The sequence below is a fragment of the Manis pentadactyla genome, chromosome 12 (genome assembly GCF_030020395.1).
Source record: "Manis pentadactyla isolate mManPen7 chromosome 12, mManPen7.hap1, whole genome shotgun sequence".
Classification (NCBI taxonomy): domain Eukaryota; kingdom Metazoa; phylum Chordata; class Mammalia; order Pholidota; family Manidae; genus Manis; species Manis pentadactyla.
In genome coordinates this window covers 62,575,321-62,719,499 of record NC_080030.1, presented here as the reverse complement: position 1 = coordinate 62,719,499, position 144,179 = coordinate 62,575,321, and the positions used below count along the sequence as shown (strand labels likewise).

Here is a 144,179-nt window from a genome sequence, read left to right as displayed (position 1 = left end):
AGGCTAGCCCTGCGGCACACGGAGCTGCTCTCGGTTCCTTCTAGCACTTCCACCCCTGGCACACGCTCCCACTCTCCTGCTACTGGGCCCGTGTGTCGGGGTCTGCGCCAGTTGGAGGAACAACTGGCAGGCTGCCTAGTCTTGTGAGGGCCTTCAGAGCTGCACTGCCTCCGTTTAGGGCGCCTAAGTTTCCCCGGTGTTCCCAGCTGCCGGGACAACTTCGTCCAGCTGTGGGGTCCCTGTCTCTTTTAGACTTGCAGAAAGCACTTGCTTTTCTTTTGTCTCAGGGGTGCCAGTTCCGGGGACCTGCCCACAGGTTTTGCTTTTCTGTTTCTCTAATAGCCAGCACCCCGTGCAACTTGTGTCTGCATTCCAGGTGTGGATTTCTAGAGCTGGATGTTTCGCAGTCCTGGGCTTTCACTCCCTCCTCATTCTGACTCCTTTCTTCCCACTGGGTTTTGGGGTGGGGGAGCATTCGGGTCCCGCCTGGCCATGACTTGTATCTTAACTCCCTTCGTGTGATGCTGAGTTCTAGCAGATGTAGATGTAGCCTGGCTGTTGTACTGCATCCACTGGTGTCTCTTTTAGGAATAGTTGTATTTATTGTATTTTCATAAGTATATATGTTTTAAGGAGGAGATTTCCTATGAACTACTCATGCCGCCATCTTCCCCTGACCCTCCCACAAATGTCTTTCTTGTTGCTAAAATCAGTAGACACATTTCAGTCCTTCCCTTACAGGACCTCTCTACTACTCATGATTTTATTTATCATCTTTCTTCTTGAAAATCTTTCCTCGTATGATTATTGTGACATCAACTACCCTTGACGTTCCTCCTTTATCTCCCAGAGAGAAAAATCTCATTCATATACAGAATTTTAACTGGCCCTGAACATTAACACTCCAATGTCTAAATCTCCAGTCCAGGCCGACTCCAGCTAAAGCATAATTCAAGAAAAACAAACGAAACTTCCTGACTTAGATGCCTTTAGTGTTTCAAAAGTGTGTACCAAATTGAACTCACCATCTTCCTCCTGCCTTTAAATTTGCTCATCTTTTTTTCTGAACTTGGCAAACACCACTTCCCAACCATTTTTTCAAGTCAGAAATTGCATTCAACCTTCGCCTTTACCCATTCACTTTTTTTCCATAATAGTCCTTATTTTATTTCCATTTAACTTCCATAACGTTCCTTATGTTATTCCATGATCACTCTTGTACATTTGGCCTTCTGTGTAGTTTTCTACAAGATACTCCTCATTGTGTCTGTCAAAAGTCACTGGAGCCGCACACATAATCCACACTGCTGCCAGGTACCCCCCACCATGGGACTTCCTCTCAGTGTTATCCATTGCTTTAACACAATTAGTAGCAACTACCATTTATTAGAAATGTACCAAGTAACCTCTTATGGACTCCTTTGCCCAGAAACCTCCAGACAGTCTCATACTATGAGAGGCTTCCCTCCTCATGTGACCCTGTCCAAGCACTGCCCAGGAAAGTCTGCTGTGTGGTACTGCCTCTCATCAGCATATTTTTCCCTTGATGACCCACAAATCCCATGAACCCTGGCAATGGCTCTACTATACTCATTTCAGGATAAAAGCCAAACTTAGCAGAGATCAGAGAATCCATCACCTGGTCTGTTTCTCCAGTCCACTTCTTACAGATACTTCTCTTTGTACCTGTCAAATTCCCGCAATAACCCTTTCATTGCATTTCTTCAAATGGCCATATTCTGTCTCATCTTAGTCCTTTGATAACTTCTCTATTGGGATAATAAAATAATACCCAAATATCAGTAGAAAAAGTCAGATCAACCAAGGTTAATAAAAGGTTTGATAACTTTCTGCTATATTCCTCAGAGGAGGCTCAAGTCAATAATCATTTATTTTATTCCTTCAACAAGTATTTTGTACATACTCACTCAGAGTCTGACATTATTCTAAGTACTAGGGGTACATCAGTAAATAAAATACACACACACAAAATCCCTGTGTTTGTGAAATTTCATTCTAGAGGGGGTAAGATGGCAGCTGGCAACTTTAAATGGAGTGGCTAGAGATTTCAGGGAAGTGATACTGAATGAGTTTGGGATTTTACTCTAGGATCAATGAAGAGTGTTGGAAGTTTGATCAGAGAAGTGCCATGACCTGCCTGATATTTCAACGGAACCACTCTAGCTTCTAGACTGAGAATAGATAGCATGGGACAAGGAACAAAGGAAGTAGTTAAGAAAAGCTGGTCTCTTAGAATAGGGTGGTAGCAGCAGAGCTGGTGGTAAGTCAGATCCTGGAATCATTATGAAAACAGAGCTACCAGATTTGCTCATAGATTATAAGTAGTGTATGGAAGAAATGAAGGAGTTAGGAATGACTGCAGTATTTTTTGGTCTGAGCAACTAGAGGGATAGAGTGGCTATTAACTGTGATGGGGAAGACTACGGATAGGTCTTCGCATTTATTATTTCTCTACAAGCTTAAACTTACTCCTCAAAAAACAAAGAAAGTAATTGTTATTATGTATCAAAACCATCAAAAGCTTTGAACCCTGGAGCAAAAAATAATCTGAAGCAAGCAATCCCATGTCAAGTTGTACAATGAAATAATGACAAGTTGGACGGATCAGTGTGTTCTAGATACTCTGATAGTCCGTATGGTCTAAAGCATAGTGCAATCCAACTGCATCCACAATAAATGAGTCACAAACAAGAGCTACTGAAGATGTGCAAAAATACAATACAGATACCAAAGTGGATTTTAAGATTTATTGTGAAAAATCTATTTTCCTTTAGTTTTGTTTTATAACTTTCCCTCTCCTCCTTTCTTCTATTACCTTCTGCTTTATTATTATTTTCTCCTTTCTAAAATCACATCTTTTTCTTGGTCTCTCTGTAGCCCATTGAATCATCAAGGCATTAACTTTTTACTGAGGTTAAAATGTGTGAATTAAAGCTCATCCACATCTATCATGTTTTATCTTAATCAGCCTCTTCCTACTAGCAATGCAAAAAACCAGAAATCTGCCACAAAGCCTAATAGGTAACAGAGGGATACTGATGACTCTTTTGTTGAGAGTAGGTGGAATAGGCACTTGCCCCATGGTTTGCCTGAGCAGAATATACACAACTGCTTTAAAAATAGAAAGTCTTAGAATGAAGAGAATCAAATATTTATGTCAGCCTGAAAAAAAATGCATGAATTTTAAAGCCAGAAGACTTGAGAACTATGCCTTATGCCTTAGAAGCTGACTCTTGGCAAGTCCTTTAACCTCTCTGAGTCACAGTTTCCTCAGTTGCAACATATCTTTCTATAATTTTTTATTTTCTTTTCTCCCTGTTTATCTTATTTACTTTTACTTTCATCTTTATTTTCTTTCACGCCTTCTGTCCACTTCTTCCCTCTCTTTTTTCTTTTTTCCTTCCTTATTTTCTTCTTTCCTGTGATAACTCATGTCATACAGGATTTGAGAGAGATTTCAATAAAAGTTATGTCCCATAAAATAAAGGAAAAATTTAAGTATGCGTAGAAAGCCAAAAGTACAAATAAGTAGCCTTAAAAAAGCACCAACAGAGCTAGAATAATTTATCACTAAGCAATTAAAAGTTGAAAGGCTTTAGCTTTTTTATTATACTTTGATTAGAACTAAGATATTCAATCTACACTGCCAGCTAGATAAAAGTAATCACACCCCATTATGGAGGTATTTGCAGTCTCCTTTCTTAGTCTGCTCCACAATTTGCACACGTGATATAGGTATTTCCACTCCTACTATGGCATTTCTAAACCCTCCCTATTCTTCTATGCACTTCCTAAGTGGGTAAACATTGGCAAGTTGTTTAATTCCTCTGAAATCAGTTTCATTATCTACAAACACTGAGATAAAACATAAATGTGTGTATTGCTATAAGAATAAAATAATATATGAGCAAATATAATAGTTGTCTATTGCCATATAGCAACATTGCCACAAACTCAGAGACTTATTAAGACAATGCAAATTTATCTCAAATGCTCCAGAATTCAGGAATCAGCATGGCTTAGCTGAATCCTCTGCTCAGGGTTTCACCGTTTTGCAGTCAAGGTGTTGACAATGATGCCATTCTCATTTGAAACGTTTTCTTCCAAGCTTATTCAGATTGTTTGAAGAATTCAGCTCCTTGCAGTTGTAGGACTGAGGTAGCTGTTTGCTTTCTGGCTATTGACTGGTAACCAGAGGCCACCTGCAGTTAGTTGCCTTATGGTTCCTAGAGTCAATACACAGCGTGAATGTTGAAGTAGGAGTGAAGGCCAGTAAGAGAGGATATGCTTGTGCTTCTCATCTCTTTTAAGAGCCGACTCTCAGTTAAACCCACTGAGGATAATTTCATTTTGAGACTGATTAGTCAAGTGGTTAGTAACCTAATCATAAGAGTGATATCCCATCATATTTACAGTTACAGCCCATTCATGGGGGTGGGGAGGACATGCTATACAAGACCATGGGTCCCTGGGAGTTTTCTTAGAATTCTGCCTGTTGAATGTGGCATACATGACACCCACTCCCCTCAAAAAGGACACTTAAAACAGATATTGTAAGAAGTGCTGCTTGGTTTAATCTTTTTGACATACCAGAATTTTGACCATATTGAATAATCAGTTCAGCCTAGGTATCATTAATCATTATTGTTACCTCAAAGAGTCTTAAATTCATAAATTTTTGCTCCTAGACTGCATTGACTATTCAATATCATCAAGATTCTGTTTTATCAAAAAGATTAAACCAAGCAACCCTTTTTATAAAAGCTCATTTCAAGTGTCTTATTTGAGGCAAAGGGTGTCGTGGTATGCTAATACATAATATATAGTATTACCATTATATATGGCAATATTCTCAAGACATTCTCTCCACATTCTCATCTCTATATCAGGGGGTTGGAAGGTCAGCTTTATTTTCTTGGATTTCTTATTATGATGAATACATGGAATGCTTCCCAACTACTCAATCATGTCCCACAGTTCCTGAGCAGAGAGGAGATAGAAAAAAATTCAGTTCCTGGAAAGAGATTCTGGTTTTCCCAGCTTGGGAATATTCCCATTCATGGACCAAGCACTGTCAGCCTCCAAGTGAACCAGGTGGATGAGAACAGGAATGCATGAGAGCTGTACATGAAGAAGGAGGCAGCCTACTGAGCAGAAAAGCTCGAGGTCTGCTAGGCTTGGAGTTGACCTACTAAAGCATGGGAAGTCCTGAACATCAGTTTCAACAGCAGAATTAGAGGCAAAAAGGGAATAGCTGTGTCCATATACATTTTAGAATTTTAGTATTTCTTCAGGAAGAATTTGAGAGTGTGATCCATTTAAGGGACTTTTTTTTCATTTCTCTGTGGGAACAAAGGATGTTCTTGATTAAGAGAAGAGGTTCATTTTGTTTAGTTTTATGGAAAGAAAACAATTTTCAGATACTTTATATTTTTGGCCCCATAAACTGAGCTGGGCTTTTATCTGATTTATGTTGCACAACCCTGGCTAGTTCTTCCACCCAGCTGCATAAGGAAAGCCAAGGAAGATCCCTTGAGCCTTCCTCCCAGCCAACCTAAGAAAATACAGAGGAAGAGGATCCAACCAGCTCTGCCCTATGCCTTGGACCAAATGCTTTCTTGGTTTTCTGTGCTTTCTTCCGCTGTTGTTTGTCGCTCCATGTGTGCTTCCCTTGACACAAAGAGTGCTGACATTAAAAATTCAGATGTAAATTTCGCAGAAGAAGGAAACAAAGCAAGGAGGTCTTTCATTGGAATTTGGTTCTAGGCCATTTAGGCCCAATTAACAAAGTCAAAAAAAAATCAGTGCAGGCTAGTAGAGGCTAGTTCAGCCACTGGAGTTCTCGGTGGGTGTTTCCAGCCAACCTCAGGTAGCAATAGTCTTCCTTTGTTTGGTTTGTTTCCATAAAAATCTCTTAAAGTTCACACTACATATATATGCACACTCACAAACTCATACACTTTATTACAACTAAATATATATATATATGGCATTCTGATATATTAATTTGGTGGAGTTTTAAAATAGACTTTTAGTTTCTTTTTCCTAAGGGGATCGTGTGTACACTTAGCCAATATAAATAAGGATATATAGCATCTATATGGCTTCAATCTGGAATAACCTTACATTCTCTTCTATGACTGTGATAGTTTTTATCAGGCCACCTACATTGGGATTTGTATCTTATTTAAAAGTCCTCATTACTATTTTCAGAGTAGTCTTTGGTTTTTTATATCTACCTGCTCAAATTTCACTATCAGTTGATTTCTATAGAGAGTTGACTCTTCTCATTTGTTCTATAAAATACTTTCAGCCTGTTTTACTTCTTAACCTTGAAATGCTCTCTCCTCCTTTCTTTCTGTCTCTGGTAGTTTCTTTCTTCTATGGATGGACAGATGGATGCATGGATAGATGGAGGGTTGGATGGACAGCAGATAGGAGGAAAGGAAGGTGGGGAGGGAGGGAAAGGACAGAGAGAAGAAAAAGAAACAGCAGTTGAGGATGTATCTATTTAACAGTGTCACACACAACACCATACAGATTACACACAGTTAAACTTCAGTATTAGTTTTCTTCTCCTGTGGTAGAGGATAGCCACAAAGACAGGGGAGTCACAGGACTCCCAGAGGGCGTAAAAAGAGGCTCGCAAAAGAGAAACTGAGGCTGCCAAGTACAAACTTCACTACCACACTGCTTGGCCTTTTCTAATGATCAGGGAAAGGATTTGCAGAGCCTACAAATAGGTTTAAGGGTCCATCTGGCACCTCTGAAATCAGGGAAGTCATTGATTCCCATTGTTTCATGGTGGCCCTGGGATATGTCAGATAATCCACAGTCAGAAAAAGTTAAATATTGCCACCTCATTTAGAAGTGTTGGTGACCTGAAAATGTTAGTGAACCTGTGATACAATTAACTTTGGAGTGACTTTCTTCTCTTTCCTACATTGTTATTACTTATGCCAGCTTGTAAGTACAATTATAAGGAAAATGAGTTTGAATTAAGGTGCTGATAGACTATAGTTACTACTTCTACAAAGTAAAATAGAACAAGTGTCTAACCTAGTTACATACGAACTGTGTTGTCATGACACAAGAGGTAAACCAACCATATACAGAGGATGCCACTGCTGTGTATTACAACACCAACATACATGAGACTACACTTTAAAAGCAACTTTGAACTGATTCAAATTTTATTCCTAAAATATTGTCACTCTCCTTTCTTGCCTTTTGATATGTGTAAGGCCAACGACACTCTTAGGGTTCTGATTTCCTCTCCTTGGATCCCCTTTACCATCCCTGAGGGCCCCCTCCACCAGTTTCTGCCCATTACAGGAAACCCTTGACAGCTGCCTGAGACCAACTGAAGTGGTTTTGTCCACAGATTCAAGGCAAAGGAACTGAAGGTGCCTGAGAGCTTCTGTACTTCCCATGCCTCCTTGGCCAATTACTCACTGACACAGAAATATGAAGTTCTTTTCCTCTGCAATCAGGACAAACCCTGAGTGAATTTTACATTCCAAAGAATTTGACATTGTCTGCAAATTAGGCTGAGGCTCCTGCCTGGTTTCTTTTGCTTCCCTGTACTGCTAACCCTACTCCCTTCCTGGAGTCTCCTGCAAGCACTTCCTTCACAAATCACAAGGCTGGAGATAGGTATGCTAATGCTTCTGAAAAACCTGGCTTAAGAAAATACTGTCTTGAAAAGAAGAGGTAATTATAAACTTGGAGACGATCTGTCAGAAATTTCACAGTCCACCCACAGAACTGTCCCTCGTAGGACTGTCATCTCAGATGTGTCACTCCAAAAAAAAAAAAAAAGTTGAAATCCTTCCCTAAACTAAACCTGGAGGAGTAATATTTTTATATATTCAGTCTTTGTACCACAGGAGAGAGGAAAAAATAAGTCAATGTCCATGCAAGTTTAAAGATTCTCGTATCAATTATGGAATTTTTTAAGAGAGAGAAATGTATCACAATCTACTCATCCTTTAAAATTATTTATGAGAATGTTGCATTCTATTGATTTACTCTGAAGATGATAAAATTTCCACTTTAGGTGCTTTCCAGAGGAAGGTGCAAAGCAGAGGAAGAAAAGGACAGAGGACAGGGAATGGAGGCATGAGAATCAAAACTTACCATCATGACTATTGCTTAGTAAGCGCTTATTGTGGCCCACACATATATACACATGTATTTATTTATCCACCCAACAATTCTGCAGGTTGGGGACTAGTATCATCTTCATATTTCAGATGAAAAAACTGCAACACTGAGATGTTAAGAGATTTGTACAAGGTCATCGTGCAGTAGGTGGCAGACTCGTGGTCTGGTCCCAGGCAGTCTGGTTCCATTATCTGCACACTAATCTACTTTGCTGTACTACCTGTCCCTGGAGAGACTGAAAGAAATAAGTAAAAAGAGGCAGAAACAGAAAAGATAAAAGTGGAAAGTTAGCTAAGCACATAAAAACTGATCCCTACGTGAAGATAAAGGATTGGGCAGAAAGGTATCAACAGACAAAAGGTAATGGAAAACTGATACAAAAAGACTCATATTGTAACACAATTGCAGAGATTTACACACAAAAAAGGCGTGGCTACTTTATAAAGACACTCCAATATACAAACCAACTCAGTAAAGGATGAACTTACAAATAAGCAGGACTAAGAAAGAATGGGGCAGGATCAGCATAACAATACTGGGAGCTGGAATTCAGACAGACAGGCTGCTATTGCAGGAATGGCTTCATTGGTATGATTTGAAGGGAACTATCCATCTTTAGGGATAGAGAACGGAGGGGAACCCCCATGAACTATCCTATAAGGGAAAACTAAGTCCATGATTTGGAATATCCATTTGTTTCCATTATCTTTTGCTGTGTAAAAACAACTCCAAAATTTAATGACTTGACACAATAACCTTCCTTTTTCTGATTTTGGTAATTTGTGTCTTCTTCTCTTTTTTACAATTTTTTTTATTATGGTACTATTGATATACACTCTTATAAAGGTTTCACATGAAAAACAATGTAGCTACTATATTCACCCATATTATTGAGTCCCCCCCATACCCCATTGTAGTCACTGTCCATCAGTGTAGTAAGATGGCACAGAGTCACTACTTGTCTTCTCTGTGCTACACTGTCTTTCCCATGATCTCCCCCACAACACGTGTGCCAATCATAATACCCCTCAATCACCTTCTCCCTCCCTCCCCATCTGCCATCCCACACCCCTCCCCTTTGGTAACAGCTAGTCCATTCTTGGAGTTTGTGAGTCTGCTGCTGTTTTGTTCCTTCAGTTATGCTTCATTGTTATACTCCACAAATGAGGGAAATCATTTGGTACTTGTCTTTCTCTGCCTGGCTTATTTCACTTAGCATAATACTATTCAGCCATAAGAAAGAAACAAATCCTACCATTTGCAACAAAATGGATGGAGCTGGAGGACTCAATAACCATTTTATTACATATCATCATTTTGTAGGTCACTGATTTGAACATATGCAACTAGGCAATTGTTCTGTTCCTCTGGGTGCTGACTAACTGATTTTAACCTGGTGGCTGTCTGAGCTGGAAAATCTAAGGTAGCTTCACTTTCATGAATGACACCTAGCCACTGTTAACTGGAAGGCTGGGCTCTGCTAGATCTCTCTCTTTCCATGTATTCTCAAGCCTTTCCACATGGTTTCTCAGCAGCATAGTCTGATTTCTCATTGTGTGTCTTGGGGTTTCAGAAAACCAAACCAGAAGCTAGTCTCATAAAATCAAGGTCTAGATCTAGAAATGGCCCAGCCTCTTTCATGTGTTCCATTAGTCAAAACAACCTTGTGCTGTGGTAGAAGCCAAGGAAGCCCAAGGACACAAAGTTGCTGTTGAGGCTTCAAGAATGTAGAGGAATTACAAGGTGCTTGGATGCTTGAGGTTGAAACAATGTAACAATATATTCCTCCCACCCCCACCACTGGGACTCAGTCGTATGGAACAGCTTGTTGATCATAGCCATGGTAGCCCATTAGTTTATAAAATGGTTCCAGGGTAACCTTTACAGAGGTAGATTAAAATATAACTAGAATCCTGAATACACCTATAGTGATCCAATAGCTCCCACTGCAATGGTTCCTGGGTGCTGGCTTCTGCCCTGCCAACTTTTTAGAAAATGTGTGAAAGGCATGGCCCTGCTGAACTTGGGGCCCAGCCTTTGGATAGGAATCCACTGAGCCAGTGCTGATGCTAATAAATTCAGTTCTCACCAAACGGCTCGGTGTCCCCACTCCTTGTTCATAGTTCTGGCAACAGTGCCAGCCCAAGTTCAAGAAGAGGACAAATAGAACTCACTTCCTGACAGAAGGAGTGTCAAAGAGCTTGTGGCTATTATTCATCTGCCACACTATTCAAGCAGAGGCAGCCTAGGAATGCACGGATGTTTGAGAAACCATCAAGGGTTCAAGCATGGACACTTTCCAGAAGGAAGTGTCAGGGGGAGCTACAGTTTAAGAGCAAAAAATGTCTCTGAGGCAACTAGTAAACCCGAGGGTTGGATAATTACAGAAAAGGAAAGAAAATGAGACTGTGTGGCTACAGTCACACGTTTTATTTGGAACTAACCATACAGGCTGCATTACTTGGCCCAAAATGTTGTCTTCATGCCCTGGATTACGTGTTTACATTGTGAATGTTGTGTTGCCTGCTTACATGGCTTTCTTGTTCAGACTCCATAGTCTTGTTTTTAAGATCGTAAATTTCAGAACTTTTCATTGTCCTTTATGATTTTAAAGGAACTTCAATCTGTAAATCTATCTGATACATATGATCTGTTAACAGTACCTAGCTCCAATCAGCATAACATCTGCTCTATTTGCTAATCAAGAGGCATCCACAAAAGTAGGAGTGGACACCTACCTACCTGGTAACAGCACTGACCATTGGTAATTACATCAGCAGGATTTCTTCTTCCCAGTCCAAATAGAATAGTTCAAAGCTAAACAGATGATGTGGGCAAAGCATTTACTCTGGAGTCAAGTAAAAACTACCATTCGCAAGATAGGTGACATGTTTAAGGCATACTCAATATGAACTTAGTACCAGTTATTTTCTAGGATTGTTGGGATCATTTAAGAAAATATGTATTATGTGAATAGCACATACTAGTCATTCAATAAATTATAGCAAGCATTATGAATATCATATGAACCCTAATATCATAGTGCAAATAGGAAATTAGAATAAAAGAATACAGAATAAAACTCATAGGTGTAGCACATGGATCCGACTAAACCTGTGTACCTCTAGAATTTAAATTTCTTAATATTTTATTTTATATGTGTAACTCATATAATTGTGTATTGTAAGTAAATCAGAAAATGTATGTTATGTTATGGCTTTTACCAAAATCCATTTTTAGAAATATTGTTCATTTTATGGTAAACTTGACCAGTGTCTGATTTGGCTATCTATTTGTTCATCTATTCTTCATGAACATGAAAATTTAGAAGATATTATTGTTAATGGGAAGTAATGGATTTAAAAGTAACATTTTTGAGGGACTGTAATGACTACTTTCATGTCCAAACATATTTTTTAAAGAACAATCATTTCTTAATTATTCTTAGTATACTGAAAAGTAATACACCTGAAAATTGTACACAACACATTAAAAGAAAGTTCCTAATAGGTTAGTGGTCTTCTAATATAGAAAAGTCCACACATCTATTTTATAGTTTCCCTTAGTATGGCATTTCCTCTTTATTATCAGGACCTGGGCACCAGTCAGCACATAATATTTGTTTCCTCTTTTCTGCACCCTCCAATTAGAATTATTATGTCCCTCTCACGTTTTTAAGAGGAGTATGTTGTGTTTTTTAAAGAAATGCTTAGTATTGTTATTTAATGCTTTATTTAAGTGTTTGTGTTTATGCTTGTCTCCCCCACTTCATTATGAGCTCACGAAAGGCCAAAGACCATGAGCCTATGTTCAAAATACCAACCAAAATACAAATCAAAAGACATTGTGTATAAAAGATATTTTTAATGTAAAATATAATATCAAAAACACAAAGGGACTAAATTTATTAATGTACACATAAAACAACCATGTACTAAATCAACCAAAAATAGATGATAATATAATCAATAAATACTAGTTTTTTATAGCAACAAATATATTTTTATGATGGGCTATTTAAAACATATAGCCTTACTGGAGTGTTTCTGACTAGTTTTAATCAAAAAATATACAGAACTGCAATTCTAGTGTCTTGAAACAGATTTGCAATCAGTAGTAGCATCTTGACCTTGGAATGTGTCAGAAATGAAAATTATCTGGCTTCACCCTAGATATACTAAGTCAAAAATCTCTGGATGCTGGAATCAGGAATCTATGTTTTAACAAACTCTCCAGGTGATTTTGATGCACGCTAAAGTTTGAGAGATACTATTCTAAATACTTGTATAAACAGCAAGCTAGAAAAGAATCAAGGAGTCTTTTAGTCTAGTCCTTTACTTATTGGATGAGACAGTGAGGCCAAGAAGGGTTAAAGTACTTGCCTAAATGGCAGAACCAAGATCACAGCCAGAACTTTTGATTGTAGACCAATGTTCTTTTCACTTTAATCCTTCCTTTAAAAAAATCAGTTTCTCTTAAAACAAAACAAAACAAAATGGCTTTGAACTGATACCACGTGGAATTTGAATCAACACTAGGCGAAATTTGGGATCCAAAATATAGTCACCACTTGTTATAAATTGTCAAGTTAACCAAAAGTTATTAAGTAAAAGGAAGCATGGAAAGAAAGGTTGTATTCTTTTGGCTGCTGGGAAGGAATCATGCAGTGTCATGTTCTATTCATCCTGTCACTGAGTAAGAAACACTTAGGCACGTGCATGTACACACACAGTTCAACACAGGGGAAATTTTGTTCCAAATACGCAGCTCCATCATGATGAAGCCCTTCCTCCCAATGATGGATTTAAGAAGAGTAGATATCTGTGTCCTGTTCTACCTTAGAGGGAAGACATTTGTTCTTTCACCACTAAGAATTATGTTAACTAAGGTTTTGTAGATTTCCTTCTTCAGGTTGAGGAAATATTCTTTTGTTCTTTCTTTGCTGAGCCTTTTTATCCTGATTGTTTTGTTAGAATTAGAATTGTGTTAAGTACTTTTCTGTTTTTGTTGAGATGAGTTTTTATATGATTTTTTTCTTTTTTACTTTGTAAGAGAGTAAATACATTGGTCTGTTTTCTGTTAAACCACCCTTGTATTCCTGGGATGAAGCCCACATATTATAACATATTGTTATAATATATAGGGCTCAATTTGCTAAAATTTCATTTGGAATTTTTCTACAGATGATTATGAGGAATACTGATCTATACTTTCTCTTATTTCTTTGTTTTGTTCTTGGAGTGCCTTTGCCTGGTTTTGGTGTCAGTTTACTTTTAGCCTCATAAAACAAGATAGAAAGTATTCCTTACTCATTAATTTTTGGAATACTTTTTGTGGAATTAATATTGTTTTACCCTTAAATATTTGTTAGAACTCATCAAGTAAATAATCTGAACCTGCAGTTATCTTTATGGGAAGTTTTATTACTACAATTTCAATCTCTGTAACAGATAATAGCAGTGTTCAGATTATCTATTCCTGCTTGGGTTGGCTTTGATAACTAATATCTTTAAAGGAATTTGACAATTTCCTCCCTCCATGGCTTAGAAACTCTCAAAACATTATAATAAGGAAATCACAGGACTCACCTCATTGGTTCCCCGTTTGTCAGAAATCAATGTCTTTGTAGCCTTATGTACAGTGTTTTGAAATTTATTGTTTCATGTTATTTATACATTTTTAAAATTTGTTTCATATGTGTGGGTAAACCCCATCCATAGTTCTTCACCTTGACCAGAAGTGAAAGTCTTCCAGCATTCTTTTGCTTAGTGTTTACATGGTATATATTTTCCCATGTCTGGCATATCTTTTCCCATGCTTTCACTTTTAACTTATCTGCTCTTTTCTATTTATATTACATTTCTTGGAGACAGCCTTTAGCTGCACCTTTTAAAAAAGAATCCAGTCTATCTCTGAATTCTCTTCATTTTAATTGGTGTGTCAGGTTATTCACATTAAATATAATTATCAATATTTTTTAGTTTAAATCTATTGTCTTGCCATTTGTTTTCTAATTGTCCCATCTGCAATTTGACCCATTTTTTTCTTCCTTCTTTTGGATTGTGGATCATTCTTGATTCTGTCTTGTTCCTACTGCTGATTTATTACCATTTCCTTTTTTATAATTGTTTAGTGACTGCTTTAGGGCTACAATATACCTCAATATTACAGTTCACCTTCAAATAATTTTTTTAACTCATGTGTAGTCTAAGAACCATTTCTTCCATTTACCCCTCTCATCCTTTGCTATGTTTGTCATATATTTTATTCTACAAATGATTTAAATTGCACGATGCATTGTTATTATGTTTGCTTTAAACAGTCTTCATAGTTTAAGGAGATTAAAAGATTAGTTAGGAATAAGATATCCATCTTCCATCTATTTATTATTTAAGATGCTTTTCATTCCTTAGTTTAAATCCAAATTTCCTTCTGATATCATTTTCCATGTGCCTGAATAATTTTTTTTCCACATTTCTTGTTGTATATGTTGGGTAACAATGAATTCTTTCAACTTTTATTAATCTAGAGAAAACGTTTTATTTTTCTTCTGTATTCAAAACATATTTTCACTGGCTAAAGAATTCTAGATTTTCCATGTTTTCTTTCAGTGTTTTGAAGATGGTACTATAGCCACTGTTTTCTAGCTTCTGAATGTTTCTGCTGTTATTCTTAGATATGTTCCACTAGCATTATGACTTTTTCTCTGGCTATGTCTCAAGGTTTTCTCATTTCCTCTGATTTTCTGTAATTTGATTATAATGTGATTTGGCATCGTTTTCTGAGTTACTTTTTATTGATCTTCCTGGATCAGTGATTTCATCAAATTTGGAAAATGTTCTCCTATTATTACTGCAGATTATTTTCTGACACCCCTCCAGCCCCATCCTTTTTCTCTGAGATTTCTATTTTATATATTATACTGCTAGATAGTGTCCTATTGGATACTGATTCTTCACTTTGTTTATTAAATGTATTTTTTCCTCTTTGTGCTTCATTGTAGTTAGTTTCTATTGCTATGACTTCAAGTTCACTGATCTCTTTTTCAACTGTGTCTAGTCTGTTTTAATTCCATACAGTGCATTTGCATTTTTCATTTCTGATACTGTATTTTTCATCTCCAAGAAGTTGCATGTGGGATTTTTTATATCTTTTACATAAAAGAAAATTTTCTCCTCATTATTTCATCTTTTGTTCTTCCTTCATGTACATGGGTAATATTTATAAGAGCTGTTTATACATCATTGCTAATTTTATCATCCCTATCACTTCTGGATCAAATTCTATTGCTTGATCTTTCTAGTAGTTATGGGTTATATTTTTCTACTCATTTGCAGACTTTTTAAATTTTAATTTTAACTCTGGTTTGTGATGGACATTATGGATTTTATACTATCATTTGTTCTATTTTGTAATATTTCTTTAAAATGTGCTGATTTTCGTTCTGGCATGTTTCTTGCAACATGTAAGTTACAGATAAATTACATAATAGATAAGTTACTTATAATCAGATCATTTTGAGTCTTCTTTTATAGTATTTTGTACTTTTTCATAGTCTGTAATATAAAACCTAAAATTTCAAGTCTGCCTTGATATCTTTGAGCTTCACAGGGCTCCAAAGGCCTTGCTGTGAGTTTCCCTGCACTCATCAGATATGCCCCCTGCCAACTGGGAAAGGCTGCCCGTCTAGTTCCCCTGATCAGCTAGACCAGGTGCACCACTTTTGGTCCTCAACTTAACATGTTTCATCTTATTGTTTCAACCCATGAAATTATTCAATCATGGCAATAACAACATCCCACAAGAATCAAGGGATAGATCTTGTGAAAATAAAGCCTGCCTTCCACAGGTCCTTTGGGATTACTTTGCTCTCAAGTACAACCCCCATGTGGCCCTGAATGGCAGATGGTGTCCACTCCCCAGATGGCCGTCTATGTGGTCAGTAAACTTAGACCAATCTCCTCTGTCCATTATTGGGTGCCATGCATTTGACCATCTTATACTATTTGATGTTGGGGAGCCCTCCTTCACCAACAGAGTGAACAGAATGTTATCAGTTTCCAAAGCAGCCTCCCATCTAGGGCTAATGTAGTTCCGCTAAGGTGATGCTCTCTTGAGAATTCTATCTGATGAACTTTGTATTATGTGGTCTTTACATGTTTGCCATAGGAAAACAAACAATTCCCAACCCTATGTGATTTCTAGGAATTATTCTGCCCACTCTTTCATGGTACTTCTTTCTGTGATCCTTGAGTAGTTTTCCTCTAATGCAGATCACTTTCAGCCAAAGACTCAAGAAAGCCCTCTAAAAATCTCCGGAACTCTTTCTTTGCAGTTTTTTTTTCTCTCCCAGTAATCTCACCAGCAAATTCTAGCCAACTCAGCCTCCCAAAACCTGACCCTTTCTCTTCAACTTAGCAAGATTCTTGAGCTCTGTTTGGGTCCCTATAACTACTACAGCATGTCTCTAAGCAATAAACTGGTAGAATCATAGGATTTTCACTGTTTATTTCCCTTCTCTCAGGAGTCACAGCCTTGTGCTGTTTGTTGTCCAATGTCTGAAAACTTATTTCTCATGTGTCTCTTTCTGTAGTTGTTTAAGGCAACGAATGTGGGTAAAATCGGGTCCCTATTAGTTAATCTTGACTAGTAGAGAAAGTTCTAATTTAAAATTTTAAAGTGCATTTTTAAGAAATAATTATGTGCTCATAAAATTTAAAAAAGTATTTAGTTTCCAAAAATAAATAAAAGCAAAGTTATCCTTTAAAAATTCTGAGAATTCATAGATGCATAAAGGACTTAGGTTTTAAAGACTTACTTTGAAACCCTGGAAACTGTCAATTTTTACCAAGATGTATGTATATTCCTTGGCAATATTTCCTATTTTTTCTCAATTCTCTCTTACAAATCTCTTGTCATCACATAGCTCTAGATAAAAATAAACTTTTTATCTTATCTTTCTAGTTCTACTTTCAACCGCATTTCAGATCTCTTGCCCATCATGCCAGATTGTCCTTTACCACTGTCTTCACCATGATATTACTCTCCTCAAAACTGAAGGATAACTTTCTACTGCTTACATAATTAAATCAAAACTTCCAATATTTGAACTGATAATCATCCCACAAAACATATGTTATATATTAATAGAATTATACTATGCCTAAATTTAAAAACTGTAACTTATTTTCACTAATAGCATGAGTCACAGACTCAGTGATATTAAACTGGGATATGTTTATCTTCCTGGTTTTTTTAAATTTATTTGTTAGTATTTGAAAGATGCTTTAGGAATAATTCTCATTTTTTTATCTATCATTTATTGAATGTTCAGTATTTGCTGAATGCTACATTACATATAATGATAGATGATAGATAATATAGGGTTATATGTAATACAGTGCTTAAGCACTTTACATATAACACAGTGTTTAATTTTAATACAGTCCAATAAAGTAGAGTCTACACCAATTTTCATATTACTATTGAGGAAATAGATAGTTAAAGAGATACACAATGAGTATATCACAGACCTGAGATGTATATATGGTATATTTCCAGAACTGATTGTCTCAATCACTATAAATAAGTGGACAATGTAGAAAATAAAAAGGATGCAATTCGTTCTTTATTTGTGAAATCTTCAAATAACAAATTATAATACATGCAAAGCAAGTATAATAGGTAAAGAGTGATGTATAGTGACAAAGAGGAAAAGCCACATGACTATCTAATAATCATGTAAGTTTATATATCATTGCATCTCTTATATATCACACTACTTTTTCAACTAATTCATTTAACTGTCATTTGAATAAATTACCATTTATTTTAAAACCACTAAAAATATAACACAAAAGGTTTAAGGAATTAAACATTTTCAGGAGCACAAAAGGAGTAAATAAATGTACCATATTATTCTCAGCTCATGAATGGTCAGATCAAAAATTATAAGTGTAGGGTATTCATGAATAAGCTTAATAATAAGATTTATATACTAGTTGTGTATTGACTAAATTCTACAGAGATTATGTGACCTTTTCATGCATCCTTGTAATAGGAAAACTTTCTTCATTGCACAATTTTACACAAGCAAAACCTTACTAAATTAAGAAAACAGATACAGAATATCAAAGAACAATGTTACAAATGGAAGCTAAGAAAATGATATGTAAAACATGTAACTTTACTGAAACATTCTTCATAAAGAAAAGTTTTAAGTGCTTTTATAAAATTAAGCACAAAATAGTGACAAGAAAATAATGGTTCCAATCCAAGAGATTAGACAAAATAAGAGTAAATGAAAAATAAGAAAGATACAGATAAAAGGAATTCATAAAGCTAAAGGTTGGATTTTTTTCTTACTAAAAAGAAAGAAATGGCAGAATTGGAAAGCAAAAGAGCATAAGCAATCACAGGTTGCTGAGCTCATAGAGATGGCTTCTTTCTGACTACAAAGAAAACTTTAGATGAAATATATTTTAGAGGTATTAATACAACTCTTAACTTGAAAGATAAGAAAACTCCAGAAGCTATCATAGAAATAAAACAGTAATAGAGAGGTTGATGCTCATATCTTGGCCCATGGAGTGAGTGAGTGGTCAACCAGATATAATCCATAGGGACTGGGATTCTAAGGCAAAGAGAAAGATTGAAGTGTAACATAGTATCTATATGGTGAAAAATTAACAAATTTCTCTCAGAAACTGATATTTATAGCATAGTCATTGACAGTTAATGTTGAAAAACATTTTTTTAAAACATGTGAGCAACAAATAGAGAACAGTTAGGGGATGCACATTATTTTCAAGCTCAAATAAGGTATTTTCAAAAGTTGTAATCAGGTTCTGGACCACAAAGTATTCTCGACAGCTAAAATATTAATAAGACATATAACATTCCATAACTACTCTGCTACAAAATGAAAATCCCATAATATGTAGCCTAAAAAATAAACAAATAAATCGAAATCATAACAAATATCTAGACATGTAAAAAGAGCACAGTTACAAACGTCATGAGTCAAAGAAAAAATAATGGGCAGTGTTTATTATTAAATGTTAAGTCACAAATTACAACAACTCTCATACAGCAAAACTGTGAAATGCAACTAAAACAGTTTTTAGAGGAAGATGCATAATCTTATAATGCACATGTTACAAGAAATGAGAAACTACCAATTAATGAGCTAATCATCCACCCAAGAATGTAGAAAAATAATGATGGTAAATCCTAGAAATAGAACAAGGAGAATAAAGGAATTAAGATCAATGATCAGTTAATACAAGAAATGAAGATACAAACCAAAAAACTACTTTTTGATAAAAAACAATAAAATAGAAAAATATATAATAAGATTGATGGAAAAGAGAGAGAGGTAGGGAAAAAAGGACAGATGGAGAGGGAAAGAAGATGGGAGAGAGGAGATACTGAGAAAGTTGTGCTGGTAAACTAGTGCTCTCTGGGGTGGGGATTGGCCCCATCTGTGAGATGTCTTATTCCCCTACTGCAAGTATTCCCACTACTGCTGATGTTAATCTACCAACATGATGTCACTATGCAAATTGAGAAAAGATGCACAGGCTTGGCTCTAAGTAGACAGTATAAGCCAGCTCCAGCACACCACTGTGGAGAGGTCACAAACAGATAATATTAGAACTGAAAATGTGACACAATGCAGTAAAGATTTAAAGCATTGTAAGAAAATTACCTGAATAATTCTGTCAACATTAGTGAAAACTTGGGAAAGTTGACATTCTCTTAGAGAACTATACCAAACAAACCTAAAAAGAAATTAGACTAGAACTAGGTCATTAACAGAGTGAATTAAAAGTTTAAAAAATCCACTTATTCCTGAGGAAAACAAAACAAACAACTTGGCCAATCAGATTTTATAAATGAGTTTTTGCAAATATTTAAAACAGTGGTTCTTGAAGTGCAGCTCTGAGAACAAAAGCATCCGCAGTACCTGAGGATTTGCTAGGAATGCAAAATCTCAAGTTTCACTTCACACCTGTTAAGTTAGAAATTTTTAGTATGAAGCCAATGAACCTGTATAGTGATGCATGCTGAAGTTTGAGAATTATTGTTTCAAGATAAAGATCAACCTAAAATTATATGAACTATTTTAGAGTCTAGAAAAAGAAGGACTTATCCTCCAGTGGAATTGTTTTATGAGGCCAGTATAACCTTCATTCCAGAGCCAGACATAAATAATATAACAAAGGAAAATTATAAGCTGATGTCACATGAGATATAAACCCTCTAAACAAAATATTAACAAATGGAATCCACCAAAGCTTCTGTGTGTTTGTTTCTGTCTGTGAGTGCCAAGTCTAAATTGGGACTGTCCCAGGAATCAAGAGATGATTTTATATCAGGAAATCTGTTATTTGCCACATTAACAAATCAAGGAGAAAGCTATATGATGATGTCTATAGGTATAGAAAGTATTTTTGAAAAAGTTTAAATACCCACTCATGATAATTATCATTATTATTATTATTATTAACTCTCAGCAAACTAGAAACAGAAAAAATTTAACTTGACCAAAACTATCTATTCAAAACTGTCAATAAATATAATATCTTTGATAAAATTACACATACATTCCTTTTAAATTAGGAACAAGACCAAGGTACCTAATACCACTTGTATTTAGCATTTTATTGGAGCCCTGAGTCACTGTAATAAGGTAATAAATGAAATAAAATGATATGGATTAAAAAGAAAGAAAGAAAGCTCATTGTTTTTAAAATGGTATTATTGTGGACACAAAAATCCAAGACATTTTACAGATAAATTAATTAATGAAGTTCAACAAGGTTCCTTGATATAAGATCACTATAAAAGTTCAATGATTCCTCTGCTATAATAATATAACAGATCTCATTATAAAACATAGATCTCAATAATAATAAGAGGTTTCATTCACAATAACTTAAAGTTTTTTAAGCCATTTAAGAATAAATCCAACAAAATAAGCAACATATACAACCCTAATTATTTAAAGATAAAAATGTTAAGTAGATGGAAAGTATAGAGTGCTTGACTCAATTATTTTAATTTTAAATTTTAATTTTAATTGAAAAGGGTGACTCAATTATTTTAAAGAGTTAATTTCTTACCCAATTAGGGTTTGCAAGATTTAGCAAATCAAAATAAAGAACACTCAGTTAAACTTTATTTTCAAATAATGAATAACTCTTTTGTGTAAGTATGTTCCAAATATTTTATGAGACATACTAAAAAAGTATTGCATGAAATATATATATATATATATATATATATATATATATATATATATATATACTTTGTTGTTTATCTGAACTTCAAATTCAAATGAGTATCTTGTATTTTGTTGGGCAACCCTATGCTAACTTAATTTGTTGACCCAGTATAATCTAACACAATCCCAACAGGATTTTTCATGGAATTTAGAAATAATCCTAAAAATCATATGGAAGAGTAAAGCATGTAATATATAAATGGCTTTCCAAGAATAATGGATTGTATAAAGAAACCCTAGACTACTTTTCTCTTACTCTCACACCACTACCACACTCACAACACTTGTATATGGTACCCGGTATGTGGGGTTTTCCCCTCACCGAGCAATTCTGCAACACCAGTTATGTGTCCTTCAATTCAACTCAGTCATGACACTATCTACCAGGAAGCAGCATCAGATCCCACAGGCTAAGGGCTCAGTCCCCCATCTCAGATGCCAATTGCAAGCCCAGGTTGTTACCTGTACCTCTGACTGATCAACTATAAATCAGTCAGAATCCCATGATCTCATCCTCAGGTTTGATTAATTTGCCAGACCGGTTCACAGAACTACCAAAAACAACTTACTTACTGTTTACCAGTTTATTGTAAAAGTGTATGATAAAAGATACAGATGAACATCCAGATGGAAGGGATGCATAGGGAAAGTTTTATGGGAAAGAACATGGAGCTTCCATGCTCTCTCCAGGCACGCCACTTTCCCAGCACCTCCATGTGTTCAGCAACCCAGAAACTCCCTGAACCTGGTACCTTTGGAAACTTTTATGGGGCCTTCATCATATGGGCATGATTATCACTAACTCAATTTCTAACCCTTCTCCGCTTCCTGAAGGATAGGAGTGGGCTGGTTCCAAGCTTCTAATCATGATTTGGTCTTTCTGGTGACCAGCTCACACTAGAAGCCCACTGGGAATCACTGCTGTTGCCCAGGAAATTCCAAGGGATTTAGGAACAAGGGTCAAACACCACCTATTAGAGCAAAAGATGCTCCTAGTACTCTTATCACTTAGGGAATCAGAAGGATTTTAGCTCTGTAGCAGAAACCTATATATATATATTTCTATTATCTCACAGGTAAGTTTTTGCCTTAGACCTATATGATTATAGAGGCATTTTTAAGAAGTCTAGCACAAAACAAGGGAGTGTCTTCCCCAAATATAAATTCAAATTTTACCCCAGAACTCAGAAACCTCAGTGCTGATTATACTGCATCAGCCTATTCATTCCTGCCAGGTGGTAAAAAGATGGGAAAGGAGAACCTTCATAACCCTGGTCATTTTCTTCTCTTCCATCAAAGACTCAAAGAGTGCTTTTGATTTGAAGCAATAAAAAGCAAAAAATGAAGTAAATATAATTTGAAAATGAGTCATAACAGTCATTTGACCTCATAAATATATCCCAGGCATGATCTGATCTTGGCCCCATCCTGTGGATAGATGCATCATCTCAAGAGAAAAGTAGACCAAATGGACAGACAGTGTTGGTAGGATCAATTTAGAATACAATCCTTTTAGACAGATGCAACCAGGTAACAGAGAATTTGAACAAAAAGCATACTTACACAAAAATGCAAACATGATTAGAATTTGTATCACCAAGGATTCTTTATGTGCAAGAAATAAAAATCAACCGAGCCTAAAAAGCACAGAGGAATATATTGGAAGATTGAATATAGGACATCTTTAAATAACCTCAGAGTCAGTCTTGGAAAAGTCAGAGGTTTAGGAAAAATGTCTATGGGGAAAATGGAAATGAATGGACAGTCACAACCAGATGGGATTGATCAGCTCCAACTGCTTTTTCCACCTCTTTCCACATACCACATGAGCTTCAAATTCCAAAGAGAGGAAAGCATCAGATTAGTATAGTTTGGGTCATATGTCCATCCCTTGGCCAAGGGGGAAAGGGAACATCTTGATTGATAGTTCCATGGTTGTATCCAATAGTGAAGGAGTAGCTTTCCCAATGTAAGTTCAGGGCACCATTTCAAAAGAAGGGGAAATGGGTTTTGGCACGCATAAACAACAGATGTCCGCTACATGACTGAATAACACAGGTTTTGGGAAATGTACCAATGTAGAACAATGTTGTGATTGCCAGTTGAACCTTGGTGCAAGACCATGATTGTTTTTTATGAGAAAGAATATTTCCAAAGATTAATAATTCTAGGAAGTGTTAATATAAGAGTAGGAAATGAGATGGGCATCTGGCTGGGAGAGGAAAAGGAAGGGTCTTTCCTCAGTCCCTGGGGCTGGAGGCATTACACTGACAACAAGATGTTATGCTAGAACTACTCCTCTGGCGGCTGCAGGAAATCTGTTTACTGTGTAAGGTGCACCAGCAACAGCAATGAAGAAAGATAAGTTACTTTCTGGAGCTTCCAATATCCATGACAGTGGCTGTGTAGTCCTCCATGTCAGGGAAAGCACCTCAGAGTGAATAATGGGTAACTGGAACACGGCCAAAAAATAAATAAGTAAATAAATAAAAAGAAGAAGAAGAAGAAGAAGATGGCAACAAAACACACACACACACAACCTGCCCTCTCCAACAATACAACAGAACAAGAAAACCATTTAGAACGCGGGAGAGTTTTCTTTCCCTAAGGTCGAGGTGGGGTTTTCTCAGTAGTGACCAGTAGAGGGCCCAAGGTCAGCAGAGTAACTAACACTCAAGAGAATGGCTAGCAGCAGCATAGACGCGTGAGAATGCGGGTGTGAAAGAAACTGATTATTCCAGAGCAAGCACATATGCATCCTACCCACTTAGTGAAAATCCATGTAACCATTCTTGCATAACATGGTAACATATAAAAAGACAAAAAGGAAAACAGAAGTACAGACATATACACATTGTATATAAATGTGTATACATTTCTGTATATGTGTACATGCAATACACATAATCTATACTTCACTTGGGAAATAATTGCTACTAATATTTCCAACAGCTTTTCATTCCCCTTTTAGTTTGTTTAAGGTATTTTTGACAGAGAGGCCTGCCACTTTTATGGCATAAAACATTGTCCTTTTCCTCTGGAATATCTTCCACTTTTTTTATGCTTGGGAAGTTCTTCCCTATAAAAGACCTATAATTCACTTTAAATAACTTTGGCGTAGATGATGTGCTATTATGTATATGTTACTTGACTTAGGCTACACATTATGTGTGGTCATTTGCCCTAATTAGGTTTTCCCATCCAAAGGGCGATCAGCTAACATTCAATCAGAAAGGCCACACTTCAAAGGCTCCAAGTGCTTCAGCTAGTTTATCTCTGATTACCACCAGAACTTTTACTAATCAATATATGAATGGCAGAAGAGGGTTTTTGTTGGTGAGAGGGTTTTTATTGGTGAAATTACTGACATTTGAAATATGTATTCTGGACAAAAATTTCAGAGACATTTCCTTCCCTTGCCTGAAAATACTCAAGGATCTAGGGAACCTACATCCCGTTTGCTTAGGGATGGCACCAAGACTTGTTGCCGTGATGAGATGTTTGCTGCACTCTGATAAAAAGTTGATAAATGGTTGCATGTATGGAAAAGTTTGATCTGAGAATTGCTTTCTTTATAACCTGATAGAGAGGTTGTAGGAAAGTAGTTAATCCTCACTCACCTCTGACCCTTGGAAGTTCCTATTAATTAACAAAAATCACGTAAGGGTTGTAAAAGACCAAAGTGGCTTAAGCCAATTCACCAGAACCTGTTAAATGTCCATCTGTGTTTTCTTCTAATTTATTTCATGGTTTTATTTTTTATACCTAACTCTTGACCCATCTGGCATTTAATCTCAAACAGCTACAGGAGTGGAACGATTCATTTAAATGCATGAGGCAAGCTGGTGTAAAACAGGAGGAAGGAAGAACTGTGCCAAACTGCAGAGCAGCAGGGGGCCTCCCTTCCTCTGTTCCTGCCAATTGCTGCCATCTGGGAGTATGGGTCCAAGGTTGCATGTCTTCTGATTTACTTTTTCTTTCCAAGGTTTTTCTTTTAAACATTTATATTTTGATGAACAGATTTCTGATTTTTAAAATACCATGCAACAAACAGTATACATTTGTGGCCCAGTTATGGCACAAGGGTGGCTATTTTGCAATCTTTGCTTCATAGTGTAAAAGGTGAATGCAATACATATTTTCCTCCAAGTAGGCAATTACACAAAACTCTTTGTTGAAAATACAACCTTTATTGTTTAGATCTTATTCTTCCTTCATCAAACTGTGTACTTGCCTACTAGCAGTTATTATTTCCTGCATATTAGGTTAAATTTAAGAATAACTTGTCCAGCTCCAACAACATCCTTTCAGATTTTGATTTGAAATTTTAAATTAAGTCCTTATTAAGCCAAAAAATTTAATAACATCAGTAACATATATAAGAAATATGTAACTAATATGTACTTTAATATTTTAAAAAATATTAAAATTTTCTATATTTTATATCTAAACATTTGACTTAAGTAGAAAATTCTAAGACTTTTATAACTTATTTTTTTGTATATAATTGAATAACTGGTCATCATTTTCTGGGCTATAAAACATTTCATATAACATGGAGAGTTTTTATTCGCAGAAAGTTTGAAAGAGCTCAACAGTAAAATTGTCACTCTTTGGAAATATTTTTTGAAGTAGTTTAGTTCAATGATTACTGGTTCTGGTTATATGCTTTGTGATTCTAGTCATTATTTTCCTAAAAAATTATCTTATTTTTTCGTGTAAGACTTACTGATTCCAGCCATGTGACTCTGACTTACAAGGCTTCTATTCTCAAGGGACTTATATTCTCAGAAGCAAAAACAAATAATACATCAAAAATGAATTTTTAAAATATCAAGTAATGAAAAATGCTCTGGTGAAACTAAGAGTGCAAAATGCTAGGGAATGACAGGCTGAGGGTAGTTGGGAAATTATGGATAGTCAGAAAAAAACCTCTCTGAGGAAGTGACATTTAAGATGAGATACTGAGAAAAAGGAACTACCAAAGATCCAGGAAAGGAGATGTGTCTCAGTCCATTTGAGCTACAATAACAAAATACCAAAGACTGGATAGCTTATAAACAACAAAAATATTTTGCTTACAGTTCTGGGGGCTGTAAGGTGAGATCAGGATGCCAGCTTGGTTGGTGAGAGCCAGGTTGCAGACCTCTTGTACCCTCACAAGGTGGAGGACCTACAGAGTTCTATGGAATCTCTCTTATAAGGACACTAATTTCATTCATGAGGGCCCCACCCTCATGACCTAATTAATCTCTTCCCATCATCCCCACCTAGTAATACCATCAACTTTGGGAATTTAAGATTTCAGCATGAATTTTGAGGGCACATAAACATTCAGACCATAGCAAGATTCCATGTAAAGTCATAGTCCAAAGTGTAGGGAAAATTTATTTGTGCACATTACTGGAATTTTCAAATTTATTAGTACAGTGTTATCTAGCAATGTTAACTTCCTCCATGTTTATGGCTGTTTTTCTCTCTCATTCTTACTAATGTTTATTTGCATTTTACCTCTTAATAAAATTTGCCCAAGGTTTACCTGTTAGATGGTGCACTTATTTTTAAAGCAAACAAACGTTTGGACTATTGAGTCTATTTTTTTGTATTTAGTATTTTACTCCACTATTCTTGTGCTCTTTAAAACATTTGTCTTTGTTTTTTTATTTTTAGTAATAAAAATATTATAAGATTGAAATACCCGGAGGTAAGTTTTGTTCATGTTCAAAAAAATGCTAATACATTGTGTTCTTCCCATTCATGTTTTAAGAATGTCTTAAATTATAATATTGATTTTACCATTGACCCAAAATTGAAAGACTTTACTTTGAACTCTGACATGATAAGGTATTTTTTCCAGTTTAATTACATTGTTAACAGAAAATGCGACCTGATCAACTTTTGATTTGAGAAATTTACTGAAATAGTCTTTGCAGTCTAAGTACTTGTGTTTCTATTTTTTTTTCCTCTTTCTCTGTTTGGTAATTATTACATGGGCACTGAATATAAGGCATATCCTTCCCTTGAAGATATAAAGTTTATTATATTCCTACTGATTCAACTTTAAAGTATCATGCAATTTTTCCTTGTCATTGTCTTTCATTAAAAAACCTGTGTATTCTATCAAAAGTTGAGAGATGTATCAGTTGTACAAAACAGGTTTTTTTCACATTCTGCATTATATTTCTAACAGTTTACTGAGATTCAGAAATATGAAAGTTTATAGCAAGAATATAGGATTGTTTGGTGCCAGATCTAGGAACTGTATCACATATCATGGCATTTTTTTTGTTGCAAATACTACATGAAAACTAACACAAACTGACTTAAACTATTATGAACTCACATAATCGAGATGTTCAGAGAGTCTTTAGTGTGCTTCAGTGAGCCTCTGTCATCTCTCAGTCCTGCTGTTGGCCACCTAAGCAGCTCCATTTTCCTTCTGTTTTTCCTCAGGTCAGCAATATGGATGAGGCAGCTCAAGGTGTGGCACCTACGTGTAATGCCATCTGGGAGGTTCTGTATCCCCACACCCTATGCAAACGTCCCAGAATTTCACATGATAGCCCTGCCTTAGGCCAAGTGCCCACATCCTACAGTCATTAGCCTGGATTGGTATGTACTCATTGACATAGTCCAGTTCACACACCATTTGAAGGAATTTTTGGAAATCAAGGATAATGAGGAAGAACAGAAAGGGAAACTCAATTCTAGCAAGCAAATTCCTTGTCTGTTGAAGCCCTGCTTCCTACTGTCACTTCTATATTCTGCTTTACATCTAAGGGAACTGGAAAAGGTCATTTTTCAGAATCCACAGATCATTGGGCTCCTGTAAGGCACTCTATATGCAAACAGAAAGTGGGAGGGAGAAGTTATAGTGTTCTAGTTCCTGGCTCTGGCTGTGGCAGGGGTAGGTGACCACTGGTGGCCATGAATTCCGGGATTCCTGCAGCCTCAGGGGGCATATGGGCTCCTGGCTTTCTACTGCAGCCGGTCTAACAGAAGTGCTCCCGCAGCCTTGGGGAGCATGTCACTCGGCTTCTTGGAACACCAGTAAACCCTTTGCTCCTCCAACCTTAGGAAAACAAATGACTTTCTGTAGTTACACATTTCAGGGTATCCTTATCTTCCTTTTTTTGGTTCCTCCAGTTTCACGATAATTTTGCAACCAACTCACTGAATTAAATTCCCTTTGAAATATTTGAGGTACTTTCTGTTTTTCAAACAGGACCCTATTTAATATACTGCTGTGAAAAATATTTCAAGTTTCTTGGTAATAAATGTATTAAGCCAAAAACTGATATGTATTAAATCAATAATTGATAAAACCAATATTGATTTTCCAAATCCTAACTATTTTGAGGAAAATGTGGCATTGAAAAGCATATTTGAGGACTGAACAACTGTAAGATATTTCTTTTATGTAAAGGGTGCACTATTTAATGTCATTTTTATACAAATAATTATATAGGTATGCAATAACAAATGATTCTGACAAATATACAGCATTTTTTTTTATCTTTCAATGTTATGCTCATTGAGAGGTGATGTCCTCTAATGAAACAAACATGGACTTTGCAGATATAAAATAACAGCTAATGTTGTCAAAAGACATCTAAAAATCAATACATACATCATGTAAACTTACAACTGGGTGAAGAAAGGAATGCTGGGCTTTACAGTGAAACTGTAAAATGTGACTCAGTGATTTTTTTTTGCTATCATTATTCTACAATTACATGAAGAACATTATGTTTACTAGGCTCCCCCCTTCACCAAGTCCCCCCCACAAACCCCATTATAGTCACTGTCCATCAGCCTAGTAAGATGCTGAAGAATCACTACTTGTCTTCTCTGTGTTGCACAGCCCTCCCCATGCCCCACCCCACATTATACATGCTAATAGTAATGCCCCCTTTGTTTTTCCCCTCCCATATCCCTTCCTTCCCACCCATCCACCCGAGTCCCTTTCCCTTTGGTAACTGTTAGTCCATTCTTGGGTTCTGTGTTTCTGCTGCTGTTTTGTTCCTTCAGTTTTTCTTTGTTCTTATACTTCACATATGAGTGAAATCATTTGATACTTGTCTTTCTCTGCCTGGCTTATTTCACTGAGCATAATACCCTCTAGCTCCATCCATGTTGTTGCAAATGTTAGGACTTCTTTTCTTCTTATGGCTGAATAATATTCCATTGTGTATATGTACCACATCTTCTTTATCCATTCATCTACTGACAGACACTTAAGTTGCTTCCATTTCCTGGCTATTGTAAATAGTGCTGCAATAAACATAGCGGTGCATATGTCTTTATCAAACTGGGTGCCTGCATTCTTAGGGTAAATTCCTAGGACTGGAATTCCTGGGTCAAATGGTATTTCTATTTTCAGTTTTTGAGGAACCTCCAGACTGCTTTCCACATGGTTGAACTACTTTACATTCCCACCAGCAGTGTAGGAGGGTTCCCCTTTCTCCACATCCTCACCAACATTTGTTGTTGTCTCTTGGATGGTGGCCATTCTTACTGGTGTGAGGTGATATCTCATTGTGGTTTTAATTTGCATTTCTCTGATGACTAGCGATGTAGAGCATCTTTTCATGTGTCTGTTGGTCATCTGAACTTCTTCTTTGCAGAGGTGTCTGTTCAGATCCTTTGCCCTTTTATTAATTGGATTATTTGATTTTTTTGTTGAGGTGTGTGAGCTCTTTATATATTTTGGATGTCAATCCTTTATCAGATCTGTCATTTATGAATATGTTCTCCCATACTGTAGGATGCCATTTTGTTCTATTGATGGTGTCCTTTGCTGTACAGAAGCTTTTCAGATTAATACAGTCCCACTTGTTCATTTTTGCTTTTGTTTCCCTGGCCTGGGGAGATATGTTCATGAAAAAGTCACTCATGTTTATGTCCAAGAGATTTTTGCCTATGTTTTTTTCTAAGAGTTTTATGGTTTTATGACTTACATTCAGGTCTTTGATCCATTTCGAATTTACTTTTGTGGATGGGGTTAGACAATGGTTCAGTTTCATTCTCTTACATGTAGCTGTCCAGTTTTGCCAGCACCACCTGTTGAAGAGGCTGTCATTTCTCCATTGTATGTCCATGGCTCCTTTATCGTATATTAATTGACCATATATGTTACGGTTAATATCTGGACACTCTATTCTGTTCCACTGGTCTGTGGCTCTGTTCCTGTGCCAGTACCAAATTGTCTTGATTACTGTGGCTTTGTAGTAGAACTTGAAGTTGAGGAGGGAGATCCCCCCCATTTTATTCTTCCTTCTCAGGATTGTTTTGGCTATTCAGGGTCTTTGGTGTTTCCATATGAATTTTTGAACTATTTGTTCCAGTTTGTTGAAGAATGCTGTTGGTAATTTGACAGGGATTTCATTGAATCTGTGTATTGCTTTGGGCAGGATGGCCATTTTGACAATAGTAATTCTTCCTAGCCAGGAGCATGGGATGAGTTTCCATTTGTTAGTGACCTCTTTAATTTCTCTTAAGAGTGCCCTGTAGTTTTCAGGGTATAGGTCTTTCACTTCCTTGGTTAGGTTTACTCCTAGGTATTTTATTCTTTTTGATGCAATTGTGAATGGAATTCTTTTCTTGATTTCTCTTTCTATTAGTTCATTGTTAGTGTACAGGAAAGCCACAGATTTCTCTGTGTTAATTTTGTATCCTGCAACTTTGCTGAATTCAGATATTAGTTCTAGTAGTTTTGGAGTGGAATCTTTAGGGGTTTTTATGTACAATATTATGTCACCTGCAAATAGTGACAGTTTAACTTCTTCTTTACCAATCTGGATTCCTTGTATTTCTCTGTTTTGTCTAATTGTCATGGCTAGGACCTCCAGTACTATGTTAAATAACAGTGGGGAGAGTGGGCATCCCTGTCTTATTCCTGATCTCAGAGTAAAAGCTTTCAGCTTCTCGCTGTTCAGCATGATGTTGGCTGTGAGTTTATCATATATGGCTTTTATTATGTTGAGGTACTTGCCCTCTATACCCATTTTGTTGAGAGTTTTTGTCATGAATGGATATTGAATTTTCTCAAATGCTTTTTCAGCATCTATGGAGATGATCATGTGGTTTTTGTCTTTCTTTTTGTTTATGTGGTGGATGATGTTGATGGACTTTCGAATGTTGTACCATCCTTGCATCCCTGGGATGAATCCCACTTGGTCATGGTGTATGATCCTTTTGATGTATTTTTGAATTCGGTTTGCTAATATTTTGTTGAGTATTTTTGCATCTACGTTCATCAGGGATATTGGTCTGTAGTTTTCTTTTTTGGTGGGGTCTTTGCCTGGTTTTGGTATTAGGGTGATGTTGGCTTCATGGAATGACTTTGGGTATATGCCCTCCTCTTCTATTTATTGGAAAACTTTAAGGAGAATGGGTATTATGTCCTCTCTGTATGTCTGATAAAATTCCAAGGTAAATCCATCTGGTCTGGGGGTTTTGTTCTTGGGTAGTTTTTTGATTACCACTTCAGTTTCGTTGCTGGTAATTGTTTGTTTAGATTTGCTGCTTTTTCCTTGGTCAGTCTAAGAAGGTTTTATTTTTCTAGGAAGTTGTCCGTTTCTTCTAGGTTTTCCAGCTTGTTAGCATATAGGTTTTCATAGTATTTTCTAATAATTCTTTGTATTTCTGTGGGGTCCATCGTGATTTTTCCTTTCTTTTTTCTGATTCTGTTGATGTGTGTTGATTCTCTTTTTTTCTTAATAAGTCCGGCTAGAGGCTTATCTATTTTGTTTATTTTCTCAAAGAACAAGCTCTTGGTTTCATTGATTTTTGCTATTGTTTTATTCTTCTCAATTTTATTTATTTCTTCTCTGATCTTTACTATGTCCCTCCTTCTGCTAACTTTAGGCCTCATTTGTTCTTCTTTTTTCAATTTTGATAATTGTGACATTAAACTATTCATTTGGGATTGTTCTTCCTTCTTTAAATATGCCTGGATTTCTATACACTTTCCTCTTAAGTCTGCTTTTGCTGCATCTCACAGAAGTTGGGGCTTTGTGTTGTTGTTGTCATTTGTTTCCATATATTCCTTGATCTCTATTTTAATTGGTTCGTTGATCCATTGATTATTTAGGAGCATGTTGTTAAGCCTCCATGTGTTTGTGAACGTTTTTGTTTTCTTTGTACAATTTATTTCTAGTTTTATACCTTTGTGGTCTGAAAAGTTGGTTGGTAGAATTTCAATCTTTTTGAATTTACTGAGTCTCTTTTTGTGACCTAGTATGTGGTCTATTCTGGAGAATGTTCCATGCACACTTGAGAAGAATGTGTATCCTGTTGCTTTTGGACATAGAGTTCTGTAGATGTCTATTAAGTCCATCTGTTCTAGTGTGTTGTTCAGAGCCTCTGTGTCCTTACTTTTTTTCTGTCTGGTGGATCTATCCTTTGAAGTGAGTAGTGTATTCAAATCTCCTAGAATAAATGCATTGCATTGTATTTCCTCCTTTAATTCTGTATTTGTTTCACATATGTTGGTGCTCCTGTACTGGGTGCATATATATTTATAATGGTTATATCCTCTTGTTGGACTGACCCCTTTATCTTTATGTAATGTCCGTCTTTATCTCTTGTTACTTTCTTTGTTTTGAAGTCTATTTTGTCTGTTACTAGTACTGCAACATGTGCTCTTTTCTCCCTGTTGTTTGCATGACATATCTTTTTCCATCCCTTGACTTTCAGTCTGTATGTCTTTGGGTTTGAGGTGAGTCTCTTGTAAGCAGCATAGAGATGGGTCTTGCTTTTTTATCCATTCTATTATTCTGTGTCTTTTGATTGGTGCATTAAGTCCATTAACAGTTAGGGTGGTTATTGAAAGATATGTACTTATTGCCATTGCAGGCTTTAGATTCATGGTTACCAAAGGTTCTAGGTTAGCTTCTTTACTATCTTACTGTCTAACTTAACTCACTTATTGAGCTATTATAAACAATGTCTGATGTTTCTTTATTTCTCTCCCTTCTTATTCCTCCTCCTCCATTCTTTGTATGTTGGATGTTTTATTCTGTGCTCTTTTGTGTTTCCTTTGACTGCTTTTGTAGGTAGTTGATTTTAGTTTTTGCCTTTAGTTAGTATTTGTTTGATCTGCTTCCTTTGCTGTGATTTTATTTTCTCTGGTGACATCTATTTAGCCTTAGGAGTGCTCCCATTTAGAGCAGTCCCTCTAAAATACCCTGTAGTGGTGGTTTGTGGGAGGCAAATTCCCTCAATGTTTGCTTGTCTGGGAATTGTTTAATCCCTCTCTCATATTTAAATGATAATCGTGCTGGATACAGTATCCTTAGTTCAAGGCCCTTCTGTTTCATTGCATTGAATATATCATGTCATTCTCTTCTGGCCTGTAAGGTTTCTGTTGAGGAGTCTGATGATAACCTGATTGGTTTTCCTTTGTAGGTGTCCTTTTTTCTCTCTCTGGCTGCCTTTAATAGTCTCTTCTTGTCTTTGATCTTTGCCATTTTAATTATTATGTGTCTTGGTGTTGTCCTCCTTGGGTTCCTTCTGTTGGAAGTTCTGTGTGCTTCCGTGATCTGAGTGACTATTTCCTACCCCAGTTTGGGGAAGTTTTCAGCAATTATTTCTTCAAAGACAGTTTCTATCCCTTTTTCTCTCTCTTCTTCTTCTGGTACCCCTATAATGTGGATGTTGTTCCTTTTGGATTGGTCACACGGTTCTCTTAATATTGTTTCATTTCTGGAGATCCTTTTATCTCTCTCTCTGCATCAGCCTCTATGCGTTCCTGTTCTCTGGTTTCTATTCCATTAATGGCTGCTTGCATTTCATCCATTCTGCTTTTAAGTCCTTCCAGAGATTGTTTTATTTCTGTAGTCTCCCTCCCTTCCTTGTCTGTTAGCTCTTGCGTTTTTCTCTGCAGCTGTATCAGCATGGTTATGACCTTAATTTTGAATTTTTTTTCAGGAAGATTGCTTAGGTCTACCTCCCCAGATTCCTTCTCAGGGGAGGATGTCTGGGTTAGTCTGGTCTGTATCAATTCTTCTGCCTTTTCATGGTGATGGAGGTAGTTGTGGGGAGTTGGCATGTGTATCGGCTGGGAGAACATCACTTCTTGCTAGTTTCAAGACTTTCAAAAAGCACTCGCTTTTCTTTGTCCCAGGGGCGCTGGCTGTGGGGACCCACTTGCAGGTTTTACTGTCCCATTTCCCTAGTATCCAGCACCCAATGCACTGTGTGTCTGTGCTCCCAGTGCAGATGGCTAGGGCTGGGTATTTAGGAGTCCTAGGCTCCCTCTCCCTACCCACTCCGAATCCTCTCTTCCCATGGGATAGCTGGGGTAGGGGTGGCGCTCAGGTCCCACCAGGCCGCAGCTTGTATCTTACCCCCTTTATGAGGCGCTGGGTTCTTGCAGGTCATAGATGTAGTCTGGCTGTTGTCCTGTATCTTCTGGTCTCTCTTTTAGGAATAGTTGTATTTGTTGTATTTTCAAAAATATATATGGTTTTGGGAGAAAATTTCCACTGCTCTACTCACGCTGCCATCTTGGCTCCTCCCCCTGACTCAGTGATTTTTGTGGGCTATTTCCCAGGCATACAATTGTAATTCAGTTCTAATTTCTGGGGCTATAGTAGGAACACTGAAATTAGTCAAAGAGAGCATTGGTTATCACATTATGTAAAAGAAAAACAAGGAAAACTGTCTACTCTACCAGTATTTACAAAGGAATTCTCCCAGGAAAGCATGTGTTGTTAGATTACTGTAATTAGAGTAACATCAGATGGTAGGACAGAAACCAAGCTAAGTATCAGCTCTTGGAGAAAAGTCTTCAATTGAAATAGAAGAGTTTGCTTTCCAAAATGTTTCCTTGACTTTACTTACATTCATCTGCTAACTATAAAACTAGTGGATTCCTTAATGTGGTTTGTTCTGTTTCCAGACATATGAACATCTTGTGTTCACAGTTATCAGATGATTGCTGGCATGTGGGAAGAAACTTAGCTTATAGTTGGTACACAAAATTGCCCCAGACCAGTGTTCTTAAACTTTTTGATCTCCAGACCCATTTACATTTCTAAAAATTGTAAAAGACTCAAAAGAACGGCTGTTTGTGTTTGTTAATCTATAAATGTTTACCCAACTGGAAACTAAAACTGAGAACTTTTTAAAAATACTTACAAACTCATTTAAAAATAATAAGCCCATTAATGTTAACATAAGTACATATATATTTTCTGAAAAATAACTATTTTCCAACACAAAATGAACTTAGTGAGAAAAGCAACATTAGTTTATGTTGTGTAAATCTCTTTAATGCCTGATTTGCTATAGCCAAATTCTAGTATCTGCTTCTACATTCAATCCATTGCTACATCGCACACCACAAAGCCCCTGGAAAACTACAGTGTACAAGGGAGGGAAGGTGGGAACATGGCAGCTAGAATGTTAAGAGCTGTTGAAATAATTTTTACCTCTGGGACTCTTTGAAAGGATCTCAAGGACCCCCAGGTAACACTAGAAAGCATTTTGAAAACCACTGCCCTAGACTAAGCTACACCAATGGTTTTCAACACATTTTTCACTGTAACCCATGTAATTTTCTCACGCACATTTTCAGGGATGTCCTTAGATATTAACTAAACAAAAAGAATGTTTTGATCATTATGCAAAATAAATAATATCGAACATTTTTGGGTGTTGGAAGAATAGTATGGGGAAGAGTGGTCATCTGAAGATGTGTGGTATTCACAAAAGCACTTTATATGCTTGTGGGAAATAGGCACTGGGTTATGAAAAATGAGCAATTCCTAGCATCCTGTTGCAACTCCTTTATTGTTGATTAAATGAAGCAAAATTGAACGTCAGTGACAGTAACATTGTTACAAAGATACCTTGAATCCGTTAGGTTCTGGTTTATTTCTTTAAGTGATTTGAAAGTTTGGGCATTTTAACAATTATTGGAAACCGATTACTTTTTTTTTTTTTTTACTTTTTTTTTTTTTTTTTTTTTTAGATAATTATTTTTTATTGAAGGGTAGTTGACACACAGTATTACATTACATTAGTTTCAGGTGTACAACACAGTGATTCAACATTTATATACATGATAATTCTAGGTACCAGCTATCACCATACCAAGTTGTTACAATATTTTGACTATATTCCTTATGCTATACATTACATCCCGGTTACTTATTTATTTTACAATTGGAAGTGTGTACTTTTTTTTTGGTTGTTGTTGTTAGGGCATCTCTCATATTTATTGATCAAATGGTTGTTAACAACAATAAAATTCTGTATAGGGGAGTCAATGCTCAATGCACAATCATTAATCCACCCCAAGCCTAATTTTCGTCAGTCTCCAATCTTCTGAAGCATAACGAACAAGTTCTTACATGGAGAACAAATTCTTACATAGTGAATAAGTTACATGGTGAACAGTACAAGGGCAGTCATCACAGAAACTTTTGGTTTTGCTCATGCATTATGAACTATAAACAGTCAGTTCAAATATGAATACACATTTGATTTTTATACTTGATTTATATGTGGATACCACATTTCTCTCTTTATTATTTTTAATAAAATGCTGAAGTGGTAGGTAGATACAACATAAAGGTAGAAAACATAGTTTAGTGTTGTAAGAGAGCAAATGTAGATGATCAGGTGTGTGCCTGTAGACTATGTGTTAATCCAAGCTAGACAAGGGCAATAAAACATCCACATATGCAGAAGATTTCTCTCAGAACAGGGAGGGTGAGGTTCTAAGCCTCACCTCTGTTGATCCCCAGTTTCTCACCTGATGACCCCCCTGCGACTGTGCCTGTCTTAGGTTGTTCCTCCCTTGAGGAATCTTACCTGTCTCTGGCTAACCAGTCATCTTCCGGGGCCATACAGGGAAATGTTAAGTTGGTAAGTGAGAGAGTAGCCTTATTGTTTGAAATGGTTAGCTTTTTATTTCTTTGCATATTTATGCCCTGTGGCTTCTATGCCCAGCATTTGTCTTGAGGTATCTTTACCACTTGGAGGAGTTATGATACTCGGTAAATTTGATATGAGGCACGAATTCTATTTAAGAATTCGTTGTAATTAGGAAGGAAGAAGAAAAGCTATAGAAGTAGCAGGCGGCAGAAAACATGGGAAGATTGATTATTTCTTTGACATATCTTCTTGTAGAGTAACTTCAGCATGTATAGATTTTAAGCTACTACTTAAATTGCGCACACACATTAACATAATAGGAGTATAGTTACATAACCAAAGCATACCTGTAATTACCAGCCATCTCCAGTGAAACCAAGAAAACCAGTTAGGCACCCTAGGCATTTGTGAAAACTTATCAATGATATGATGGTTATTATCTAACTGAATTTGAATAGTTTGAGAAAAATCAGACAAATTAAAACAACCCATTCCTGGGCACTGTTCACATCCCATATGTTCTTTTAACAGTAAATAGTCTGTAGTTGTAAGATTTTGGAGCGCTACAATTTGCACTTCTCCTAATTCTTGGTTGAGTTCCAACAGTATAGATCCAGTCAAATTTGTTGTTTTACTGTATGCACAGGCCAGCTTAGATATCTCCTTCATTCCCATGGCAAGTCCAGGAGCTGTTGGGATGAGTGCATCTACAGCTGTAGCAGTGCGTGGATCTTTGTTGGGGTTTTTTGATGATCATCTTCTGGCATGAGTCTTCCCGAGAGTGCTGATGTTGGAAGTTCTCTTTCATATCGTATCTTAGTTCATTTTCGGAGTAGCCAAATTAGGCTTTGATCCTCTGTATAAACACAAACAGACCCTTTGCCTACACTTTTATATGCCCTTTATACCCTTGTGTAGAACTCGTTGGAGGTTACCACACAGGAACTGCCCTTTTTTTTTTTTTTTCTATCACTAATCTACACTTACATGACGAATATTATGTTTACTAGGCTCTCCCCTATAAACCCCTTTACAGTCACTGTCCATCAGCATAGCAAAATGTTGTAGAATCACTACTTGCCTTCTCTGTGTTGTACAGCCCTCCCTTTTCTCCTACCCCCCCATACATGTTAATCTTAATACCCCCCTACTTCTCCCCCCCTTATCCCTCCCTACCCACCCATCCTCCCCAGTCCCTTTCCCTTTGGTACCTGTTAGTCCATTCTTGAGTTCTGTGATTCTGCTGCTGTTTTGTTCCTTCAGTTTTTCCTTTGTTCTTATATTCCACAGATGAGTGAAATCATTTGGTATTTCTCTTTCTCTGCTTGGCTTGTTTCACTGAGCAAAATACCCTCCAGCTCCATCCATGTTGCTGCAAATGGTTGGATTTGCCCTTTTCTTATGGCTGAGTAGTATTCCATTGTGTATATGTACCACATCTTCTTTATCCATTCATCTATCGATGGACATTTAGGTTGCTTCCAATTCTTGGCTATTGTAAATAGTGCTGCGATAAACATAGGGGTGCACTGATCTTTCTCATACTTGATTGCTGCATTCTTAGGGTAAATTCCTAGGAGTGCAATTCCTGGGTCAAATGGTAAGTCTGTTTTGAGCATTTTGATGTACCTCCATACTGCTTTCCACAATGGTTGAACAAGTTTACATTCCCACCAGCAGTGTAGGAGGGTTCCCCTTTCTCCACAGCCTCGCCAACATTTGTTGTTGTTTGTCTTTTGGATGGCAGCCATCCTTACTGGTGTGAGGTGATACCTCATTGTAGTTTTAATTTGCATTTCTCTGATAATTAGCGATGTGGAGCATCTTTTCATGTGTCTGTTGGCCATCTGTAATTCTTTTTTGGAGAACCGTCTGTTCAGTTCCTTTGCCCATTTTTTTAATTGGGTTATTTGTTTTTTGTTTGTTGAGGCGTGTGAGCTCTTTATATATTCTGGACGTCAAGCCTTTATCAGATGTGTCATTTTCAAAGATATTCTCCCATACTGTAGGGTTCCTTTTTGTTCTATTGATGGTGTCTTTTGCTGTACAGAAGCTTTTCAGCTTAATATAGTCCCACTTGTTCATTTTTGCTGTTGTTTTCCTTGCCCGGGGAGATATGTTCAAGAAGAGGTCACTCATGTTTATGTCTAAGAGGTTTTTGCCTATGTTTTCTTCCAAGAGTTTAATGGTTTCATGACTTACATTCAGGTCTTTGATCCATTTTGAGTTTACTTTTGTATATGGGGTTAGACGATGGTCCAGTTTCATTCTCCTACATGTAGCTGTCCAGTTACCATCTGTTGAAGAGACTGTCATTTCGCCATTGTATGTCCATGGCTCCTTTATCAAATATTAATTGACCATATATGTCTGAGTTAATGTCTGGATTGTCTAGTCTGTTCCATTGGTCTGTGGCTCTGTTCTTGTGCCAGTACCAAATTGTCTTGATTACTATGGCTTTATAGTAGAGCTTGAAGTTGGGGAGTGAGATCCCCCCTACTTTATTCTTCTTTCTCAGGATTGCTTTGGCTATTCGGGGTCTTTGGTGGTTCCATATGAATTTTTGAATTATTTGTTCCAGTTCATTGAAGAATGTTGCTGGTAGTTTCATAGGGATTGCATCAAATCTGTATATTGCTTTGGGCAGGATGGCCATTTTGACGATATTAATTCTTCCTAGCCATGAGCATGGGATGCGGAAAACCGATTACTTTTAAAAACACTTCTGACAATATTGAGATGTGCTGTCCTGTATTACTCACAGAAATTTACCACCATCTTTCAGTTGACTGGTGGAGATGGAGTGCATATTGTTCCACACATTCAATTCTCCTCTATAGACAACTACTGACAAAAAACACGTTTTTACCATTTATATATTATTTAGTACATAAATATGTGTGCACATATTCATTCATTCCTTCAGTAGGTATTTACAGAGAGTCTCTCTAAATGTGTTAGACACTATTCTTGGCAGTTGGGATACAAAATAGAATGCAAATTCCTGCCCTCAAGAGATTTATGCTCTAGTGTGGACAGACACTCAGTGAAGATGAATAAGCAAACTATACCTTTTATTGTGGCAAGTATTAGAACAAGTAAACGAGTGGAATAAGAAATATTGGAAAAGGGATGTCATTATTTAAAAGAGGGTGGCAAGTAGAGGGCTGACTGAAAGGATGGTGTTTGAGCACAAAGGGAGGAAGCCATTATTGGGAGTGTTCTAAGCAGAGGAAACAGCAACTGCAAAGCCTGAGGTTGAGAGTTTGTGTAGTTTTCTTGGAACATAAAGTTAAGTGAGCAGTTTTTGAGGTCAGAGGGAACAAGGGAAGCATCTTACAGCCATTGTTAGGGACTCTGGGTTTTACTTCATTTTGGAATTCCATGGTAGACTGAACAGAGGGGTGGTTTGATCTTTCTTTTTTGTTTACTTTGACCTCTGTGTTGAGAATAGACTCCAAGGAGAGCAAGGACAGGAGCAAGAAAATCAGTCCCTGGGCTTTTACAATAATTAAACAAGAGATGATACAGGTTGTATTAGAGATGTTTTAAAGGAATAGCCAATAAATTCTTGGCAAAATGGATCTGGGACATAAGAGAAAGAGAGGACTAAAATTAGTGGATGTGGCTGAGAGAGGGTTTGAAACTTGGAAGGGCATTTCAGTGGGATTCTTGTTAATTCCTTTCTTGTGTGCAGATGAATAGATGAGTAGATAAACAGGTGGGATAAAAATTATATTATTTATTTAGAGAACCTGTTCTAAATACATGCCTAGAACCGAATAACTGAATAACTTTTCCTAAACTGAAAGTATTTACGGATCAGGAAATACACCTGTGTTCTGATCCTGGCTTTATCTTAAAACTAGAGAGTCTTTAAGCAAGTCATTTACCCTTGTTATATCTATTTCTTAGTTGATAAAATGAAGAATTTGGATTAGGTGAACTTCTGTAGTCCCTACCTGGATTCAAATCCCAGATGTGCCTGTTTCTGTAAAATGGGAATAACAATAGTACCTACCTCATAGTTGTAAGGTAATACATTAAAGCACTTAAAACAATGCCTTACACATTGTTAATATTAGTATTATATCTTCAAATTGTAATCTTCAAGTATTTATCAAACTTTTGCTATTATTTGTTCATGGGGTGTGTAGGACAGAGAGGTAAAACTAGCTAAGGAGAACATAAAGATAGGGGATTAAGCTTAAACCTGGAGAACATACACTTCAATATTTCTACATTTATAGAGGTTATTAAAGAAAGAAATTGCTTTAGCTAACATGAGAAAACATCACTGAGCTAGATGGCACTCTTCAAGAATTGGTTCTATACTGATATACATGAATTAAGGATCTTGAAATAAATTGATTCCAGAGAAATAAAAAGAATACATACTTCTATATATATAAGGACACTGAAAATTTCCAAATCTGATTAAGTAGTGAATGAGATCTCAAAATGCAACAAAACTGCAAGTACGAAGATACTGGCATGGACTGTTAAAATATACATTATTTTTTAACACAAAAAGCATGCTCTTCCACCTTCTCCATTTTACACAAATTAAGAAAATACAGTCAGTTCCGAGGAAAACACTGTATATGCTAAAATGAAATGGAGGATACTGTCATGGTTTTGAAGTTTTAAAACCACATTCATAAAACAAAATAAGACATTTTTTAAATTTTATATTCTTATTGTTTAATCTCTTCCTTCAGTTTCCCATGTCCTAGCTTAAGAAAAATGGGTCTAAAAGGAAAGTAAAATAGATTTTTTTCCCAATTAAACTTATTAACCACTTAAAGCGTGAATAAATTGTAACGTCGTAGAGGACCCCTTCTGTCCCCACCTTTGGAAAGAGAACAAGTACTACTTTGCCAAGAACTCTTCATCCCCAAATCCTGGCTAGGCGGCCAAGGGCTTCTTCTGGGTCTCGAAAAACTGGTTTCTCAGCAGCACCACCTGCTGGTCCTACACGGGTCTCACATCCTCGGCCCATAATCTTTCGGTGGTGGACCTGCATTCTTTCACAGGGTCATTCGCGCCTGTTACAAGTAAAGCAGAAAATAGCAGTTAGAAGGATGCAGGCAAGAAAAGGAGGGTACCCAGCACCGCGTTTCAGGAACCTGGCTTGGGGAGACAGGGCGGGGAGGAGCCGGCGCCCGGATGCGGTGCGCTGCTTCCGCCCCGCGCTGCCCCGCCCCCCGCGGCGCCACAGTCGGTCACGTGACGGCCGCGCGCGTTCCCGGCCCCTGCGGGCTCAGAGGCCGAAGAGAAAAGCTTCCGCGGCGGCCGCCGCTGTAGCTGGAAAGGTGGGAGTTGGGGCTAGGTCCTCGCTGGGGAAGGGTGAAAGTCAGCCACTCCAGGATCCTAAAGCGGGCAGAGTGACGGCTCACGGTGTCACCGCCGCTGCGACGCGCTCCGCATCGGCGCCGGGCCTGAGGAGTGGCGGCGGCGGCAGCAGCGGGGTCAGTGGCCGGTACGTGGGTGGACGCCCTTGGACCCGCGCGGTGGCAGCTGTGTCGGCCGGGCGGGATGGTACAGCTGTGCCCTTTCCGCCGCCCCCACCCCGGCCGCGGTCGCAGGCGAGAAGACTGGGACAAGCTCTGCGGTGCCCGCGGCCGCCGCAGCCCCTGCCCTGGGCAACGGCCGGGAGCTGGTCACGGTTGGGGTGCGAGAGGCGGAACAGCGGCCATTACCGCGCATCCTCTTCCGCCGGGGCCCTCAATTTTGCTTTTCGTGGCAGCCAGGTCCCTCTCCTCGCCCCTCGGCAGTGGTGCCAGGCCTCTTCCCGGGGGTCTTCTAGCCACAAGCTTTAGAGGCGGCGATAGTTTGGGGACTGTCCTGCGCTCTGTTTCCCATATGTAGGCCTCTGCCCGGGCCTTTGCTCGGTCCCTGCGTTTTGTCATTTTCCAGAGTGTCTTTGGCTGCTATTTCTGTTGCTTCTCTCCCTTCTGTTCCTGCCCAGTGTCTCGGTCTTGCCTAATACGAAGAGCAGTTCCTCCACCTAGTTCTGGTTAAAGCCAGCGCTGCTTGGTCTTTGTTGTTTGATGAGACATTAACAGTTAATACCCGTTGAACCTCTAAAACCTCAGTACGTCCTAAAAGCGGAGGCCTTTGCTTTGTTGTTCTGGGTGCTGGTGCGGAGTTCTCACCCCATTGCTATCCCGTCTGAAGAGTACAGGTCTTTATGGTTGCTGTTTTATTTTCCGTAGGAGTCTGTAGAGGTTGCAAAACTGTGTTTTGAGTTTACAACTAGATCTTTTTTTACCCTTGTTAATTTCGTATGTTTTTATTTTCCCTAAGTGCCATTTTAAAGGGCACTTTTTTCCTCAAGTTTCGGAAGTACGTATATTTTGTTAAATAGCGTTTCTGTAATATTGAAACTGTGGAATTGAGGGGAGAATAAGGCCAAGAAATGACAGAAAACGTTTGTCGTAATATGATTGACATTTCAAGTGCCGGGGGCGCACTCACTCCGCTCCAGTGTGAAGTATAGCATTGACATTGAAAGCAGTATGTAATTACAGCAGTTGGAATACTTAAAACTTTTTGTCTTTTTAATAAATGAATCTATATTTAGAGTTTTAAAAGATGTGTCATGTAGGACAAATGAAGAAAATGACCCACTCAAATAACAGGATTTATATGTTAGCTTTACTGTTTTTGTGAACAGCAGATACTGTGTTGAGTGGGCGCCCTAAAAAACACACGCAAGTAGGTCAAGTAAATCTCATTTTAAAGAGAAAACCAAAAGAGTGAAAGCCACTCTAGAAATAGATTTTGGGTGTATTTGTTTTAGTTCTATATGCCTTAAATTGAGCGTTTTTTTAAGCCTGATCTTTGATTTAGAATTTGTGTTGCAAGTGGGCCAAGAGTAAGTTGTGGGCGAAATGAAAATAATGGCAAACATTTGAAGGTTTTTGTTTTTCCTTGTTGTTAAAAAGTTGGTAGAAATACAATAATCGTGAAAACTATTTTTCCAAGTAGCTGATCATTAGGTAAGTGGAAGAAAAAAAGAAATGGCCTTTTTCCTTTTAGGAGATGTGTCAATTGGTGAACACTTTGTTTTCAATTTCCACCAACTTGAATTGTCAGAAGAATGGGGCAGATATTTTTAAAAGGATTCAAAGGTTTCTTAGCAGAAGAAAAAGATCGTATTAAATCTTTTCACAATATTGATCTGTTTAGAAAATACTATTTTATGTATTAGTCATTCATGAAATGCCTGACACACTGTTAATTGGGTATTTGAATGCCCCCCCACCCCCCAGTGTTACTAACAGAAAGTGTCTTTTCCATTCTCTTGCCTGGTTTTTGAATGTGGCTAAGGAACCTGTGTTTGTCAAATAGGCTGGATCAAGAGCAATCTTTGGTAGGTCTGGAAACCACCTTACTAACATTCTGCTACAACCACCTGTGCTTATTCATGGACTATTTAGTGTTCATGGGTTAATTACCTTTTATTAGAACAAGACTTGTTAAAAGTCTGTTAATTTAGATTTTCAGAAATACCAAGTAGGATGAAATAAGACATGGGAGTTTTTACTTAACCAAGGTCACAAGATAATTAACAGCAGAGCCTTTCTCATTTGCAAAATGACTATGAAATTTGTGTTTGGTTTGATTAATAGACAATATTTGTTCACATTTATTTTTCTTGTTTTGTTAAAATACAAAATCCACATTTTGGGGGAGAAATATAAAGGTTAGTGCATGAGTATGATGACTGTGAAGCCATAGATGGGCATACAGTAATGTTTCTTAAGAGAAATGCTATACAGTGAGGGAAATAATTATTTTCAGTAGAATACTGTAAAGTATCAGACCTTATTTAGTTCAAAGAAGTTTTGACTGAAGACTTTTTTTTTTCCCCGCAGTATGACCTGTGCTTCCTGTAACCCAAGTTTTAATGGGATTAGAGGAAGAGCTAAAAATGAGACATTAGGGCATTTAGTTACATCTCAATTTGGAACTCTTTTTTAAGAAATAATAAGATGTATTTGCTAATTTTTATGGAATCTCCCTATTCTTTTTTCTTTTTCTTTCTTTTTTTTGAGTTTGTATACCAAAAATTGGAAGGTTTGGAAGTTTGAAATTTTTTTTCTGTCCTTCATAGAACATTTCCTGTTTTTATGTTTGGGAGTAAATAAAGAGTAAAAACTACTTTATTAAATATTAGCTTTTAGTAATTGGAAAATACAAGAAGTCTTCAAATCTTTAAATTTTGATATTTTAACTGTTAATATGCTTATCTTTTTCTTTGGTTCTTTTTTAAAAAGGTAACATTGAATCTTACCTGAAAAAGAACTTGATTTTTTTTTTACCTTGTGACTGACTTGAAAAGTGGAATTTTAATTAATCCTAGACATTTTCAGAGAAAATAACAATATGGGCAAATAATAGGGATGTGAATTTGTTGAGGTCACAAATCATAAATAGTACAATATTACTTCAGATTCATTTGTACTTATTTAATTGAGTGGGTAAATGATTTAAATTCACTGATAATTTCTAAACTCTTTTATGCATTTTTAAATTTAGTCTTTGTCTTTCATTTCTCCAAAATTGTTGAGGCAGAAATATTTGAGTTTCAAATCTTTTCCATTTTTGTGTTACTTTCTTAATAGTTCATTTCTGTATAGATTCACACCTAAAGAAGGAGCCTTAGCCCATTAACCAACTGGTATTTGCATGTCAGAATATGCTAATTTTTACTGTAGTAATTCATAAATTGTATTGAGTTTGGTGTATAATTTATAAATCATTCATTGCAGCAGGAATTATGTATGTTTGAATTATGTTTGCCAAATTAATTCTGGCTTGTAGTTAGAATTACACTACTCTCTCGTGTTTTTGGTTGAAAGTAAAAGCCCCCCATCCCTACTCCATTTTAGAAAAATCTTTCATTTCAAATATAGAAGTTTTCTGAGGGCTTCTTCACATGACCATTCTGAACATTACATGCCGTGCCCTATGTTGTGCCCAATTGGAATCATAATTCTCAGAGGTCATAGTTAATCAGTTTGGCAGAATTAGGACCAGTATTTATGCCATTTTATTTTTTATCTGTGCCAGCAAATGTGTGGATAAAGCAACATGGAGTTCATTTTCTTTATTCAACGATTCTTAGACTAAATTGCCAGTTTTATGTTTAAAAAAATGTCAATACGCAAGACATTTTAAACCTGCATCTCACAGTATGGTAGCCACTACCCACAGCTATTGAGCCACCTGATATGTGGCTAGTTTGAATTGAATTGTGCTGTAAGTGTAAAATACACACCAGGTTCAAGGAGTATATATATACACACACATATACACAAGAATGTAAAATAACATGATAATAATTTCTTCATATTCAGTGTGTGTGGAAATGGTAGTGTTTTATATGTGTTGGGTTAAATAAAATAAATTACTTAAATTAATTTTACCTGTTTCTTTTTATTGTTCTTCATGTAGTTTATAGAAAATTTGAAATTACATAATGCAGCTTGCATCATATTTTTATTCGATAATAGAATCTTCTAGACCTTTTCTCTGAGATATAGTACATGAAAAAAAATTTTTTTGAAGATACACTGTTTGAGTCTCATTGCCCAGTATGGATAGCTTTGGTTGTATCCTTGTGGACTTGGGTTTCTTCATTTATAGAATAGGTAAAGTGTATCTTAAAGAGCTGTTGAGAGGATTCAATGATACAGTGTGTCGACTAGTGCTTCCTGAGCTTTCATACAAGTATGAATCACCTGGAGATCTGATTCTGTGGTGAGTTGGGGCTTCACATTTTTCATTTTTAAGAAACTCCCAAGTAATGCTGATTTTACTGGTTGGGACCACAGTTTGCATAGCAAGGATCTAGATTACTACATAAGTTTAGTTTGTTTTCCTTTCCTAACCAGTATTATCCATTTAGAGTCTACTTTGCAAATTATACAGGGCAGATAGGAATCGGAAAAGTCACCATAGCTTGCAAGATTTACTAAAATTGTTTTTATTCCTCAATTTTTATCTGCCTTCTGGAGAATTCATTGCTAGTGAACAATAGCTGTGTAAATGATGTGCTTGTCAAAGAGTAAAGATGGCTTGGATCTTATATTTGTAGTAACCCCCTCTGTTAGATTTTAATATCTTAAAAAAGAGTGAAACTTAGATATCTTTATATCTTTTGTGGCTGGGTGCTCTGTTCACAATTAGAACTCATGTGTTGTATTATGTGAATAAATTTAGTTTTTCAATATTTTATTTCAACATCTATTTTTGGAAGATTTTCAAGAAAGTTCAAGTCAAAAACTGATTGGCAGTTTACTAGCCACTTAGAGATACAAAAACAGTATCTTCAGAAGACTCATGGTTTGTTTAATAGCAGAGTCACAAACCAGTACTTTCAGTGCCTACAAGTTTACTAATAGAAGAATGTACAAAATTTAGGGGAAAGAACAATTTTTTGAATGTTGAGAAAGTAGTAGTAGCTATAAAGGAGACTATAAGCAGGAGGAAATACTGAACTGCAAGAAAACTTTGGAGAACTATGAGTAACGGGCCATAAGTAGAGTATTAGTCTGTGTGAGTGGTTGTGGGAGATAAATAAGACTAGAGAATTATTTAGGTTTCAGGTCATTAAGGCCTTTGTTGTCCTGAGGCGCTTTGTTGTATGGAGAGTCAATATAGGGCTTCACTTACAGAGGTCCATTTTGCCTTTTAGTTACATTACTCAGAGGCTTACTGAATCAATTTGAGAGGCAATGCTGAAGCAATATAATCCTGCTGAACAGTAGTCCAGATTAGCAATGATACAAATCTAAACTAGGGCACTAGCAATGGCAAGAGAGTAGAGGATAGATTCCAAAGGTATTAGGGATGAAACTTGGCAGAATTTGGTTTGGTTATGGTGGGAGGTGAGAGAAGTAATTTGTTTTTCTCTGTCAGCACTCCTTGGTTAAGGCATGGAAGCTGCAATGTCAAGTTGTAGGATTCATGCAGACATGAAGGTTTGTGGAGTATGTGTAGTTGTTGAGAGAAATGACAGAAAGAGCCAGGGGTTCTCTTAAGAAAGAAGTTAAAATGGTTAGACTCCAGATTGGGCAAGAAAGGAAAGGAGATCAGGAACTGGATAAAGGAAATGACATGTTCAAAAGACTCGAAGTCCCCATGAAGTAAAAGAGCAGGTGTGGGAATGAGTGAGTAAGTGAGCTGGAAGGACCACAGCTTGTGACCTGATAATGAGATTAAGATTTTAGAGAGGCTGCAGTTTTAGGTGTTACCTAGTTCCAACGTGGTCATAATTTGCTGGAGGGGGGGTGGTGTAGTTCACTGACTTTAGGATTTTAGGAATTGAACAGGACTGTGTTTTCTCCAGTTTATTTGACTGACTACCTGCATCAGTATTACTTGAGGTGAGATTCCTGGGCTTAAACGCATGACTAATGGTTTAGAAGCTCCAGGGTTAGGGCTTCAGAATGCATATTTCTAAAAGGCAGCCTCAGTGGGACAAGTTTAAGAACCTCTGAGTTAGGTGTTGGGTGGTTCATTCTCCGAGGTATTTAAATAGGTTCATAGTGATGTGTCAGGCCTTAGGATAAAAAGGATGACCAATAGTGAGATTAAGTCAATGCCTTAACAATTGAGAGAATCTCCTATAGGAGATTGTAAATGAAAGACACTTCAAAGAAAAAGTGTTTTTGTTAAAGAGTAATGATGTTAGAATGGTGAAATGTTTCCTCCTGTGGGTAAAGAGGGGCAGTTTCTGTTTTGACTAGGCCTCAGGAGGGGAGGGAAGTAAATGGTGACTTCTGTGGTGCCATTGAAGTTATTGGCACCTAGAAGGTAAGGTGAAAGAGTTTGAGGCAAAGATGGACAGTGGAGGCTACACCATGTAAAGACAAGTTCTAAAGTCAGAGTGAAACAAAAAGATTATTTAGAAAGCCTTTTTAAGTAGGTTATTTTTGAAAGTTCTCCAGTTTTGAAACATTACTTGAAACAGTAACAGAAACTGTTGAATTAAACATTTGATGGCATAATCTGGCTTATATGTAAAGACCATGCATTATATTTAAAATGTTTATCTCCAAACACTAAAATCCCAGATTTTTGAGGGTGATAGATTCCCACCATAGAAGAGGCACAGGGAACTGAAAGAAGATTGAAGTCTCTCATCTTGTGGTTATTGTGAGCTCCGCCATCTCTAGTCCACATGTATGTTTGACTCTTGAGTCAAGAGGATTAATGGTTGAGGTGATGTTTTGGTTGATGCCTCTGGATTCTTTGGACAAGAGGTATCTTGAAAGAAGGTTGGCTTACTGGTTGAAACCTTGTATATACATATAGATAGCAGGAGGTCCAGTTAATATGATGGCCTGGTCTTAGCACATAGTACTTCCTTGAAGGAGAGTGATAACAATGGAACACGTTCCATAAGGACTACTCTGTCCATATAAAATTCGTTTCACTTATATTTATTGTGGTAAAATATAAATAACATAAAATTTACCATTTTAACCACACTTAAAATAAGTGTACAATTCAGTGTCGTTAATTACCTTTACAGTGTGCAACCATCACCACTGTATTTCTACAATTTTCATCACTTCAAACAGAAACTCTGTTCATTCAGCAATAACTCTCTACTTAACCCATCTCCCCAGCCCTGTAATGTACTTTCTAATAACCTCTAATAGCCTTTTTGTCTGTGGATGTATCTGTTTTCACTATTTCATGTAAGTGGAATCATAACATTTGTTTTTTTGTGACTGGCTTATTTCATTTAGCATGTTTCCAAGTCTCATATATATAGCATGTATCAGAACTTCATTTTTTTAAGGGCTGAATTCATTGTATTTATATACTGTTTTGTTAATCCATTTTTCTGTTGATGGGCACTTGGGTTGTGTCCACCTTTTGACTTTTGTGAATAATTCTGCAGTGAACATTGGTGTCAAATATCTGTTTAAGTCCCTGTTTTCAGTTTTTTTGGGTATATACCTGGGAGTGGGACTACTATAACATATGGTAATTCTATGTTTAATTTTTTTGAGGAACCACCAAACTGCTTTCTATAGTGACTGAACTATTTTCATTCCCACCACAGTATATACAAGGGTTCCACTTCCTCTATAACCTCATCAATGCTTGTTATTTTCCTTTTTTCTTTTTATTATAGCCATCCCAATAGATATGAAGCAGCATATAATTGTAGCCTTGGTTTACATTTCCCTAATGACTAATAGTGTTGACCATCTTACCAGGTACTTATTGACTGTTTCTATATATATTTTTGAAGCTATGTTTATTTAAGTAATTTACCTATTTTTTAATAGTTTTTATGGGAGGGAGGAGTCTTTTTGTTGTTGAGTTGTAGGAATTCTTTCTATATCATGTATATTAAACCCATATCAGATGTCTGATTTGTAAAGATACTCTTCAATTCTGTGGATTGTTTTTTTTCTACTTGCTTGACAGTGTCCTTTGGTGCATAAAAGTTACTGATTTTGATGAAGTCCAATTATCTTTTTTCTTCTGCTCATCTTTTGGTGTCACATCTAGAAATCATTGCCAATCCAAGGCCATCGAGATTTACTTTTGTGTTTTCTTCTGAGAGTTCTATGATTTTACCTCTTAAATTTAGGTCATTGGTCCATTTCGAGTTCATTTTTGTGTATTGTTTGAAATAGGTGTTCACCTTCATTCTTTTGCATGTAGAAATTTAATTGTCCTAGCATTTGTTGAGAGTACACTATTCTTTTGCCATTGAATGGATTTGACACCCTTTTTAGAAGTCAGAAGTATTAGTTTACTTCTGAACTTTCTTTTCTGTTGATGTATTTGTCTATACTTATGCCAATACCACGTGGTATTTGTAGTTAAGTTTTGATATCGGGATGTGTGAGTTCTCTAACTTTGTTGTTCTTTTTTAAGATTGTTTTGACTGTTGGGAGCCCCTTGCAGTTCATATGAATCCGAGGATTCGCTTTTCCATTTCTGCAAAAAAAGGCTGCTTGGATTTTTATAAGAATTAGTTGGATCTGTAGATCACTTGGAGTAGTACTGTCATCTTCATGGTCTTCCAATCCATGAACACCAGTTGTCTTTCCATTTATTTAGTTGTTCAGTATCTTTCAGCAATGTTGTATAGTTTGCAGCATACAAGTCTTTCAACTCCTTGGTTAAGTTGATTCCCGTACTTTATTCTTATAGATGGTATTATAGATGGAATTGCTTTCTTGATTTCCTTTTTGGATTGTTGACTGCAAGATACAGAAACAGAACTGACTTTTTTTGTGTATTGAACTTGTAATGTGTAATTTTGCTGAATTTGTTTATTACTCTAGTAACTTCCTTGTAAATTCTTTCGGATTTTCTATATAGAGATCTGTGTAGATAGTTTTACTTCTTTACCAGTTTCATATCTTTTTCTAGTCTAATTGCTCTATCTAGACCTTCCAGTAGCAGTGGTGAAAGCAGTCGTTCTTGTCTTGAAATTTTTCCACTTCTAAGATAAAATTTGCCATTGAATTTTGTTAAGTGAAAGATCATACATAATTGACTGATTCTGCTAATCTTAATCTGTAGAGGAGTTGATGTTGAAATTTTTTCTTTTGCAGCACAGGATGAACCAGCAGTGGAAGAAAAAATCCTGCAAACTGGCTGACTGCCGGTGAAGATGTTTTATTTTTATGACAAGCATCTGTGGGATCTGTAATAGAAATGTGAGTATGGCATCATGGTTTTTCCAAAACTGCATTAAATTGAGTGAACTGGTATAACGTGCAATAAATCAAGCATCTGCCATATTTAGTTCTAATTATACAAATGAGCATTTGTATTGACTTTGGCTGTTGTATTGAGTTAGCAGTTTTATTCACATTAAATTATTGTTCATGTAGATTTCCGAAAGTTTCTATAAAAAGTGAAACTAAAGATGGACAAATTTGTTTATAGAAGGCTAAAAACCTGGAAAGACCTCCAGCTCTTCTGGTTCTACTTTTTACATAAATATCGTAAATTATGTAAACATCCAAGCAAGGCAGCCAGTATCAGTGTTTACAAATAAGAGAAACTGATGGGTCACAGAACACTAGTTGTTAAAAACTTCATTAACTGAATTGATTTTTTTTAAATAATTGTTTTAAATGTTCTAGTACATTATTGCATTTTAATTCATACTGAATTTACTGTAGTCCTCAGTTTTACTAGTTTTCCTATCATTTAGATTTTGTGAAATACAGTTTAAAATATTTCAAAACCTCCATCTTTCCCATATTGAATTTGATTCTTCTGTATTTGACAAAACATTTTTACATGATGAACATCGTATTTCTGTGTTCAAAGTTAATTTGAACACTGTCCAATATGATGTCACTCATGAAAATTGCAGTGAGCATTTTACTGACTTTTATAGTCATGGTGATGACAATGTTTAAAAATACTGGACCAAAGTGTGAGCCTTGTAGATACTGTTTCACATGTTCTCCCAGTTTGACATGTGACTATTGCTGTCTACTTTCTAAAATGGTACTTTGATTACATACTCCCATTAAAAGTATGACCATATCATTCTTAGTGTTGAGAATTTAATACAAGAAAAATGAAACCAATAAGCATTTTTCTTTAAAATTGGGGCAGAAATATCCTTTATTTAATCCTGTTCCTGTGTTACCTGTCTGTATATTTTAATCCTGTAGGTCAGAATAGTCTAGGTGCTGGCCATCAAGGAACTAGACTGTGGTCTAGTAACTGAGACACATACAAGATTAATAATTAAACAGTGGAAGAAATGCCATATTGAGGTAACAGTAGCATGCTTTTGGAACTGAGAGGATTTATTCCATCAGAAATGTTCACAGTGAACAGAGAATTTTTGGCTAGATCTTAAAGAATGAATAGGAATTTAACAATCTGAGAAAACCAGGGAATATTTTTCAAACCAGGAGAATGAGGAGATGCTGGCTACCTAAAGATCTAGGCATCTTTAGACAGTCAGGGAGGAGTCCTATGTAGGCAAGTGAGGTAAGAGAGAGAGATTTCAAAGTTAGTAAAGGGAATGAGTGTTTATTTAGTACCTACTGTATTGCCAGGTGCTTATGGGGGTACTTTGCTTGGATTATTGAGTTTAATCACTGTGAAAGATCATTTACTGATGTAGAAGTAGAATTAGAGAGGTTAAGTCATTTGTCCTAGGTCAGTGTTTACCAAATTTGTCTGAGAATAATCCCCTAGGGAGCTTGTTGAAAACATATTTTTAGACTCTAACCCAGATACATGCAAATTTCCAGGGGAGAACAGTTTGAAATTCTTAACCTTTAGAGATATTTGGGAAATGCTGTTCTAGGGCAATACTCTGAGAATAAATGATGAAGCCAGGATTTTAACTAAGTCTGTTTTACTCTGAAGGCTCTATCAATGTACTTGAATGCCAATGCTTAGAAATTTGGATGACATTATGTAGGCAGTAGAAAACTATTGAGTGAGTGGGGACAAAAATAATTAGGTATGACTAAACTGAGAAAAGATGTGAGGAAAAAAGGATTGAAATTAGGGAGGCCACTTGGGAAGTCAGTGTTCTGTCCAAGAGGCCAGAAATAGGGTTACAGGATTTGAGAATGAAGAGTACGCATTCTAAAGAAGTTTCTGTCACAGAAAAAAAAAGTGGTTGGGGAATAGGGGAGCACTGAGGTTGGCTTCCAAATTTTATCCAAGACAGAGAACAAAGGAAGAGGAGCAGATTATTTTGTTTTTAACTATGTTTGAGTTTAGGTGCTTGGAGAATATGAAGGTAAACTTTTTGAATACAGAATTTTTTCGGTGGAACAGTTCTGGATATTAGACATTGAAAGTCATGTATATGTATGTATGTATGTATTTGAAATATTCAGTAGATTGTTGCAACATCTCTGACACCAAATGCCATGGTGTATTTTTTCCCTGCATATATATATATATATATAACAGTAACAGTATTATACACAGCAGTAGTATTACTTCATTTGGGTACTTGGACCCAATTCCAGTATGTGTAAGTATGTGGGAGGGGGGTCCTCCGATACATATTTACATCAAGCAATGCTCGAACACCAGCAGGCTGTTGGGGAACTCAACTCAATTCTGATGCTATCTGCCTGAAAGAAGCACCAGGTTCCCAGGTTAAGGGTTCTGTCCTGCAAGACTGCCTTCCACCCCACACACTAGACACCAGTTGCAAGCCCCGGGCAGTTACTTGTGCTTCTACAGATTGGAGGTTCCCACGACCTCCCCCTTAGGTTCAATTAAGCTGCTAGAGTGGCTCACAGAACTCAGGAAAACACTTAACTTTTATTTACCAGTTTAATAAAGGATACAAGTTAACATCCAGATGAAGAGAGACATAGGTCAAGGTCCTGAATAGAGGAGTTTCTGTCCTCATGGAGGTTGGGGCCTAGCTTGGTGGCATGTGGAGGTATTCTGGTTCCCCAAGCACAGAAGCTGTCTCTGACCAAGCAGCAGGATCCGACTGAGCAGAGACAGCACTGAGAGCTCTTCTCACAGGTTTTGTGAGGGCTTCATTGCATAGTCATGACTGACTGAACTATTGACCACTGGCTGATCAACCTCCTGCTGCCGCCCTTGGGTGGGAGTTTCAAAAGTCTCTCATTAAAATGACAAAACACACGTTTCAACTTTAAGACTCTGCAGTGTTTTCAGGAACTGTGGATGAAGACCAATAATACCTGGGAAATAAGTATTTCTTATAACTCATCATATCACAATTGTCTAAGCATAGAATGTAGTGTGAAAAATAGGACCACCCACAGAGCCTTTGGGAGGAATACTGGTTTTTAAGGGAAGTTAGAGAAGATAAATAAAAATGAAACAGGAGGCCAGCATCACTATAATACCACAATCAGAGAAAGACACCACATAATGAAAATTATAGACCAATAACCCTGATTGAACATAGGTGCAAAAATCCTCAACAAAATTTTAGCCAGCCAAATTCAAAAATACATCAAAAAGAATACATCATGATCAAGGGGGATTTATTACAGGGATGCAATGATGGTAACAATATTTGAAAATCCATCAACTTCATACACCACATCAGCAAAAAGGACAAAACTCATATGATCATCTCAATGGATACTGAAAGTATTTGACAAAATTCAACATCCATTCATGATAAAACTCTTTTAACAAAATGGGTGTAGAGGCTAAGTACCTGAACATAATAAAGGCCATATATGACAAACCCACAGCCAACATCATACTTAACAGGGAAAAGCTAAAAGCTTTTCCTCTAAGATCGTGAATAAGACAAGGATGCCCACTCTCACCACTGTTATTCAACATAGTACTGGAGGTCCAAGACAAGGCAATCAGACCACACAAAGAAATAAAAGGCATCGAGATTGGTAAGGAAGAAGTTAAACTGTCACTATTTGTAGATGACATGATATTGTACATAGAAAACCCTAAACAATCCACCAAAACCTACTAGAATTAATGACTGAATTCAGCAAAGTTGCAAGATACAAAATTAATACACAGAAATCTGTTGCATTCCTATGTACTAATGATGAACTAGCAGAAAGAGAAATCAAGAAAACAATTCCATTCACAATTGCCTCAGTAAGAATAAAATACCTAGGAATAAACCTAACCAAGGAGGTGAAAGACCTATACCCTGAAAATTACAAGATACTCATGAGAGTAATTAAAGAAGATACCAATAAACGGAAATACATCCCGTGCTCATGAGTAGGAAGAATTAATATTGTCAAAATGGCCATCCTGCCTAAAGCAATCTACAGATTGAATGCAATCCCTATCAAAATACCAACAGCATTCTTTAACAAACTAGAACAAAAAGTTATAAAATTCATATGGAACCACAAAGATCTTGAATAGCCAAAGCAATCCTGAGAAGGAAGAACAAAGCTGAGGGGATTACACTCCCTAATTTCAAGCTCTACTACAAAGCCATAGTAATCAAAACAATTTGATACTGGCACAAGAACAGACCCATAGATCAATGATGGAATAGACTAGAGCCCAGATATAAAACCACACATACATGGCTAATTAACATATGATAAAGGAGCCATGGATATACAATGGGGAAATGACAGGCTCTTCAACTACTGGTGTTGGCAAAACTGGACAGCTACATGCAAGAGAATGAAACTGGATTAGTGTCTTAACTCCATACACAAAAGTAAAATTGAAATGGATCAGAGACCTGAATGTAAGTCATAAAACCATAAAACTCAGAAGAAAACATAGGCAAAAATCTCTTGAATATAAACATGAGCAGCTTTTTCCTGAACACATCTCCTCAGGAAAGGGAAACAAAAGCAAAAATGAAATAGAACTACATCAAACTAAAAAGCTTTACATCAAAGGACAACATCAGCAGAACAGAAAGTATCCTATAATATGGGAGAATATATTTGTAAATGACTTACCTGATAAGGGGTTAACATCCAAAATACGTAAAGAACTCACACCTCAACACCCAAAAAACAAATAACCCAATTTAAAAAAATGGGCAGAGGATCTGAACAGACACTTCTCCAAAGAAGAAATTCGAGTGGCCAACAGGCACATGAAAAGATGCTCCACATTGCCAATCCTCTGGGAAATGAAAATGAAAATCATAATGAGATAATCACCTCACACCATTTAGGATGGCCAACATAGAACAGACAAGAAGAAACAACAAATAATACTGGTGAGGATGCAGAGAAAGGGGAACTCTCCTACACGTGGTGGGAATGTAAATTAGTTCAACCATTGTGGAAAGCAGTATGGAGGTTCCTTAGAAAACTAAAAATAAAAACATCATTTGACCCAGGAATTCCACTCCTAGGAATTTACCTGAGGAAAACAAGATTCCTGATTAAAAAAGACATATGGACAGACCCCTCTGTTTATCACAGCACTATTTACAATAGCCAAGATATGGAAGCAACTGAAGTATCTATCAATAGATGACTGGATAAAGAAGATGTACATATACACAATGGAATATTATTCAGCCATGAGAAGAACACACATCCTACCATTTGCAACAATATGGATGGAGCTAGAGGGTATTATTCTCAGTGAACTAAGCCAGGTGGAGAAAGACAAGTACCAAATGATTTCCTTCATTTGTGGAGTATAACAACAAAGCAAAATTGAAGGAACAAAACAGCAGCCGACTCACAGACTCCAAGAAGGGACTAGCAGTTACCAAAGAGAATGGTGTGGGGAGGGTGGTTGGGAAGGGATTTAGAAGGGGATTAAAGGGCATTATGATTCACACACACAATGTACGAGGGTCACAGGGAAGGCAGTAAAGCACAGAGAAGACAAGTAGTGACTCTATAGCATCATACTATTGCTGATGGACAGTGACTGCAAAGGTGTTGGGTGAGGTTGAACTTGATAATACAGGTGAATGTAGTAACCACACTGTTGCTCATGTGAAACCTTCATAAGATTATATATCAATGATACCTTAATAAAGAGAATAGAGTATGTCTTATAGGCAGGCTAGTGGTTTGGGCTGCTTTGTCTTTATTTTATTATGTATCTTAGCTATATCTTCTCTGGTAGTGCCTCATCCAGAATTATGTAAGAAGTATTTACGAAGTTTTTTCCACATTTCTTAGTTGGTGATAGAATAACAGTATACTTGGTGGGCTAAACAGAATCAGAATTTAAAATTTGCTTTGGGAAATTGATAGTTGAAAGTGCTTCGGATGAAATAATGAAAGTTTAGCTGTCTATATCCAGTTGTATTTCGAGGAAGTTTATTCAGCTTTACTTAACTCAATGAGAGAACTAAAATAAATGCCCAAATTGTTTTGCTTTTCAAAATGTGCTGCTTTTACATTTCGTGCCTTCCCCTGGGATGGGTGTACTTGCTTTTTCCAGTTTCGAAAATAATTATGTGTTTAGGTGTTTTGATACATGCAAAAATAAGAGTAATGTAAAATATTGATCATACTAAGCAGAGTGAAGAGGTAATGTGTTTAGTTTGAGAACTTTTTTTTAGGTAAGCTAACTGCCTGTGATGGAAAATTGACATTTTGGGTCAATTTTACTTAAAGACATACAATAGGTTTGGGATTCTATAATTTTTTAAAGTGTGGCATTCATCCAAGTTACATGTTGGGTATTTTGTTTACAGTTTATTAGGCTTTTATTTTTCTTTTTAAAATTTATCAGCCCATCCTTTGTCCAGAGGGTACCTAGTTTAGGATGTAGATTTTTATACATAAGATGTTTCTGCTATTTTTCCAAAGCAGTGGTGAGCCATTTCTCCATTTTGTCTTATGAATAGAATTAAACATCTTTCTTATTTAAATTATTACTTGTGGATGGATGACTTATTTTCTGTTCTTAGTTGGCACTTTAAATAAATACGGAAATATTAAAAAAGATTTTCAGGAATTTCTTTGACCTAAATTGAAAAGGATGAAAGAATAAATGTACTCATTGTTCTCCTGTTCTACAGCTAATTTTAGTTTTTTTGTTACCAAAATGTTTAAAGTTATCGTGTTTTAAATGCAGCATAGGACCTGATGAATTAAAACTAGGTAGTCAGTTCCTTACAACTAACTATTGTTTTTTTCTGAGATTGATCTGTGTGTAATTTTTGCCAATAAACAGAAAAAGTGAGAAGCTAAATTCAGTTAGCTGGTTACTACATACTGTATTTGATAACTAGATGAGGCTTTCAAATATACAGTTTTTAAGGCTTTCATTTTATATCACTATAATAATTTTAATCTAAAACATGAATTATTCCCATTTTACTGATGAGTAAACTGAAGTCTCAGGAGCATGGTTTGTGATTTTTTTTAAGTCTCTTAAGGGTACACTGGGCACTACTTGCAGTTTGAAAGTAATTACATAGACTGTTACTGTAGTATTCCTACAAAAGTATTCTGTATACTTTGACAAATGAAATGTGTGGTATTCTATCTATTGCCATTCTAAGGAAGCACTAAGATTTTATATTTAAGAAATACATGTAAGCTTTTGAGAGCCTAACAAAATGTTTTGCTCACAGCCACTTCTTTTTAGGAGAAATATGTACCAGTTGAGAATGATTTGCTTTTCATTTATAACTTAGATTGCTAAGTTATAAGATCTTTGAAGGCAAGGGTTATCTCAAAATACTTTGAAGCCCTTGCAGTGTCTAACACATATTAAGAGGTCATATTTGGTTGACTTTGAACTACTATAAGTCAGAAAAAATTTTACCTTACTAGTTTCTAGAAACCTAGAGTTTCTGTCAAAGGATTAGAAATGTAAAGATTGAAAAGAGAGTTTGGAAATTAAGAATTTCATAGTGATCATTTCTTTCCATTGAGACTTTTCCTTTTCTAGATCAAGTGCAATATTTTCAAAAACTTACTATCATTTTGAATCATGCCTGATGGAGGAACCAAGGACACAGAAAAAGCATTAAGAGGATGGATTGCTATTTGGATGTGCTGTAATGAAAGACAGAGTATTGTTTTTAAAGTTTTGATGAGTAAACATTTTTACTGACCACCCATTGGTCAGTAACCACTACACACATATTTGAGTACTTCAGTTTAGAAAAAAGTGAACATCCTTATGGTGATGAAATTTGAATGTTCCATGTTTAAAATAGCAGATTCAGCTGGTGCAGAGAGATTGCCAGTCATTTTAAGCAGTAGTTAATTAGTGGTTTCCAGTCTCTGAGATCTTCACCTCCATTTCTCATTTTTATTCATCACTGGTCTACTCCCTCTACCATTTTTCTTCCCTTTTACCTGTTTTTCTGTTACTATGGGATAAAATCAGATCAGATGTTTATTCAGCAAGACACAATAAGGCTTTCATGATTTGGCTTCTGGTTACCTTTAAGCTTCCTGCTATTTCATTGCTGATTTGACTCAGTGCCTTGCACATGTCTCTGCCTTGAATCTCCTCCACTCCCTAGCCTTCTAACCTATTTCCGTCCTCTCATCACTCTCTTCTTTCTCAATTACTTTTAATAAGTATCCTAACACATTTCAGTTATGAAAGAATCAGGCCATATTGCAATCATTTGCTTGCTTGCATGTATGTTTTCTTACTTAAGAAAGTAGGTGTGTGTCTTAGTCATCTTTAGATCCACCAGTACTCAGCATTGTATATGAACTATAGTTGTTGTGCAGTAAATGTTTATCTAGAAGTTCCAAATTCTATGTGTGTTTAAGCCCCATATATCCAGTGTGGTAATTGTTTCTTTCTCCCTTTATCCTTCCTCTTCAGGGCACCTTCAGTATTCATGCCATTTTCTGCCTTAGTGTTATATGATTGTAACATTTGTGGAGTTTTAGTGATCAAACAGCACTTTTTTGGCTTTTCTCACCTGTTTTATAAACTCTGATGCTTAGGTAAGGAAATTTAGATTTACAGGTCTAACTGAGTGTGTAAGAGTACATAAGTAATAAGGGAAACTAAGACTCAGGTTCTTAGACTTCTTGTGTAGCATTGGTTTCATTATATAAGAGCTACCATCATTCAAGTTCTCTTTTCTCCCTTGGCCATCTATATTTTTTCATTATATAAAGTCTTCAGTATGCTGCTTTAGGGCTGATCTTTAAGTACATGGACAGAATTTTTATACATTTTCAAGGTATATACAAGTAAATGCTTTTAAAAAAAGGTGTTTATCATTCAGGTAGTTCAACTTAATATTATTTAAAATAAAGTGAAGCCCCAAAAATCCATTTTATAATATGTTGTATTTATATTCTTCTTTGAAAAAAACATATTCATTTTCTTAGCAAATATTTGAGTGTTCTCTGTCTGCCAGGTCCTGTATGGGAATAAAGAGATGAATAAAAAGTAACCTGTTCCTTGCCCATTTAAAGCCCACCTGCTTATGGGGAAGACTCACATTAACAAATAAGTATAACACTGCAATTCTAGGAAGAGCGAGCAGTAAGCGCATAGTAGTCATGGAGGCTTTTTCAAGAGAAGTATAAGATGGGTAGTAGTTTGCCTGTATGGGGGCACGTAAGGCAGGAAGTGAGGAAATTGTCCATATAGAGAAAACCTATTACTGGAGGGAGTAGCCAGTGTGGCTAGAAGCCTTATCAGGGAGAATTTTGTGAGATGAGGCTAGTGTGAGAGGTGGGGCCAGACCATGCAGGGCATGAAGAACCTTGTCATTGTCCTAAAACCAACTTTTTAAGCAAGAGGTATGACCACTTAAAAAAAAAAACGCAGTAATTTTAAGAAACAGTATTTAGTTGGTGGCTAGGGAAGGGTAGAGATGGATAGTAGGTGGATTCAGAAGATATTGAGGAGATAAAAATGATAATACTTGGATGTTTTGGATAGGGAAGGAGTAGTAGAAGGGGCAATTTCAATGGTGGATTTCTGGCTTGAAAAAGCATATGGATAGTGGTGTCATCAGGGAGGCTTTTAGGGAGTAAATAAGGAAGAAACAGATCATGAGTTTAGTTTTTGTGCCATCTAAGAAAAAAATCTAAAACAAGCAATTAGAAATTCAGGTCTAGGGCTGAAAAGAGAGGCCTGGGCTGATTATAATCAATTTGTGAGTCATTTGTACATAGTAAATTGAAGCCATAAATACAGATGAGATCATCTTTAAAGTGCAAGAAGGGCATATGGTTTAGAAAAAGGCAAAAACAAAAGGCCATTAAGGAGAGAATGTTTCAGAGGCTGAAATGGCTTAACTAGGGTTTTTGGATACACAGGACGGATACAGAACTTCCAGGATTTCAACAATATGTCTTAATTTCCTGTGGTCTAACTTGTCAGATACTCAAAGAATATTAATATTGCCAAAAATATTTTAAAGGGCTTCAGAATTATCACTTCCTGTAATTGTAACCTATATTACTTTAATCCTTTTCTATCTCTCTACTTTCCAGACTCATTACAAGTCGGTCTGGAATAGATTATATATTTTAAAATCTTTGTTTGGTTCTATCTTACAAGTTCTGTAACTGAATAGAAATAGTATATTTATTGTAAATTTATACCTTGATTGTATTATTTTGTTTTTGGCATAACATCTGTGTGCCTCATTGCCTCCAAATTAAATTAATGGCATACAAGTCAGATTTTTCTACACAAGTTAAAATTTTAAGTTTTTTCTCTTTCATTTTTGTATCCCTGTTGCCTGGTATGAGACTTACATATAATAAGTGCTGAGTAAGTGTTTTCTGAATTATGAATTAAGATACTGGAAAAGTTAAAACATGATTTTAATGTTATGTATTTTTTCTCATTTTCTTAGGATGGCTGGCTGTGGTGAAATTGATCACTCATTAAACATGCTTCCTACAAACAGGAAAGCGAATGAGTCCTGTTCAAATACCACACCTTCTCTAACTGTCCCTGAATGTGCCATTTGTCTGCAAACATGTGTTCACCCTGTCAGTCTGCCTTGTAAGCATGTTTTCTGCTATCTGTGTGTAAAGGGAGCTTCATGGCTCGGGAAGCGATGTGCCCTCTGTCGGCAAGAAATACCTGAGGATTTCCTTGACAAGCCAACCTTGTTGTCGCCAGAAGAACTCAAGGCAGCAAGTAGAGGACATGGTGAGCATGCGTGGTATTATGAAGGACGAAACGGGTGGTGGCAGTATGACGAGCGCACTAGCAGAGAGCTGGAAGATGCTTTTTCCAAAGGTAAAAAAAGCACTGAAATGTTAATTGCTGGGTTTCTGTATGTTGCTGATCTTGAAAATATGGTTCAATATAGGAGAAATGAACATGGACGTCGCAGGAAGATTAAGCGGGATATAATAGATATACCAAAGAAGGGAGTGGCTGGACTTAGGCTGGACTGTGATGCTAATACCGTAAACCTAGCAAGAGAGAGCTCTGCCGATGGAGCGGACAGCGTATCAGCACAAAGTGGAGCTTCTGTTCAGCCTCTAGTGTCTTCTGTAAGGCCAATAACGTCGGTAGATGGTCAGTTAACAAGCCCTGTGACACCATCCCCTGATGCAAGCACTTCCCTGGAAGACTCTTTTGCTCATTTACAACTCAGTGGAGACAGCACAGCAGAAAGGAGTCATAGGGGGGAAGGAGAAGAAGATCATGAATCCCCTTCTTCAGGCAGGGTACCAGCACCAGATACGTCCATTGAAGAAACCGAATCAGATGCCAGCAGTGATAGTGAGGGTGGATCTGCGCTTGCTGCACAACACTCCTTGACCCAACAGAGACTTTTGGTTCCAGATGTAAACCAGACAGTATCAGATCGATCAGGAACTGATCGATCAGTAGCAGGGGGTGGAACAGTGAGTGTCACTGTCAGATCCAGAAGGCCTGATGGACAATGCACAGTAACTGAAGTTTAAATAAAAGTCTTTCGCTCCATGCTCAGAATGGTTATCTGTAAATTTCTGCCCACATAACATTATACTCATCCCTAGTAGTGCATTTTGGGAGTTGGGGTGGGAAGGGGTATGGGAAGGATAGACCTGTATGTAATTAAAATGTCTAACATGTCTCTCGAGAAATTTATTTAATATAAGGAACATGGGTGTTAATAGTTGAGAGCTGTTTTAGTAATAACCCAGTTTTCTTGAAGTCTGTTTACTTTACAGTTTTTAAATTTCTTCAGTTCTTTTTGGCCAGTGTGTGTGTATTAACTGCACTAATGGTCCTAATCTGACTTTTACATTGTGTCTTATTTTTCTGCATGAATTAACATAAAACCATTACTAAAATTTGGCTCCTATGAGATGTCTGGTATCAGTATGAACAGGAAGCTTAATGTGAGAATAGATGTGAATTTGGGATTTTAAAATAGATGAATAACAACTATTTAATAGTAAATTACTGAATGGAAATGTAAAGAAAACTGTTTAATTTATGTTTCAGAATCTTCTCTATAACACACCTCATGGCGTCCCCATAGGCTTTGCTGTCTAGTCCTTGTAGTTCGAGATTTGATCTGCATTTTTTTTTGATGACAGAATTTATAATTTAATAAATATGAGTTTATCAAAAATAATTTGTCTCTTGTTTGAGTATGAAAAGAGGATGAGAACATTTTGGTATTAGTGGCCAAAGGTCACTAAAATGGTGGTGGTTTGAATTTGTTACTGGTTGAGTTTGTTCTCCTAGTTCTTGTCCCGCCGCAACACAGAACTGACACAGTAGCAAAGCAGAGTGAAAGTTTTATTTGAATGCACTCCAAGGGAGGACCAGGCCAGAGGAGAGGCAGACAAAGGCACGTTGACTTGAACCTTACCTTCCCCTTTCCCAGCTGCTCATATCTATCTTTGTACCTAACATTCCTAACAAATTGGTGGTATTCAACTTAGTCACCTGCTCACAAGTTTGATTTCTTAAACAACATAGTGCAGGCCATACATATTTTAGATTTTCCTTGCCAATATTCATTAGTGGTCCTACAGTAATCTGAATTAAATGGTAATTATTTATAAACAGCATTCGTAGACACAAATTCACTTCAACACAAAATATTGTAGAATCTGTGGCATGATAGAAGTGTTGGTTTAACTTGGTAATCAAGAACTTGGTTCTGAAAAAAGGTTGTGAGTTTGTCTTCCTATATTTTCCTAACTCAAAACAGTAGGATCATCTTGATGAAGTATATGCGAATTATTTTTAATTTGACTTTCCACTGTGAATTGAATGTTACAGTAGCAAATAAAAACTATCACTACTTTGAAATCACCTTTTATCTTTTGTTATGATAGGTTAGAATTGGGACTTCATTCTTTGACTTAAGTGCTTTTTAAAATCTGTATACTGACATCATAAAAGTCACTTGTGCATTTTTATTCAATTTACTTTTAAAAGAAGAAAGGTTAGCTACTTTTCTGAAAAAAAAATAGAAATTTGATGTAAAAAGCAAATGTATGTTGCAGGTTGCTTCATGAGTATGAGTCCCTTTTAAGACTTAGGCAGTTTTGATGTAAATTTGTTTTATTACTACATAAACAGTAATACTAACAAACAGTTTGGAAATTCCAGGGTACTCGAATAAATGGCCAATTTTGAAGTCAACAGACTTTCTACATAATGGCTATCATTATTTAGTAAATACTTTAAAATAGAGAATTACAGTATCAAATAAGGCTCCAAATTTGTAGGGGGTGTAGTGGGTAGCATCTTAATTTAAAAGAAGGGCCACTCTCCAAGACTGTTATACTCCAGCTGCCTGGAGCAGAAGAAAATGATTGGTCATACCTTTACTTATCCCGTCATCCCCAGACTCATCACATTTCTTTAACTGCAAGTTTCATTAAGTTATTTTGTAAGTTATTCCCGGGTTAAGACAGTACGAAGACTTCTTGGGAAATAGCCTCAGCAACAGTTTTGTGTGGAAGTTTTTCCTTTTAAATGCTAGTCTTTGGTTATATAAGAGTTACTTCGGGAATTTGGAAATTGATGATAATTTTTAAGCCAAAAATATTGCATAGTTTAGCCAAATGTTGCACATTACTTGGTAAGTACCCACATATATTAAAACTAGACCAACGAGTTCAAAAAAACAAACCCAAATGCTAGTAGTAGCCTTCAAAGTGATTCTGACATCCATAATTATAAATACCATTTAGCTTTTACACATACTAATCACTGAAGTTTTACCTGCAGTACATATTTTTAAAAACTATTCATTAAATTTTGCTTTCCTAGCAATAGCATCTAAATTTGCAGGTCCACCCCAAACTGTTCCTAAAAGATCTCTTCCATTCTGTAATGCCTCCTCTAAACAAAGCTCTTTGCCTGAAGAAACACATTTTTTCAAAGCTCTAATTACTTCTGGAGGCCCTTTGATGAGCTGCTTTAGCCATTCTTGTGCCTCTTGTAGACATTCAGCTTCATCTGAACACTGCAAGATCTCATCGGCCATTCCTATTTGTAAAGCTTTCTTCGAATCCAGTTTGAGGGCTCCACTTAACACTTTGAGAGCTTGTCTACTGCCAATTATTTCAACCAGCCGGGAAGTACCGCCCCAGCTTGGTATTATACCCATCTCCTTGTGCACAAATCTGATCTCACTCTCTGTAGTCATTAATCTGTGAAAAGAGAAAAAAAAAAACAATTGTAACTAATTTTATATGCTTTAGTCAGAGTACCACCCATTCATGATCGGATCTAAAATCTCGACACTTCACAGGTAGATCCTACCATACTAAAACCTGAATGTTCAAAAAGTCTAAGTATAGCATTCAATTTACTACACAGTACTTTATACTTCCATTTGAAAACAATTCGAGTTTTTGTTGTGCTTACTTATCCTTTACTTGGCAAGTAAGAATCTAGCTTTTATTTTATGTCTACTTCTCAAAGCCCAAAGTGTTCTTTTCTAAAATGAGTGGTGGTGAAATGAGAAAACCTGGATTAAGTGAAAATTTGGGGATAGGAAATGTTAGATGTCTGCCATGAAAAAAAGATGCTTAGTAAGTTAAGACAGTAGTCCGTGGGAGGTGGATGGGGGAAACTATTTCTTAACCCAGCATTTATTCCGTCTTCTGGCAAATATTTAAAAAGCACCACCAATGCCATGTTGTCTAGGTGTGGGACTATAGGAATGACCAAAATAAAATCTCTGCACTCCGTTTACATTTCTATTTAAAAAAGACACAGAACGATATGTCAATGGTGGTTAAGTGCTGTAAATAAAAAATGGGGCAAGGGACTAGAGAATAAGTATATATGTATTGGAGAAGGCCTCTGAATATTTGAGCAGTTACCTGAATGCATGTGTGCGTGAGTGAGTGGGTGAGTGACGAGAAAATCAGGGGTGGGGGGGTGTTCAGGAAGAGGAACTGGAGGTGCAAAGGCCTTGAAGTAGATCTGATTAGTGTCTTTGGGAAACAGGTTAATGGAGCTGGAGTAGAGTAAACATTAATGGGAGATGAAGTCAGAGAGGTAGGTTTATGGGCCTTGGATCGGAGTTCAGATTTTTTTAAGTATGGAGCTATTCAGGGTAGGTTGACCAAGGGGGTAATAACTGACTTATTTTATATGAGTTGCCTAGTTGCAGTATTAAGACTTTACTTAGCATTACACATGGGCTGTTTAAGGAATTTTATGTTAACTAACCTTCAGAACAACTGTACAAAGTACAGCAATATCATTTTACAGAGGGAAACTGAGGCAACAAATTAACTGCTCCCTCAAGACTATGGACCTATACCAGAGCCAGAATTTAAACCTGGGTAGGTTGGTTTCATTGTGTGTGCTCTTAACCCCACGGTATGCACAGAAGTTAGCTCGACTAGAGTGGAGACAGTAACGCTGTTAAGGAAGTTGACAGCGGGTTGGGTTGGACTGAAAGCAGTGATTTTCCATAGCAAGGATTCATTTCCTGCGAAGTGGGATTTCTTTATGAATAGGGTGATTAATATGGAAAGTGAAGTAAAGGAGAGTTAACAGAAAGAAATGGTATAGTAAAAGGCTTCACAACTGCATGTTAAATATTTGTATACTATTAATAGACTACATAAAGCTATACTGATTAAGGGATGCTGCCTATGAGTTTTGTTTTGACTCTATGCTTCAAAGAGAAGCTTTCACTCCATTGAAACCTCTAATTTGGACCAAAGGTCATGTCTGAATTTTAATCTTTTAAGAAAAATTACTGATTTCAAACTACCTATTAAAAGAAAAAAAGATACCCCTGAATTAGTTTGGCTTTCCAAAGTGTTCAGTGTTCGGCTACAGGTGGTTCCGTTCTGTCAGCACCAAGAACAATAGACTCTTTAGTCTCTGACCCTTTAATCAGAAGAAATATTCCAGTAGAGAATTCTCACAAAAGCCTATCTATTAACGTACTGGGAAAGAGAACTTTCTCTTACCATCTGTGAAATCCCACAAAGGAAAATCTGTCCCAATTATGAACAGTTGCCTTTAAAAGAAAATAGCCATGAGAATAGTTTTCAATAAATAATTTTTAAATGGGAAGAACAAATCTAAGACTGAGTCTTGCCTAAAACTGAGGAGTACTGGCTTGTTATAATAAATAGAAAACAACGTCAGAAATTAAGAAAGTGGACTCGAAATTACAGAAAAGATGTCTGCAAGTATGGAGATAGGAACATTATTGATACTGAACACAGTCCTATAAAGCTTTTCAGAGTAAATTAAATATGCCACAGTTCTGAATTATATCCTGGAATTGAGACAGATTGAAAGGGTGTCTCGCCGCAACCCTCCTTACTCCAGAACGACTCAGGCCCACGCAAGAGATTTTGTTATCTGAAAGAAAATGGCTGCCCCCAGAGAGAGAGCAGCCTCGTGGTGCACAGCGTTGTGCCTTTTATAGTGGCGGAGTGGAAAAGTACCGCTTGGCCTGTTGCCTTAGGGGCGGGTCAGAATATTTAGAGATAAGGTGAGGCAAGTCCAGACATGATTTTCACCGGCCTATGTGCTTGGGACCATGGGGTAAATGGAGGATAAAGTACTATATTCTTATACAGATGTTGGCTCAGAGCTATGCCTACAGTATAGGAAACGATTATGTTAGGAATAAATTCATTTAGAATCAGGAGAACATGAAACTTGGTTAAAGCCCTAGATGTTGAGATAATGTAGGTAAGCTTATGACAACAGAAGTTATCATCTATGTTAGCACATTTATACCTAAATTCTCTGCCTCTAAAGAATTTTCATCACCATCTTTATACAATGTGGGTTTTTTTTCCCTTGCTGTATTTTACATGAGGTATGCCTTTCTAACTCATTTTACAACTCTTAACAGATCCTGAGGTAATCTTTGTAAGAACACCTGTTGTGATCAAAATCTGATGTCCATTCTTTTGATAGCATATACCTAGGGTGTCCTTGTGCACTATTATATGTTAGTAAATATGGAAAAGACATTTATTAGTGACAAAAGAAAGGTAGTTTACTCTAACAATGAAATATGGAACATTTCGGATGGTAACTGAAAGGAAAGGAGCGACATACAGCAGCAATTCACCAGAGAATTCCACTTTATTAGGGAAAGGTGCTGGGTTATATAGGAAGGGGCATGGGGTGATTGTGGTGTCACTTCTACGGGGCTGGTGGCTATTGGCTAGGTGCTGGGATTAGGGGGGTGAGGGGTGATTGGGGTTCAGGTGGCACCGGCGGGAACCGAGGACTCAGAAGAGAAGCAGGAATTTCGCCATCTTATGGGTGGGGGCCCTTCATTCCCCCCTTTCTCCTCTATGGGGTTGTGGACGTTGCTTTCTCTCTGACTGCTTCCTGCTGAACGGGGGCGGAGAAGGGAGTGAGGGCTTGAGGACTGGGGGGAAAGGGTTGATAGGACTCCCCACAGTAAGGACGAGTAGATGTGGACTTCTTCAGGTTGGAAATCAATGAAGGTTCCCTGTAACCACAGGTCGAGGACTTGTTGACTCTAATGGTGCCAAGAGGATACGGGTGCCAGAAGCCAGGCGTCTGCGGCCATTGTTTCCAGGAACAGTTTCCAGCGGAGAGAGGGGTCCATCTCAGCGTGTGGTGAGGAGGTTACGTGAGGGTGAGGGATCTTCTGTGGCTAAAAGCTGGTAGTTCCTGAGTAAAAGCTGGTTGAAAGTTTGATTAGAGATTTTACCGACTTGGGATTGATAAACTTTACTATACAAGGTAAGAAGAGACAGGCGAGAAGAATGATTATTATGGGGCCTGCAATGGGCCACAGCAGGTGAGGAAGGGGTTTGTTAGAATTGAAGAGAATGGGTTGGAATTGGAAGCAGAGTGGAGGCTGGAGGCAAGGTCGGTGAGTTTGGTAATGCCAGTTTCTACAATGCCAGATTCGTTAATGTAATAGCAGCACTCTTCTCGAAGGAAGACGCAGGTGCCGCCCTTTTCGGCTGTAAGCAGATCTAAGGCCCGCCGGTTTTGAAGGGTGACCTTAGCTAGCGAAGTGACCTGTCTTTGGAGAGAGGCCAGGGAATCGGCGGTGGATGTCAGGGCTCCCTCAAGTTTGGCGTTGAGATCTCTAATTGCCCATAGAGAGGGACCCAAGGCTCCTCCCGAAAACCCTGTCCCAATGGCTGAGGTGGTCAAAGAGATATCGACCATGATGGGAAGGAAAGCGGCCCTTTTTGTGCACAAGGGCAAGGGAGGTTGGAGCTCAAGGAATTCTGCCATGCTGTAAAGTGTAAGCTGTGGGATTAGGGTGACAAGAATGCAGGGTATATTGGAGTTGGGAGGCAGTGAGTTGAAAAGACTGCCATTACACCAAAAGAAGTGACCTGGTTGCCTAAAAGTCTTAGAGCCGGAGGTAGGGGTGTAGATAGAGAGACAGTGAAGTGCGCTGGAGGGGGGAGGGGTTGGGCCTACACAGTGGTAGATGGTGAGATTATCTGCGTATTCTGGTTCCCATAGGGGTATGTCTGCCAGGGGGTGGAGGGGTTGTCCTTCTGCATGGAAGGAGTAGTTGGAAATATTAAGGGGCATGGCGGCCAGCAGTGGGCGCTGTAGTGATGCACACAAGAAACAATTGGTGGTGTTGAGGGTGTGGTTGAGAAAGATGGTGGTGTCTTGAATGAGTTGTAACCAAGAGTAGGAGCAGGGGTAAGAAGATGAAGAGGCGCCGTCAAGAGTTTGGACAATAACTTTTTTGGAATGTCCGATGTCTGATGCAACTTGAGAGATCTGGGAATGAGAGGGAACGTACTCTCGAGAGAGATGAAGGGTACCACGGGGGGTCGAGGACCCCCCCCCATAGTAAACTGAGGCTGTGACTCCGGTGGCCCATCGAGAGTTCCAGGGATCTGGGATTAATAAGGAGAATGAGCTGTTGGGATATTTTATGAAACAGTTGGAGGAGTAATACTGTGGGTACCGGGAGTTACCCATGTAGTGAATGGCGCAAGACCTGTAGGAACATCTCCGTAGGTGTCTGGCCATCACCTGCAACAGGCTTGTTTTTGGTCATAGAGGAAGCAGAGGTAGGGAGAATAAAGGTAGCTGCTAGTGAACACTTCGGTGGAGGGAGGAAAGTGGAGGTATAAAGGCTCGGAGCAGCCTTTCAGAGGGCAGTCTGATGTGGCAATGAGGGCAGTAATTTTTGTTTGATGCTGTGTGTAAGTCTGTCTGACTTTGAATTGCCATACAAAGGAGGCTGGGGTGGCAGGGAAGACAATAGGAATGAGGAAAAAAAGCGAGAGAGAGCGAGGGAGCAGTAAAGGAGGAAAAAGTCATGATTCAGGTATGGATGGCAAAGGAAGTGAACGGGATTTTGGAGGAAAGAGGATAGTAAGGTCAGGAGTCTGGAGGGAGGGAGAGTCTGTAAACTTTTGTAGGTTAAGAGATCCTTTAGGTGATGTGGGGACAGAATGGTAAGGGGCGCCCCAAATGTCAGTTTATGAGCTTCCTTCTGCAAGAGCTGTCCAGCTGCTAATGCCCGTAGGCAGGGGGCCCATCCCCGAACTGTGGGGTCTAATTGCTTGCAAAGATAAGCTACTGGGGCAAAGGATGGGCCATAATATTGGCCTAGGACTCCTAGAGCTTGACTGGACCTCTCATGAATGTATAATGAGAAGGGCTTCGACAAATCAGGAAGATGGAGAGCTGGGGCTTCCACAAGGGCTCCATGGAGCTTAATGAAGGAGTGTCAGGGTGAGGAGGATAATGGTTCTTCAGGGGGGCCCTTGCTGAGGTCGTATAGGGGTCTTGCCAACAGGGAGAAGTTAGGGATCCACGCTCTAAAATACCCAGCCAGGCCTAGAAAGGAAAGGATTTCTGTCTTGGTTTTGGGAACGAGCAGATCAGAGAGGAGCCGTTTTCTGTCTAAGGTAATGGACTTTCTTTGTTGAGATAGAAGAAATCCGAGGTAAGTGACAGAAGAGGAAGAGATTTGAGCTTTGACAGGGGATACCCGGTAACCTCTGGAAGCTAGAAGGTTAAGTGGGGAGGCAGTGTCAAGTTGAGACTGTTCCCATGAGGGACTGCAGAGTAGAAGATCATCCACGTACGTATTGTAATAAGGCAGACTCGGAAGCTTTGTGGCAAAACTGTCCAACTGAGTTGTTCAGAATGTCTTGTGTATGGGTCCGTCCAGGTGAAGGAGAAAAAATCTTGGGAGGAGGGGTCCAGAGGGATAGAAAAAAAATTGCGTCCTTGAGATCTAGGACTGAGAAGTGGGAGGCCGAGGCAGGGATCTGCGATAAAAGGGTGTATGGATTTGGGACTAAGGGATGGATAGGGACGATGGCCATGTTGATGAGGCGAAGGTCTTGGACGAGGCGGAAAGATCTGTTGGTTTTTTTAACAGCTAATATGGGGGAATTAAACGGGGAGTGAGTGGGTCTGAGGTAATTTTTGTTTAAAAGATCTTGAATGATGGGTTCGAGGCCTATGACGGCTGAAGTGGTTAGGGGGTATTGGGCCTGACAGGTATACTGAGAGGGGTCACGTAATTTGATAAAGGCAGGAGGACATAGAGCCATGGAGGGTCTTGTAATGTCCCAAACTTTGGGATTTACAGGGTGTATGAGGGCGGAACTGGAACTTTCACTGGGTAGAGGGGGGTCGTCGGCTATGAGGGCCATCAGAAAGGGAGTACTGGGGGCTGTGGGAGTGGATATAGTTATGGAAACATGGAGGAGAGAAAGGATGTCCTGTCCTAGTAAGGGGATGGGACACTGGGGCATAACCAGAAGGAGTGGGAGAAAGGTATGGGATTGTCTTGGATTGTGTATAAAAGGGGGGGGGTTTAATGGGAAAATCTGCTTACCTCCTACCCCGACTATAGGAGTAATGGCAGGCGTGGTAGGGACCCGGTATTCCCACAAGACTGAGAAGGTGGCTCCTGTATCTAGGAGGAAGGAGATGGGGCGACCGTCTACTATTAGAGTAACCCCGGGCTCCTGTTTGGTGATGGAAATGGTCGGGCGAGAAGCCCCCGGGCCCCGTCAATCTTCTTCTGCGAGCCCCACTACGGCGGGCTTAGGATGGGGGTTGTTTGTCCAGCCTCCCCTTCGGGTGGCTGGGCAGTCAGACCCCCAGTGGCCCTTTTTGTGGCATCTGGGGCATGGGGTGGTAGGAGATCTGGGAGAGGGGCACGCCCTTGACCAACGTCCTTCTTGTCCGCACTTGAAACAAGCTCCTGCAGGGGGCTTGTTTATAGAGGGGCGCCCAGGTTGTGGTTTTATCAGCTGGGCCAACATTTGGAAATTGGCCTGATCAGCCTTTTGTTTACGGCGTTCTTTCTCCTCCTCCTGGTTATGGAAGACTTTAAAGGCCACTGTTAGGATCTCAGTCTGTGGGGTAGCGGGGCCCTGTTCTAACTTTTTGAGTTTAGCTTTAATGTTGGGGTAGCTTTGAGCCAGGAAGTATGTCATAAGGACATGTCTCCCGTCAGGCGTTTCTGGGTCCAGGCTGGTAACTGTAATAGGGCTTCGGTGAGTCTGTCTATGAACTCGGAGGGAGCTTTTGAAAATTGACTCTTTACGAGCTGCATTTTTCAGACCTGCTATTAAGCAGCAGGCGAAGATATCTCGAGAGCAGAGACCCACGGCGGTGGGGGACTGAAGGGTTCTGGCTCAGCCTGTGGGGGAGAAACAGGTGATGGGGGCAAAGATGGAGGAGGCTCCTGGGACTTAGAGGGGGGCTGAAAGGCTCAGGCTTGATCTGCAGGGCGTGAGGTGGGGGAGGAGATGGTGGGGGAGGAAGGGGGAGGGGCTGTTGTAGGAGAGGAGGGGGAAGGGAGTGAACGGGAGGCTTCTGCGGGGGAGACGGCTTGCAGGCTAGGAGAACTTGGGGGGAGGCGGGGGGGGAGGCGGAAAGCTTCGGTACAGGGAATCTCCTTCCAGTTTTTCAGGCGCTGGCAGAAGTTAAAGAGATCGCGAGTGATGTTAGGATCAAGAGCTCCCCCTGCGGGCCATTGGTTGTTATTGTCTAGGGGGCATGTCGGCCAATCTTGGGAGCAGTATTTACGGAGAAGTTTTGGTTTATATCAGGCGTCAGGGAGAGGGTGGCTAGATGCTTGAGCAGGCATTCAAGAGGTGAGCTTTCAGGGAGGGATGAGGAGGCTCCCATGGCTAAAGGACAGAGAAGGAGACAAACAGGGGAAGACGAACGGAGACCCTCGGACTGGGAGCAGACTGCAAGGAGACAAAGGGCGTCCCCGATGATCCTTGGTGGTCTGCGGAAACTCGTATACGAGTCGGAATTTCTTAGGAAGTGTGGGTCGTCACCCAGACTGCTCTAAGGAGGCAGAGTGCCGGAGTCCGAGGTACCCAGTACTAGGAGTTTTCGGTGGAAGAAATTTTTGCAGGAAGGAACGGAAGGAGGAGGGGGGGAAGGGAGCGTTCTCATCCGCAAAGGTGTCACCTCGTTTATGGCTGTTGGGGGAGGGGCCTGAGGGTCCGCCGCAGCCGTGAAGGCCTGAGGCGGGGGGAGTTCCCTCCTCATCGGGGAAGAGCGGCCCACTCCGGGGGAAAACTTACCCAAAGGCCAGAGAGGAGTGGTGAGTGTGAGGAGCCAGCGCCGGAAAAAGAGGACGAGGGCAAGCTGCTGCTGGTGTCGGGGGAAGCCCAGTTGGGGTGTCCCGTCTCCCGGGTTTCGGCACCAATGAAAGCAAAGGAGCGACACACAGCAGCAATTCACCGGAGAATTCCGCTTTATTAGGGAAAGGTGCTGGGTTATATAGGAAGGGGCATGGGGTGATTGTGGTGTCACTTCTACGGGGCTGGTGGCTATTGGCTAGGTGCTGGGATTAGGGGGGCGAGGGGTGATTGGGGTTCAGATGGCGCCAGCGGAAACCGAGGACCCGGAAAAGAAGCAGGAATTTCGCCATCTTATGGGTGGGGGCCCTTCAGTAACCTTTCACAGAATCTAACTAAAAATTAAAGTTTAAATATAAAATTTTAATGTTCACCAAAATTAATGAGTAAAATGTCCAATCAACAAGATATATCTAAAAAGAGAAACTGCTTCCTGACTTTACTGGATTATATACTACTTCTAGAATTTAGATACAGTTGACTGGTACCATCCATACTGTAATTTACTGCAAGGGATAATCTAGCCATGTAGAGCACTGGAAGACCTAAATCTCAAAATTCTCAAGACTTAGAGCAAAGTCAATTTATAAAACCATATTAAGCTCCCATATTTTGACAAGTAAAAGATAATTATAAGTATCTTCTGTTAGTGTAATCATTGGCAATGTTTAAAATTTCCTGTGACACTTGGAGAGAAGTGAGATGGAGAAATTAAATATGGTTTCACTTTTCTTTACTCTATGGATACACCAGTGATATTGGAAAATTAACAATGGAACAAGTATCATCTTTGACAGGGCAGCAAAATCGGTGTTGATACCTGAAATTATTCAGTGTGCTAGAACTCTGATGAGTTTGCTGTAAGTTGCAGGTCTTTGAACAAATGTATCTAAGAACAATTTTTTTTTTAATTATCAAAATGTACTAAAATGGAAAGTTTTTAGTAAAAGAAAAAAATTATGTTTGTTTTGAAAGAAAGGTATTAGTGAACTCTGTGACGAAAAAAAGAAACACATCAATAATTGTGACAGCTTTGATGTGAAGTGCATATAGACTTGAGCCAGACTTCCTGGCTTGGTCACTACACTGGCTGGCTGTATACTACCCCCTTGTAAAATACAGCAAAGAAAAAAAGACACATGGTATAAAAAGGATGAGGAAGATAAAATTACTTAACATCTCTGGGCCTCAGTATACTTGTTTATAAAAGAGATATAATAATAGTACTTTGCCATAGAACTATTGTTAAGTATTAAATGAGTTAACATATGAAAGGTGCTTAGCACATATATATGCCATAATTCTTTTAAATAGTCTTAGAGGGATTCTGTTCATGTATATTAAAAAAACTTTTGCCTCAGCTGTATCTATAGAACACTGTATTATTTATACTTTTATTTGGAGTATAAAAATTATAAGTATTTTGTAGCCTCTCAGTGCCTGACACATATTACACTCTATGTGTACTAGCTTTTATTATTATTAAGTTGGTTTCATTGATAGATAGGTAACTACAAATAATGATAGTGTTTCGGCTAGAATAATAGTATAAAGTTATTTCCTGGACTAAAATCACCGTCCCTAGAGTACTGAAAGTAAAAGAGCTGTACTCATTCTGTGAAGGCCAGAAAATGATGGTATGCTATCCTTCTTTAATATCTGTTAACAAAGATTATAAAATATATACAATTTTTATTTCCAAAGAAAGGTAAAAATAATACTATGTTCTACTGCAAACAAGGCTGAAGCAGAAAAATGTCAAATGGATTTTTTAAAAGATAGATCTAAAATTAAGGCATATAGTGCAATATAATAACAGCATAAATATTAAAAAATTTTAAAGAAACCGTGTTCCAAAATTAATATGTCATAAATATTGGAATCACTGATTTAAAGAAACTTTAGGGTTACCAACTGTTAGTCCTTCTACATTGCACACTAAGCTCTAAAGACGCCAAAGCAAACTGTGGTGATGTGGGGAAATGTGGTATATGCAATTCTATTACCAGCAACAGTGCCTCTGCCCACAAACAGTATGTTCAACTCATGCCTGAGCATCAACACTTCTTAGCACATGTACTTCCTGGCACCTTCCCCTCCTATTTTCCACCAGAAATCGCATCACAAGACAAATTATGGAAAATAGGAGCAAAGAGCTCAAAGATTTTCCCATAAGCTCACCGTTCTGATCTACTCTCATAGAGACTATGAGGTACCCTATATTTTATGCCAAGACTTGAGAAAGAAAGTGTATGGTGACAGACAGCAGATTGAGAGGTGAGACAGAGACCTCCTCCTAAAACCACATATAATACGAAAATATAATTAATACAACTAATCCTGAAAGAGCAACAGGGAAGAAGGTGCACCAGATTGCATACACCTGGAGAAAAGAACAGACCTCATGGAACAGGTCACCAACACCACAACCCTGCGACCCCCAATGACGCTCCAGGGGCTGAGTGTCTTGTAGTTTTCAGAGTATAGGTCTTTCACTTCCTTGGTTAGGTTTATTCCAAGTATTTTATTCTTTCTGATGCAATTGTGAATGGAATTGTTCTTCTGTTTTCTCTTTCTGCTAGTTCATCATTAGTGTATAGGAATGCCACAGATTTCTGTGTATTAATTTTGTAACCTGCAACATTGCTGAATTCAGATATTAGATCTAGTAGTTGACCTAATGGTGGATAAATCCTACTTGATCATGGTGATCTTTCTGATATATGTTTGAATTCCGTTTCCTAAAATTTACCTATATAAGCAAGTCCCCACCCATACCCCAGCGCCGTCACTGTCCATCAGTGCAGCAGAATGCCACAGATCCACTATTTGCCTTCTCTGTGCTACACTGTTTATTATGTACTAAACGTAATACCCCTCAATCCCCTTCTCCCTCCCTCCCCACCAGCCCTCCCATACCCCTCCCTTTTGGTAACTACTAGTTTCTTCTTGGAGTCTGTGCAAGGAAACTTGAATATTATAACTGATTTCCATAATAACACAGCAACAGAGGTTATGACAATATACAAGTAACACAAATTGCGACAAATTATTAAAATCTTCAAGCCTGAGGAGATCCATTGTCACCAAGTGGTCATCCTGGCTGTATTCAAACCAGTTCCACTCTTCAAAAGAGTTAACCAAAAGGACCATGGGTGGGTGGGGCCTTACAATCCCACCTTCTCCAGCCTCTCCAGCAGAAAGTCTTATAGACACACAGGCCTTTGTTGCTTTGTCTCTGGCTTCTGCTGCTTCTTCAGAGGCCGGAACTGCTGCTCCAGTTTCAATTGTTACCACAGTTCCAGTAAGATTCTGTTTGACTTTCCATCCGATTTCTTTCTGTCTGCTCCTGCCTTTATCAAATCAGCCACATCTGGGTCCTCGTGACCTTCACAAAGCCTTTTAAATTCTTCCTTCACGTAGCAGACAGTATTTCCTTTCATGCTTTCACTGCTTGAGCCTGAGGATAGGAGCAGAACATGGAGTGCTCCACGACCTGGGGAGGGGGCTGCACCTCTCCTGGAGGAACTGTGGCTGCCAAGTCTTTATTTTCTTTCAGGCTTTCCACTAACTTCCAACTGGGTGGGTTTTCAACAGAGAGGGACTGATGCCTCTAGCACTAGCAGAGCCCCCACCCCCACCTGTTCATCAGACCTTGGCTCCCCCATTTCTGGGGCTGGCAGCTCCCCTACCTCCGTCACCTGCCCCACGGCATCTGGCAGCCTGCACTCTTGTGCTGCTGCTTCTCGGGCCACTTCCTCTAGGGCAACCATGACATTCTTTACCATTTTCACAGCACCTTGTAGCGACGCCATTTCAGTCACCAGCAAATTTTTTACCTCCTCAGTGGTACCTCGCAGCTCATGTTTTCCTGCTGCCTTTTCTTGTGCTTCCTGCAAGAGGGCATCTTTCTTCCTTACAGCCTACCTCAATATTGTTAGAAGAAAACTCCCCACTGTTCCCACCGCCTCACAGGCACTGTTTCTCTAAGGAATTCCCTATTTTGCTGAGGGCCAACTTTACTGCCTCAGGTGTTGCCTCCACCCCTTCCCAGTCTTGCGGGGGGTGCCTAGTACTCTAGGAGGCAAGCCACATCAGACCACATGTCCACTGGGGGACACTTGGATGTCTCTCTGTCCACAGGCACAGCCTGCTGAAACACCCCTCCCATGAGGGCAGCCTGCTCTTTTCTTTGGTCAATGACGAAACCTACAGATGTTGCCAATTGTCTTGCCAATGGGTTTCAGCCCTGCGCAAGTTCACTATGGATTCAATGATACCAAAAAATGACAATGGAATGTTCTTGGGGTGAAAGGGTTTATACCCAACTTTATTCTCAAGGTGGCAGAACAATCACTAGAATCCTGTCCACTCAGAGCATTGTGATTTTAATTTGCATTTCCTTTCTGACTAATTGAGTACTTTTAAATATATTCTTTGGCCATTCAGATATTCTCTGTGAGAAGTCAGTTCAAGTTTTCTGCCCATTTATTTTGGTTGGGTTGTTTGTCTTATTGCTTTGAAGGAATTCTTTATATATTCTATCTATGTCTTTTGTCAGATACAAATAGAAAGAATCTCTTTCTGTGGGCTGCACTTTCACTCATTTAGTTGTTTCTTTGAGATATGTCACTAATTTAAATATAACCTAATTTATCAATCTTTTCTTTTATGGTTAGTGATTATTGGATCTTGTTTAGGACATCTTTGCCTACTTCAAGATCATAGTGATATTTTCCTGTATTTTCTTTCAAAAAGCTTACTGTTTTTCCTTTTACTTTGAGACTTGCAATTCATCTGGAATTTACTTTACACATAAAAGTACACTTACTAAAGAATTTGTTCTTTGCCCGCTGCACTACAGTGTCATGTTTGTCTTGGATTAAATAACCATATGTTTTGGATCCATTTCTGGGCTCTACTGGTCAGTTTCTCTATCCTTTTGCAAAGAGCATACTATATTTTTAAAATAGGGTTGCTATCTGATAGTATAAGCCTCTTATAGTATAAGTATCAGTACTATCTGATAGTAAAAGAACTTTGTTCTTCATGACCACCTGGGTTCTTCTTGGTCAACTCTGCATTTCTATATGAGTTCAGAGATTGTCAGTTCACATACACACATACAAACCTGCTGAGATTTTTATTAGGATTACAATGAATTTATAGATTATTTTTGGGGAGAAGTACATCTTTACAATGCTAAGTCTTTTATTCTATGGATGTGCTATATTTCACCATTTCTTTAGGTCTTTAATTTCTCTCAGTAATGTTTTCTAGTTTTCAGTGTAGAAGTATGACATGCCTTTTGTTATATTTTCTCCTAGGGGTTAACTTTTTCTTTTAAGCTACTGTATAGTATTGATTTTTAAATTTTGTTGTCAAATTATTTGTTTCCTGCTGTCATACAGAAATGCTATTAACTTTTACTGACCTTGCAGCCAACAAACTTATAAAATTAACTTATTAATTCTAACAGATTAGCTATATATTCTTTTGGATATTCTAATACACAGTCATGTCATCTGTGAAAAGGTTTTATCTCTTATAATCCAATCCTTATGACTTCTTTAATCTTGCCTTACTGAACTGTCCAGCACATCCACTACAATGGTGACCAGAAGTGGTGACAGTATTTTCCTTGTTCCTGATGTCAGAGGGAAGCTTTCAATACTTTCATCATTATAAGATGTTTCCAGTAGGATTTTTGTAAATGTTCCTTATTAGACTAAGAAAGTTCCCTCCTAGTTTGCTAAGAGTTATCATGAATGGATGTTGAATTTTTTCAAATGCTTCTTTGCATCTATTAAGAGTGTAATTTGATTTTTCTCCCTTTTTTTTGTTCATGTGGTATATTATACCCATTGATTTTCTAATATTAAATGAACCTTGCATTTCTAGAATATGCCCCTCTTGGTGATGATGTATTTATTATTATTATTTTTTAAACAACAAGATAAAATTTACTTTTTAAAAAAAAAACAAGTACTTGAAGATGCTCAAGTATGGAGTTCCTTAGCAGCATAATAATTTTTGTAAGATACAAAACAACATGAAGAGAACAAATGACCATTTGATGAATGGGGAAAAAATAAACAATTATGTGGTTATATGAAGGTAGAAAAAATAAAATGAGAATGAAAAAAAAAGATGCATTTCAGGTGAGCTCTAATAGTTCATGAATCTGAAGCAATATCTTAAGTCAAACAAAGAGTACGGCATAATTTTTCAGGAAAATAAAATGTGGAATGACTCTAGCTAAGTTATATAACTCCTTAATAGGAGCTCATACTATAATTAGTTAACTTTTATCTTCAAGATCTATGAAGACCTTCCCAGCTAAATACTATGTGACATTTAAAATACTATAGAATTGGCTCAAAACCACAGGCTAAGTATGCATGCCTACCTCCCTTTTATACCCATTTCCCAGCTGATTTAAATTTGCTGCTCTGTTTGCTTCCATTGTGAATAATATTTTATATGTTCTGATGACTGCTGAAACACAGAAAGATCATTGATTTTTTGCTATTGATTTGTAATCTGGCCAAATTATTGAATTCTTTTTTTTAATTTTGTTATCATTAATATACAATTACATGAGCAACACTGTGGTTACTAGATTCTCCCCATTATCAACTCCCCATTACAGTCACTGTCCATCAATGTATTATTATTTTTAACATTAAACATGCTAATATTTTGTTAAGGATGTGTTTATATTATGCTCATAAGAGATACTGGTCTATAATTTTCTTTTTTATAATGTCACTTTAGATTTGGGGATAAATACAATGCTCATTAAAAGAGTCAGAAAGTATAACTCCTGTTTCTATTCAGTGAAAGGTTATATGTAAGACTGGTATTCTTTCTTTCTTAAACTCTTGGAACACATTACTGATAAAACTGCTACAGTTTTAAAAAGTAAAATTTCAGGAGTTGGTCTGGAGGATAACAGCTGCTGATTGATTTCTAATCTCCCTACACATCCTCCTCAAATTAGGAGATTAACAAGGAGCAAAAGAAACCAGGCATGATCCATACCTACAAGATTACTCAGAGACAAGTAATATTACATCCTTACTGTAAGTACAGAAATACGAAATCTAAAAAAATATTTCCTGCTGTTGTTGCAAGCCAATGGACAGAAAGTGATAAAAAGGAGGCTTAAGGCCTCCATGCAAAATGGGAACAAGGCACAGAAGACTCTGAGGAAGCACGGTCAAAATCACCCCCAGAATGACAAAGTCTAACATATTCTAAAATACAGAGCACAAAATGAGTAACACTGAAACTGATAGTTTAAAACAAGCACAAAGAAGACATGGATAGAGAAGGGTGGTTCCCTTAGAAACAAAAGACAAAAATAAGAGGAAAAATATGGATTCTGTCGGAACAGAAGAAATACAAGTCATCACCCATTTCCACAGTTATCACCATCACCAATGTCATCCATTCATATTGTTTGAAAGATGGCACTCTCAAATTAGCAATCCTAGCCAATAATACTTAGAAATAGAAAACATCAAGCCAATTATATAGAAAGTTACTTTAAGAATAAAGCAGAAGATATGAATTCAAACATTTCAGTTGATGAAATGAACCACCGTTCTTAAGAAAAATCATGAAACTGAAGAAAATACTGTGATGATCACCCCAAACTGAATTCATTATCTTCAAAAAGCATAATTACATGAAAAGAAAAAATCTTCAATCAGAAATATAAAAATGAGAAATAGAAATGGACCACCCACCCCCTCAAAAAAAAGTATGAGGAGACACACATGGTGTACTGGATATTAGAGAAACAGAAAAGTAAAATCCGAGACAGAGACTGCGAGAGGGCCCCCACAGCCGGCTTCCCTGGGACAAAAGAAAAGTGGCGCTTTTTAAAAGTCTTAAAGGGACAAAGGCTTAACAGCTGGACAAAATCATCCCAGCACACTCAGTCCAGCAGGCTGGGAATCTTGAGGAACTTCAGGTGCCCTAACCCCCTGGGAGGTAACGCAGCTCTGAAGCCCCTCATGGCGATAAGCAGCCTGCCATTCATTCCCCCCAGCCTGTGCTGCAAGCAAACCAGCTGACCCACCACAGCTGCGGAGCAGCCAGAGAACAGCCCCGCCCACAGCAACCACACAGAGTCTTTTCCCAGTGGGCAGCTAACCAGGACAGACCTAGAGGCTGCCGCCGGCATGCAGCTGCCCAGCACAGACACAGGAAGCCAGAGCAAGGTCTGGAAGGCACGAAGGGGTGCCGTTCTCACAGGAGAACCCACCCGGCATGTCTGCGACTCCCAGCAGTGCCCTAGGCTATTCTGAGGGCCACCAGCCCATGGCAACTCAGGGGATTAAACCAGAGGATACCCCCTGCACCCAGTTGACCAGCACAGGCTGAGGAAGCTGTAGCAAGGTCCAGAAGTGGTGAAGGGGTGTCATTCTCACAGGAGAACACACCCGGCACGTCCGCAACCCACTGCAGTGCCCTAGGCTATCCCAAGGGCAGCCCCACCCACCGCAGCTCAGGAGATTATCCCAGAGACTGCTCCCTGTGTGCAGGTAACCAGATAAGGGATGAAGTCCAGAGGGAGATAACAGAAATGAAACAATCAAAAGAAGGACTTAAAAGCAGACTGGATGAGGTACAAGAGACTGTTAATGGAATAGAAATCAGAGAAAAAGAATACAGAGAAGCTGAGGCAGAGAGACATAAAAGGATCTCTAGGAATAAAAGAATATTGAGAGAACTGTGTGACCAATCCAAATGGAACAATATTCATATTATAGGGGTACCAGAAGAAGAAGAAGAGAGAAAATGGGATAGAAAGTGTCTTTGAAGAAATAATTGCTGAAAACTTCCCCAAACTTGGGAAGGAAATAGTCTTTCAGACTGTGAAAGCCCACAGATCTCCCACCACAAGGGTCACAAGGAGGACAACACCAAGACATATAATAATTAAAGTGGCAAAGATCAAAGACAAGGACAGAATATTAAAGGTGGCCAGAGAGAGAAAATAGATGACCTACAAAGGAATACTGATCAGGCTATCATCAGACTTCTCAACAGGCCAGAAGAGAATGGCATGATATATTTAATGCAATGAAACAAAAGGGCCTTCAACCAAAAATACTGTATCCAGCACGGTTATCATTTAAATTTGAAGGAATGATTAAACAATTGCCAGACAAGCAAAAGTTGAGGGAATGTGCCTCCCACAAAGCACCTCTACAGGATATTTTAAAGGGACTGCTCTTAATGGAAGCACTCCTAAGGCTAAACAGATGTCACCAGAAAAAATAAAATCAAAGAAAGCAGACCAACCAAATACTATCTAAAGCAAAAAATAAAATCAACTACCTACAAAAGCAGTCAAAGGAAACACAAAAGAGCACAGAATAAAACACCTAACATATAAAGAATGAAGGAGGAAGAATAAGAAGGGCGAGAAATAAAGAATCATCAGACTGTGTTTATTAATAGCATAATAAGAGAGTTAAGTTAGACAGTTAGATAGTAAAGAAGCTACCTTTGAACCTCTGGTAACCACAAATCGAAAGCCTGCAATAGCAGTAAGTACGTATCTATCAATAATCACCCTAAATGTAAATGGACTGAATGCACCAATCAAAAAACACACCATAATAGAATGGAAAAAAAAGCAAGACCCATCTATATGCTGCTTACAAGAGACTCACCTCAAACCCAAAGACATACACAGACTAAAAGTCAAGAGATGAAAAAAGATACTTCATGCAAACAACAGGGAGAAAACAGCAGGTGTTGCAGTACTTGTATCAGACAAAATAGACTTCAAATCAAAGAAAGTAACGAGAGATAAAGAAGGACATTACATAATGATAAAAGGGTCAGTCCAACAAGAGGATATAAACATTATAAATATATATGCAACCAACACAGGAGCAACAACTTATGTGAAACAAATACTAACAAAATTAAAGGAGGAAATAGAATGCAATGCATTCATTTTAGGAGACTTCAACACACCACTCACTCCAAAGGACAGATCCACCAGACAGAAAATAAGTAAGGACACAGAGGAACTGAAAAACACACTAGAACAGATGGACCTAACAGACATCTACAGAACTCTACCCCCAAAAGCAGCAGGATACACATTCTTCTCAAGTGCACATGGAACATTTTCCAGAATAGACCACATACTAGGCCACAAAAAGAGCCTCAGTAAATTCAAAAAGATTGAAAATCTACCAACCAATTTCTCAGATCACAAAGGTATTAAACTAGAAATAAACTGTACAAAGAAAACAAAACTGCTCACAAACACATGGAAGCTTAACAACATGCTCCTAAATAATCAGTGGCTCAATGACCAAGTTTTAAAACAGAGATCAAGCAATATATGAAAACAAATGACAACAGCACAATGCCTCAACTTCTCTGGGATGCAGCAAAGAGGAAAGTAGACAGCAATCCAGGCCTATTTAAAGAAGGAAGAACAATTCCAAATGAATAGTCTATAGTCACAATTATCGAAAGTGGAAAAAGAAGAACAAATGAGGCCCAAAGTCAGCAGAAGGTAATAACTAGAAGCATAATAAAGGTAAGAGAAGAAATAAATAAAATTGAGAACAATAAAACAATAGAAAAAAAATCAATGAAACCAAGAGCTGGTTCTTTGAGAAAATAAACAAAATAGAGAAACCCCTAGCCAGACTTATTAAGAGAACAAGAGAGTCTACACATATCAACAGAATCAGAAATGAGAAAGGAAAAATCGTGACAGACCCCACAGAAACACAAAGAATAATTAGAGAATACTATGAAAATCTATATGCTAACAAGCTGCATAACCTAGAAGAAATGGACAACTTCCTAGAAAAATACAACCTTCCAAAACTGACCCAGAAAGAAATAGAAAATCTAAACAGACCAATTAGCAGCAATGAAATTGAATCGGTAATCAAAAAACTACCCAAGAATAAAACCCCCAGGCCAGATGGATTCACTGCTGAATTTTATCAAACATATAAAGAAGACATAATACCCATTCTCCTTAGTTTTCCAAAAAAGAGAAGATGAGGGAACACTTCCAAACTCATTCTATGAAGCCAGCATCACTCTTAATACCAAAATGAAGCAAAGACCCCACCAAAAAAGAAAATTACAGAACAATATCCCTGATGAACATAGATGCAAAAATACTGAACAAAATATTAGCAAACCAAATTCAAAAATACATCAAAAGGATTATACACATGATCAAGTGGGATTTATCTCAGGGATGCAAGGACGATAAAACATTCAAAAATCCATCAACATCATCCACGACCTCAACAAAAAGGACAAAAAACACATGATCATCTCCATAGATGCTGAAAAAGCATTTGACAAAATTCAACATTCATTCATGATAAAAACTCTCAACAAAATGGGTATAGTACCTCAACATAATAAAGGCCACAAATGACAAAACCACAGCCAACATTATAATTAACAGCAAGAAGCTGAGCGTTTCTCCTTTAAGATTGGGAACAAGACACGGATGCCCACTCTCCCCACTTTTATTCAACATAGTACTGGAGGTCCTAACCACAGCTATAAGACAAAACAAAGAAATACAAGGCATCCAGTTTAGTAAAGAAGAAGTCAAACTGTCACTATTTGCAGATGACATGATATTGCACATAAAAAACCCTTAAGAATCCACTACAAAACTACAAGAACTAGTATCTGAATTCAGCAAAGCTGCAGGATAGAAAATTAATACACAGAAATCTGTTGCTTTCCTATACACTAACGATGAACTAGCAGAAAGAGAAATCAAAAGAACAATTCCATTCACAATTGTATCTAAAAGAATAAAATACCTAGGAATAAACCTAACCAAGGAAGTGAAAGACCTATACCCTGAAAACAACAAGACACTCTTAAGAGAAATTAAAGAAGACACTAACAAATAGAAACGCATCCCATGCTCTTAGCTAGGAAATATTAATATTGTCAAAACGGCCATCCTGCCTAAAGCAATCTACAGATTCAATGCAATTCCTATCAAAATACCAACAGCATTCTTCAATGAACTGGAACAAATAGTTCAAAAATTCATATGGAACCACAGAAGACCCCGAATAGCCAAAGCAATCCTGAGAAGGAAGAATAAAGCAGGAGGGTTCTCGCTTCCCAACTTCAAGCTCTACTACAAAGCCACAGTAATCAAGACAATTTGGTAATGGCACAAGAACAGACCCATAGACCAGTGGAACAGAATAGAGAGTCCAGATATTAACGCTAACATATATGGTCAATTAATATACAATAAAGAAGCCATGGATATACAATGGGGAAATGACAGCCTCTTCAACAACTGGTGTTGGCAAAACTGGAGGCAGCTACATTTAAGTGAATGAAACTGGATCATTGTCTAACCCTATACACAAAAGTAAATTCGAAATGGATCAAAGACCTGAATGTAAGTCATGAAACCATAAAACTCTTAGAAAAAAACAGAGGCAAAAATCTCTTGGACATAAACATAAGCAACTTCTTCATGAACATATCTCCCCAGGCAAGGGAAACAAAAGCAAAAATGAACAAGTGGGACTATATCAAGCTGAAAAGCTTCTGTACAGCAAAGGACACCATCAATAGAACAAAAAGACATCCTACAGTATGGGAGAATATATTCATAAATGACATATCCAATAAAGGGTTGACATCCAAAATATATAAAGAGCTCATGCACCTCAACAAACAAAAAGCAAATAATCCAATTAAAAAATGGGCAGGGGATCTGAACAGACACTTCTGCAAAGAAGAAATTCAGATGACCAACAGACACATGAAAAGATGCTCCACATCACTTGTCATCAGAGAAATGCAAATTAAAACCACAATGAGATATCACCTCATACCAGTAAGAATGGCCACCATCCAAAAGACAAACAACAAATGTTGGTGAGGATGTGGAGAAAGGGGAACCCTCCTGCACTGCTGGCGGGAATGTAAAGTAGTTCAACCATTGTGGAAAGCAGTATGGAGGTTCCTCAAAAAACTAAACATAGAAATACAATTTGACCTAGGAATTCCACTTCTAGGAATTTACCCTAAGAATGCAGCAGCCCAGTCTGAAAAAGACATACGCACTCCATGTTTACCGCAGCACTATTTAAAATAGCCAAGAAATAGAAGCAACCTAAGTGTCCATCAGCAGCTGCATGGATAAAGAAGATGTGGTACATATACACAATGGAATATTATTCAGCCATAAGAAGAAAAGAAGTCCTAACATTTGCAACAACATGGATGGAGCTAGAGTGAATTAAGCCAGGCAGAAAAAGACAAGTATCAAATGATTTCACTCATATGTGGAGTATAAGAGCAATGCAAAAACTGAAGGAACAAAACAGCAGCAGTCTCACAGAACCCAAAAATGGACTAACAGTTACCAAAGGGAAAGGGAATGGGGAGGATGGGTGGTAAGAGACGGATAAGGGGGAAAAGGGGGCATTACGATTAGCAGACATCATGTAAGGCAGTGGCACAGGGAGGGCTGTACAACACAAAGAAGACAAGTAGATTCTAAAGCATCTTACTATGCTGATGGACAGTGACTGCAATGGGGTATGTGGTGGGGACTTGATGATGGGGGGTGTCTAGTAACCATAATGTTGCTCATGTAATTGTAGATTAATGATACCAAAATTTTAAAAAAAGTATAATGAGTGGGAAGACAAAATGAATGAGAGTTGATTGAAGTTGAGAAAGAAGTAGAAGAAAATGAGAATAGGTTTAAGTGAAAATTGAACAAGGGGCATTGAAGAAAAGCAGGAAAACAACCAAGAGAATGAGAATTGGTTAAAAAAAACAAAAAGCTTCGGAATAATAGGCAAAGAAGATGTAATAGAGTATAACTAGAATAACTGAAACAATATTTACACAGACAAGAATGAACTTTGTGGGAATAGACTGAATTTAGAGGTATCAACTATAAGTTAATGATCTCCAATGAATGAATGAATGCATGAATGAATGCCCTAGTTTTGTTTGCTAAAAGGGTCTAGAAATCAAGATGCCAGTAACAATGAGAACACCAGGCATCCCGAACTTGGTTTTTAAATATCATATACCCTAAAAGAACTAGTGGTTCTATAACAAATGCCTGAATTTAGGGCCAGAGAGAGGAAGACGTAAGATAAGCCTGGAATATCTTGTACTACAAAGTAAGGAAGTGCTCAAGTGAATAAATGAATGAATGAATGAAGGGTCATATTAAACAGACAAAGGAGCCAGCTTGAAAGATTCCCATTTGTGAAATCTACACACAAGGAAGCAGTCAGGGAGGGCTTTCCTTTCAAGCAGAATAACATATACATGGAGCGAGTGGTAGGGTTAGAGAAATTCAGATTTGCAACCATTAGTTAAGATGGTATGGGCAAGAATAATTGGGATGCTAAATCTAGCAGAGAAAGCTCAGTGAAAAGAATATTACACTTGCCTTCAAGCATCTCTCATGGATTGCTTATTAGTTGCAAGGGGAAAAAAAGAATCAATCCATAGTGGGGAAACCAAACGCTTTGATAAAATGACGAAAATTAGCACTAGTAATGATGAGCAGAAAAATGCTGTATGCACCCAGATGTGATACCCTGAAAATACATCATTTTTATAGGGATATTATCCAGACACACATAACCTGAATTGAATAATAGGAAATCAGAAGACCCCCCTAATGAAGAACAATCTATCAAAAAAACCCAAAAAAACAAAGTAAAAACTGGCCTATTTTCTTTAAATATGTCAATGTCATAAAAGGCAGGCTGAAGAGTTCTTCTAGATAAAAAGAGTGAAATGATATGCCAACTAAATGTAGTATCTGATCCTGAAATGGAGGAAAACAAAATGCTATCCTGGTCATTATTGTCAAATTGACAAAACTGGAATATGGATAGTGCATTAGATAAATGTACTGCATCAATGATAAATTTCCTACACGTGACAACTACTGTGGTTATATAAGAGAATATTCTTGTTCTTAAAAAAGAATATATATTTATATGTGTGTGCATTTAGTAAAACGGCAAGATGTTTGCAACCTACTCGCGTATTCAGAAAAAAAATTATACACACATACACATATATATATGAGTGGCAGAAAATAAAAACAAAACAGCAAAATGTTAAAAATTATTGCATCTAAGTAAATAGAATAGGGAAACTTTTGCACTTATTCTGTAAGTTTAAATATTTCCAAGCAAAAATGTAATTACAGTTTATCTCTTGTACCAAATTCAAAAGCAAAAAATTAAGTATTTAGACATGTAATTAAAATGTTCACATGCTTTTGATTGTCAAAACTTGATGCTAAAAGTGAGGCTATCTGTTTGCTATTTTCTAAGGTAGTTTTGAGAGATTTTTTTTTTCTCTGCCCTCTTCACCCTTTTTTTTGATTGACATAGAATAAGACAGAAAGCTGAATCACATAATGTATGTTCTCAGTACCTCCTAAAGCACATCTGGATTCTTGAGCTTGAAACTAATCTAAGGAAGGATTATTATAATTGCACTTAAAGTAACATCTGTATAAGTGAACTTCATAAATTCAGTATATATAGGATCTATTTTAGTGTTTTCTAAAAAGTATCTGAAGTTAAAATAAAGTTTAGAAAGATAACTTAGGGTAACAAAATTACCAATTTTCATTGGTGATCAAATAGAAATGTGAAAGTTAGCAACTAACTGTATTCTCTACTCCAAGCCCATATGTTACAGTCACAATGGTCCCAGAAAGATGCCCTAGCTCTATTTCCTGGAACCTGTACATGTTACCTTACAAAGCAAAAGAGACTTTGTAGACATAGTTAAGGTTACATACATTAACATAGGAAGATTATCCTGGATTATCAGAGTGGGTTCAATTTAGCCACATGAGCTCCTTTTTAAAAGCAAAGAAGTATCTCTAGCTGGAGTTAGAGACACAAAAGAAGGGAAAGTGAGAAAGGTTCAAAGTATGAGAGGAACTCAAGCCACCACTGCTGGTGAGAGCCACATGAAAAATATGAGAAGGAAAGCAAACATCCTCTAGGAGCAGAGATGGGTCCCTGTCTGATAGCAAGGAATACAGGGATCTCACCCTGTATTCAGTGCATGGAACTGAATTCTGCCAGTTGTAACCAAGATTAGTCTGGAACTGCATTCTCTCTCAAAGTCTTTGCAGCCCAGTCCAGCTGACATACTGACTTTGGCCTTGTGTGATCAAGTGTAGAGAAACCACCTGAGCCCACCTGGGCTTTGGACCTATGCATCTGTAAGATAATAAACTGATGTTGTTTTCAGCCACTAACTTGTGATAATTTGTTATGGCTGCAATAGAAAACTATACTCAAATATTTCTAAATTTCATTGTAAAAATATATTTAATAGTCAAGACAGATTTTTTTAAAAAGGAGGAAATTATTTTATCCCAATTCTATCTTATTTCCTCACATCAATTTTGTTGCTAAAAGGGAAACATAGTATTTGAGTGGATAGATTCTAAGCGCTGAGGAATGTCAATTTTTAACTCATAAGTTAGTATTTTGATCTTAAAAACATTTAAAAAGCCATTTTATCTAAGAATATATTAAATGAAAATTATGACACAGTCGAATAGGAGGGTTTATAGATGCCAGATAGACCTGAGTGTCTCTGATATATTAATTCACTACATATATTACCACCTGGTGTTTACAGGATTTTTAGGGTAGGGGATGGGGTAATGCTAGGATGCTATATGAACTCATTTCTTTGGAATATTCGTATTAAGTATACCTCTTCTGAAGTATTTTCCATTTGTAATGGAAGAGCAGCAGGGATAAAAATGTAATTTGAGTGAATTCCAGGCTATTCTCCAAGGTAAGAAAGTTAATAAGCTAAAAAGGGCCAACACATATACCTAAGGAAGGAACCTAAGGAACCTACTTTATCAGCAGAATGCTATGAAAGGTTTTGGTGTTCTTTTGGGACAAGCAGACATTTGTAGGATATAAGGAAAGCATTTTCACACTAGATAACTGACAAGGTTACAGATAAAGTTGGGGGAAAACTCAGCTAGAGTAATTTTCATTGATTTATCATTTCCTTGTAACTGTGCTAATAATGTAGTTCAGTATGCAATCCTATTAGCCTCTAACTTTTAAGAACTTTTCTCTTTTGGTGTGTAGGTTAAAAAGAGCTGAATAGTCTAGGATAGTGCTTTTCAAACTTTTGTGAAGGATCAATTTCTACTTTTTAAAAAATTTCTCATTAGTGGTGAACCAGTAATTTGGAAAATATAATACAACTGTATCACTAGAATAATAAAAAAAAAACACAAGACATACAAGTTTCTTGAATGGGACTGACTCACATATATGGGTGCTAACCATGTTTAATGGATGACTCAACTGAATGCACTTTTAGAGTCTATATGTGCCAAGTAGTGGGCCTATAAATGAACATGTCTTTATTAGATAAGTGAATGTGTCTGGTATATTACTGGATATATCTTATGAGGCAGTACTCTCAGACATCTCATAACAATAAAACTAAGTATTGCATGAGGCTATAGGACACATGACATTTTATTCATTTAGAGAACAACATACCAAGCAAACTACCAGCACTGAATGACTAATCAGTCTCTGATTATTTTCCCTATGATTTCTGCATTTTATCCTAAACCCTAACTTTACTCACAGATCAGGAATGAATATGAAGGATGATGCAAAAGCCTAATAAATGCTTAAAGAAATCACCAGACTGTATCAGAGGGTTTACTTTCTCTAGAAGACATCTATAAAGTTTGAATCTGTAATTACTTTAATGTAAAGGATTTTTAACTGTAGTAATGCACATTCACACATAGCTCAGAATACTTTAAAATATTAAATTAGACTTAAATATTTTATATTTACATATTACATATATATAATTACATATTTAAGTTATATATTCCATAATACCTGTATTTCCAGGTAACATGAGAAAAGCATTTAATCCTTTCACACAGAATGTTTTAAGTTTGGTATCACATTGTTCATAAAGAGAATGATGGATTGCTTCCTTCTCAGAGAATGAAATGTAGCATCCTAATGCAATCTGCCTTGATGGCAGCAGAGGGCAATATCATACGAAATGGCCATTTTTCTTTATGTACAAAAATCCTCTCCAATTAAGGAGTAGTTCTCAAAGAGGCTAGGATCTTTGTAAATTGTCTTATACACCAAAATTATTTTCAAATCTCTATTTGTGTGAACACAAAGTGATATGATCCAACTGATGAACTGAACCTGAGTCATAAGTTTTCAAAAAGAAAAATATAAAATTGTGTTACTTTGCATGAATTAGCTTACTGCATCTTTCTTCATATTATTTCTATTACTACAGATGTAATTTACATGAAGTTTCAAAAGAAAAAAATAGAATACATTGGTTATAGAATTGTTAGCTTATAAAACCATAAAGGAAAGAAAGTAATTATCATAAAATTCAAGGTAACAGTTTCCCCCCAGAAGGAATCAAGGGGGCTGTGACTTAGGAGAGGCACATAGGGAGCTTCAGGAGTGCTGGTGAAGTTCCAATTCTTGACCTGTATACATAGGTTCTTATTTTTTAACAAGTAATTAAACTGAACATTTATGTTTCATACACACAAAACCAAAATATTAGAAGGTTTTATCAAAACTGCATCAGTAGTTAGAAGAAATATCTTAAGGCACCCAAGATAATGATGAAATAAATTAGTATATATGTAGAAATAGCTACTTCAAAAACAGGAATTCTAAACCAAAGTTCCATGGATAAGATTTTATGTGAAGTTTGCTAAGACAGGGTTCCTAGCTTTCACTACATTTTTAAAAAGCTAAGAAGACAATGTGCAATATGGAAATACCATCTAGGTATTATTAATATAGGTGATACAGCTATCTGAAAAGTAGTTGAGTTCCAAAACTATTCAAATGCATAGAATAAAACATCTAATATTAGAAGAGTTTCTGGTTAAGAAAAGCACTGTCTTCACTCATGAACTAAAACATTCAGATATGCTTAAACCCATAAATTCTTTCTGATAAATAGTATAAAAAATATAAATAAAAACTTTATTCTCATTATGTTTATTTCTTTAAAAGAGCTGACTGAAGCAGAAAGTAGTAATTCGTGGTTACAACATGTAAAAGCAAAATGTATGACAACAGCATGAGGACAGGAAGGGAAACAGCATACTAGAATGTTCTTATATATTTTGTAGTATTATTTAAAGGAGGACTATGATAACTTATCTTTTAAAGTGCATAGTATTAATTTTAAGCCAACCAGTAAAATAGTTTACATATGTATGTATATATTCATATGTACATATACATAACTAGAAAACATATTTAGAAATTTATATTTTTCACCCATATATGCCAGACATTGCCATTCAAAAAATTTGTAAGTCTTGGCTTTCTATTTCATTTTTCTAGTAGTACACACTTATATACAGGCGTACCTCATTTTATTGTGCTTTCCTTTATTGGGCTTCACAGACACTGAATTTTTTACAAATTGAAGACTGTGGCAACCCTACATCAAGCAAGTCTTATAGCTTCATTTGCTTACTTGGTGTCTCTGTGTGACATTTTGGTAACTCTTGCAATATTCCAAACTTTCATTATCATTTTACTTGGCATGGTGGTCTGTGATAAGTGATATTTTATGTTCCTATTGCAATTGTTTTGGGGCACCACAATACTTGTCCATATAAGATAACAAACTTATTCAATAAATTTGTGTTGTGCTCTGACTGCTCTACCAGCCAGTCATTTCTCCACCTTCTTTCCCTCTCCTTGGGCCTCTCTATTCCCTGAGACACAACAATATTGAAATTAGCCAATTAATAGCCCTACAATGGCCTTTAAGTGTTCAAGTGAAAGGAGGAGTCACTTATCTCTCAGTTTAATTAAAAGCTAGACAGTATTAAGTTTAGTAAAGAAGGCATGCCAAAAGCTGAGATAGGCTGTAAGGTGGGCCTTCTGCACCAAAAAGCCAAGTTGTGAATGCAAGAGGAAAAGTTCTTGAAGGAAATTAAAAGTGCTACTCCAGTGAGCACACAAATGATAAGAAAGTGAAATAGCCTTGTTGCTGATATAGAGAAAGTTTTGTGGTCTGGATAGATCCAATCTGCCACAACATTCCCTTAAACCAAAGCCTAACCCAGAGCAAGGCTCTAACTTCCATCTATTCTATAAGGGCTAAGAAAGGTGAGGAAGTTTAAGAGGAAAAGTTTGAAGCTAGCAGAGGTGGGTTCATGAAGTATAAGGAAAGAGGCTGTCTCCCTAACATAAAAGTGCAGGTGAAGCAACAAGTGCTGATGTAGAAGCTGCAGGAAGTGATCCAGAGCACACAGTAACCTGAGTGATCAAAGTGGTTACAGTGAAGGACAGATTTTCAACTCAGCAGAAACAGCCTTGTATTAGAAGATGCCATCTAAGACTTTTATAGCTAAAGAGAAGAAATCAATGCTTGGCTTCAAAGTTCAAGGACAGGCTGACTCTCTTCTTAGGGACTAATGCAGCTAGTAACTGTAAGTTGAAGACAATGGCCATTTATTATTACAGAAATTCCAGAACCTTCAAGAATTATGCCAAATCTACTCTGCCTGTGCTCCACAAATTGAACAACAAAGCCTGGATGACAATACATCTGTTTACAAAATGGCTTACTGAATATTTTAAACCCACTTTAAGACCTATTGCTCAAGAAAAAAAGGTACCTTTAAAAGCATTACTGCTCGTTAACAATTAACTTGGTCCCCCAAGAGCACTGATGGATATGCACAATAAAATCCATGTTGTTTTTATGCCCTATAACACAATATCCATGCTGTAGCCCATGGATCAAGGAGTAATTGTGACTTTTAAGTAACTGCATGTGGTGGAAACAGAGAACTATAATTAGAGGTGGAGCCTGGAGATGTACTAAATTGCTGCAATCTCATAATAAAACTTCAGTGGATAAGACGTTGATTATGGATGAGCAAAGGAAGTGGTTTCCTGAGATGGAATCTATGACTGGTGAAGATTCTGCAAAGACTGTTGAAATGACAACAAAAGATCCAGAATATTACATAAACTTCATGGATAGACGAGCAGCAGGGTTTGAGAGGACTGACTCCAATTCTGAAAGGGTAGAATGCTATCAAACAGCATTGCATGCTACAGAAAATCATTTATCAGTGGATGTACCAAACTTAATTGTTGTCTTACTTTAAGAAATTGCCAGAGCCACCAATCTTCACAACCACCACCCTCAACAGCAGTCATCAACATCAAGGCCATACCCTCCAGCAGCAAAAAGATGATGACTCCCTGAAAGCTCAGACGGTGATTAGCGCCTCACAGCAATAAAGAATTTTTTAATTAAGGTATGCACATTGTTTTTGTTTTTTATTATGATTTCACATGAAAAACATTGTGGTTACTACATTCACCCAAATTATCAAGTCCCCCAACCCACCACTGCAGTTACTGTCCATCAATACAGTAAGATGCCATGAGTCACTACTTGTCTTCTCTGTGCTGTACTGCCTTCCCCGTGAACCCCCTACATTGTATGTGCTAATCGTAAAGCCCCTTAATCACCTTTTCCTTCCCTCTCCACCCACTCTCTCCAAACCCTCCCCTTTGGTAACTGCTAGTTTCTTCTTGGAGTCTGTGAGTCTGCTGCCCTTTTGATTCCTCAGTTTTGCTTTGTTGTTATAGTCCACAAATGAGTGAAATCATTTAGTACTTGTCTTTCTACACCTGGCTTAGTTCATTGAGCATAATACCCTCTAGCTCCATCCATGTTCTTGCAAATGGCAGGATTTGTTCTTCTTATGGCTGCATAATATTCCATTGTGTCCATTCATCTCTGATGGACCATTATGTTGCTTCCATATCTTGGCTATCATAAATAGTGCCATAGGGTTGCATATGTCATTTCCAATCTGAGATCTTCTTTTCTTTGGGTAAATTCCTAGGAGGGGAATTCCTGAGTCAAATGGTATTTCTATTTTTAGTTTTTTGAGGAACCCCATATTGCTTTCCACAATGGTTGAACTAATTTACATTCCCGTCAGAAGTGCAGGAGGGCACCCCTTTCTCCCCATCCTTGCTAGCATTTGTTATTCCTCATCTTTTCAATGTTGGCCAACCTAAATGGTGTGAAGTGATATCTCATTGTGGTTTTAATTTGCATTTCCCTGATAATTAGCAATGTGAAGCAACTTTTCATGTGCCTGTTGGCCATCTGAACTTCTTCTTTGGAAAACTGTCTGTTAAGAACATCTTCCCATTTTTTAATAGAGTTATTTGCCTTTTGGGAGTTGAGGTGTATGAGTTCTTTATATATTTTGGGTGTTAACCCCTTATCGGATATGTCATTTATGAGTATGTTCTGCCATAATGTAGGACGCCTTTTTGTTCTACTGATGCTGTCCTTTGCTTTTCAGTTTCATGAAGTACCATTTATTCATTTTTGCTTTTGTTTCCCTTTCCCTTAAATATAAACAAGAGTTGCTCATGTTTATATTTAAGGCATTTTTGCCTATGTTTTCTTCTAAGAAGTTCATGGTTGCATGACTTACATTCAGGTCTCTGATCCATTTCGAGTTCACTTTTGTGTATGGAGTTGGACAATAATCCAGTTTCATTCTCTTACATGTATCTGTTCAGTTTTACCAGCACCAGTTGTTGAAGAGGCTGCCATTTCCCCAGTGTAAATCCATGGTCCCTTTATCATATATTAATTGACCATATATGCTTGGGTTTATATTTGCACTCTTTATTCTGTTCCATTGATCTTTGGGTCTGATCCTATATCAGTACCACATTATTTTGATTACCAAGGCTTTGTAGTAGAGCTTGAAGTTGGGAAGCATAAACCCCTCAGCTTAATTCTACCTTCTCAGAATTGCTTTGGCTATTCAGGGTCTTTTGTGGTTCCATATGAATTTTAGAACTATTTGTTCTAGTTCATTGAAGAATGCCATTGGGATTTTGATAGAGATTGCATTGAATCTGTAGATTGCTTTACGCAGGATGGCCATTTTGACAATATTAAATCTTCCTATCCATGAGTATGAGATATATGTCCATTTATTGGTGTCTTCTTTAATTTCTCTCATGAGTTCACCTTGGTTAAGTTTATTCCTAGGTATTTTATTCTTTTTGATGCAATTGTAAATAGAATTGTTTTCTTGATTTCTCTTTCTGCTAGTTCATTGTTAGTTGTATAGGAATGTAACAGATTTCTGTGTATTGATTTTGTATCCTGCAACTTTGCTGAATTCAGATATTAGTTCTAGCAGTTTTGGGGTAGATTCTTTAGGGTTTTTAAGGTACAATATCATGTCATCCACAAACAGTGATAGGATAACCTCTCCCTTACCAATCTGGATGCCTATTATTTCTCTGTGTTGTCTGATTGCCATGGCTAGGACCTCCAGTACTATGTTGAATAAAAGCGGGGAGAGTGGGCATCCTTGTCCAGTTCCTGATCTTAAAGGAAAAGCTTTCAGCTTCTCGCTGTTAAGAATGATGTTGGCTGTGGGTTTTTCATTTATGGCCTTTATTATGTTGAGGTACTTGTCCTCTGTACCCACTTTGTTGAGAGTTTTTATCATGAATGAATGTTGAATTTTGTCAAATGCTTTTTAGCATCTATGGAGATGATCATGTGGTTTTTGTCCTTCTTTTTGTTGATGTGGTGGATGATGTTGATGGATTTTTAAATACTGTTCCATCCTTGCATCCCTAGAGTAAATCCTACTTGATCATGATGGATGATCTTTCTGATGTATTTTTAATTCAGTTCACTAATATTTTGTTGGGTATTTTTGCATCTGTGTTCATCAGGGATATTGGTCTGTAATTCTTTTTTTTTTTATGTCTTTGCCTGGTGTTGGTATTAGAGTGAAGCTGGCCTCATAGAATGAGTTTGGAAGTATTCCCTTCTCTTCTACTTTTTGGAAAACTAAGGAGGATGGGTACTAGGTCATCATTAATGTTGGGTAAAATTCAGCAGTGAAGCCATCTGGTCCAGGTTTTGTTCTTAGGTAGTTTTTTTATTACCAATTCAATTTCATTGCTGGCAATTGGTCTGTTCAGATTTTCTGTTTCTTCCTAGGTCAGCCTTGGAAGGTTGTATTTTTCTAGAAAGTTGTCTATTTCTTCTAAGTTGTCCAATTTGTTGGCATATAATTTTTCATTGTATTCTCTAATAATTCTCTTTATTTCAGTGGTGTCTGTATTGATTTTTCCTTTTTCAAACTTTCTGATTCTGTTTATGTGCTTACACTCTTTTCTTGATAAGTCTGGCTAGGAGTTTATCTATTTTGTTAATTTTCTCAAAGAACCAGCTATTGCTTTCATTGATTCTTTCTGTTGTTCTATTCTTCTTGATTTTATTTATTTATGCTCTGACCTTTATTATGTCCCTCCTTCTACTGACTTTGGGCCTCATTTGTTCTTCTTTTTCTAGGTTCATTAATTGTAAGTTTAGAGTGTTCAAATGGGATTGTTTTTCTTTCCTGAGGTAAGCCTGTATTGCAATATACTTCCTCTTAGCATGACCTTTACTACATCCCACAGATTTTATGGTGTTGAGTTATTGTTTTCATTTGTCTCCATATATTGTTTGATCTCTGTTTTTATTTGGTCATTGATCCATTGATTATTTAGGAGCATGTTGTTAAGTCTCATGTGTTTGTGGGCTGTTTGTTTTCTTTGCATAATTTATTTGTAGTTTCATACCTCTGTGGTCTGAGTAGCTGGTTGGTACAATTTCAGTCCTTTTGAATTTACTGAGACTCTTTTTGTGACTTAGTATATGAACTATTCTTGAAAATGTTCCATGTGCACTTGAGAAGAATGTGTATCCTGCTGCTTTTGGATGGAGTGTTCTGTAGATGTCTGTTAGGTCCATCTGCTCTGACTTTTATTATATCCCTCCTTCTACTGATCAATGTGTTGTTCTAATGTGTTGTTCAATGCCTCTGTCTCCTTACGTATTTTCTCTCTGCTTCATCTGTCCTTTGGAGTGAGTGATGCATTGATGTCTCCTAAAATGATTGCACTGCATTCTATTTCCTCCTTTAATTTTGTTAGTATTTGTTTCACATATTTCGGTGCTTCTATGTTGGGTTCATGGATATTTATAGTGGCTATATCCTCTTGCTGGACTGACCCCTTTATCGTTATGTAATGTCCTTCTTTGTCTCTTGTTACTTTTTGTTTTGAAGTCTATTTTGTCTGACACAAGTACTGCAACTCCTGCTTTTTTCTCCCTTTTAGTTGCATGAAATACCTCTTTTCATCCCTTCACTTTGAGTGTGTATGTCTTTGGGTCTGAAGTGAGTCTCTTGCAGGCAGCATACAGACAGGTCTTGTTTTTTTAACCATTCAGTGACTCTATGTCTTTTGATTGGTGTGTTCAGACCATTTACATTTAAAGTGATTATCAATAGATATGTACTGGTTGCCACTGCAGGCTTTAGATTCATGGTTACGAAAGGTTCAAGGGTACCTTCTTTACTATCAGTCTAACTTAACACACTTAGTATGCTATTACAAACACAATCTAAAGGTTCTTTTTTTCTTTTCGTCCTCCATTATTTATATATTAGGTTTCATATTCTGTACTCTATGCATTGTTTCCATTTCTCTCCATATATTGCTTGATATATTTTTATTTGATCATTGATCCATTGATTTTTTAGGAGCATGTTGACTGACTTTGGGAGTAGTTGATTTAATTTTACACTTACTTATTAATTAATTGGTCTACTACCTTAATCATGGTTTTATTTTCTGTGGTGACAGCTGTTTAGCCTTAGGAACACTTCCATCTAGAGCAGTCTCTCCAAAATATACTGTAGAGACAGTTTGTGGGAGGTAAATTCTCTCAACTTTTTCTTATCTGGAAATTGTTTAATCTGTCCTTCAAATTCAAATGATAATCTTGCTGGGTAGAGTATCCTTCTGTTTCACTGCATTAAATATGTCATGCCATTCCCTTCTGGCCTATAAGGTTTCTGTTGAGAAGACTGATGATAGCCTGAAGGGTTTTCCTTTGTATGTGATCATTTTCTCTCTCTGGCTACTTTTAATACTCTGTCCTTATACTTGATCTTTGCTATTTTAATTATTATGTCTTGGTGTTGTCTTCCTTGGGTCCCTTTTGTTGGTAGATCTGTGCACCTCCATGACCTGAGAGATTCATTGGCCTGGAATTCACCTCCATTCCCCAGAGTGTGGAAGTTTTCAGTAATTACCTCTTCAAAGATATTTTCTATCCCCTTTTCTCTCTCTTCTTCTGGTACCCCTATAATGTAAATATTGCTCTGTTTGGATTGGTTATACAGTTCTCTTAATATTCTTTCATTCCTTGACATCCTTTTTTCTCTCTTTGCCCCAGCTTCTTTGTATTCCTATTCTCTAATTTCTATTTTATTTACCATCTGTTCTATTTCATCTAATCTGCTTTTAATCCCTCCACTGGATGTTTCATTTCAGATGCTGTATTTTTCAAAGTTTCTATCTCTTTCTTGAATTCCTCCCTGAGGTCTTGAATATTTTTCTGTAGCTCCATGAGCATGTTTATGATTTTTATTTTGAAATCTTTTTCAGGAATATCAGTGAGTTCAGTTTCACTTGACCCTCTTTCTGGTGTTCATGGGATTTGGGTTTATATCAGGTCATTTTGACCTTTCATATTTGTAAAAATAACTTGGTTTAGGCTGCACCTTCTAGTGCCCAGAAGCTCTACTCCCTGGAGCTGCTCAGCCCCTGGAGCAATTGCGGGGTTTGTAGGCAAGCAGCACTGGTGCCTGCTGGGAGGAAAGAGCTGTTTCCTACTTCCCGGCTGCAGTGCCTGCCTCCCATGCCAGGGCCAGTGGGCCAAGAATGCAGGGAGGATCCTCTATGCTATACATTTTTAGATGCCGTATGTGGGGCCGCCCTCTGGCTGGCCTGGCACAATGGCAGTGGCAGCCGTTTGCGAGCCAGTGCCGGCCAGGAGGAAGGAGTGGCAGGCTGCATATTGCAGTGGGGGGCCTCGGAGGTGTGTTGCCAGCCAGGGGACGGAGCACCTGAAGCTCCTAAAAGTTCCGAACCTGCTGGCCTGAGTGCACCAGGACAATTTCTCCACCTGTCCTTTCTCCTGAGCAGCAAGCTCTATGCAGTCCTTGCCCCTTTAGCAGCCCAGTCTCTCAGAGTGCCTGCCTTTCTTTTGTCCTGAAGCAGCCAGTTGTCAGTTCCTGTTCTCCACAAGTGGCTGGAATTTCAGTCTCTCCAAGTATTCTGCCTGTCTTAGCTTTCCAACCCCACTAATCTCCAGAGCACCATGTAATGTAGGTTCATGCTCCCAGAGAGGATCTTCAGGGCTGGGTGTTCAGTAGTCCTAGGCCTCCATCCTCTCCCTGCTCCATTTCTCTTTCGCCCACTGGTGAGCTGGGGTGGGGGAACAGCTTGGGTCCCACTGGATTGCGGCTTTGGTACTTTTGCCCTTTTCCATGAGGTCTACTCTTTTCCCCAGGTGTAGGCACTCTGCCACAGCCTTCTTTCCTGTTGTTCATTCAGGATTAGTTGTATTTGCTCTATTTTCATATTATATGTGGTTTGGGGAGGAGGTTTCTGTCTCAACTCCTACACCACCATTTTTAAGCCAATCTCTGTACATTGTTTTTTAGACATAATGCTACTGCATACTTAATAGACTACAGCAGAGTGTAAACATAACCTTTATATTCATTGGAAAACCAAAAAATCCACTTGATGTGCTTTACTGTGGTATTTGCTTTTGTGCAGTAGTCTAGAATGAAGCCCACAATATCTCTGAGGTATGCCTCTATGTAGTGTTGTATAAAATAAACATATAAAACCACATAACTAGAAAAATTTATACTCACATATTTATAAATATAGCACAATATATTACTAGAATAACATTTACATTTGATATATATCAAAGAGAGTCAGTAGCAGAGGTAAAATGGGATCATAAAATATAATCTAGAATGAGGCAGGAAAAAAGAGTAAGAAAGAATAAGCAACAGATGGGACAAATAGAAAACAAATACAAAGGTGATAGATATAAGCCAAATTATATTAATAACTGCATTGAATATAAATTGTGTGAATATTCTAACTAAAACACAGAGTTTGTCAGACTCGATAAAAAAGCAAGACCCAGATATATATTGTCTACTAACTGGAATTACCTTTGGAAAACACAGCATGGGTTATGACGAAAGGGCAGAAAAAGATATACCACAGAAATGTTAATCACAAGAAAGCTGGGATGGCTATACTTCTAACATAAAAAAGAGATTTTTTTATTAGAGCCTAGTACAGAAAAAGGACATTTATGTCTATTGAAAAAATTTGAATAAGGTCTGTAGATTAGTTAAAGGTACTATAACAATAAGAATTTCCTAGTTTGGCAATCGTAGTGTAGTTATATATGGTATTAACATTTGGTGAAACTAAGTGAAAGTATAAGGGAATCATCTGCGATTTTTGCAAGTTTTTTGTAAGTCTATAATTATTTCAAAAATAAAAGTTAAAAATGTTTTATAAATTAAAAACTCCTGCTCTTCAAGTCACTAATAATAAAATAAAAAGGCTGAAAGAATATTCACACATTTATATTTGTCCAAAAAATAATATATATTTGACTTCTGTAAAAGAACTTGTACCCAGTATATATAATAATAATGTCATATGTATAGACAGAAATACGACTAAGCAATAAAATGAGCAAACCACTGATACACAAAATAACACAGATGAAATCTCAAAAACCAACCTGTGGTATATCCATACAGTAAAATACTTTTCAACATTAACAAGGAATGAAGTAGTGATACATTCATCAATAGTGATTCAACATTGATAAATACCAAAATATACCAAATGAAAGAAAAAAGCAAATATCATACCATCTATTTATTTACAGATTGCTAAAAATTAACCAAAAAAAAACTACAGTAAGAAGGCTATCAGTCTTTGCCCTGGACTAAGGTGGGAATTGACTGGGAAAGGGTACATGTGAACATATGGGAGGTAATAAGTTTGTATATATTGACTGTGGAGGTTGTTACACGAGTGTAAAAACTTGATTTAAAAATTATTAAAATGAAGGTTAGAAGAGAAATGCCTTTCATTAAGTAATACACATCATGACTATTTCACAGCATTTTAGTATAGTGAATAGATTACAAGAATGAGCTTACATACTTTGAAAATATCAACTTTGACAATACAAAATTTGTAATTCAAAGAAACAGAGCTGAAAGGGAACTAAAGAACTGAATGAGTCACTTGCCTCAACTTATTTTTCTCCAACCTACAGCACTACATGCCAGAGTTGAATGACCCTCTCTTTAATGTCTGAAAGGGAGAATCAAATTTTAAACACTGAAAATCTGCTCTTGGTGTATGCTCCAACATTTTCCTTTGCCAGAATCAAGTGTATAATTAATAGAAAAAAACAAGTGAGGCCAGGGTCAGCCTTAATGTTGAAAAGCATCCCCAGTGAAAGGAGAATTAATAAATGTAAAAGTATGCCAGAACTTTAGCCTGCTGACTTTTCTGTGAAAGAGAATAGAGTATGTAGAATAAGGTCATCTTAAGACTCTAGTCAGTATCAGCAGTACATTAATGTGTACTTCAGGTTAGCATTATGCTAAAACGTACATCTACATAACTCATTTAAACCTATCAATAAACATTTAGGGAAGATTATTTCTATTTTATAAAGAAGAGACTGAAATGAAACAGTTACTTTTTAAAGATAAATTGATAAAAGTGGCAAACGGACTGAACCAAAATCTACCCAACTCCAGGGCTCAAGCTCTTTTTTGTTTTGCCATTTTACCTCCAATTATGCTATATATACTACCTTTCATATTATAAACAAGCTCAAGTGTGGGTACAGATCAAAGAACATTGTACTGGTTCTCCTTACAGCTAAGCTGGTTAAGGCCTCAGAACGGTAACTGAGAACAGTTTCAAGCACATGTAAAGCATTAGATTCTACAAAATATCATTTCTATAAAGCACAGCTATCCAATGCTAAAAAAATTATAGAGACTCAATGGTCATTGGTTCCAAATAACTTGCCCTAATTTTATTCCGTAGTCAGTGCAAAAGCTCCATAAAGTTACTACAAATCACAGTGAAGATAAATGGATCTCAGAAAACTTTTTATTGGTAAAAAGGATGACTACAATCTCTCTTCATTGTCTTTTGTTTTCAATCTTTACTTTTCTCTGTATAATTATTTTGAATCTTAAAGTTTCATATATTTCCGTGGCTTCTCTCCCCAGGTATTTTGCTAATATGAATTTATTTTATCCAAATTCAGTTTGTTTTGTTAACTTTTTGAAATGCATAGTAATAAAGTGATGGTACAGTTATACTAACTAAAATTACCTACTGTAATAACTGACAAAAATAAAATACTGGCTAATTGTCTTAAATACTTAAGAATATATAACATATATATACTGCAGAAAATAAATTTGAGAATTATATTTGTGCAATGGGTAATGTGATTGTCATCCTACCTGAAATCACATGCTGTAGTAAATTCCGCTCCTCCACCCAATGCCCTACCTTGAACCAGTGCAACACTTATTAAAGGAAGTCTGTATTGAGGGAAAAAGGAGAAATAAATGTTAATATTTTTAATTTCAGTATTATTTACAAATGTTATTTTTTTAAAAACTTTAGACACAGTAGAAACAAAATTATTGAACTATATTTGTAGTAAAAAACATACCTCAAAGGACAGTGGAAGCATGAGCATGTGTATCATGAGGAATAAAACAGTATAATATTGAAGATTTAGCCATTTATATTCAGTGCTATGTAAACTTACTAAAATACATCCCTGAATAATTATATGTTTTTAAACTATTGCCATATGGTCACTTTCTCCCAAATAAATGGATATTTTTGTATAATATACAGCTCTTGGAACTTCTCAGCAGCTGGCAGTTGGGAATAATTCAATGTGATACTGAATGTCCTCCTCCATTTTTATTGATAGTAGTTTATGGATGGGAAAATTAAGGCTCCAAAGGGAAGATACGTGCTACAGAAGACTGAGCTCCAAAACTGTGTTATTATGAAGATTCACATCAAAAATCTTTTCATTACTCATTGAAATGATCTACAGACTAATCCAAAATAAAGGAATGGATTCTATGATAAATATAAATCTCTTCTCCCTTCCTGTTCACAGACTCACTTTACAGGGGTGTGTGAGTGTATTAAAAGGTCAATCAAAAATGTTTTCGAAGTATGGAATTTTTTTTGTAGATTCTAACCAAAATGCAAAACTGAAGGCCTAAAGTAATTGAAAATTTCTAAACACACACTGCTTCCAAATTAAAAGGATTATAACTTTTAAGATTTATTTGAGAAAAAGTCAAATGTAATAGGGAGAGAGATGTAAACTGGAGCTATGACACTGAAAAAGTGTTTTAGAATAGTAATGTTATGATTGCATTATTCTTTTTAGACCCTCACATATGAAGGGCACCAAAAATACAATGACGTCCAATTATGATGCTAAATAAATATGAATTTCCTTAGTTTTTATAATTTTTAAATTGTTTATATTCGGATTATGGAAGTAGAAGGCTAATTGGTCCAAACATGTCATAGTTTACAACCCCAAATGCATAGCGATAAGCCAAAAATAATTTTTCTCCCTTTTCTTCTTCACTTAGGTGCAAAGTGAATCCATCTTCCTCACAATCTGGAAAAGTCTTCCCCAATCCACAGTCAGTTCTTTTTCTCTCTCATCTGGAAACAGACCACTTCACATACATTCTACTAATTTTGAATATAGGTGCCATTCATATATCATCTCTTGACTAGTGTCTTATTCTACTCTGATATCAGGATTTAACTTTCCCACATCTATACCTAAATGTATCTAGTAATATAAGTTCTTTAGAGAAAAGTGCTATTGTCTTAAATTTTTATATCTCATGCATCTTATTTTTTAAATATTTGTATGTACTTCACTAACTTAAATGACTGCCCTTGATGGCACAAATAAATAGTTCATCATTAGAATAAATATTCATTTAAGCATCAGCTATCATTTTCTAACTGGTGCAAACACAGAATAATAAAGAGCTATTTTTGGTTTTTTAGAAGTCATATTTTAAAAACAAAGATACATTACCTCATAAATCTTGTTAAGGTGTTCTGCATCAACATACATAAGGCCATTCCATCCTTTAAATAAGAATAGGCATAAATACAAAGATATAATGCCAATATATAAGAAATTAAAAAATGTTTTCAAACTTTTAAGAAATAATGAAGCCAAAAATATACCTAACTTTTTAAAAATGAAATTTTAATTTAAAACTCTTTGATGCTGTCAAAATGCAAATGATACATATTTCCCTCTGTTGATCTTCTTGGACTCCCTTGAGCTCAGCTTTGTGTGAGGTGTTAACAAAGACTTAGGTATGAGAGTCACATAATATATCCAGAAAAGTGTTGAGTTCTACTTAGGATAATCTGTGGGAAACAGGCATAAGATAAACCCACCTATTATCCTAAACTCTGATCCCCTAAGAATATAAACATATAAAAACAAATTTCTTAAAAGTAGTCCAAACTAATTACCTCTTTCTTTTTTTCTCATACACTTTCTTCAACCTTACTGTAATTTGGTCTTCAGCCTTCTCTCAAAAAACTCGCCTGAAAGGTTTCTAGTAATTTCCTATTTGTTAAAGTAAATGGCTTTTCCTCATCCTCATTTTCCTCTATCTCTCCACAACATATGGTATCTTGCTTTGGCCAGTGTCTTCAATTTGATATTCTCTCACAGTTTCTAGCAACATCTACCACTCCTGATTCTTTTCCCATTTTTCTGATTTTTCTTTTCCAGTTTTCTTCTTTGATCTTATTTAGCTAATCCTCTAAATGCACATATTCCCCAAATCTAATCTAAGGTTCTCTTTCTCTTTTTTATCTACAATTTCTTCCTTGGAAGTTTCATCCATTCTTGTTGCTTCAACTCTTTTCATATATAGTCCCAAAACTTACTAGAAATTTCACATTCTGCCAATACTTCAAATTCAGTGTGGTAAAACCAACTGGGAGTGAAACAGTTGAATTTGAATCCTAGTCTTAACACTTAATAATAATGTGAAACTGAGCATGTCATAACTATGAATTTCAGTTTCTTCATCCATAAAAAAGGCATGAAGAATAAAAAATACCTATTCCACTTGACTTACAGGATGGTTGGAGACATAAAAATGTACGTACATATTCTGTAAAAGATCACATAAATGTAAGTAAGTTCCAAGTTAATAGAAAATGCTCTTTTGCTCAACTGGCTCAGAATTTTGGTATAATCTTTTACTCTTATAAAATGATGAGAAAGTTAATACAAGCACAAAGAGCTACAAGGTTTAAAATGAGACTGATTTATATTCTCTTAAGACCTATTCAATAAAGCCTGTTAAATTAGCTGAGTAAAATAATTTTAATGGGTCTATTTTCTATTGCTAGAGTTAGAGTACTTAAAATTCCAATGGAAGTTATCTAGAATTGGTAGAAATTAAAGTGAAGCTGATATTGGAGTGCACCCTGTTATAATTTCATTCAGAAGTTAAAATTACATTAAAAATATTTGGAAGCAGTTATGGAACAATGGTTAACAACACAGACCCTAGAGCCAAATTGCTTAGGTTTGAATCTCGGCTCTACCACTTTCTGGCTAGTCTGACGTAGGGCAAGATGCTTAACCTCTGTTCTTCAGTCTCCTTACTTGTAAAATAGTGCCAATAATATTACCTACCTTAGTAAGGAAGTTAGTAAAAGTTAAATAAGTCATGACACATGAAGACATTACAACAGTGCCTTACAGTAATAAAACGAGAATATTATCTATCATTGTTATTATCAATATCAGTCACAGCACCAGCAATCAGTTAAGTACATTGGCTTTAAATGTATCATAAAGTAGATTACACTGTACTAGCCAGCATGACCTATGAAGAAGACAGACTTAATCCATTAAATCTGTCCCCCAAAACGACTGAATCAACAATGGTTAAATGCTCAGTCCTCTTCCTGGGCTGCAGGAAGAAAATAAGCCAATGAGAGATAAGCCCCTACTTGTGATAGAATAAGTTGAGGGAAATGAACCAATGAAAAGCTAGCCCTGCTCTGATGAATGAAAGCTGGGAGCTGGGAAGTACTAAAAAAAAAGTTTTGAGAGCTGCTGCAGATGATCATTCCATTCAGATGTTACCCTGAGACCCAACCCTACCTCCAGTTCTTCCTAATACAACAAAGGTGAAAAGCATGATGCTCAGCTGACATAACAAAAGGAACTATTAATATCATATTACACTGTGCTACACTTACCGTGGGTAGAAAAATGCCCAGTCTGCAAAAGTATTTTATCTAGAATCATAAATGAGCCTCCCTTTCCTTCTAAACATTTGTTGTAAGGATTTAATTTCCTCAAATTACATGGGAAAGTTTAGAGAAAATTATAGTAGCTTGTCTATAAATTAATAAGACTAAAATGGAATTATACAATAGTAGCAACAAAAGCAAAGAGTTATATAAGAATTTTGAGGGCATTGTAGAAATTTAAGTAACAGAAAAACAAGGGGTGACGTACTGGCAGAAAAGTAACAAGGGAGGTTAGGAGCAAAGGAGGATATTATCCTCAAGCCACATTAAGAATATAAAGGTTTCTAAAATGCCAGACTTTTCCTTGAGCATTATACCCATTCACTGCAGAGTAAGCAGGTTTATTTTCCCATATCTTGAAGCTTATAATTGAATTTTGATTACTTCTGCCCTCTGAAAAAAGACTTCTTGAAGGCTACAAAACATCTGTGGCATCAAGCCCAATTGGGTTAATACTTAATTAGATTTATTTCTTTTCTCTGTCCCTTAACTTTTCAGAGTTAATGTTTGTGTTATGCTAATCCACCTCTCTGCCTCAACCTTCTCAACCACGGATAACTGCCTAACAGCAACAGCTGGAGCTCTTTTTCTGCTTATTAAACAAAAGATACCAAAATGAAATCAACTTCTTAAGAGACCAGCTACATTTAAAAAACAGTGGAGTGAGAAACAAAGATAATAAAATGTTGATGGTTTTTGATGCAATTATGAGTCTGTGAGGGTCTCACTTTCTCTCTACTTTCGTTTATGTTTGGAAATTTTCATTAGTGAAATATTTTTTAAAACTGAAAAAAATAGTGGCAAAAACATCAACATAATTTTTTTAATGCCATTTAATCATCACTTTCAAGTATCTTACTATAATTAGAAGGAAATACAATCCAATTACTAAAATCATCATCTATCTAGTCATCTCATCAGCCTTGGAGGTGCAAATTTACCAAACAGGCAGATGTTAGCGATGCATCTGTACCAACAAAGAGTTGAGTATACCAGATAAAGAAGAGCTTCATTGAAAGAAAGGCTTTTTATAACATCATGTTAAGAGTCTCAGAATATCTCAGCTCTGAGGGGCAGATGCATTTATATGTGTAGCTGCAACTTATACACATGTATGAACCTCAAAAGGCCCGAAGCCATTTTAAATTTCAGTTCTACATATATTTACAGTTATTCCTCAGGTGTATAGGAATACAGTCTAATGAGAAATGGAAGCAGTTATCAAGAACTTTATACTGTTTACAGTTCTTGTTAATTTTAAAATAATGTGACAAATATGCCCCATACTTTCTACATATTACTGTGTTTCTTAATATTATTCATAAGAGAAATTTTACTTCAATTGCTTATTTCTATGCTATATAGTTCCTATACTTTGACTAGGGAGATTTCATAGAAGTAAAATAAGGGATCCATCTACTCAGGAAATGCTGTAAATAAAATAAGGTATTTTAAGTAAAGCAGAATCACAACTCCAGCTTTTCCTGATGAGCCTGACAGATGTGCATAACTGCCAAGTGATGGACACCCGCAGTGCTATGTAAGCACAGGAGACATACTACCCTAGTTCTCAGCTGTTATCAAAAATCAACCTACTTGACTGCAGGCATTCAGGAAAGTGTATTAGTTGGAGAATGTCTGCACTAAAAAGAATAAACTTTATTAAGTGATCCCTTATCTGAAGTCTGAATAAAAACTACATATATTTTTCCAGAGGACTTACATCAGATCCACCATATATAAATGAAACAATCAGCATGTTTCCACTTTTAGCTTTTACATTGACAGGAAGAAAAAATCCGGGCCAAATGATCTAAAGAGAAACAATGTTCTAACTAGAAGTAAGCAAATTAGCTTTCACCTTTTTAGGGATGTTTGCCTCCTGATTTATAATCTATTGTCTCATTCTATCTTTACAGTATCTTTTGTCTCAAAGTAAGATGCCTAGCAATAAAATCATTCTAGACATGAGAAATTACAATTAATGATTTGCAAGTCACATAGTTAATTATTAGTAGAGTTTGGGCATATATTCAAATCTCCAGCTTAGTGCTCTAACCACCTGAATGCATTATAAATTAAAGTCAAGTGATGCCATAAATTATGGATCTCACAGATAACAGTATTTATTAATATCAAGATCTTTGAAATAAAAATAATAGCTACCTTTTACAGATACCATGTGTCTTGCCAATGAGTCTCAACTCCAGACAATTTCACTATGGATTCAATGAGACAAAAGAAATGACAGTGGAACATTCTTGGGGTGAAAGGATTTATACTCAACTTTATTTCCACAGTGGCAGGTCAATCACTAGAATCCTGTCCACTCAGAGCAAGTCTGGATGCAGCAAGCCAGTCTCTGTTTGAGTCTCTCTGCCCCCATGGCTGTTTCAGTCTCTGTCCTCGACACAGTCACCACTCCAGCCTCTGCTCTCCTGTAGCCCTGCAGCAGTGCAGCAGCCAAGCCACAGTGTTGCCCAAGAGCACTGGGCGGAGCTCTTTATATAGAGTCAATAACAACATATTGCCCACACATGTGCAGTGACCTAGCCAACCAGGGTAAGGTAAGAATGCTGGCCATAGGAACCATCATTTTATCCACACCATGCTAGTAAGCACTTTATATACATTATCCTGTGTGGATAAAATAAAGGCTCCTATGGCCAGGATCCTCACCTGAATCTAAACTACTTAACTTGATAATGTAACTGGCCTGCTGCTAGGCTGCATCCACACCCTAGGCAATAAGCTATTATTGACTGAGTCACTATATAAAGAGCTCTGCCCAGTACTCTGGGTGTAGGCATAGACTAAGGAAGATTACAGACCTGCAGACTACTGGATGCAGACTTAATTCTAGTGCTCAAACTATCGCCGGGAGAACAAGCTGGGTAATAAAGCCTTTCTCCCCAAAAATATCTCTTTGTCATTCACCATTCTCACCAAATCCATAGTGAATTTGGCTGGGGCTGAAACCCACGAAAAAGACAATTGGCAACATCAAAAGGATTTCATTGTTGACCAAGGAACAGGACAGGCTGCCCTTATGGGAGGGGGTACTTGAGCAGGCTGCCTCTATGAATTGGGAGACACTCAAGTGTCCCCCAGTGGGCATGTGGTCTCAGGTTGCTTGTCTCCTAGAGGGCTGGGCCTCACCCCAGGACTGGAGGCAGGTAGAGGTGACACCTGAGGCAATAGGGGTGGCCCTTGGTATAGTAATCAGGTCCTTTGAGAAACAAGAGTGTCTGTGAGGCAGAAGGAACTATGGGTCGGCTGCTTCCCACAGTATTAAAAAAGTCTACAAATGAGAAGAACATGATCCTGAAAGATATACAAGAAATGGCAGCACGAGAAAGTGGATTAACTGAAGAATTAAATAAATGAATTGATACAAGAGGAGGCATCACAAGAACACTGGCTGCAAGGTGCCATTGAGGAGGTAAAAAATTTGGTGATGACTGAAATGGAGTCACTGCATGGTACTGTGGAACAGAAAAAGGCCATGAAGGAAAAGGACAGACCCCTGCAAAAAGCACAAGAAAAGGCAGTGTGAGAATGTGAGCTGGGAGGTCCAGTGAAGGAGGTAAAATATTCCTTAGAGAATGAGACAGCAGTCCTGCCAGGTGCTTTGAAGGAAGCAAAGGCCATGGAGGAAAAGTACATACTCCTGAGGGAATCACAGGAAGAGGCAGCACAAGAATGCCAGCTGCAAGGTGAGGTAAAGGTAAGAGAGCTACTGAAGACTTATACAAGGCACTGTAGAAAAGGTAAAGGATGTAGCAGAGGCACTCAGGGGAGTGGAAAGAAAGGTGCCATCAGCCCTGGAAATGGAGGAGCTGGGGAAGGATGAAGAGCTGATGCTGGGGGCACCAACCCCTCCTCTACTGAAAGCATACCCAGTGGTTATAAAGAAAATAAAAGACACAGCAACCAATGGGTCTTCCAGGAGTGGAGCAGCCCCTCCCCAGGTCGTGGAGCACTCTATGCTCCACCCCTTTACTCATGCTGAGTTGGTGGCTTTGGGCTGCCGGTTTAGGCAGAAGCCCTCAGAGTCAATATCGGCTTGGCTCCTGCATCTGTGGGACTTAGGGGTGGATGGAATTGTTCTATCTGGATCAGAGATGGGAAAACTGGCTTCCCTAACAGTTCATCCACCTTGAGGCAGTGATTACAAAATGCATATCACATCTGAGGAAATCACTCCCTGCTTAATTGGCATACAACTGCACTTCATGCTGTGTAGTCCAATCAGGGTGATTTACCATCCTCCCCTGCTAGATGGCAGGTGTCTACTGAGCTCTAACAGGTATTATGGGAGCTAAGCATAAAAAGTGCCATCTGGAGTCCAGAGAATTATGGCCCAGATGAGGAGCCTTTTACTGCAGGGATGAGACATGTGCTTCAAATAGCCCCCACATCCTTCTCTGGGTCTCTAGCTTTTCTTGCCTCTCACTTAGGGCAGCCCATAAGCAAGGCTGCCCGTACAGTAGCAGACTTAGGAGAGGCTGAAGCAATGAGAGCACAGACACAAATAAGGCTGCTATGCAGAGGAAGAATTTAAAGGGCCTCATAAAAGTTACGAGGACCCAAATGTGGCTTGATTTAACATGAGCAGAAGCAGACAGAAGGAAATTAGATGGGAAGTCAAATAGAATCTTACTGGAGCTGTGGCAACAACTGACACCAGAGCAGCAGTTCCAGCCATTAAGAACAAAGAGGAAGAGGCCAAAGACAGAGCCACAAGTCAGGCCTATGTATTTGTAAGACTTCCTGCTGGAGAGTGAGCCAGCCTCTGGAAGATGATTGGGGAACACAGTTTGATTGAAGGAAAGGTTGAGGTACCTGCCCTAAGGACCAGGGAGGGAACAAGAGGCCACATGTTGAAATATCTATCCTTTGTTCCCCAGTGAACATACAATGTGTTCTGGCTCTAGTGGACACAGTGGCTGAATGTTTACTGATTTATGATAACCCTGAGCAGTTTCCTGGGATGCCCACTATTATAGATGATTACCGGGTAAGGCTATCAGAGCGAAACAAGCCCAAATCCATTTGGGAATAGGGCATATTGGGAATAGGGTATACTGTGCATATCTCTCCCATTCCCAAATATATTTTGGGAATAGATATCCTGCAGGGTCTATGACTAAAGACTACTTCAGGCGAGTTCAGATTGAGAAGACATGTGGTAAAGGCAGTTATGAGGGGACATGCTAAGCACCTGCCCATAGTTTTGCCTGTGCATTGGCAGGTGACTAATAGTAACAATACAAATTGCCTGGTGGGCATAAAGAAATTGGAGAAACCCTCCAGGAACTGTAAAAGGTGGGTATTATAAAGCCCACCCACACTCCTTTCAATTCCCTAGTGTGGACAGTAAAAAAGCTGGATGGCTCCTGGCATATGACTGTGGATTACAGAGAATTGAATAAAGTCATATCCCCTATGCAGGCTGCTGTCCCCTCTATTGCAAAGCTGATGGATACCCTCAGTCATGAACTAGGAACATAACGATTATGTGGTAGATCTTGCTAATGACTTCTTTTCCATTGATATTGAGCAGGAAAGTCGGAACAGTTTGCTTTCATATGGGAAGGACAGCAATGGACTTTCACTGTCCTTCCACAGGGATATCTCCACAGCCCCACAATCTGTCATGGACTTATAGCACAGGACTTGGCAGCATGGAAGAAACTGTCAACGGTGCGGCTGCACCATTACATTGATGATATCATGCTCACGTCTGATTCTCTTTCAGATCTAGAAGGTGCAGCACCTAGACTGTTGTAACATCTATAGGATAAATGATAGGTTTTGAACAGCACCAAGGTTCAGGGACGTGGTTTGTTAGTCAAATTCTTGGGGGTAGTCTGGTCAGGTAAGACTAAAGTTATACAAGTAGTCATAGATAAAGTCAAGGCCTTTCCTATAATATTGTTACAGGAGTTTTGGGGTGTTCTAGTCTACTGGGGAGTGTTTATTAAACATTTCACGCAAATTCTGAAACCCTTATAATGTACAAAGGGCATCAGGTGGGACTGGGATCAGACATGTGCATCTGCCTTTACTACAGTAAAATGGACACTCAAGGCCATGCAGGCTCTGAATGTGATAGACCCAACAAGGCCCTGTGAGCTGGATGTTCATGTAACAGAAGATGGTTATGGCTGGGGTCTCTGGCAGGGAATTGAACAATCTTGCCAACCTATTGGATTCTGGTCACAACTCTACAAAGTGGCAGAGGTACAATACAACTTGATAGAAAAACAATTGCTGCCATTTATCACACCTTGCTGGCTACAGAACCCATCACTGGAATGGCCCCGATAGAGGTAGTAACCACCTATCCCATCATGAGGCGGGTACAAAACTGGGCTCAAAAGCCAAGGAATGGCATGACACAATGCCCACATTGGCCACGTAGGGAGCTTACCTACAGCAGCATAGTGCCCTCTCTGGTAGCCCCTTGAATGAAGAACTCCAATGCTTATTGGGGCCAGCGACATATACTAATGAAAAACAAAGAATTTCTTTGAGAACCATTAGTAACGGAGAGTCCTTATCAGGTGGGAAGAGCCTTTATACCCGAAGATGCATGGTACACAGAGAGCTCCAGCCAGGGGCAGCGCCCAAAATGGAGGGCCATAGCTTTCCACTAAGACTGAGACAATATGGATGGAAGATGGTGAGGTTAAGAGCAGTCAGTGACAGAGTTGCAGGCAGAGTAGCTTGTCAACAGCGAGGAGCCCTTCCCTATAGTTGTTTGTCTGCACTGACAGCTGGGCCATTTATCAGGATTTGACCCTGTGGCTACGAACATGGTACCAAGTCAACTGGATGGTTGGTCACAGACTACTTTAGGGGAAAGAATTGTGGCAAGACTTATGGGCCTGTGGCCAGACTAAAACAGTTACAGTATACCATGTGACAGGTCATTTGCCACTCGCATCCCCTGGAAATGAGGGAGCAGCTGAACTGGCCCAGGTGCACTGGCTAGAAGGAAAGCCTGCTTCTGATGTAGTCCAATGGTTATATCAGCATTTGTTGCATGAAAGGCAAAAGACAATGTGGGCTGTAGCCCGTCAGTGCAGCTTGACTTTGACCTTTGAAGAAGTCAGCAGAGCCCGGCAGGTGTGCATCAGATGCTCTGAAAGGGGCTTTTACTAAGTTCCACTGCAACATGGAACAATAGCTAAGGGGCTAATACCCTTCATCAGATCGGAGATAAGACTATACTGGGCCTCTGTCCATATCAGAAGGGCTTGTGTAGACATAGCTACTAGACTTCTGATTGCTTTTCCTACACTCTGTGTTGACCAACAAACGACCAAAAAAGGTCTGGAGCCTCTCTTTGCAGCCTACGGCCAACCACAGGTAATTGCAAGTGATGGAGACACCCACTTCACTGGACATGGACTGCAAGAACGGTTGTAACAGTTGGGAATCAAATGGAAGTTTCATGTGCCATACAATTCTACTGCAGCAGGCAGGATAGACAGGTACAATGGTTTGTTAAAATCTGGACTAAAATCAGACACCAATAGTCTGTGGGGATGGTCATTCCACTTATGAACAGTGCTACATCATTTGAACGAGAAACAATGAAAGACAGCCCTGAGCCCAGTAGACATGCTAACACATATGGCTGCCTCCCCTATAAAAGTACAAGCAAGGAAGAGTCACTGAAGCCAAGGTTCGGCCACAAGAATAATATCTTGCTGTCACCACTAACTGCACTAAACCCTGGAGACTCCATTAAGTGGACATGGCCTTGGACATTTTGACCCATGGACCAACGATGGCTGCCCCTCCTGGTACCTTGGGGACAAGGCCTGGAAGCTGGCCTCCTGTGTATTCCTGGAGTAACAGCAGAGTGGCCCCCAAAGATCACAGTAGTATATCCTGAATGGCCAGAAGGTAGGAGCATCTTACCAGGGAGTTTTGTTTTACCATTATGGCCGGTGCATGCACCTCCAGTAGCACTATATATAGACCCTTCAGTAACCCCCATGGGGAGAGGAGTTAAAGGTATGGTATACTAGACCTGGAAGGAACCCCCTTCCTGTTACAGGACCACTCTCTTGCATGCATCCTACCTTATGCACAAGATTTGCCTGTATTGGTGTCAGTAAAACATGTGTCTTATCACCCTTCAGGTGTTTGTGGATTGAGCACACAACCTAGCAAAAAAACTGCTACTCACTGGGGCGCACGAAGCTCCCTATCTGTACCACTACCAAGTGTGAGTCATGAACTCATATGAGTAGACCTGGTTTTGAATATAGCTGAAATAACCTCCTCAGGCTTGAGGATTATTATAATTTTTGTTACCTGTACCATAATTTTGTTGTGCCATAATTTTTGTTATTATCTCTATTTTGTTGTTATCCCCTGTTGCTGTTGTGGAATCTGGTTACAATGCTCCAGCTTCCTCACAAAAGGACCATTGCAGAAGATTGAATGTGTAGACTATGAGGTGATAATCCTGGAGGCATGGAGTGTGGATAAAGTAAAGGTTCCTATGGCCAGGATGCTCACCTGAACCTAAACTACTTGATGATGTAACTGGCCTGCTGCTAGGTTACTACTTCCACACCCTAGGCAATTAGCTATTATTCACTGAGTCACTATATAAAGAGCTCAGCCCAGTGCTGTGGGTGGAGGCAGAGATGAAGGAGGATTCCAGACTTATAGACTGTCAGATGCAGATGTAAATCTAGTGCTCGACCTATCACTGGGAAAACAAGCCACAAAATAAACCCTTTCACCCCAAGAACGTTCCATTGTCATTCCTCAGTCTCACTGAATCCATAGTGAGCTTGCCCAGGGCTGAAAACCATTGGCAAGACATCTTGAATACTCACAATAGCTCTATGAAATATATAATTCTAACATATAGGATAGGAAAATAAGACTTAAAAAGATTAAGTGATTTGCTTAATTGCTTGGCCAGAAAGTGTTGAAACCAGCATTAAAATCCAAGTCTATGAAAATTACAAGAGAGCTCGCTCTTCACATTTTTATGCAAACAGAGATCATAGAGTGGTATAAGAGTTGTGGAATACCACCACTTAAACATTATTACCTGCATACAGCCCACATCTATAGTTAAATGGTATCAAATCCTTATTTGTTTTTCCTTTTTAATTTCTCCCTCTGTCTGTGGTTTTTTTTTGGACTAGTGGATGTGGGTGGAAAGCTGAATTAAAGAAAACAGGTTCCTTGGAGGACTGATCATGGAAGATGATTAAGATTCTTTTTCTTTCAGAGTAATTCAAAAGCAAATTTTTGAATTGTTACCATCTGCTGAAGCCTACTCTGTGCCAAAGATATGCTAGATACTTTATCTAGTATCTCATGTAAAATTCTTTATCTTCAGATGCTAGGGGCTCCCACTTAAAAGATTCAGATTCTTGCCACCTTTAATAATGGATTTTGGTTTTTGATAATCTTGTGTCCTTCCTTTTCTCACTCCAGTACTTCACACTGCTGCAATCTAATCTTGAAGCAAAACAAAAACTCTGACCCTTGGAAACCTATTAAAGAGTAGCTGTCATCATAACGACCACATAAGTAAAATATAAATATTCAGCTATAGAATTCTTACAAACTTGTAAAATCTAGTACATAATTTATACAATACTTGCCTCTGGAGTACTCAGTGCTTTCACAGCATTGAGATCGGATCCTGAGGAGAAAGTATTTTTTGCCCCACGGACAATGAGACCTTTTCCCTCTGTCCAATTTTCCAATTCAATCACTTTTTCCAGGAGTTGTAGCATCATAACACCTGCCAGAGAGGGGAGGGAGAATCACAAACACATGAGATACTAGTAAAATAGAAGTAATTTAGAAATTATAAGGTGTCAAACAGAACTCTTATATCATATACTTTATAAATATTTACTGAATGTCTATCAAATGACTACTGTGTTGGTACTATGGAGTATATACAAAAGAGGTACATGTGACAGTCCCAGATTTAAAAGTTTATAATTTGTTAGAGATCTCTGTCTCTATCTTAATTAAGAAATCACACAAATATATGGTTAGGTAGAAAAATGAGAATATATCATACATATCCTAGAAATAAGAAAACTGTAATGATAATATAGGACATGGTAGTAAGAAAAAATTATTCCTTTAGGTAAAAATGAAATATAGCCCTGAGTTCACAACAGTACATATTAAGTATACTTAGTTAACAAGCTCAATAAGAGTTATAAAGTCAAAAGCTTATAATAAGTTATGCCTGTATTTCTCATTCAAATACAGTATTGCCTAACAGAAGAGTATGAGATTTTATGGTATATTGGGCATATGGTATATAAAACAAAGGTGAGATTCCTACCCTACTCACATCAGAACTACTTACTGTAAGAGGATGTTAGTTCAGGAAATGTATAGTAAATATCTTGTTCTATGGTTAACAAACTGCCCTAAGAAGCCCAAGGCATACCATGGAGGTGCTTCACAGGCTGAAAATAAGATGCACACCAACCATCAATTCTATGATTTACAGATTAGACTGTTATCTTGGTATCATTTCAAAAGCTTATTGTAGATTCTTTATAATGGACAAATTTAAATGGAAACAGCAAGGACTATCATTCTTTTTAGATATGCTTACCTGTAGTAATTGTCCAAGTCTCTGTGAAGCTCTCAACATGATTAAACTTACTTTCCTCTGCTTAAGAAAATACTTTCAAAGCCAATATAAAGATCATAACAGAGGGTTATAACTGGCAAAGAATCTGTATCACAAGGTTCCAGAACTTAAGGCATTATTAAACTATGTACACTTCTTTGGAATATAAACCTCTATATTGTCAAAAACTGTTATTTTCTTCACTATTTTCTGAAGTAGCCAGTAGTGAAGCAGTTTCAAAATAAAAGTTAGTGTTCCTGATTCACAAATGACTAATTCAGCTATCTTCTAATTGCTAATTATCACCTAGTTAAAACAGCAAACTTGCCTAAGAAGATGTTTAGTGCTTACTCTCCAAAGATTTACAGTCTAACAGTTTTTTACAAAAAAACACATATTTAGGGTAAGACTCAATCTATATAGGTAAATATGGATCCTCAATCATCCCTGATACTTAAACTTCCAAAAAAAAACATGTGGTCTGGAGGATGAGAAATCTGTACCAGTAGTTAATCTTAAATTCATCTTTTAACTTTGTAACATAAATGTTAAGAGTTGGAAGGGACCTTCAAGAGTATCTGGTTGAGTGATTTTCAAACAAGGGCCTTGGGAGTTAAGTGATGTGGGGCTTACTCATCACCTCCCAACCCACCCCAACCAAACACTAATAACTCAAAGTAAATCTGCTTGTATTAAACATTAGGCATCAAATTAATATTTGTTTCCATTTGAATAAAAAGTTTTACTAATATAAATGGTTATTTATAGCTATTCAGGAGTTAATTGTAACTATTAATCTAGTCTAATTTTCTAGAGCAGTCTTACCTTTCTACTTTTATTCTTCCTAGGCTAATATTAAAATCGGCTTTAATTCTCTGAACCAACTGAAAGTAGGGAGCTGCACAGTTCAATAAAGTAGCCATTACTCACATGAAATGTGGCTAGGCCAAACTGACATGTGCAGTAAGTGTAAAGTACATACCAGATTTCAAAGACTTGGTATAGGAAAAAAAAGGGAAATGCCTCATTAGTAACTTTTTATATTAATCACATGTTTAAATATTTTAATATATTGGGTTAAATAAAATATATTTTTAAAATTAATTGTACTTGCCTCTTTTTACTTTTTAAAAACATGCTACTAGGAAATTTTAAATTACATATGGCTCACATTTATGGTTAGCATCATATTTCTACTGGTTAACACTAATAAAGATAGATTTTTCTGCATTTTGCTGAGTGGAAAAATATCATCTTGGGTTTAAACACCACAAATGATAATTTACAAAGTTCATGTCTTTTGAATTATGTCTAGGGGCGTATAATACATAGGCACACAAAAATTTGACGTATTTGAGCCCCATATTTCAAATGCTATTACAGAATATAACTTATCCCAAAGAAATACATAACTGACAAAAAGAGATTGCCAAAATCACCTTGAAATTAGAGTGCTGGGTAGTCAACAAGGTTACTCATTAACTATTGCATAACATCGTAGTAGCATAATTTGAATTTGAGCTTTGGCAAAAAATTACAAATTACTAGGTCCTGGATCTTCAGGTCTTTTAAATATGAAATTCTTATATGTCAGGAATGCTGCCTGGAAAATAGATGGTATTTACTAGTATCTGAGAGTTAGGGGGAAGGGGCAGTAAATAGGCAAGTACAGTGTTTTCACTGATTATTAGAATTACATGGCTAAATGACAGTCTTATTTCAATTCACGGAAAATAATACTAAGCTAAATAATTTCCTTCTGCATTTGTAGGCCTTTTTCTTGAGTTTTTAAAAATCTTTGAAACCTTTCCCTTGTTTATGACATTAGCTGAACACAAACAAATGGATTTATTAGGCAGTTAATAAATTTCAATGGAAGAAATGATCAAGATTAATTTGGCAGTTTCCTTTTTATCAACATCTGCATTCATGGATTTTTTAAAAACATTAAAACATTCACAAATGAAAAATGTTTCTGGTTCATGTGATGGTTTTTCTTTTTCTTTTTTTGTGTGTTCTACAAAGAGTACCACAACCTTTAAGAATTCTGTCACCAGAGTAAGGACAAACATCAAGTGACAGCAGGTTAGATTTAGTGTTAGATTTTTAAATCTTAAAAAAAAGATTTAGTTAGATCTTTAACTAACAAAAGAAAAGATCTCTGTACCTGAGAAGGCATTCATTTTACTTGGATTGTTCAGAGTAAGAATGCCAATGCCACTGTCTTCTATCTGAAGGTCAATGGATCCACCAGGAAACTGCTGAAGTTGTTTTCTTACATCTTCCTCATGGAAACCATGAGATGAATTATAAAGTGGCAATCCCATTTGATGCAGCAATTTTTTCCTTACCGACACAAATGATGTCTTCAAAAGACTTCTTGCCATATCTAGAAAAGTGAGGTAAATATGCAGCTATCTGGATGAACACTTTTCCAGTATTTGTTAGAAGGCTTTAGTGATAGACCTTCCTGTTTGATTGGGAGTACCTCCCCACTTCTAAAAGCACTCTTTGAGGAGGCGGTCAATATGGAATTCCTTCTCTTTTCCCCCTTCTCAAATCAAGTAATTCACAAAGCATATCATTTCAGTAGATTATTGAGGGATGACAGTTACAGTACATTTACTGGACCCCAATACACTAGGTTGGTCTAGAAAAATGTCGCAGTTCTGCATTTACCACCATCTCCTGCCTCCAGGTAGTCTTTCTCATGACAATAGTTCTTCTTCCTCCAACTCCGTAACTTCTCCAAAAATCTAAGAATAAATTCATTCCAAATGTCCCCTTGGAAACAGTCTCTATGCAGAAGTGCTACAAGAGCAATCCTATTCTCTAACAGAAATTTTATTATTTGCATTATCCTTACCGTATGCAATGCTTTCAATGAAGAAGCTGGAAGAGGCCCTAAGGAAAATGGGGAAAGAAATAGGAATGTGTGTGTGCAGTTTCTGTGTTCCCCAGCACTCTGTCACTTTTCTCTTCTCACTATATGTATATATCCTGGCAAGATCACCTCTGCCCATAGGCTTTTTTGCCCATAAGCATTTTTTGTAGACATAAAAATAATGCTTATGGGCAACATACATTCAGAAAAGTATGCAAATCATAAGCTACAGTTCAATGAATTTGCACAAGGTGAATACGTTCAAGTGAACAGCACCCAGATCAAGAAATAGAACATGAACCTCAGGTCCATTGTGCCACCTTTCAGTCAAGACTCCAAATAAGGATAACCTTCTTGAAACAGTACCCAAGATTAGTTTGCCTGCTTTTGAACTTTATATAAATTGAATAATATATATTCTTTTTTGTCTGGTTTCAACTGTCTTTGTGACATCCATTACTGTTATTATATGTAACTAAAGTCTAAATAGTACTTTCTTCTGTGTTATTTTATTGTATTATATAAATATACCATAATCTATTCTAATATAAATAGACATTTGGATTGCTTCCAGTTTGGGTATTATAAATAAAGTAGCTGTAAATATTTTAGTATATGTCTTTTGGGTCAACATTGTATTCTTTCTGTTGGCTATAGATCTAGAATAGAAACAAGCTACCATTGGTAGCTTGAAACTGACCATGAGAGGAGTATCAGCAAACTATATATGTATCAATCTCTTCTCCTCTGTTTTCCTGTCTCTCTCTCTCTCTCTCTCTCTCTCACATATACATACACACACATGGAGCTGCTATCCCAGAATATATGTTTCCCACTGGCCATGATTTTTTCTCTTCATTTATTCAACTTTAATAGATACTGCCAAGGAGTTTTCCAAAATGGCTGTACCAACATAAACTGGGATTTCCACAGCTAGTGAATGTTCCAGTTGCTCCATAACCTTGTTATCACTTGCTAATGCTCTTTTTTGTTTTCTTTCTATTTTAGACATTCTAGGGGGTGGTATACCATGTTTCACTTTGCATACTTATGATGTCTAATGAAGTCAAGCTACATTTTCATATGCTTGGCATCTATATTTGATCTTTCCTGAAGTTCCAGTTCAAGCCTTTTGAACCCATTTTTCTAATTATTTGCCTCTTTATTACTGATTTGTTTGAGTTCTTTTATTCATTTCCCTAGCTTTCATTAAAACCTAATGGACAACAAATCCCATCTCCATTTGAGACCTTATGCCTGTGTATTCCTAATGCAAAATGATATCTACTTCCTTGATCCTCACCTCTATTATGTACCACAGGCTTCTTGCAATCATTGTCTTAATTTGAACTCATGTTTTCTAAAACTTGTTGCTTCTTCTTTAATTCATCCCTTAACTATCCTGAGTATCATCAACTTAGCAGGCCACAGCAAAAAACCCAATCTCCTTCCTCACCCTTAAACACCACATGCAACCTACCTCTAAAATGGCTTCTTCCATATCTTTTCCATCCTTAATACCTTCTACTACTAACACAGTTCAAACCTCATCACACATGTACTACTCACCAATTAGTTTCACACTACTCCTTAAAATCAGAGCTATCTTTGTAACCTGATCTGGTTATTCTAACTATAAGGTGTTTCAATCACTTTCTACTAACAAAAGGATCAAGTCCAAAGATCGCTTTGATTTGGTGCCTACCTGTATCTTGAATCTCCTCTCTCACGACATCTCTACACACAGTCTTCACAGAAGACCAAACAACCAGTTTTACCTTGCTATTTTATATTATTTCTCCCTAAAATGTCTGTCCTTCCTTGTTGACCTGCAGGTCAGATGACCCAATCATCTTTAAAAACTGAATTCCAAATGTTCCTCTTAAAAGTTATTTCCTAAGCAGAGACAATCACTTCCTTTATTTATCACAACCCAGGATACTGTATATTATTTCATTTTAACACATTCCACACATCATTTAAATTTTATTTTTCATTTATCTTTCTCACTAGTCAGGAAACTTCCTGAGAGCAGTTCTTTGATGTACATATCCTCTAACAGTAAGTAGGGTCTACAGTGCTCAACACATAAAAGGTACTTAATAAATGTTTAATGAAAAAAATGTGGGAGAGTGAAAAATAAGTCATCAGGTTGCCAAATGGAATGTTACAGACTTGTTCTATAGCTTTAGAAATACCTCTAATATGTGAGTTATACAATGGTATCAGAGGCAGATGGAGAGCAGAGCATCATAAAGAAAGTTATAAAACAATCTCCTTTCCACTTTAAATTGCTTCACCTTCAAGGGACATTTTTGTTAAAGTGTCTCAGTAGAACACCTAGAACTGTGTATTTATCTAGAAATATTACACAGTAGAAGGCAATCTGCTAAACATACAAACTTTAAGAACTTGGGAACAATATTTCAAAATTTCACTACTAAGATGACTTATAAATATAATATTGAGACAAAGATATTTCTTAAATCTCATCAAGGAGACTAAATAAAATGTAATTCATATTCAGAAAACTGTGGCCTAATGTGAATATGGTAGTGAGTTTGACAAAAAAGAAGGGGAGTATGGTGTTTGTTGCCTTAGAGAAGAGTATCCAAGAATAAGCCCTTTGTGACATTTTTCCAAGAAAAAAGGTGCACCAACTTGTTATCATAAGTGCTGTCAGGGGCCTGCTTTAAACCACCATAACATTATTCTGTCCTTTACTTTCCAACCCCTTATGGTCTTACTCTGTACTCCACAATTAACCCTCCTTTCCTCCTGGAAGAGGCATCAATTTGTAAATACCACAGCTGACAGACTGACATTTCTTCCACATTTTATGAGTTTAGTTTGATTATCAGAAAACAGTCCCTAGAATTTAGTCACTCATGGATGAAAGGATAGCTTTTTCAAAGTTTTAATTATGAAAGCCCAAAATTGTTTTTATTTAAAAGAGAAAAACTTTAAAAACAGAGAAAAAAATAATGCCCTTAATTGATAATGGATGTTAACATTTTCCTTGTCTTTCCTTCAGCTTATTCTTTTTTTAAAATCTTTTCATTTCTGCAAATTTCCAACATTCACAAAAGTAAAAAGATTAACAGAGAATTTTCATCACCTACCTTGACAATTATCAACATTTTTGCAAACTTGTTTCATCTAACTGCCATCTCACATAACATACACAACCCATTTCAGCTTCCCCTGAGTATTTTGAAGAAAATTTACAGGCGAACTTTAAGTGTCCGAAAAAAGCTCGATCCTGGACCAGTAACTGATTAACCTAAGTAAGCAGCTCACTGAAGCCCAGTCTAAAAGACATCAAGAATACCTTACCTATTACAATTTCTTTGTACTTCTTTGAACTTACTTAACCCAGAGGTGGCGCTTAGCACTCTGGAACTCAGCTAGTAAGATTTGTTCTTAGAATCTTTTATGAATACTCAACCTGAACATTCATCAATCAGTACAACAGTTTTTGGAGTTATTTATAACAACTACTGGTGCTATTCCTAATGGAATTAAAATTTCAAAAGTCCTATCCAAATGCAAATTCCTTTTAGGCATTTATCAATTCACTCCTAAAACTTAAGGGGGAGGAGGCTCTTTTTATTGTAGTTTATTTAAGTTACAAGCTATCTAGGTAATGTCTCACCATTCTGGAATAAAAACCACTAGAAATTAAGAAGAAAATATAAGGACCCACTACATACGACAAGAGCCTTTGGTAAGATGTCCTGGTAACAATTCAATGGGCATTTACTGAGTTCTTACTGATCATCTTCCCTTTGCTAATTGTTTCTAAAAGAAAAAAAGTAACTTTGCCCTCAAAAATTTTTCAGTTTTATCAGGGAAACAAAATATGCACACATGAAGCAAAAATAATTCAACTAATTGAAAACAGAACAAAGTCCCTCCTTTTGTAAGCTCTATTAGATTTGCATCAAATTCAAAAATAGAGTCTTAACTTCATACAAGGATGTTTTTTTCTCAGCAGTAAACTTTTATCATGAAGCCTACAGATTTTCCATACGCAGAAATGGATCCAAAAGCATTAAATTAGTGCACAGGATTATGATACTCTACTTCCCTTCATTCTTTCTAAGTTTAAAAATTCTAGGCAGAACTGTAAGAGAAATTAAGCAACATTCCAGTTCTGCTGGAGCGCAAGCAAAGGGAAACATAATTCAGATCAGTTTTTCTTTGTAGTGTGTTGTGGCCAGAAAATGAGCAGAGGGAGCTACCCTTAAAATACTTCATCTTACTTATTTTCAAATGATCAATTCTTCAAAAGATTGCATTAGTGTTATTAGCATGAAATCATATAGTCCCAAAACAAATCTAGTCTTTTGCTCTGTTTTCTTGTTTTTGCTCTGATATATGTGGGCTCACATTTCCTTTTTACAATTAATTAAAGCTTACTGCTGTGTGCAGCTTTCCTCTAGAGAGTAATCTACTTACCGTCAAATTTTAAAAGAGCAGAAAAGCTCTCAACCAAAGTTCTCACTCTGCTTTTTCTCCAAATAAATACATTGTTTTAAAATGCAACTATCAACTGATAAAAACATTTAAAATTTGAGACATTATTTCAGGTAACTCCATAGCTGCCTTCAATCACAAACCTTTTGAATGAGCAAGAACATATTTTACATACAGGCTATATGATTAAATTAAAAATATTTATAAGATGGTTATAAAATTGTCCAACACTGTTGTTCATACATTGCTTCTATAAATCATTATTTTTGTTTACTGGTTTGAAATTCAGGTTGTATTACACAGATGGCCAGAATGAAAATAAATGCATACATAATGACTGAAGAAAGCCACTGCCTTAGTCACTTAACATGCACTGAAGTTAGTGTTCACAATGTGGGTGTATTCTATTTCTTAACCTAGGTAATAGAGACACAAGTATTTTTGTTGTTTTGTTCTTTAAACTCCTCTTATGAATTTTTCACTATTTGTATGTGTTCTACATTTTCCAGTAAACTTCTTTTTTAACTGAAGTATATCATTCCAAATTTTGAGGAGGAGTCTCTGCATTTTCCAGTAATCACTCCCAATCTTCTAAATTGAAAGTTTCAAAACTAGTTCCCTAATTACTCTATTTCTTTACATAGAATATATTTAATAAAGGACACAAACATTGCAGCAGTGGACATATAGGTGTCTGAAGTCTCTGGCAGGTCTGGCAACTAAACAAGAGTCTTATTAAAGGTAATGATATTCCCTAGAAATGTATGTACAACCAGAAACCAGATAATAATTAGAGATGTCTTCAGTAAATTTAAAAATTCTTATAGGCAGGAACTAACTGCATCTTATTCACAGCCTTTAGCACACAACTTTTACATTTAATATTTGTGGGACTAAATGATATATAATGTGGTTATTACTATATTGGGATTACTGTACATAACCATCATTTCCTAAACTAAATGTAAGATCTCTACAAAATAGAAAAAGTTTGTCATCGTTGGGTTCCTAGGAAAGCAAGTCCAGGATGTGTACCTGCAAGTGCGCAAGGGCACCAGAGTCAGCCAGAGAAGCAGATTCTCCTTTTTACTGGCCTCTGGTCAGTTTGCTAAGGATCATGACTCTTCCATAAATCCCAGCTGAGAAATCTCTGCTCCTCTTCAAAAAGGGAGAGAAAGAGCTCTGGGTCTGTTTCCCTTTTCATGTTTACAAAAGAAGTTTCAATACAACCCAACCTCTATTGGATCATTAATAAAAAATATCAAGTTTTAAAGAAATGAGGTTAAGTAATAGCTCTACCTGTCTATTACATCTGTAGTTGGTAATACACATGTTGCAAGGATCTGGTTAGTAGTATTCGTACTTTTTAAGACCAGATTTCCCTCTCAAGTCTTCTGGGTTCGGGTTAGCCTGTTACATTCTCTAATTTTCTCAGAATCAAAGGCAATTTATCCAATGAGTATAATGCCTAGTGACTGTTAGTGGCAAACTTAAATGGGGAACCCAAGACTTGACCTCTTTTGCCTATCTTCCCCACTCCTCCTTCCAAAGGAAGATACTGGTTTTGAGTCAAAGACAAGTCATTCAGTATTACAGTTTTCTGTAGAACACAACAAAGTGAAATTGTTTTCACTGGTTATGCTGCCATTTTGGATTTTCTTAGTTCTGCTCTCCCTCCTTTTCCTTTCTACTAGATATTATTTCACTATCTCCCTTCCTCTGCCCCAATTTCTCCCTCTCTCTTCCCCTCTCTGCCTCTCCCCTCCCTTTTTTAGTTTGTATGGTAAAAGGAACCTAGGACTGCCTTTATCATTGGAAGCATCCCATTTGAAGGTCAAACAAAGTAGGGCTGAGGGTTCGTTAGGCCTGCTTCTAGTCTAGGAAAAATAAGCTCTCAAGGTCACTTACCAGGTCAGTTCACAAAGCTGAAGGGCACACAGAGAGAGTCAGAGCCAAACACAGTATGTCCAAGCTTGCTTTTGCTTGGAGTATGCTCTATGTGTGTTTTGTCCATGGGGATAAGTCAGATACAGAAGAGATTCAATGGAAAACTACATTGGGGGTAGAAGTCCTGATCTTCTCCACAATGACCATGACTTCAGTAAAAGACATATGTCAAAGAAATTTGATAAGGGCTTACTTAGATGGCTATTTTTTAAAAATAAATCTCCCTGTTTTCCACAAAATTCTCTCTATGAAAAACAACAAAGAGTTAAACTAGAAAATAAGGAGTAAGGCTTATAAAACCACTAGCATTTTTAATTATTATTATGTGGTGACAAAATCAGTAAATGTATCCTGTCTTTTAGTCTGTCTGTTCTGTCTTCACACATTACCTCTCCCTCCAATACCCAACAACACAAAGGCAATTAGTAAAAATGCCATCAGTTCTATCTCTCCTTATCCTTAAATCATTACAAATTTAAATATTTATGTAATTCATATTTTTGCCTCCTTAGACAACTTTGATATGCTGATTTTTCCAAGGAAATCTCAAAGTAAATACTTTATGTATCCTTCTAATAATTTCATATTTTCTCTTTTCCACTTCACTTCTGTTCCTTCCCCTTCCACTACTAACATTCCCTTCCTTTTTCTCTTCTCCTCATATTCTCTCATATTGTGTCTGTGCCACAGACTAGTACCAGAAAAAACACAAGGGCACTGCTTAACTCAACTAGGTTTGCAGAACTCGAGTTTAGGAATCCAATTCTAGAAATGTATAATAACAATAACAATAATGTATACTTTCACCCAATTTCTAAATTCAGAGTCTAAATTAGACAAGAGTTCAGTGCTGAGAAAATGACAAGGGTGCTGGCCACTATTAAATAACTATAGTATCCAAAAATACAAGTGAACAAACAAGGGTTGATATTCAGATTTTGTATAAGCACCATGTACTTAAAGAGCATTTTGGATTTGTTCCAGAATCATAAGGCAATGAAAAGGTTCTGAGGCATTTACAATTTTATAAACTTTCTTCAGGACAGAACATATGTTTAAAACTTGTCATGTAAGATGCATTGCTGTCCTGCCACAAGCAAATTCATTCCCCCTGAATGAGCTCACAACCAAGCCAATGGAAAACTGAGAGAAGAAAGCCCAATGGACATCTGAGATCAAAGGTTATCAGTCTTTCCATTTTTTTAAAGTTCTCCAAAGGTGACCACCCTGTTCCCCTCCTTGCACAGGGAATAAGGTAGCCATTCTTTTAAAACCCATAACATGTTTTACCATATGCTGGAACCACTAAATCCATAAAATTAACACAAATACATGTTAGGCAGAAAAATAGGTATGAGCAGGGTGGAGAGAGATTAAGGCCAGTAAAGCCCATTAAAAGGGACTCAAAGAGTTTACTAGATAAAACTAGAGAGCCAGAAAGGACTTACAGAGTTAATGAGTTAACCAGTTGAAGCTCCAAAGGCCAGGAGTAACATGGAATTGTGCATACTCCCTCCCATAAAGAAAACTATCCAAGTACAGCCTATGTCTTGCGTCCATTAGATCAAGTCATTGTAAGATTTACTTTAGCCTGCTAAAAGGCCTGGCTTATTCTTTAACTTAACCTATATGCTTTTTTTTCCCCCTCCTCCAGCCTCTCATCAAGTACTTTTGTAACCAGGGTAGGAGACAAGCATCATAATAAACTTTCCAAAAAAGGTGATAAAAAAGGTACGGTAATAAAGGAAAGATTCCATTTTAAAAGGCAGAAAGTTAGGAAGTAAGATTCCTAACATATTCTTTAACAAAACAGACAATAACTCAGCCCACCTTTGGGGCAGGGCAGGCAGTCCTGATTGGTCTGTTCCCAGCGGCGGACTGATAACAGAGGAGAGGAGACATGGTGTCTCTCACCAGAGATAAACATCTTGAGACCACTTGACACGTCTACACCCCTTAGCCCTTTGTCATATTCCTGAAAAATCCTTAAGAGAACCCCCAACCTTTCAGTGTGCCTACTCTCTAAGGACGCCCACACTTTTTCTCTTTTAAGTTCAAAACTTTTACTCTTCGCTACCCTTCAGTTCTTTGTTGTGGCGGGGACAAGAACGGAGGAAAATAAACTCAACCCGCCTAACACGGACAGTCAGTAACAATTCAGTAAGGCAGGTAGTAAACAACAAAACCAGAAATACACTACTTTAGACTGTGAATATATGACCTGTTTTAAAAGTTTTGATTTGGGTTTAGGCCGTCATTATATATAACAACCTACCTTTCAAGTTTCATTACATTCCATACACACCCCGCCCCTCCTCACACAGCCAAAATAAACTTTCAGTTCCTCAAAGTGTTCTCTTCATTACAAGCTTGTTGTATATGTGACCCGTTCTCTGCTACACTTTTTTCTTCCTCAGAGTAACTCCAAGTCATCTCTTTAATATGCTAGACTACACGAAATACTCTGCTCTCACAACACTTAGATCCTTCATTAATGTTCACTAACATATTCCTGTAATTACTTCTTTAACCAAACCTTCCCAGTAAATTCAACAGCAAGAGGGCATCTGCAGTGCCTAGAAGAGTACTTGGCAAAGACTCTTTGGCATACAAGGCTTAAGAATCCATAATGCCATAGGAGGCTTAAGAATCTGTCCACAAGCAAATTCCCCAGCTATCCCATTTATTATTCCCACCACTCACCCTGTTTCAACTCCATTTCTCTCCTAGGCTGGTTTCTCTTTCTGGAATAGAACTGATTAGTTACGCACTTATCCTCGGTCAGACAGCAATGTGTTAAGGAGTCCGCTGTTTTATACAATGCTCCTCCCTCCCCACGCCCCCAGATAGATTTCACTTACAGCTTTCCTTCAAAACTTCACAGGTTTTCAGAGGGATGTTTTGTTATTCCTGCCCATGCCCAGTTTCTCTTCATACCTCTAGCACCCAGAGCAATAGCAGGTAAAGAGTAAAACCTCAGGTGTGGAAGTAAGAAAAGAAATTGGGGGGCGGGTCGATGTACATTTTTCTCTCAAGGTCTCTATTAGTCTTTTAAACAAAAAATTTAAGTAATCTGTGGTGTTAACCACCTACATTTATGACCCTAGTATGTGCATAACATTAAAGGGATTATCGACGCGCCTAAGAATTTTAGCACGAAGAGCCCGAACCAAAAATGGTAAAATGATTTGGGTCATTTTTGCTGTTCTTTAAAACTTGGCTGCCTGAAACAAATAATGTACATTTTAGTTAGGCAAGATAATTTAATAACATAAGAATTGTGGACGGAACCTAGGGAACCCTTTAGGATGCCCCAGGAAACTACCTACTTAGCACAGGGCCTGGTCATTATTCCAAATTTAAATTACTGCGTCTCCCTGTTATTTTGAAAACGTTAATGGGGTATATTCCTCCACGTAAAAGTTTGATTCCGTTTTCACCGCCCTCCACCTCGCAGTCGGTCCGCAGCGCTCGGCACTGCGCCCCAGCGCCCAGAAGAGGCCAGTGGGCCCGCGCGCCGGCTGCGCAGGGGCGCGCCGCCGAGCCGGGGGTGGTCACGTTAGGGATTCGAGTGCAGAAGCGCTAAGTCCATTACACACCGACGGGCCAGCGTTCTCTCTTCGGTGACACTTTAAGCGCAGCCCCTACAGCCACTCAGCCCGATCCACGCAGCGGCGGCGACTTCCCCTTCCGCTCCTCCGCGGCCGTCTTCCGTTTCCGGCGACCGCCTTCCGCTGCGTCGCTCTTCTCTCCGCTTCCCTGTGCTCCCCTTCTTCTCTAAGTCCCCTTTCCTTCTCTCCGCGCCCCCTTTCCTCCCGGCGCCCCTACCATTCCCCAGCAAGCACCCCCGGCCCCGAATCCCCGCCCCTGCTGCGAAGCGCCGGTTTCCCCAATCGCGTCGATCCTGTGCCTTCCCTGTGTCGGGAGCGAGCCAGGGACTTGGGCTCCTGTTGTACGTGGCGGCGTTTTCCCTTCTGTAACGCAGGGTTTGGGCTGCTGCGGGGAAGCGGCAAACTCCGTTTATCTGCCGGGCTCCAGGAAGAATGGAAAAGGCAGCCAGATTAGGGGAATTGCAAAAGGGCGGAGGGGAGAGAAGGTACTGAGGCCTGTCCCTTCTAAACATCTTTTCTGCGTTATTGAGCCAGAAGTATTTTTGCCATTTTTTTCCTAACAGTACTCAGTATTCGTCCTTCAATGTGACATCTTTATTTAAATCTCAGCAAGCTTAAAATTCCGTCCCAATTTGCTCCTGGAAGTTGCAATTTTGCTGGATGAAAGATTACATACATAGGACATTTTAAAATGAGGTAATATAAAGCAACAATAATTGTCAAGCATAGGTGTAACTCCAGGGGAAAATCCTGGGGCAGATAACTTTGAAACCGAAATCAGTCAAAGGGAGAAATAAAGTGGGAGAAACCCTTTTATTTCTTAACAACCAGTCACCCAGCGTCTCTGTCAACCTGGCTGCTTCAGAAAAGAGCTCCACCCACCCTCTCTTGTCCAGATAAGCCCTTGCTTGCCCTCCTAATTATCTATTGGTAGGTACATGGACTACTTCTCTCCACCCTTTGGAAACACCTATTGTATGAAGATGCACTAAGGCCAGGCGAGAGGTTCTGGAAATACTGCAATTTTACCTAAATTGATCATTCCAAAACTTTTAAAACTTCTGATAGAAGATACTCAGCATTGATGCTAATTTAAGTTGAATTGAAACAGACGTGTCCCCAATGTGATTAACCACTAAAATGAAAACATTTATTCTGCCTAAGTTAAAGTCATTAAGGTTGATATCTGTTAAATCTTACAAAAAAGGCTTAAAGAGAGGCTTGACTTTCATGTTTAATGAAGGCTTTACAGGTCATTTAGCATGGCTGTTAAGAACAAGTGAACTAAATGGGTGTAGTAAATAAAAATTTTTAATTATGTGTTACAGTATGTATATGTACAGCTTGAAAATCTTTGTAGTAACCTGAAACATTAAAGATTGCTAAGTAGTAAGTCAAGTTAATGAATTAGATCACTTCTAAATAAGATAAAATAATGAAACATTAATTACTGAATATAAGCTTATTCACTTTTGGCTTATTGCAGAAAAACAAAACAGATTTGGGTTTATTAGTAAACATTTTATGCTTATTGAAACATTCTATGAAGAAGCTCATGTTTCTAAAAATTATGAAATGTATTCATAAATTTGCCAATCTAAGAATGCTAGTGTAACAGTTTACAATAGCTTCTCAGTGTTCACTGAAAAAGTTTCTAAGAGTTTTAAGTTCTAATTAAGACTATTAGAAATAGTAAGGGAAACATCTATGCATGCCAGATGTGTGTTTTGGTAAGAGAAGGTACGAGTAGTGGAAATGCATTTTTATTGAGGGTAAAAGAAGATAATTTTGTCCTAAGGTAAAGCTGGTTATTTAAAGAGGAAGAATTCTGAATGTAAAAAGAAAATTGTCGAAGGTTTGTAGAAGAATTTAATGTGGTCATGCTATGTGAGATTGAAGTAAATGAAGCTTGATATCAGGTACACCATGAGAATAGAATTTCGCTTTCTATTAAAAGCACAAAGTTTTTTCAAACTGTTGGTCTGTTCTTAATATTAAGAGATTATAAAAGGATTTCTAATTGTTTTTACCAATTTCTCATGCTTAATGTCTCAATAATACATTGAATACTTTGAGTACTTAAGAAAACAAAATCTTAATATTACAGAGCTAAGTTTTGCTAACAACTATGTAACCTTCTATATCTGTCTTTAAAATCTTTATTGTCACTATGGTTAAATGGGTAAGTATTGTTTCATGGTGACCTATGATCCTATTTAGGCAAAAAACTCTTTTGACAACTAACCAAAATCAAATTTAGAAAGGTGCTTTTACCTCAAAACTCTGAGATTTTCCAGAGAGCCCCTGGAACATGTGAGAGAATGTTCTCCTTATAAGAGAGAAATACTGGCTAATATGGCTTATTCATTTAATACATAATTACCTGAAAAGTATTGTCAAATGAATGATGCTAAACTTTAGATTGCTAAACTGTTAACCAAATGTCCTTATGTCACCTGCCTTATGATGAACTCTCATCAAATCTTTAACCATTGACATTTTTAAGTTTTTGTCATTTATAGATTGTTACTGTTTTACTTCTGGACTAGTAAAAAAAAAAACTAGATTCAAGCAGAGCAAGGAGACCTTCTCTGTGTAGTGGGAGGCCTCTTAGGCCCCTGCCCCAGTGCCCACTCAGTGGCTCAATCTGGCCCTGCAGGAGAGAGGAGCCTTACTTACTCCTTCTCCAGGGGGTCCTGCACTTTGTCTGTTGTAGCCCCAAAGCCGAGATACTTGAGGACTTGGAGTAGAGGGAGAGAAGAGAATACTGGCTCTGAGGCCTAAGTCTAGGAATGTACCTTATTCTCTGACTTAGAACAAGGGACCATGAGTGGACCCAATTGTGCATCAAGCAGTCTTCCTCAAGACTCCTGAGTTGGAGACCCATTTGGTATGAACATGCCACAGATCCCGACAGAACAGGGTAAACAGGGTCATGTCCCCTCTGAAAAAGTGGTGCGTATAAGTCTCTTTGCCTAGTGCTTGGACTCTACTTCCACCTCCACCAGCATATGAGAGGTGTAGTACCTAAGAAATGGGGTGTGAACGACGTTTTCTTCACGGTGACAGTGGCAACTGGAGCGCTGGTAAAGACCGGTAAGTCCAGGATCCCGCGCCCCTGCCCTAAGCGGGTTAAGGCAGGGGAACCGAGTAGGCCACGCTGCTAAGGAGTGTCAATTCCAGTAGGCCTGAGGAGGGTGATGGACTGCTGTCACCAAAGAGAGGTTCAATCAGGTGCTGGACACACGTCTTTCTCTCTTTTTCCAGATGGGAGCTTCCTTTTCAAGTCTGAAATCAGGCACACCATTAGCATGTACTTTGAATAACTGGGGACAGTTTGATCCCCAGACCCCGAAAAAGAAGTGCCTTGTCTTTTCTGCACTTAGGCATGGCCACAGTATTAATTATCTGACAGACATGGCCACAAGAGGGAAGTACTAATTAAAACACCATCTTCCAGCTAGATCTGTTTTGTAGGAGGGAGGGTAAATGGTCAGATGTCCTATATATACAGGTTTTCATTGCACTTAGGGACAGACCAGACATGCTTAGATCCTGTGGCATACACCTGCCTCAGGCACCCTGACAAATTCCTCATCCTTGGCTCCCTCTTGTCCCCCATATCCTGGGCCCCTGGAGAAAAGTCAGTTCAACTAATCTGATACCCCCCACAGTTGCCAGGCCTAAGTGACAGGCTCTGCCACCCTCCCTACAAAAAATTCACCTTCCTCCTTGCTGCCCCTACAGCAAGCAACAAATGCAGAGTGGGAACCAATAAGGGCACATGTCCCTTTATCTCTCTAGGACTTAAGGCAGATAACAACCAAAAGTTTGCAGATGACCCTGACAAATATCTGGAGGTCTTCCTGAACCTGACCCCAGTCCTTGAGCTAACATGGAGGGATGTTATGCTCCTGTTGAACCAAACCCAGACAGGGGGAGAGAAGGACAGAGTGATTAAGACTGCACAGGAAAAGGGAGATGAATGGTATGCAGTAAACGCCTGGAAAAGATAGATGAGGAACTGGCTAGATACCCTATGGGGTGCCAGGCCATGGACCCTGAGCAATCCTAAGTGGTCCCCAGACATAGATGATACAGATAATTGGAATAGAATTCACTTCATCACATGCATAGTGGAGGGCCTAAGGAGACCGTGAGAGTGTGCACTTGTGGGGAAGTTGGGGTTCCTATGGCCAGGATCCTCACTGAACTTAAACCACCTGATGATGTAACTGACCTGTTGCTGGGCTGCCACTTCCACACCTGTAGGTAATAAGCTATTATTGAGCTATACAGAGAGCTCGGCCCAGTGCACTGCACGAAGGCAGAGATGCTAGTGCTCGATCTACCGCCACAGAACGAGCCGGGTAATAAACCATTTCACCCCAAAGAACGTTTTGCTGTCAATTTCTTTGGTCACATGGAATCCATAGAGAACTTGTCTGGGGCTGAAACCCATTGGCAAGACAATTGGTGAAAGCAGGGTTCATTGTTGACCAAGGAAAAAGACAGACTGCCCTTATGGGACGGGTGCTTCAGCAGGCTGCCCCTGTGAATAGGGAGACAGTGGATTGTCCCCCAGTGGGTATGTGGTCTGAGGTGGCTTGCCCCCTAGAGGATTGGGCCTCACCCCAGGACTGGAGGCCAGTGGAGGTGACACCTGAGGCTGTAGGTGTGGCCCTTGGTATAGTGAGTAGGTCTTTTGAGAAACAAAGTTCCCATGAGACAGCGGGACTATGGGTTGGCTGCTTCTCACAGTATTAAAAAAGTCTACAGAAGAGACCCAAGAAATGGCAGCATGAGAACACGAGCTGCAAACTTCTTTGGATTCCCTGAAGAAGGAAATGGCAAGGATGCGAGAGGAGGCAGCATGAGAACACTGGCAGTAAGGAATTGAAGAGGTAAAAAATTCCTTATGGAATGAGACAGCAGTGCTGCCAGGTGCTCTAAAGGAGGAAGAGGCCATCAAGGAAAAAGACATACTCCTGAGGGAAGCACAGGCAGAGGTGGCAGGAAAACATCAGCTGCCATGCATTGAGGTGAAGCTAAGAGAGCTTCTGAAGAATGAGCTAGCATTGCTGTGAGACACAGTAGAAAAGGTAAAGGTTGTAGCAGAAGAGGCACTCAGTGGAGGGGAAAGGTGCCATCAGCCCCAGAAATGGAGGAGCTGGGGAAGATGAAGGGGTGGTGCTGAAGGCACTGGCCCCTACTGTATTGAAAGCACACCCAGTGGTTGTAAAGAAAATAAAGACCCAGCAGCTGAAAGTTCCCCAAGGAGAGGAGCAGCTCCCTCCCCAGGTTGTGGAGCACTCTATGGTCCACCCCTATACTCGGGCTGAGCTGATGGATTTGGGCTCCTGGTTTAGGCAGAAGCCCTCTGAGTCAATATCAGCCTGGCTCCTGCATCTGTGGGACTTAGGGGTGGATGAAATTGTTCTGTCAGGTTCAGAGATGGGAAAGCTGGCTTCCCTCACAGTGCAGCCTGCCTTGAAGCAACGATTACAAAATGAAACATCCGACCCCAGGGAGTCACTCTCTCCTGAACTGGCTCATGGCTGCACTTCATGCTGTGTGGCCTAATCAGGGTGACCTACCATCCTCTCCTGTTAGATGGCAGATGTATGCTGAGCTCCAAAAGGTGTTACGAGAGTTAGGCATAAGAAATGCCATCTATAGAACAGAGAATTATGACCCAGATGAAGAGATTTTCACTACTGGGATGAGAAATATTGGGCTTCAAACAGCTCCCACATCCCTCTTTGGGTTTTGAGTGGCCATTCTTTCCCCTCACTTATGGCAGCCCATAAGAAAGGTGACACATACAGCAGCCAACTTAGGAGAGGCTGAAGCAATGAGAACACAGAAATAAGATCTGCTTCTCACAAGAAGAATTTAAAAGGCCCCATGAAGGTTACAAGGACACAGATGTGGGTTGATTTAATATGGACAGGAGCAGATGGAAGGAAATTAGGTGGGAAGTCAAATAGGATCTTACTAGAGCTATGATAACAACTGAAATCATAGCAGTAGTTCCAGCCATTAAGAACAAAGAGGCAGAGGTTACAAACGGAGCAATGAGTCCAGCCTATTTGTTTGCAAGACTTCCTGCTGAAGAGCGAGCCTATCTCACTTGAGGCCACACAGGAAGGTGATTGAGGAACATGGTTTGACTGAGAGGAATGTCATGGTATCCGCCCTGAGAGACCAGGGGGGACCAGAGGCCACATGTTGAGATCTCTGTCCATTGGTCCCCAGTGAACATACAACATGTCCTGGCTCTGGTGGACACTGAGTCTGAATGTTCCCTGATTCATGGTAACCCTGAGCGGTTCCCTGGGACCCCCACTATCATAGATGGATATGGGGGTAAGGCTATCAGAGTGAAAATAGCCCAATCCCTTTGGGAATAGGTCATCTACCCCCAAAAGAGTATACCATGTATATATCTCCTATCCCTGAGTATACTTTGGGGATTGATATCCTGCAGGGTCTATGGTTGCAGACCATTGCAGGTGAGTTCAGACTGAGAGTATGTGTGGTGAAGGCAGTTTTGAGGGGACATGCTAGGCACTGACCCATAGCTTTGCCTGTGCCTTGGCAGGTAACTAATACCAAACAATACAAACTGTCTGAAGGGCATAAAGAGATTGGAGAAACTCTCCAAAATCTGGAAAAGGTGGGTATTATAAAGCCCACCCATAATCCTTTCAATTCCCCAGTGTGGCCTGTAAAAAAGCAAGATGGCTCCTGGCATATGACTGTGGATTACAGAGAACTGAATAAAGTCATATCCCTATGCATGCTGCTGTTTCCTCTATTGCAGGCTTTATGGATACCCTCAGCCATGAGCTAGGAGCATACCATTATGTGGTAGATAGATCTTTTTGCTAAAGCCCTCTTTTCCATTGACATTGAGCAGGAAAGTCAGGAACAGTTTGCCTTCACATGGAAAGGATGGCAATGGACTTTCACCATCCTCCCACAGGGATACATCCATAGCCCCACCATCTGTCATGGACTTGTAGCCCAGGACTTGGCTACATGGGAGAAACTGCCAACAGTGCGGCTGTAGCATTATACTGATGATTGCATGATCACGTCCGATTCTCTTTCAGATCTAGAAGGTGCAGCACCTAGATTGCTGCAACATTTACAGAAGAAAGGATGGTCTGTGAACAGGACCAAGGTTCAGGGACATGGTTTGTCTGTCAAATTCTTGGGGATCATCTGGTCGGGTAAGATCAAAGTTATACCAAACACCGTTATAGATAAAGTCCAGGCCTTTCCTACCCCCACAACTGTAACATTGCTACAGGAGTTTCTGGGTGTTCTAGGCTACTGGGGAGTGTTTATCCTGCACTTGGCACAAATTCTGAAGCCCTTATACAAGTTGGTATGAAAGGGCATCAGGTGGGACTGGGATGAGACATGTGTATCTGCCTTTACTACAGCAAAACAGGTTGTCAAGGCTGTGTAGGCCTTGAGTGTGATAGACCCATCAAGGCCCTGTGAGCTCAATGTTCATGTGACTGAAGACAGTTATGGTTGGGGTCTCTGGTAGCAGCTTGAATGAATTTGCCACCTATTGGATTCTGGTCAGAACTCTGGAAAGGGGCAGAGGTACGATACACTTTGATAGAAAAACAACTGGCTGCTGTGTATCACGCCTTGCTGGCTACAGAACCCATCATTGGAATGGCCCCGATAAAGGTAATAACCACCTATCCCATCTTGGGGTGGGTACAAGACTGGACCCAAAAGCCAAGGAGTGATGTGGCTCAAACGCCCACACTAGTCAAGTGGGGTGCTTACCTACAGCATTGTAGTGCCCTCTCTAGTAGCTCCTTGAGTGAAGAACTCCAATGCTTATTGGGGCCAGTGACATATACTAGTGAAAAGCAGGAAGAACTTACTTTTGAACCATTAGTAGCAGAGAGTCCCTATCAGGAGCAAAAAGCCCCTAAAGTCTTTGTGGATTGGGAACCTCCTCTGGCTTGAGGATTATTATAATTTTTGGTACCTGTATCAAAATCTTATTGTATCTTAATTTTTATTATTATCTCTAAGTTGTTGTTATACTCTGTTGCTATTGTGGAATCTGGTTACAGTGCTCCAGCTTTCTCTCACAGGGACCATTGTGGAAGATTGAAAGCATGTAGATTGTAAGGCAAGAATCCTGGGGGGGTGTAGTGTGGGGAAGTTGGGGTTCCGATGGCCAGGATCCTCACTGAACGTAAACCACCTGATGCTGTAACTGGCCAGTTGCTAGGCTACTGCTTCCACACCTTTAGACAATAAGCTATTATTGCGCTATATAGAGGCCTTGGCCCAGTGCTTGGGTGGAGGCAGAGATGCTAGTGCTTGACCTACCGCGGGGGAGAACAAGCTGGGTAATAAAACCCTTTCACTCCAAAGAACTTTGCTGTTAATTTCTTTGATCACACCGAATCCTTAGTGAACTTGCCTGGAGCTGAAACCCATTGGCAAGATATCACTAAACCCTTGAATTATTCCAAGCTGTCTGATGTAATCCAGGGAGATAAGGTAAGCCCTTTGGCCTTTCTGGACAGGCTGCGGAGGCATTGAAAAAACATACCCCCATAGTTCCAGAGTCAGTGCAGAGCCAATGTCTTGCCATTGGGTTTCAGCCTGAGGCAAATCATCTATGGATTCAGTGAGCCTGAGGAATAACAATGAAACATTCTTGGGGTGAAAGGGTTTATTACCCCGGCTTTCTTCCCCTTCGATTGGTCGAGCAATAGAATTACTTCTGCATCCAACAATCTGTAGGTGGGTAATCCTCCTTAGTCTCTGCCTCCACCCAGAGCACTGGGCAGAGCTCTTTATATAGTGACTTAGTCAATAACAGTTTACTGCCTACCAGTGTGGAAGCAGTAGCCTAGTAGTAGGCCAGTTATGTCATCAAGTAGTTTAGGTTCAGGGGAGGATTCTGGCCATAGGAACTTCAATTTTCCCCACACTCCACCACTCCAGGATTCTCACCTCACTTTCTATACTCTCTCAATCTTCTGCAATGGTCCCTGCGTGATAAAGCTGGAGCATTGTAACTAGATTCCACAACAGCAACAGAGATAGCAACATAGAGATAATAACAAAATTAAGATACAACAGATTTTGACACAGGTAACAAAAAGTATAATAATCCTCAAGCCTAAGGAGGTTATTTCAGCTATATTCAAAACCAGGTCTACTCATGTGAGTTCATGACTCACAGTAGTGGTCCTGATAGGGAGCTCCATGCACCCCAGTGAGTAGCAGTTTTTTTGCTAGGTTGTGTGGCCAATCCACAAACACCTTAAGGGTGATAAGACACATGTTTTAATGACACCAAAATAGGCAAATCTTGTGAATCAGGTAGGATGCATGCAAGAGAGTGGTCCTATGATAGGACTGTAGCAGGACAGGGGTCCTGTCCAGATCTAGTATACCATACCTTTCCCCCTATTGCCATTGGGGTTACTGAAGGGTCTATATATATGCTACTGGAGTTGCATGCATTGTCCATAATGATAAAACAAAACTCCCTGATAAGATGCTCCTACCTTCTGGCCGCTCAGGATATACTACTATGATCTCTGGGGGCCAATCTGCTGTTACTCCAGGACTAACAGAAGGCCTGTTTCCAGGCCTTGTCCCCAAGGTGCCAGGAGACCCAGCTATCATTGGTCCATGTGATGAAATGTCCAAGGCCACATCCACTCAGTGGAGTCACCAGGATTTAATGCAGTTGTTGCTGGCAGCAAGATATTATTTTGGTGGCCAAACCTTGGCTTCAATGATTCTTCCTTGGTTTGTACTTACAGTTGTATAGGGGAGGCAGCAATATGCATTGGCTTGTCTACAGAGCTCAGGGCTCCCTTTTGGGGTTTCTTGTTCAAATGCCATAGCACCATAAGTAAACAGACTGACCATCCCTGCAGACTATTGGTGTCTCACTTCAATCCAGATATCAACAACCATCTCTCTCATGCCTGCCTCAGTAGGATTTTGGGTTCAGTCTCATACCAACTCCATGATGGGATCGGTGGTTATCCCTGATACCTTTATTGGGGCCATTCCAGTGATGGGTTTTGTAGCTAGCAAGGCATGATACACGGCAGCCAATTGTTTTTCTATCAAAGTGTATCGTACTTTTGTCCCTTTCCAGAGTTGCAAACAGAATCCATTAGGCTGGTGAGTTCAAGTGACTGCCAGAAACCCCATCCATAACTGTCTTCAATCACATGAACATCCAGTTCACGGGGCCTTGATGGGTCTATCACACTCAAGGCCTGCACAGCCTTGACTGCATGTTTTGCTGTAGTAAAGGCAGATGCACATGTCTTATCCCAGTGCCACCTGATGCCCTTTCAGTCACCAACAAAGTTTTATCTTCTGAACAGCTCCTTACAGCTGGCATTCTTGTGCTACCTCCTCTCATATCAATGCCATTTCATTTTTCAGTGAGTCCACAGCAGTTTGCAGCTTGCATTCTCATGCTGCCATTTCTTTTGTTTCTTTCAGAAGCATGTTCTTTTCATCTGTAGATTTTTTTAATACTGTGAGAAGCAGCCAACCCACTGTTCCTGCCTCACAGGCACTCTGTTTCTCAAAGGACCTACTTACTATACCAAGCCCCCCCCCCTATTGCCTCAGGTGTCACTTCTACCTGCCTCCAGTACTGGGATAGGGCTCAGCCCTCTAGAAGGCAAGCCACCTCAAACCACATGCCCTCAGGGATGCTTAAGTTCTTGCCAATGGGTTTCAGCCCCAGGCAAGTTCGCTATGGATTCAGTGTGATCAAAGAAATTGACAGCAAAACGTTCTTTGGGGTGAAAGGGTTTATTACCCACCTTGTTCTCTGGTGGTAGGTCGAGCACTAGCCTCTCTGCCTCCGTGCAGAGCACTGGGCAGAGCTCTCTATATAGCTCAATAATAACTTATTGCCTACAGGTGTGGAAGTGGCAGCCCAGCAACAGGCCAGTTACATCATCAGGTGGTTTAAGTTCAGTGAGGATCCTGGCCATAGGAACCCCAACTTCCCCACATTAAGTGTCTCCCAATTCATAGAGGCAGCCTGCTCAAGTACCCCTCCCATAAGGGCAGCCTGTCCTGTTCCTTGGTCAACAATGAATCCTGTTAATGTCGCCAATTATTTTACCAAAGGGTCTCAGCCCTGGCAAGTTCACTACGGATTCAGTGAGACTAAGGAATGACAATGAATTGTTCTTGGTGTGAAAGGGTTTATTAGGTGATGACCAAATTCTTTACACCACCTTTAAGTTGTAACTGGGACTCGATGTTGTTTTCACATG

General features: G+C 38.1%; 2 protein-coding genes and 1 long non-coding RNA gene across 13 annotated transcripts; 2 read left to right on the top strand and 1 right to left on the bottom strand.

Annotated features, from left to right (window-relative positions):
• The first annotated feature begins 42,557 nt into the window (after positions 1-42,557).
• RNF146 (ring finger protein 146) lies at positions 42,558-63,708 on the top strand. Of its 4 annotated transcripts, none has more exons than XM_036903865.2 (3): positions 42,558-42,678; positions 51,967-52,071; positions 62,619-63,708. In XM_036903865.2, coding segments are annotated over exons 2-3 (1,071 nt in total). In that variant the 5' UTR covers positions 42,558-42,678; positions 51,967-52,069; the 3' UTR covers positions 63,688-63,708. The 4 variants fall into 4 exon arrangements, with proteins under 4 accessions (XP_036759760.2, XP_036759764.2, XP_036759761.2 ...); XM_036903869.2 differs by having other exon boundaries at positions 42,581-42,678; positions 51,972-52,071; XM_036903866.2 differs by having other exon boundaries at positions 42,603-42,845.
• Positions 63,709-64,494: 786 nt separating this feature from the next.
• ECHDC1 (ethylmalonyl-CoA decarboxylase 1) lies at positions 64,495-133,022 on the bottom strand. 8 transcript variants are annotated; one of them, XM_057489279.1, is made up of 8 exons: positions 132,580-132,913; positions 131,954-131,994; positions 131,081-131,128; positions 122,108-122,329; positions 118,940-119,082; positions 107,029-107,081; positions 105,395-105,475; positions 64,495-66,384 (listed from the first exon to the last, which is right to left on the bottom strand). In XM_057489279.1, exons 1-8 carry the CDS (start codon positions 132,597-132,599, stop codon positions 65,976-65,978), a joined length of 1,017 nt encoding a protein of 338 aa, XP_057345262.1. In that variant the 5' UTR covers positions 132,600-132,913; the 3' UTR covers positions 64,495-65,975. The 8 variants fall into 8 exon arrangements, with proteins under 8 accessions (XP_057345262.1, XP_036759766.2, XP_036759765.2 ...); XM_036903871.2 differs by lacking the exon at positions 131,081-131,128 and having other exon boundaries at positions 132,850-133,022; XM_036903870.2 differs by lacking the exon at positions 131,081-131,128.
• LOC118921795 (uncharacterized) lies at positions 96,018-110,110 on the top strand. The gene is made up of 3 exons (XR_005028511.2): positions 96,018-96,208; positions 108,100-108,153; positions 109,788-110,110. It is a non-coding gene; the product is annotated as an uncharacterized LOC118921795 (long non-coding RNA).
• Positions 133,023-144,179: the final 11,157 nt, after the last annotated feature.

Excerpts from the sequence above, each read along its gene's own strand:
- ECHDC1 (XM_036903873.2), bottom strand. The coding sequence starts at position 123,026 with ATGTATGTTGCCCATAAGCATTATTTTTATGTCTACAAAAAATGCTTA. Across the intron at positions 107,082-118,939 it reads AAGCACTGAGTACTCCAGAG|GATGGAATGGCCTTATGTAT; the intron begins GCAAGTATTGTA and ends TCTTATTTAAAG. Across the intron at positions 66,385-105,394 it reads ACTACAGCATGTGATTTCAG|ATTAATGACTACAGAGAGTG; the intron begins GTAGGATGACAA and ends CTCTTTTCACAG.